General features: G+C 46.9%; 2 protein-coding genes across 3 annotated transcripts; one reads left to right on the top strand and one right to left on the bottom strand.

Annotated features, from left to right (window-relative positions):
• Positions 1-12995: 12995 nt before the first annotated feature.
• Positions 12996-47535, top strand: abcd4 (ATP-binding cassette, sub-family D (ALD), member 4). Of its 2 annotated transcripts, XM_041214570.1 has the most exons (19): positions 12996-13076; positions 13993-14111; positions 16406-16533; positions 17833-17972; positions 19416-19532; positions 19776-19901; positions 21166-21216; positions 23819-23913; positions 28739-28860; positions 31888-31979; positions 32968-33060; positions 33486-33700; positions 34559-34650; positions 35918-35954; positions 36061-36110; positions 38735-38787; positions 39931-40007; positions 41887-42002; positions 42824-47535. In XM_041214570.1, the coding sequence occupies exons 1-19, from the start codon at positions 13039-13041 to the stop codon at positions 42884-42886; spliced, it is 1824 nt and encodes a 607-aa protein (XP_041070504.1). In that variant the 5' UTR covers positions 12996-13038; the 3' UTR covers positions 42887-47535. The 2 variants fall into 2 exon arrangements, with proteins under 2 accessions (XP_041070504.1, XP_041070505.1); XM_041214571.1 differs by lacking the exon at positions 19416-19532.
• A 1-nt stretch (position 47536) lies between these two features.
• LOC121292511 (acetyl-coenzyme A synthetase 2-like, mitochondrial) lies at positions 47537-120141 on the bottom strand. Its single transcript, XM_041214569.1, has 14 exons — positions 119795-120141; positions 107005-107101; positions 105660-105859; positions 100329-100504; positions 98914-99066; positions 81336-81483; positions 69196-69333; positions 68043-68135; positions 59578-59690; positions 58524-58650; positions 55605-55732; positions 54525-54588; positions 54083-54204; positions 47537-47727 (listed from the first exon to the last, which is right to left on the bottom strand). The coding sequence occupies exons 1-14, from the start codon at positions 120099-120101 to the stop codon at positions 47551-47553; spliced, it is 2043 nt and encodes a 680-aa protein (XP_041070503.1). The 5' UTR covers positions 120102-120141; the 3' UTR covers positions 47537-47550.
• Positions 120142-136787: the final 16646 nt, after the last annotated feature.

The following is a 136787-nucleotide window of genomic DNA, read 5'->3' on the forward strand; positions in this document are numbered from 1 at the left end:
GAGCTGTTACTGTCCATGTACACCTTCAGGTGAGATGTTACTTTCCATATACACTTCCAGCTGAGCTGTTACTGCCCATATACACCTGCAGGTGAGCTGTTTGTGTTCATATACATCTTCAGGTGAGCTGTTACTTTCTATATACACCTGTCAGGGAACTGTTAGCATCCATATATACCTCCAGGTCAGCTGTTAGTGTTCATACACACCTCCAGGTGAGATGGTACTGTCCATATACACCTCGAGGTGAGATGGTACTGTCCATATACTCCTCCAGGTGAGATGTTACTGTTCATTTACACCTCCAGGTGAGTATTATTGTCCATATACACCTGCAAGTGTGAATTTACCATCCATATGCACCTCCAGGTGAGCAACTACTCAAAGAAATGCTTCTGGAGCAGTTAGTGCCTGACCAAGAGAATAACCATAACATCTTAGCCACTGGCCCCTCACTGTACTGCACAGAGAAAATCTGCCTCTAATGACAAGGAGAATTTTGCCACTCATTACTGTTGCATTTTATGCCTCAGGCATATGCAGAGATGACAACAGTTTCTATGTCTTAACAGGAGTTTTATTAACAGTGCTTGAGTTGCTGCTACATCTACACTGTTCAATCCCATTGCGAACAAGTTGGCTTTGATCCCCAAAATCAATCAATCCCATGGCATGGGTGGATCTCCTGGTGAAGAAAGTAAAGGTGTGGGACCTGGTAAGTTTAAACTATTCTCCATCTCATCACCAATTGTTGTGTTTTATGTCTCGGAGATATGCAGAGATGATACCAGTTTCTATGTTTCGGCAGCAGTTTTGTTTACAAGGTTTTTAAAATGTCTGCCCTCTCATGCTTAAACTTCTAGCTTTCAGTTCAGTTTCTGTTTCTCAGTCACAACACCCAGGCTTGACTAATAGCACACAGTAACTCCCACATCCCATGAAAGAATAAATACACCCACAACTTTCTGGCTCAGACCCATTGAGGCACGTACAGCAACTCACCAGTCTTTGGTCTCAGGTAGGCTCACTCCCTCCATCCCACACCATCCCTTTCCCTCACCAATCGAACTAAAATTGCACTCAGACTCATCACTGCTTACACCGAGCTTCCAGCACCCAAGGACTCACTCAACCAGCTGCTGCCACCCAGAAGCTCACTGGGAATGGCTGAGATGGACCATTAGAAACTTGTCGCATGGCCACTCATTTTTGTGCATCGTTATTTTCAGGTCAGTCAATCGCTAAATCGACCATGATGGACTGACCATTGTGTCCACTTGGCTGAAAAATGCCTCCCCCACCAGGTCCTGTTCTCTCAACTGTCAAATGGCCAACATTCCACAGGAGGACACAGAAAACGCTTCAAAGACGCTCTGAAGTTCTCCCTGAAGCGCGGCAGCCTTGACATTAGTGTCTGGGAGGAGCCTGCTACGGATCGTTCAAAACGGCAACAACTTGTCAATCAAGCTGCATCACACTTTGAGTGCCAACACCTTAATGGTGGGGCAGAGCATTGATAAGGAAGCAAAGAAAGGAAAGCAAATCCTGCACTCGGGATCCCACCATCGCGTGGGACATCCTGCCCCATGTGCCCAAAGATCTGTGGATCCAGAATCGGCCTGTTAATTCACATGACAGAAACTTGCGATCCTGAGTAGTGTCATCCTCGAAGAGAGGGACGGCCGACAATGACGTCCAGGTGACAGGCAACCAGCTGAGTGCAACCTGGGTGTCAGGAACCAACTGCCCTAGCATGGAGCTCAGCACAGTATAGAGGCAGCTTGACCAAGGGACATATTTACACTTTTACTGCTTGAGTGTTTAATTTAGAAATTGAGAATCTCCACAGATTCTAGGGCAGGTCCTGTACTTCAGAGAAAGTACCCTGGCCGCCATTCATCCCTCAACCAAGGCTTGAAAATAAACTATCTGCTCATTACCACTTGGGTAATGGGAGCTTGCTGTGCGCAAATTGATTGCCATGTTTCATACATTGCAACAGTGGCTGCATATCAAAAGTACTTCATTGGCTGTAAAGCACTTTGCGGTGTCCTGAGGTTGTGAAAGGTGCTACCTAAATGCAATCCTTCCTTTTTTTTTCCAAGGTCTCCTGGGAATTTTGTTTTGGTTTCCAGAGGTCTCGCCTCTGGTTACCTGTTGCTGCCATTGCTCAAATCAGTGCCTATAACCAAAGGACCCAGCACACTAGATACTTTCACGTCACAGATTTCTGGATTTCCTTTCATAGGATTACAGCGCAGAAACAGATCACTTGGTTTATGGTGATGTTTATCCTCCACATTAGCCTCCTGCCACTCTAATTGTCCTTTCCCACCCTGTTCCCCTTCTCCTATTATTCCCTTCTCCCTCCTGACTGCACCAAGCCTCCCTTTAAATGCCCCCATGCTATTTGCTTCACCCAGTCTACACAGCGAGTGGCTACACTGGAAAGGATACATGCCCCAGTGTTGAAGCAACTGTACAGATTGTAGAACCAGTCAAAATGCAAAAGTGCCATCAAATTAAGCAAGTTGGTTCACTGAAGTAAACGTAATGAGCCTGTCTCTGTGTTCACTCTCTATTAAATGTCTTTCAGATGAGATATTAAACCAAAGCACTGTCTGTCTGGCCTCTCAGATGGACATAAAGGATCCCATGGCACTATTTCAATGAAGAGCAGGAGAGTTCTTCCCAGTGATAAAAACAAAAAAACTGCGGATGCTGGAAATCCAAAACAAAAACAGAATTACCTGGAAAAACTCAGCAGGTCTGGCAGCATCGGCGGAGAAGAAAAGAGTTGACGTTTCGAGTCCTCATGTCCCTTCGACAGAACTTGACTCGAACTCAAGTTCTGTTGAAGGGTCATGAGGACTCGAAACATCAACTCTTTTCTTCTCCGCCGATGCTGCCAGACCTGCTGAGTTTTCCAGGTAATTCTGTTTTTGTTTTGTTCTTCCCAGTGGCCTGGTCAATTTTTATCCCTCGTCCAACGTCTAAAAAACAGATTACCCTGGTTGTTATCAAATCTCTGTGGAATCTTGCTTTTTGTAAACCGGTCTCACGTCTCCTACATTAGAACAGTGGCCACACCTCAATGGCTGTAAAGTGCTTTGGGACCTCTTGACATCATTAAAGGTGCTATACAAATGCAAGTTATTTCTCACTCTGCTTAGTGGGGCCCAGCACAACCAATACACAACTGCATACTCGAAGAAGATGTGTAAATATCTCAATCATTATAGAGGGCTAGTGAGGAATTGACAGTGGAAAAGCAATGATATAGGACTACTCCTCTGGTATGCTGGTGCAGACACGATGGGCCAAATGGCCTCCTCCTGTGCCATTAAGAATCTGTGAATCTGTACTCCTCAGCTGCTGAAACTCACCGACACTATTATTTTCCTGTCTCTGACAATGAATTCTGAAGTTGTTGAACTGGATGCCAGGGTGTGAGGTAGAGATGAAAGCAAGTTACTGCATCGCCCCGGGCCAAAGCCCAGGCTTACCAGAGTTCTGAGGAGATCTATCCTGCTGTGACGAGCCTTCTCTCTTTTTTTCTCTCTCTCTCTCATGCACCAATCTTCTCTAGGCACACAATCTCTTTCTCGTAACTGAATTTCTTCCTCTCCTCAGGGCATTGATTCATAGCTCGGTGATGCCTCCAGCCCACGCAGCCATCCTTCATTTCGCGAACCTTGACCATTGTGTGTTGGTAGCCTATTTGACCACTGGGAGCATCACAGTCAAACCTGCCATCCACACGTGGGCACTTTCCATCAGTGATCAGTCAGTCATGATCAAGAGCTTTTTCATTTTGGCAGGCAGTGAATGGTGGAGAGCTGCAGGGATCAGTGCTGGGGCCTCAGCTGTTTATTAATGACTTAGATGAAGAGACAGAGGGTAACGTATCTAGGTTTGCTGATGACGCCAAGCTAGGTGGGAAGGTAAGCTGTAGGGAGGAAACTGAGAGGCTGCAATGAGATAAAGACAGGGTTAAGTGAGTGGGTAACAAGATGGCAGATGGAGTATAACATAGGGAAAGCGTGAAGTTATTCACTTTGTTCAGAATATTTTTTAAAAGATGAGAAACTTGTAAGTGTTGATGTTCAAAGAGACTTGGGTGTGCTTGTACAAGGAACGCAGAAAGTTGCATGTAGGTGCAGCAAGCAATTAGGAAGGCAAATGGTATGTTGGCCTTTATTGCAAGGGGATTAGAGTACAGGAGTAAAAGTCTTGCTACAATTGTACAGGGTTTATGTGAGGCCACATCTGGAACACTGTCTGCAGTTTTGGTCTCCACATTTAAGAAAGGATATACTTGCATTGGAGGTGATACAGGGAAGGGTCACTGGATTGGTCCCCGGAGTGAGGGGATTGTCCTACAATGAGAGGCTGAGTAAACTGGGTTTATATTCTCTAGAATTTAGAAGAAAGAGAGGCGATCTCACTGAAATAGACAAGATTCTGAAGGGGCTTGACAGGATAGATGCTGAGACATGGTTTCCACTGGTCAGGGAATCTAAAACACGGGGGCACAGTCTCAGGATAAGGGGCAGATCATTCAGGACTGAGATGAGGAGAAATTACTTCACTCAAAGGATTGTGAATCTTTGGCATTCTCTGCCCAGGGGGTTGTGGATGCTCCATCGTTGAATACATTTAAGGCTGGGATAGACCGATTTTTCGTCTCTCAGGAAATTAAGGGATATAGGGAGTGGGCGGGAAAATGGAGTTGAAGCCCAAGATCAGCCTTGATCATACTGAAAGGTGGAGCAGGCTCGCCAGGCTGTATGGTCTACTCCTGCTCCTATTTCCTGTGTTCTTGTGTCTGACTAAATTCTCTCCAGTAAACATAAGTAAAACATGCCTTTCAATGCCTTGTACTGATGTTAGCTGATTTTAATCATTGTCGCTTCTGCTTCCTTAAAATCCTGTCCAAATTTTCACCTAAATTGAGCTGAGTGCTTAGACTCGTGTCATGAGTTTGCAGGGAGCTAGTGCAGCCTTGACTATTACTGTGACATTCATAAATTGAATGGTAACCAACCTATTGTAAAACAATGTAAAGTGAACCCTGTAGAATGCAGCTGCTGAAACCAATTGCGACATTCTTCAGCAGATTAGTGGTAGCATCAGGAAGACGATCAGTGTTGTGCATAACAAAGACAGTATTTTTTGACCTTGTGCAACAGTCCACACTTCAGAAAGAGTGTTCAGGCCTTGGAGAGGGTGCGGAGGAGATTTCTCTTATGTTCATTCATGAGATGTGGGAATCACTGGCAAGGCCAGCATTTATTACCCATTCCTAATTGCCCTTGTGAAGGTGGTGGTGAGCTACCATGAGACTGAGTGCCTGCCCGGCCATTTCAGAGGGCAAGTTAGAAATCAACTAATTTGGACACCGCAGGATCCCATAAACAGCAACATGATAATGAGCAGATAGTCTATTTTTCCTGATGTTGATTGAGGGATAAATGTTGGCCAGGACAGTGTGTCAACCCCACTGTTTTTTTCAAATAGCAGCATGGGATCTTTCACAACACCTGAGAGTGAGGACAGGGCCTCAGTTTAATATCACATCTGAGAGACAGCACCTCCAACAGTGCAACACCCCCTCAATGCTGCACTGGAGTGTCAGTGCTCAAGTCCTGGAGTGGGACTTGAACCCAGAATCTTGTGACTCAGAGGAAAGAGAGCTATGCAATGAGCCACAGTTGAGACCAGGTAAAGACAACAAATTCCCTTTCCTAAAGGGCATCAGCCAACCAGTTAGAAACATGGAAAAGTTTACAGCACAGAAGGAGGTAGTTCAGTTCATCATGTTTGTGCTGGCCAGGAACAGAGTTATCCATCCCAAGATAAAAGCTAAAAACTGCAGATGCTGGAAATCCAAAACAAAAATAAAAATAGCTGGAAAAACTCAGCAGGTCTGGCAGCATCTGCAGAGAGGAACACAGTTAACATTTCGAGTCGACTCCACTCACCCACACACAGTTTTCTGCAAGTGCCTAATTCCTCCACAGATCCTGACCCAGGGTCCGAACACCCTCACTCCCAAGCCCAGCTACTAGCTGCCCTGTCCCTCAGCCCCCAGGCACATCTCTTGACTCAGCGCAGTAATTAGCCCTCCCCATCTCCTGACCCTGCTAGCTTCCCTCATCTTCTAAACCAAACACTAACTAGTTCTCCTCTCCAGGTCCCAACCTCCTTCCATCTCCTCCTCCAGGGCCCAAGTCTTGCTCCTACCCTCTCCAGACCAGGGCCTCTAACTCCTAAAACTCCCCTCTGACTTCGGTCTGTCCCAGGCCCAGAATTGCAAATGGTTTCCTGACTTGGGACCCTAAAAACAACACCATCTCACCCCCACACCCTCCAGACTCCTGCCCAGGCCTCTTAACATAACCTAACTCCACCACCACCCCTCCACTCCCCCCGCACCCTACAGCCTCCTGCCCAGGACTCTAACATAACCCAACACTACCCTACACCCCACCCCCGCCCAAATTATCCTGACCCAGGGTCCAACGACATACCCACCCATCCTTTGCACCATCTCCAAGGCCTGGACACTCTTTCTGAAGTATGGATTGTTGCACAAGGTCAAAAAATACTGGCTTTGACCCTGGCCCTTAACACCCCCTGATCTCTGACTTGGGTCTCTAACAACCCCGCCCCACCCCTTCAGTCTCCTTACTCACTCTTCTAACACCACCTGGTCTCCTGACCCCAGCCCTTAACTCCCAATGACTTGGGCCCCCTAACTACAACTCTAACGCCCACGAGCAATCCTACAGCCTCCTGTCCTGAGCTCTTAATTCCTCCCACCTCCTAAATACCCCTGTCCTGGACCCTTATCCCTTTCTGTCTCCTAACCCAGGCCTCAGGCCCCCGTTTCCTGGCCCTAACGCTAACACCCTCCCCATTTCCTTTCTATAACTAACAGCTTATAAAATCGTAGAATACTGCATCACAGCAGGAGACCATTGAGCTCATTATGGCTGTACCATCTCTCTGAAAGACTATTGAGTCCCATTCCCCTGCCCTTTCTCCACGTCTTTCAAGAAAAATTCTTTATCGAATATGCCTTTCAAAAGTTATTATGGATTCAGCTTCCAGCCCTGTTTCTGATGAGCCATTGCATGTTCTACCAGCAAACAATGATGATGCTGTACAGTGATGTCCCGATAGTATTCCAAGAGATCCTGAGAACATGAAAATGTTGCTTCAAGCCTGGTTTTGTTGATGATCTTACATTTATGTCCCGCCCCCGCCCCCCCGCACACCCCCCACCCCCTCCCACCCCCTTACCCCCTCACCCCCTCACCAATTCATTCACCAATGAAACAGTTTTCTCTGATTTTACGAAACGTCAACTCTTTTCTTCTCCGCCGATGCTGCCAGACCTGCTGAGTTTTTCCAGGTAATTCTGTTTTTGTTTTCGTTCTCTGATTTTACTTGGATCAAATTCTGTCCTAATTTGGGGCTCTGCAGAAGAGTCACACGGACTCGAAACATTAACTCTGTCTTACCCTCCACAGATGCCGTCGGACCTGCTGAGTTTTTCCAGCAGTTTTTTTGTTTTTGTTTCAGATTTCCAGCATCCGCAGCCTTTTGCCTTTGTAATTTAAATAAGCTCCAGTTAACCCTTTAATAAGGAAAGCCTCCGTTTCTCCACCTGGCCTTTGGTCGTTAACTTGTGAACTGGAATGCGCGGCATGAAAGGGCAACCTCAATAGCAACTTTCAAAAAAGGATTGGATAAATACTTGAAGGGGAAATGGGGCTAATCGGGGAATGGAGTGGAATTAAATTGGATTGCGCTACCATAGGCGCAATGGGCCCAATGGCCTCCTCCTGTGCAATATCATTCTATGATTCTATGACCACAGCCTTTCTTCACCCCTGGGATCATCTTTGTGTATCTCCCCTGCACACTTGATGTCTTTTCTAAAATAGGGCAGTCAAAACTGGCTTCCGATTCCCCTGTTAACTAATTATTGGTGTAGGTTTAGTATTACTTTAGCTGTGTGGTACTCGGTACTATCCATCCAGAAACTGCTTAACCTTTGGCATCAAAAGCCCACTCTATGTGCAAAATTTTTTTTTTTAACGCCTTTTGTTTTAGCAGATTTGACTAATCCCTAACTGTTGAAAATTCTGGTGGTGGTTCATCAAGAATTCTTGCAAGTAGGCAATCGAGGCTTGACTGTAACAAACCCTTCGGAAATTCCAAAGACAGGTTTTTAAAAAAACAATGTTTTTCACATGGTCCTTCACCTGGATTCATGAAACAGAATCACTAACACAGCCACTGGGCAGTTCCACACAGCGAGAATAAAAACAGCTCACAAGGCTCAAATTAGTTCCTCAAATTCGGTCCTGTTTGCTCTCTGAGAAGTCCCGCTGAAGGAGGGAGATTGTGGGGTGACTTCAGCGACTTCAATTGATAATTGATATTGTATATATGGGGTGGTCACAAATCATCCCTGACCTCAGTGAAGGGCAAATCAGGTTCGGCCAGGGTCAAATGGGCCTCCTCCAATATCTAAAAACATCTTAAAAAACAGCTGATTGCTGTCTAAATTATATAGGGGAAGGGTTTTGATTTTTTTTTTAAATCTTGGGTGTGCTGTTACTTATTACCTATTGTTTTTATTGTTCAAATTCACACACAGTCACACATTCCCCAGTAACTCCTGAATATAAGAACTGTTTGGATTTTTGTCAGGAATTTGGGTAATTCAGCTCTTATCAAGGTTTACACCTTGGCCTAGAGTCTTCTCAATGCAGAGTCAAGATCAAAGATTTCCTGCTCTCGCATTGTCACCTAGGCATCAAATTCACCGCCCCCTTCCTTAACCCTCCAGCCCCCCCACCCCCACCATCCTCTGCATCTGAAGTACACAAGATTTGGACACAAGGAGGATCATTTTTGATGTGCACGGAGGTTGGGTTATAAAAGATGCAGATTGTTGGCAGGTTGGGCCGGCTCCGGGAGTCTGCCTCATGGAGAGCATCAAAGGGTGGAGGCAAGGGTTTAGAATTGAGAACAGACCCCGGCCCCAGTGTGTTGATATGCAGCTTTGTTCATGATCTTGGCAGTGTGAGGCCTGGGCAAACAGGCAGCTATTATACACTTGATGGATTTTCACAGCAGGCGTTTGCTTTTTACTTCCACAAAAATGTTCCTTTTGTCTCTCGTCACAATAGCTGCTGCAAGCTCCAGAAATAAAATAAGCAAAATGTATCATTCATAGGCCCCCAACTGCTGCGGGGTGGGGGTGGGGGTTGGGTTAAGTGCCAAGGGAAGGGGAAGGGGGAACCAGGAATGGAGTGGGGTTTGGGGTAGGGAGGGGGTGGTTAAAGTAGAGGAAATAGAAATTAAAAAGGTTGCACAAGAACAAAATTGAGCTTGAGCTGCTGTGTCACCATTTGAGGTGCTTTAATTCTATATTGCCCGTATCTTAACTCACACCAAGTGCTGCACACCATCACCCTTGTGTTCACTGGCCTACACTGGTTCCCAGTGTGGCAATGCCTCAAGTATAAAATTTCCATCTTTGTTTCCACATCTGCCCATGGACTCATGTGCTCCCCACACCCCCTGCCCTACAACCACCCCCCAGACCTATCTCTGTAGTCGTCTCCAATCTGAAACCCTCCCAGATCCCTGCGGTCCTCCATTCAGGCCTCTTGGACATTCCTGATTTTAATCACTCCACCTGTAGGCTCTGGAATACCATCCCTAAATAACTTCTCTCTCTCATTGTCTCCTCCATTAACACCAGCTTTAGGTCGTCTGTCCTAATGAGTGGCTCTGTGTTGAAAGCCGTTTGCCAACACTCCTGAGAAGTTCTATATGGTTGAAAGTTGTTGTTGTTGTGTGATGTCACACTGCAGCCAAAGGCTTCTGGCACTCATGCCCTTTAGCCAGCAGCAATGCCAAAGTAAATCTGGCCTCCAGTGATGATGGCCTGCATGTTTTGCTGGGCCATAGTGCATCTGGCAGGTTTACAGTAATGCTGCCATCAGCCACAAAGATTTGCGTCTGGGGAGAGGCTTTACACCACTTAGAAAATAGATCCTGTCTGGGAAACAGTAACCTCAATGTCTTAGAACTATAGAACCATAGAAAAGTTACAGCACAAAAGGAGGCCATTCGGCCCATCTTGTCCATGCCAGCCCGAGGACACCCAGGTGCCCTTTCTAATCCCACCTTCCTGCACCCGGCCCATAGCCCTGCAGCTTACAGCACTTAAGGTGCAGATCCAGGTGCTTTTTAAAAGCGTTTAGAGTTTCTGCCTCTACCACCAACTTAGGCAGCAAATTCTAGACACCCACTACCCTCTGTGTAAAAAAGTTCTTCCTCATGTCCCCCCTACACCTTCTGCCACTTATCTTGAATCTATGTCCCCTGGTTCTAGAATTCTCCACCATGGGGAACAATTTTATCCTGTCCACTCTGTCTATTCACCTCATAATTTTGTACACCTCAATCAAGTCACCTCTCAGCCTTCTTTGTTCTAAGGAAAATAACCCCAACCTATCTAATCTCTCCTCATAGCTACACTTTTCTAACCCTGGCAACATTCTTGTAAACCTCCTCTGCACTCTCTCCAGAGCTATTACGTCTTTCCTGTAATGTGGTGACCAGAACTGCACACAATGCTCCAGTTGTGGCCTCACCAGTGCTTTATACAATTTCAACATTATATCCTTACTTTTATATTCTAATCCTCTGCCAATGAAGGAGAGCATTCCATATGCCTTCTTTACAACCTTGTCTACTTGAACTGCTGCCTTCAGGGACCTCTGTACTTGTAAGCCAAGATCTCTCACTTCATCTACCCCTCTTAGTATATTCCCATTTATTGTGTAATCCCTGTAACACTTCTCTACGTTAAAATCCATCTGCCACTTTACCACCCACTCCACCAACCCATCTATATCGTTTTGGAGGTTTTGGCTATCCCCTACACTATCTACTACTCGGCCCATCTTTGTGTCATCTGCAAATTTCCCAATTGTGCCCCTCACATTCACATCCAAATTGTTACTATATAACACAAACAGCAAAGGTCCCAACACCGAGCCCTGTGGAACACCACTTAAGACAACGTTCCATCCCCAAGGGCATCCATCGACCACTACCCTTTGTTTCCTGTTACAAAGCCAACCTTTTATCCAGTTTGCCACATTACCCTGAATCCCATGGGCTTTTACTTTCCTGACCAATCTGCCATGTGGGAGCTTGTCTTGATCTCCCCTGTTTATGCATTCCTCCTGAAGGTGGTCTCTGACTGGTTAACAATGTCTGGGTGCGTAGTTCAGTTAGCTTAATTGCCTCTGAGGCTGAAAGTTTTGGGTTCTAATCCCACTCTGAAGACTTGAGCATAAGATCTAGGCTTATACTCCTTCCAATACAGCACAGAGGAGTGTTACACTGTTGGTGCTGGGTTTTTTTCGTGAGACATTAAAGTGAGGCCCTACCTGCCATCTCAGGTGAACATCAACTGTCCCATTGTGAACAAGAGCAGATAATGAAGGGTCCACAACACCCATATCAGCATGGGCAGAGCAAAATGGGGGAATAGGCAGGAACATAACTCGACTATCATTCTCCACTCTTCTCTGACCCATTCCCTTCTCACTCCTGACCGCATTCCCAACTCTCCCTGCACCATTCCCCTCTCCTTATTCTCTTCCCTGATCCACGGTTCCCCACTCTCCCCAACCCCCATTTCCCAGTCCCACTCTCCCCCAATCCATTCCCCCTTTCTCTCCTGACCCTAGTTCTCCCACTCTCCCCAATCTCTCATCAATCCCATTATCACTTTCTGACCCTGACCTCTAATCTTCATCTCTTTCTGACACCATTCCCCCATGCCCCATTCCCCACTAGCACCTAACTGGGGAGGGGGAGCCTGGGGAATGGAATGGATGCGGTGATTGATATTTTCTGTTGAACTGGAAGCAGTAGCAGCAACATGTTGAGTTGGAAGGGTGCTGAGAGAGGATCAGCCAGTTAAGGATGTGTGGAAAACCTGGGGCCATCAAGTGAAATATTGTTTTGGATTTCCAGCATCCGCAGTTTTTTGTTTTTATATTGTGAAGTGAAATATTGTGTTCAAAATTCATGAGGGTCTAAATAGGGAGAAACTGTTCCCATTAGCGGGAAGATTGAGAACCAGAGGACACCAATTTAAGGTGATTGGCAAAAGAGCCAACGGTAAAATGAGGGAAAATGTTTTTTTTTAACAGAGCAAGTGGTTGGGATTGGAATGCCTGCGAGTATAGTGGAGGCAGATTCAATCATGGGTTTCAAAAGGGAATTGGATAATTACCTGAAGAGAAAAAATGGTGGGGCTACAGGGAAAGAGCCAGGGAGTGTGACTAACCGAGAGCCATCACAGACAGATGGCCTGAATGGCCTCTTTCCGTGCTGTAACTATTCTTTGACTCTGTATTCCTTGGGCGAATGCGAAAGAAGGGGATGGAGGGCCTGGATCCTCACTTGTAGACCCAAGGAAGAAGTCAGGGTTTTTGAACAGTGGGCTATTTGACCATGGGATGCTTCACCATAAAGAAGGTGAGATAATGGATGGGCCACAACACCCATATCAGCATGGGCAGAGCAAAATGGGGGAAAATTGGTGCATGGCCAGGAACAATAAAGAGTGTAGTTCCAAGCAGAAATGAGAGCAGTATTTAGATCGAGCTAACTCTTAAATTGAAATGATACCACAAGCCTGAGCGACTAGGCCTCGAATCAGGGGGCAATTGTCCTTTTAAAAGGCTCTGTACGCGTTACGCCACCACGTTGCCGGCGCTCTGCGCGCGACGTCATTGCGGCAACCGATTTTCCGCGTGCTTGCGCGTGACGTCATCGCGACGTCGACTGGCCGGCATTCTGCGCGTGGCGTCATCACGGCTACAGACACACCTCCCCCCCCCCCACCACCGTCGGGACTGCGCGTGACGTCAGACGCAGCTCTCCTGCATGTGACTGACAGGCTACTCCCAGCTGCTGGTGAGGGCGATGCCAAGGTATAGGCGGCAGGAACTGAAATGCAGCAGGTAGGTCAGGAGACTGCAGCAAGGAAGGACTTACTGAACGAGGGAGACTGAGTTTTTATCTTTTTTGGTTTTATGTTTATATCAGGGAGACTGAGACTTTGCCTGCTGACCTTTGGTGAATGTACCCATAGCAACTGCTGCTGCTGCTGAGGTTGGCATTGCCCCTCCCCCCCCAACTTTTTTCCCCCCTTTCACCTTACCAAAGGCTCTGCCTCCTGTGCCAGGGTGAAGTTCCTTGGGCACCAGCAGAGGAAAAGGGGAATCATTCTTCATTCGTGAACCCAGAGTGTTTTTGTTGTACTATTCGACTGTGGAAAGCATCACTGTCCCCTGCTGGCATGTTGCCGACCAGCCAGAGATGCTGAATTCAATCAGGCTCAACTGATTTTCCCTATTAGCCAAGGGCATTGAAACCACTTGAAGCATGTCTGCCACTGCTCTGTCCAAGCACAGCACAGTCAGCGCTCAGTATTTGCTGATCTGTACACCTCGGTACCACACCACAACGTGTTAGCCCCTGCTGCCCTAGGGAATAAGCCAAGCAGGGTACATGTTGAACTTTTTTAAAAAAAAAATCTTCATGTTTATTCCCTGTGTGGTTCAGATAATCACCCACACCTAACAGAAAGCATGGTGATATGGTAATCCCGTACGGTGTACCACAGATTAACGGGAAGCAAGGTTATGTTTGTCACCTCCCGTTCACTTCCCTATCTTGGCTGTGCTGTCATGGGAAGGAGGCCAGGAATCCCAGGCTACTCCATGTACCTTCCTGTTAGCGTGGCTGTTTTGAGTGATGTTGGTGGATCCTGGAAACTGGTCTCCAGCCTGTTTGCCTCGCGGGTGCAAAAGGTACAGGGAGCTATGGCGGGGAGAAGGCATTGCCAGTTGTGAGCACAGTGTTCTGTACTTCCAGACCGAAGCTAGACCTTCTGTTTGTGAGACGATTCTGCCGTATCCAGGCAGTCCTCTTCCCGTCTTGGTCATCGCAGAGTGTCCTGATGTTCGCTACACTGCTATCTGTCGCCCTCCTTGGTGAGTCTGATCTGTTCTAGCTCCAGTTGACTTCAGGGAGGAAAACTTCATTCCACATAAGTTCTGCCGGAATGGTCAAACCAGGGCTGCATTTTGTCTGGTCACACTCCCAGGGGCTGATTGACAGTTTAACTACAACAAACTTGGTAAAACTTCCATGCTCTGTAATTCTGTCCACAGCCCTCCTGTTGTATAGAATGCCTGATTTTTGATCTTCCTGTTTAATTGTTATCCTATGATTTTCCTCCTTTCCCTCACATAGACACAGTCTCCAGTAGCTCAGATTATTATTCATGCCGGAGCATTGATCATGAAAATGACCTCCCTTAGTGCAGGTACACGCTCTCTCTCTCTCTCTCCTTTCTCCCAGCAAAGTTATTAGATTGTGATCAGGGGCAGGAACTAACGCAGTTATCCTCTTTCCTAATCCAGATGATGCTGTGTTACAGATCACTCAGGGAATCCAAATTGCTGTGGCATTGTGCACTTTTACATCCACGTTGCAGCCTGGAGCTGTGGATAATGATAATAGAGGCTCCAATTTTCTCTCCATCACATGGCTGGCCAGGAATCTCGTACGCACTCTTACCGCCTGCCATTGGCATGTGTGGGAAGGATTTACGGGTTGATACACAACCTGTTTGGCCTCATTATGACCGCACCTTCCTTGGCCATCAAATCCTGGGGTGGGTGGGACTCGAACCCAGAGCTTCTGGTTCTGAGGCAGGGATGCTACCCCACTGCGCCACTACACCTCTCCTAATCTAGATACACTGTAGCTCTTCCCTCCTGCTGACTGCGGTGAGATAAGCCAGTTCAGAATTGGCTTGGATCACAGCTCTTACCTTCCTGGTCTCTATGCTTAACCCAGGAAAGAATTGGATATATGCTTCAAAAAGAAAAAGCAATTGCAAAGTTATAGGGAAAGAACAGGGAAAGGGACTAAAATAAAAACAAAATACTGTGGATGCTGGAGATCTGAAATAAAAACAGAAAAGTGCTGGAAAACTCCAATCTGGCTGCATCTATTGGAAAGAGAAAAACAGTTAACATTTCAAGTCCAATATGACTTCTTTGGAACTATTCCCTCACTTCCCTCCCTGACGTAACCCTGGCAGTGGCCTCATAGCCACACGCCTCCCGGCAGCACCCCTGAAATCTGCCATCTTCCCTCTCGCCCTCCCACTCCAATCACTCCAATGTCCGCCTGTGCCCTTCCTCCAGGCCCTCCTGATCTGAGCCGAAACAGATAGCTGGAAATTGGAGCACCAGCCTGCACAGGCTCCCACCACAATGCCATCTACAATAGGATGAGGTCTGAGACCCAAAGTCCAGGCTCCTTAGTCCTCCCCATTTGAACACGGGCTGTTAACATTGTGCAGGTAAAATGCCAAAAATAGACATGCCCAGATTTTTAAGCCATGGATTTTAAGGCCCCATTATTAATTCTTCCAATATCACCCACTTAACCCTGTTTGGTAGACTAATCCTACCCGTCCCCTTCAGAATCACTGTTAATCATTCCTCAGTCTGTGCTGCTCTAGATCCAGATAGATAGATCACCCTTCCCTCATTATTGTCCTCACAGTGTATTTGACTATCCTCCTTCCTGAGCAAAGTATCATCCAGAATTATGAATCTCTCTTGTTACAAGTTGCAATGCTGTTAACAGGATAGTAAAACTGACAGAAATCCTGATCCAAGAAAGAGATTCACCACCGAGTTCAGGAGTGACCATAAGCTAGTAAGTAACATCATAAGAAATAGGAGCAGGAGTAGCCACTTGGCCCATCCAGCCTGCTCAGCCATTCAATAAGATCATGGCTGATCCGATTGTGGCTTTAACAGCACTTTCCTGCCTATGCCCCCATAACCCTTGACTCCCTTGTCAATCAAAAATCCATCTAACTTAGCCTTGAATCAATGACCCAGCCTTCACTGCCGTCTCTGGGAGAGAATTTCGAACACTAACAGCCCTCTGAGCAGAAATTCCTCAATCTCCGTAATAAACGGGAGACCCCTTATTCTAGATTCCCCCATGAGAGGAAGCGTGCTTTCAGCATCGACCCTGTCGAGACCCCATCGGAATCTTAAACATTTCAATGAGATCACCTCTCATTCTTCTCAACTTAAATGACTAGAGCACAAACCTGCTCAACCTTTCCTCACAAGACAACCCCTTCATCCCAGGAATCAGCCTAGTGAATCTTCTCTTGAATTGCTTCCGATGCGAGTATATCCTTCTTTAAGTAAGGTGTCTGTGCGTAATTGTGCTTGTTGTTATTCCTTTACAGAGCAGCTGGTGGTCTATCAGGTAGGAATTGTCCCAAGCCAATACTTCAAGGTTCTGGGTGAGAAAGACATGGTTGGTTTTAGAAAGGTCACTATCATAGCCATCTGCCTCATCATGGCCAACTCTTTGGTAAGTAATGAAACTAGTATCCAATGAAAGAAAGGAAAGTCTAAGTAAATACAATATCATTGTGTGGAGTGTCCTTGCTGGCTTTGAGGCCTCATGTGAATTTATTGTGAGATGGACAGTGCAGTCCGGAAACACCTCACATTTTTCGGTGACGTTGAACGTATACTTTGTTTAAAAAGAAATAACCACATGTTACTTGGAAAATAAGATTCTAACTGGGGGAAAGGAGCAAAGGGACCTGGGAGTACATATTCACAAGTCATTAAAAGTTGTGACACAGGTTATTAAGGTCATTGAAAAAGGCAAACCAAGCTTTAAAGCTAATTTCTAAAGGGTTTTAATTGAAAAGTTCCCCTCCAAGTCACACACCGTCCTTACTTGGGACCATATCGCTGCTCCTTCACTGTCGCTGGGTTAAAATCCTGGAACTCCCTCCCAAGCAGCGCCTCGAGTGTATCTACACCAGATTTACTGCAGCAGTTTAGGAAGGTGGCACTTCACCACTTCCTCAAGGCATTTAGGGATGGGCAATAAATGCTGACCATGCCATTGATGCTCACATCCCATGAACAAATTAAAACAAAGTGAAGAAGCTATGTTAAACACATACAGAACCATGGTTAGATTTGTACTGTTTATAATCTGGTCTCCATGTTATCGAATGGAAATAGAGGCACTGGAGAAGGTGCCAGAAATATTTATAAGGATGATACCAGAAGTGGAAGATTAACACCTATCGAGGAGGGATGGAAAGGCTGGGGGTCTTGAAAAGAGAAGGCTGAAGGGTGACCTTATAGAGGTCTCAAATTTTTTGAGAAGTTTTGATAGAGTGGATACAGAGAGAATGTTTCCTCATGTGGGAAAGAGCATAACTAGAGACCAACAACATGAGAAGCCCAAGGGGGAATTCAGAAGAAACCTCTCTACCCAGAGGCTGGTGAGAATGTGGAAATCGCTACCACAGGGAGTGGCTGAGGTGAATGGTATAGTTGTATTTAAGGGAAAGCTAGACAAGTATATGAGGGAGAAGGGAATAGAGGGTCACAATGATAGATTTAGACAAGGAAAGATGGGAGGATGCTTGAATGGAGTGTAAACACCAGCATGGACTGGTGCGGCTCTACCAGAGACACCTGTGCCTTCTGGTTTAGAGGGAATGACCAAGGGTGGACAGCAACCTTTATACAAAGGGGAATTGCAAGGAGAATGCTTCCTTGCCCAAATGTCTTGTGGTGACAGAACCTGAATGTTAGAGATTCGTTTGTATTTTTCACCCCTGCGTTGGGTTTTCTCTTTCAGTTGAAGAGCTTTGATCAGTTCATCTCGAGTTTGATGTATGTACGTTGGAGGCAGAGTCTCACCCTGGACCTACACAAGTCCTACTTCAAGAGGAAAATCTACTACGCTCTAAATGTACTCCATGATGAGCTGGATAACCCGTAAGTGGAGTCTGAGTGGGGTTTGTTCTTCCCCAATTCAAAAAAAAAGTGTTTATTACAAGTGGAGGGTTGGGGGAAGAGGGGGTACAGTTCTCCAATTGGGTAAAACAATGAGGAACTGAGCAGCGAGAACCAGGAATATTCCAGCACCAACCTCCAGTGGTCTGGAGTGTCGTGGTGGAAACTCCAGTGGCCCTGAGTTAGGAAGGGGAATATTTTCCGTGGATCCTCACTATCGGCTGACCTTGCCGGAAAGCTGAGGACAGAATCGGGTTTGGCTGTGATTCCTCCCTTGGGTAAATAGTCGCTCTTCAGACTGGAGTGAATGTCTCTTACATTTGTGGGACTCTAACACCAACAATGCACTGGGGATGAAAAGATAAAAATGATATTCATTTATATAGCACCTTATATGACATTCAGACACCATAGAAATGCATCAGAGCCAATTGAATCCTTTTATTTTAAAGTGTTGTCGCTCTTGTAGGAAGCTAATTCACAAATGGCTTGTCTATCAAAGGTAATGGATACCTGAGAGTGAGATGCAGACTGCAATCTAATCGAGGGATTCGATGGTCTATATATAGAATAACGGATACTTGAGAGTGATACAGACTGCAATTTATTCAAGGCGTTTAGATAGTCTATATACGGAACAATGGACACTCGGGAGTGAGCTACAGACTGGAATCTAATTGAGGGGTTCAGATGGTTTATATATAGAACAATGGACACCTGAGAATGATACAGACTGGAATCTAATCGAGGGGTTCAGATGGTTTATATATAGAACAATGGATACCTGAGAGTGAGATACAGACTGGAATCTAATCAAGGGATTCAGATGGTTTATATATAGAACAATGGATACCTGAGAGTGAGATACAGACTGGAATCTAATCAAGGGGTTCAGATGGTCTAAATATATGGATACTTGGGAGTGAGATACAGACTGGAATCTAATCGAGGGATTCAGATGGATTATATATAGAACAATGGATACCTGAGAGTGAGATACAGACTGGAATCTAATCAAGAGATTCAGATGGTTTATATATAGAACAATGGATACCTGAGAGTGAGATACAGACTGGAATCTAATCGAGGGATTCAGATGGTTTATATATAGAACAATGGATACCTGAGAGTGAGATACAGACTGGAATCTAATGAAGGGATTCAGATGGTTTATATATAGAACATTGGATACCTGAGAGTGAGATACAGACTGGAATCTAATCGAGGGATTCAGATGGTCTAAATATAGAATAATGGATACTTGGGAGTGACTTACAAACTGGAAGCTAAGTGAAGGAAGGACCCTGTGACCCATGAGAGAAAGGAGAATGGGTTTAAAAATCCCTGTGAACCCCAATGCTGGGTCATAGCTTCAGTCAGCTGGCTGAAACCTACCTGGCATGAAGTTGTCTGTGTGTTTTACAGGGACCAGCGTATCAGCCAGGATGTGGAGAGGTTCTGCAAAGGGATGAGCACAATGGCCAGCAACCTCATCATCTCACCATTCACCCTGGGTTATTACACCTACCAATGCTTTCACAGGTAATGCAGTGAATTGGGGGAGGGGCTGAATGAGAAAATCGAGTCCTGGCTCCAGCAGCATGAGACTTTCAAACCAATCTTAGATATCTCTCTCTCTGGGGGGAGAAGGTTAAAATGTAACTCCCTGTGTTTAAATGGGTTTTCAGTTCTATTTCTGCATCAATGCCAGATGGAGTAACTTGTTGATGAAGTTCTTTCTTTATCCTTGGTTTTATGTTGATTAAAAGTTTTGTTTGCTTTTAGCACAGGCTGGATGGGCCCAACCAGCATCTTCATTTACTTCATAATCGGCTCTGTGTTCAATAAGATTCTGATGGGGCCGATCATCCCAACCCTAGTCCAGCAGGAGAAGCTAGAGGGAGACTTCAGGTGAGATTGATTTAATCCTTCTTATGGTTCCTTACAACCCCCTCCTTCTGGCTACCAACTCTCAGCACTGTGTAATGGTGACTGAAGGGGGGGAAAATGTTCACCCACCCCCCCCCCCACCATCCCACTCCACTGCCCACCCTATCCACCCCCCACCTCACTCCGAGAGAGAGAGAGAGAGAGAGAGAGAGAGCAGAATAGTTTGAGGAGTGAACGAGTTGGGAAAGAGAGAGGGTTCCTGCCTCCGATGACAAAATAGTTTAGTAATAAATGATTTTCCCTCAGCTGCCAGTGGAAGCTACAGGCCATTCGGCCTAACTAGCCTCTGCTGGTAATTACAAGCTACACAAGTCTCTTTCCATTTGCTCTGCCTCAATTCAGCCCTTCAGCATCTCTTTCTATTTGTGTTTCTCTCAGATACTCACCTAGTTTCCTTTTGAAAGCATCTAACCTTTTTGCCTCAACCATTTCATGCGGCAACGAGTTCACCACCTCTCTTTGAGTAAAGAAATTTTTCCTTATTTTCCAATTGGATTTATTAGTAACTATTTTGTATTTAGGGCCCGTAATTTTGGATTCCCGCACAAGTGGAAACATTCCCTTCAGATCTATCCCTGTCTAACCCCTTCGTACAGCAGATCCTTTATATGTCTCCTCTCTTCTGAAGAACGAAGCCCCATCTGTTCAATTTTTTCTGAGAGCTCTAATCTCCAGTGTTTCTATGTCTTTTTTTTTTTACAGTATAGAGACCAGAACTATGCATAGTTACTCATTAAGTGCAGCCTGACCAGGGTCCTGTACAAGTGTCAACGTTTCGAGTCCATTTGACTCTTCATCAGAACTTCTGATGAAGAGTCATACGGACTCAAAACGTTAACTCTGTGTTCCTCTCCACAGATGCTGTCAGACCTGCTGAGTTTTTCCAACAATTTTTGTTTCAGATTTCCAGTATCCGCAGTATTTTGCTTTTATCCTGTACAAGTGTAATGTAACATCAGCAATAGAATATTTTGCCTCACTTGGCAGGAGCATACCCTTTAATAGTAAATGATTTTGCCTCGGTTGACAGAATGTGCTTACCTTTTAATACGCGACTCAGGCTGACAAAAAACAAGGCAGGTAATCCGACCATCATTCTGGTTTGGGAGGGGACACGGCAAACAAAAATAGCGGGAATTTTCTATGGGTGCCTTGCGCCTCCAAATGAGGGGATGTTGCACCTGGACACAAATGGAGATAATATCTTCCTGACTTTCTCCTGCAGGTTCAAGCACATGCAGATCCGGGTTAATGCCGAGTCAGCTGCTTTTTACAGGTAAGAGCTTCAGGGCCACGAGTCAGTGAGTTTCTGTGAAAGAATACGTTGTAATAACCTGTAAATGGGCATCATTCCTACCCGAGGAGCTGTTTAAGATGCTTTTTGAAAGCACGAATTATGCAAAAGACTTGCATTTACGCAGCACCTTTGGCAACCTCAGGACATCCCAAAGCACTTTACAGCCAGTGAAGTACTTTTGAAGTGTATCACTGCTGTAATTTAGGAAACACAGCAGTCAGTTTGTGCACAGGAAACTCCCTTAAACTGCAACACGAGAGCGACCAGATAACTTAGTTCTAGCGATGTTGGTAGAGCAATCAACATTGGCCAGGACAACATGGAGAACCCCCTCTGCTCTTCCTTAAAATATTGCCAAGGGATCTTTTACATACACCTCAGAGGACAGGTGAGGCCTCGGTTTAACATCACATCTGAAAGATGACGCCTCTGACAGTGCAGCACTCCCTCAGTACAGCACTGGAATAACAGTCAGAATTTTGTGCTTCAGTCTCTGGAGTGGGACTTGAACCCACAGCCTTCTGACTCGGAGGCCGAGAGTGCTACTTGAGCAGATTTGTTTGACGATAAGTGACCTTTTGTGGCCTTAAATATAGGAAGATTGGGACCAGTTTTGATGTTTTCAGGTCAAGTGGAGTTTAGCGTGTGGGGGATAATAGACCTGGTGTAGGCAAGGGGGACAGGGAGGCAAGAAGGGGTGACTGGGAAGGTCTGTGGGTGAGGGGGGTAGTAGGGGGAAGGGAAAAGGGAATTCAGATTAGTGTGAATGGGGTAATTAAGGCAAGGGATAGCCAACCATGGGGAAAGGAGAAATACAACCTTGAGAGGATGCAAGGGAGATTAACCAGAATGGTCCCAAGGATGAGGGATTTTGGCTACAAGGTTGGGTTGGCAAAGCTGGAGTATTTCTCCTTGGAGCAAAGGTTGTTGAGGAGGGATTGGATCGAGGTGTACAAGATTCCAACAGGTTTAGAAAAGGTAGACAAAGAAAAATTGTTCCCATTAGCTGATGGTACAAGGACTAAGGACTGCATATTGCCCTCTATTAGTAAAAATGCAGATGTGGGTATATTAAAGGATGTTGAGGGATTAAAGGGCATGCAGGGTGGGAATATAAATTGTGCGTCACTACTTATAAGGTTTTAGATCAACTTCTCACACTGGCCTAGTACTCAGAGGTTGAAATTCCCCAATCAAAAGTAATTTTTTTGGTATCTTTCAGAAAATGATGCTTTTGGCCTTTATTCCTTTTAGAACCGTGGAAGGGACAAGCTGGTTGGAGGGTTCTCACCTTTTAAAGAGGGGGCTGATAGAAGTCCTTCCTGTTGAAATAGTCGTTAATCGCTCTCTGGGTAGCTCTATTGCCTCCGAGTCGGAAGGTTGTGGGTTCGAGTCCCACTCCAGGGACTTCTCAAAAGCTAAGTTGACACTCCAGTGCAGTACTGAGGGAGTACTGCACCATCGGAGGTGCCAATTTCCAGATGAGACCAAGAAAACTGAGGCTCTGCCTGCCTCCTCGTGTGGATGTACAAGATCCCAGGGCACTATTTCAAAGAAGGGCAGGGGAGTTATCCCCAGTGTCCTGGCCAAGATTTATCCTTCAATCAACATCACGTAAAACTGGTTATCGGGGCATTATCGCATTGCTGTTTGCTGGAATCTTGCTGTGCACAAGTTGACTGCCGCATTTCCTACATTACAACGCTGCACAAGTACCTCTGCCCCTGGGCGGGGTTGTTCGGGGTTCTCCAAATCGATCCAGTCCTGCCCTGAAGCTCCAGGGGCTTTGGTAAAACATTTTCCAAATGTGGGTTCACAGGGAGTGGTGGCAGACCTGACCAGGAAAGCTGCTGTCGGATCAGATCATTTTCCATACATAGGATCAGTGGATGTTGTAGCCATCCCTCCAATGTCCAGTGATCCGGGACAATTCATCGAAGGATAGTGGGAACCAAGAAACCCGAGCGCTGCAATCAAAGGCTGTTGATGCTGGGCCAATTGAAATTTCCAAGGCTAAGATTTTTTTTGTTAGGTTAGAATATATCGAAGAAGCAAATGGGTAAATGGAGGGAAGGTACAGATCAGCCATGATCTGACAGAGTGGAGGAGTAGACCCCTGGAGCTGAATGGCCTCCTCCTGTTCCTATGTACTGGGCCTCTCTCAAGGAGAGCAGCTAACAGCATCGACTGGAGATCAGAACAGGAGCTTCCCCAGTTTGAAAGTGTCCATTCTACACCAGGCCTTTCATCCCCCGGACACGGAGTGCCTTACCGATCAATCCTGGGGAGAAGGTTTCCTGCTGCCCTATCCTGACTCAACACAGCACGAAGGTGGGTGGTGACCGAGGACAGGATTAAGTACAATCGAAAGCGTTTGTTCTCGAGGAGTGATGGGTAGGGAGCGTAGGAGTGGGGAGTGATGGGTGGGGAACATTGGAGTGCTATGTGAGAGGGGCGATGGGCAGAAATGTATGAGAGGGTTGATGATGGGGAGAACTGATTGGAAGAGACCTTGATTGCAAACCTGTCCAATGTTAGTTCAAATACCTTGTGAATTAATTTGTCATGTGCCTGGTTACAGAGCAGGGAGAGTGGAGCACATGAGGACCAACTGGAGACTGCAAGACCTACTGCAAACACAGCGGGAACTAATGAACAGGGAGCTCTTGCTGTACAGTGAGTACACGGGGACTCCGTGTGTACAGCGAGTACACGGGGACTCTGTGTGTACAGCGAGTACACGGGGACTGTGCGTGTACAGCGAGTATACGGGGACTGTGCGTGTACAGCGAGTACACGGGGACTGTGCGTGTACAGCGAGTACACGGGGACTGTGCGTGTACAGCGAGTACACGGGGACTGTGCGTGTACAGCGAGTACACGGGGACTGTGCGTGTACAGCGAGTACACGGGGACTGTGCGTGTACAGCGAGTACACGGGGACTGTGCGTGTACAGCGAGTACACGGGGACTGTGCGTGTACAGCGAGTACACGGGGACTGTGCGTGTACAGCGAGTACACGGGGACTGTGCGTGTACAGCGAGTACACGGGGACTGTGCGTGTACAGCGAGTACACGGGGACTGTGCGTGTACAGCGAGTACACGGGGACTGTGCGTGTACAGCGAGTACACGGGGACTGTGCGTGTACAGCGAGTACACGGGGACTGCGTGTACAGCGAGTACACGGGGACTGTGCGTGTACAGCGAGTACACGGGGACTGTGCGTGTACAGCGAGTACACGGGGACTGTATGTGTACTGTGAGTTTTATTTTATTCATTTGTGGGATGTGGGCATCACTGGATAGGCAAACATTTATTGCCCATCCCTATTTGCTCTTGAGAAGTGGTGGTGAGCTGTCCTCATGAACTGTTGCAGTCCCTGTGGCATAGATACACCCACAGTGCTGATAGGGAGGGCGTTCCAGGATTTTGACCCAGCGACAGTGAAGGAACGGCGATATATTTCTCAGTCAGAATGGTGAGTGTCTTGGAGGAGAACTTTCAGTTAATGGTGTTCCCATGTGTCTGCTGCCCTTGTCCTTCTAGATGGTAGTGGTCATGAGTTTGGAAGGTGCTGTCGAAGGAGCCTTGGTGAGTTGCAGCGCATCTTGTAGATGGTACACACTGCTCCCATTGTGCACTGGTGATGGAGGGAGTGAATGTCTGTGAAAGGGGTTCCAATTAAGCAGACTGGTTTGTCCTGGATGGTGTCAAGCTTCTTGATTGCTATTGGAGCTGCACTCATCCAGGCAAGTGGAGAGTATTCCATCACATTCCTGACTTGTCCCTTGTAGATGGTGGACAACCTTTGGGGAGTCAGGAAGTGATTACTCACCACATGATTCCCAGCCTCTGACCTGCTCTTGTAGCCACAGTTCAGTTCCGATCAATGTTAATCCCCAGGATGTTGATAGTGGGGGATTCAGTGATGACAATGCCATTGAAAGTCAAGGGGTGATGGTTAGACCCTCTCTTGTTGGAGATGGTCATTGCCTGACACTTGTGTGACACGAATGTAACTTGCCACGTAAGCCCATGCCTAGATATTGTCCAGTTCTTGCTGAGGAGTCGCGAATGGGGCTGAACATTGTGCAATCATCAGCGAACACCTCCACTTCTGACCTTACGATGGAAGGAAGGTCATTGATGGAGCAGCTGAAGATGGTTGGGCTGAGGACATTACCCTGAGGAACTCCTGCAGTGATGTCCTGGAACTGAGATGATTGACCTCCAACAACCGCAACCATCTTCCTTTGTGCTAGGTATGACTCCAACTAGCAGAGAGCTTTCCCCCTGATTTGCATTGACTCCAGTTTTGCTAGGACTCCTTGTTGCCACACTTGATTAAATCTGCCTTGATGTCAAGAACAGTCACTGTCACCTCACCTTGGGAGTTCAGCTCTTTTGTTTATGTTTGAGCCAAGACTGTGATGAGGTCAGGAGCTGAGTGGCCCTGGCGGAATCCAAACTGGGCATCAGTGAGCAGGTTATTGCTAAGCAAGTGCCACTTGATAGCACTGTTGATGATCGCTTTACTGACGATCAAGAGTGGACTGATGGGGTGGCCAGGTTGGATTTGCCCTTTTTGTGTAGAGGATATACCTGGGCAATTTTCCACATTGCAGGTTGATGCCAGCGTTGTCGCTGTGCTGGAACAGCTTGGCTAGGGGCGCGGCAAGTTCTGGAGCACAAGTCTTCAGTACTATTGCCGGTATATTGTCAGGGCCCATAGCCTTTGCAGTATCCAGTGCCTTCAGCTGTTTCTTGATATCACATGGAGTGAATCGAATTGGCTGAAGACTGGCATCTGTGATGCTGGGGACCTCCGGAGGAGGCCAAGATGGATCATCCACTTGGCGCTTCCGGCTGAAGATTGTAGCAAATGCTTCAGCCTTATCTTTCGCACTGATGTGCTGGGCTCTTCCATCATTGAGGATGGAGATATTTGTAGAGCCACCTCCTCCAGTGAGTTAATTTTCCGCCACCATTCAGGAATGGATATGGCAAGAATTGCAGAGCTTAGATCTGATCCGTTGGTTGTGGAATTCTTTAATTCTGTCTATCCCTTACTGCTTATGCTGTTTGGCATGAAGTGGTCCTGTGTTATAGCTTCACCAGGTTGGCACCTCATTTTTAGGTATGCCTGGTGCTGCTCCTGGCATGCCCTCCTGCACTCTTCATTGAACCCGGGTTGATCCCCTGGCTTGGTGGTAATGGTAGTGAGGGATATGCCAGGCCATGAGGTTGTAGACTGTGTTTGAGTACAATTCTGCTGTTGCTGATGGCCCACAGCACCTCATAGTTGCCCAGAGTTGAGTTGCTAAATCTGTTCGAAATCTATCCCATTTAGCACGGCGGTAGTGCCACACAACACGATGGAGGGTATCCTCAATGTGAAGACAGGACTCCGTTGCCACAATGACTGTGCGGTGGTCACTCCTACCGATACTGTCATGGACAGATGCATCTGCGGAAGGCAGGTTGGTGAGGATGAGGTCAGGTATGTTTTTCCCTCTTGTTGGTTCCCTCACCACCTGCTGCAGACCCAGTCTAACAGCTATGCCCTTCCAGACTTGGCCAGCTTGGTCAGTAGTGGTGCTGCCAAACCACTTTTGGTGATGGACATCAAAGTGCCTCACCCAGAGAACATTCTGTGCCCTTGCCACCCTCAGTGCTTCCTCCAAGCGATGGTCAACATGGAGTTGCATTGATTCATCAGCTGAGGGAGGGCGATACGTGGTAACCAGCAGGAGGTTTCCTTGCCCATGTTTGACCTGGTGCCATGAGACTTCATGGGGTCTGGAGTCACTGTTGGGGACTCCCAGGGCAGCTCCATCCAGACTGTATACCACTGTGCCACCACCTCTGCTGGGTCTGTCCTACCGGTGGGACAGGACATACCCAGGGATGGTGATGGTGACGTCTGGGACATTATCTGTAAGATAGGATGCCTTGGGTATGACTGTATCAGGCTGTTGCTTGACTAGTCTGTGAGACAGCTCTCCCAATTTTGGCACAAGACCCCAGATGTTAGTGAGGAGGTTTTGCAGGGTCAATGGGGCTGGGTTTGCCGTTGTCGTTTCTGGTGCCTAGGTCAATGCCGGGTGGTCCGTCCAGTTTCATTCCATTTCGACTTTGTAGCAGTTTGATAGAACTGAGTGGCTTGCTAGGCCATTTCAGAGGGCATTGCTATGAATACACAAGGACTGTGTACAGCGAGTACAGGGGCACTGTGTGTGTACAGCAACTACAGGGGCTCTGTGTGTGTACAGCGAGTACAGGGGGACTGTGTGTGTACAGTGAGTACAGGGGGACTGTGTGTGTACAGTGAGTACAGGGGGACTGTGTGTGTACAGTGAGTACAGGGGGACTGTGTGTGTACAGTGAGTACAGGGGGACTGTGTGTGTACAGTGAGTACAGGGGGACTGTGTGTGTACAGCGAGTACAGGGGGACTGTGTGTGTACAGCGAGTACAGGGGGACTGTGTGTGTACAGCGAGTACAGGGGGACTGTGTGTGTACAGCGAGTACAGGGGGACTGTGTGTGTACAGCGAGTACAGGGGGACTGTGTGTGTACAGCGAGTACAGGGGGACTGTGTGTGTACAGCGAGTACAGGGGGACTGTGTGTGTACAGCGAGTACAGGGGGACTGTGTGTGCACAGCGAGTACAGGGGGACTGTGTGTGCACAGCGAGTACAGGGGGACTGTGTGTGCACAGCGAGTACAGGGGGACTGTGTGTGCACAGCGAGTACAGGGGGACTGTGTGTGCACAGCGAGTACAGGGGGACTGTGTGTGCACAGCGAGTACAGGGGGACTGTGTGTGCACAGCGAGTACAGGGGGACTGTGTGTGCACAGCGAGTACAGGGGGACTGTGTGTGCACAGCGAGTACAGGGGGACTGTGTGTGCACAGCGAGTACAGGGGGACTGTGTGTGCACAGCGAGTACAGGGGGACTGTGTGTGCACAGCGAGTACAGGGGGACTGTGTGTGCACAGCGAGTACAGGGGGACTGTGTGTGCACAGCGAGTACAGGGGGACTGTGTGTGCACAGCGAGTACAAGGAGACTGCGCAGCGAGTACAGGGGGAGTGTGCGCGCACGGCGAGTACAGGGGGAGTGTGCGCGCACGGCGAGTACAGGGGGAGTGTGCGCGCACGGCGAGTACAGGGGGAGTGTATGTGTACAGCGAGCACACGGGGACTGTGTATATATTGTGTATTTGGGGGGCTAACAGAGGTTATACTGAATGAAGTGTGAGTGAACAATTGCATCATCATCGCTCACTTTCCCAGCAGCAAGTGGGGTTGTTGATAGATGTGTCTTGTGTGGCCCAGTTGGGCTGAAAGGCCTGTTTCTGTTTGGTGAACCGCCTGGTGTAACCGTGTGTGCCACGTCCCAAGAATCAATAACTGCCCGCTAACCCCACTCCCTCCCCCAGTGAGTCTCCTTTTTAACTCTTTGTTAACATGTTTCTCTGTTTCGCTTATTCTCAGTCGGAGTGAACATATTTGATTACCTGGGCGGAATCATCAGCTACATCGTCATAGCGATTCCCATCTTCACTGGACTGTATGATGGCCTTGCCCCTGCAGAGCTCATCGAGTTGGTCAGCAAGGTATGGTCCGTGGAAAAGAAATCCACCTGGAAATTGTTGGAAAATAGCTTCCTAATCTTTTGATGTGTGCTTAATTTACATATGTATCTCTCTGCCCCGCCCCCCCGCCCGGTTTTTGCCCTTCTGTCCTGATACTGCCGTCTCCCCATCTTTATCACGTTCCTGCTGTGTCCTGTACAAAGCTCCGGCCTGTGATTACAATGTTCACAGCGGCAGGATTATCAGTTGAGGGATGTCGGTTTTCTTTTTGTTCCAGTCCTTGACGTGTCTCTGATCCTGTGCCTCCCTCGTACATGTAGCATCCTGGTGGCCTGGTCTACAGGAGCACCAAACCCATCCAGAGGGGGAGCCCTCAGGCTCGGCCCCCGGGGTTGACTGGTCTGAATCCACTTGCTTTCCACAGTTGAATATCCTGTCCAGACACAGGGGAGGGAGTCGGGGGACGGGTGTGGGATGGGTTCAGGCTGCCAACTCTGATTGGAGGTTTCCCTGGGGGTTTGATCACATGACCTCACACCCCCTACCACACCCTTCTGCCATTGGTCCATCCCCCCAGGTGCATCACCTTCCCACAGCCAATCGGAAAGGGTACTGCCTCTTCATTATCCAATTGGATTAATCTGGACCGTTAGGTGAAACAGTCCTCCCTCCACCCCCAATCTCCAACACTTTTATAACTTGTAAGTGAGAGATAAGAGGTCACTTCCAGGAGTAATTCATAGGCCCCCAAACAGTAGTTACACCGTAGGACAGAGCATACAGGAAGAAATAAATGGGACGCGTAAGAAAGATACTGCAATAATCATGGGTGACTTTAATCTGCATGTAGCTTGGGATAATCAAATTGACAAAGGCAACCAGGAAAATGAGTTCATAGTGTTTACAGGACAATTTCATAAAGCAGTCCATTCCAGAGTCAACCAGGGAGAAGGCTATCCTGGTCCTGGTAATGCGCAATGAGTCAGGATCAATCAATAACCTCATGGTAAAGGAGTCCCTAGGTGACGACAATTACAACATGATAGAATTTCAGGTTCAGTTTGACAGGGAGAAGTGTGGGTCCATGACTCGTGTTTTAAACCTATATAAAGGCCACTGATGAAGGCTGAACTGGCTAAGGTGAGCTGGGAAACTAGGTGGGAGAGTGGAGATGCAGTGGCAGTTATAAGGAGACGGTTAATAACTCCCAGCAAAGATTTATCCCAGTGAGAAATAAATTACTCTTTGAGAAGGACGCATCACCCGTGGCTAAATAAGGAAGTTAAAGATAGTATTAAATTGAAAAAAAAACTGTACAAATCTGCAAAGATTAGTGGTAGGTCAGAGGACAGTTTTTTTAGAACCAACAAAGAATAACTAAAAAGATAATAAAGAGGCAGAAAGAAGCATATGAGAGAAAGTTAGCTAGTAATATAAAATATAGTGTGAGTACAGACAAGTGTTTGAATAGGAAAAGAATAACTAAAGCTAAAATCGGTCCTCTAGAGAGTGAATCTGGGGAATTGATCATAGAAAACAAGGAAATGGCGAAGACTTTGAGCAGATATTTTGTGCCTGTCTTCGCAATAGATGACTTGGAAAACTTCCCAAAGATACTTGATAATCGAGAGGTGATAGGGAGGGATGAACTTTAAAGAGGGAGGCAGAAAGCAGGAAACTATAGGCCATTTAGCCTAACATTTGTTATAGGGAAAGTGCTAGAATCCATTCTCCAGGAGGTTATGGCAGGATATTTAGAAAATCAAAATGTGACCAGGCAGAGCCAACATGGTTTTATAAAGGGGGAATTCAGGTTTAACTGATCCATTAGAGTTTTTTGACAAAGTAACATTCAATGTGGATAAAGGGGAACCGGTGGATGTGGTGTACCTGGATTTTTAAAAGGAATTTGATAGGTGCCACACCAAATCGGAAGCCTGCCCACCATTTTAAATATCCAATCAACAAGCTGTTATTGAGCTTGTTAAAAAGCCGCTCGGATGTCATTTTTTTGTCGCCCGCTGCATTTCTCGGGTGTCGGATGGGGAAAAGTTTGGGAGTGATTTATGGCAGGTATGAGGAGACGGCACAGGGACAGAGGAAAAGACCTGTCACCTGGACCATGGCTACAGGTAGCAGCGAGTTCTGCAAGTGGAGGTGGCTGCGTCCGTATGATTTTTCCTTTGACAGCACCTTCCAAACCCATAACCCCCACCACCTCGAAGGTCAAGGGCAGCAGACGCATGGGAACACCACCCCCTGCAGGGTTCCCCTTGGGTTCTGTCGAAGGGTCATGAGGACTCGAAACGTCAACTCTTTTCTTCTCCGCCGATGCTGCCAGACCTGCTGAGTTTTTCCAGGTAATTCTGTTTTTGTTTTGGATTTCCAGCATCCGCAGTTTTTTTGTTTTTATCCCTGTTCCTAATGAGCCTGTTCCACACTCGGTAAACTGAGGTGGCATTTGCAGAGTACGCCACTGGGTGGCAGTGCAGGACATAGCTGTGCCGAGTACTGTCTGATCCTGAACTACGCAATGTCTATCAATTAATCCCAGGATTTATTCCACATTACTGCAAAGTTAAGAGCTGGCCAGGTCTGTTCATTATTTTCCCGCCAATATTTTGCCTTGCCCTTTCCTAATATCCAAGCAAACCAAGTGAGTGGCAGATAGGGTTACCAACTCTGGTCGGATGTATTTTCTGGAAGTTTTTGGGCAAACACCCTTTTTCTCCTCTGCTCGCCAACATGTTTATGACCAGTAGAAGAAAATATTCCACGGCAATGTTTAGAAAGGGGCCAGTTTGTTTTAACGCCCTGTAATTTTTTCCCCTGGAGGTTGCTCACTGCAACGTCCAGGAGATAATCATTAATTCCTGGAGTCCCCAGCCCAGTCCTGGAGGGTTGACAACCCTGTCAGCCTGCCCAAGCTCAGTTCAGAATGGGGAGAGAGAAGCAACTAATATTGTACAGGAATGTCCAAAACGTGCCTTCAGACCAACGGGACCTACACATTTTAGAATTGTGATCTATGGCCTCTCTTCCTGACAGAATGCCTTTGTGTCCATCTACCTGATAAACTGCTTCAGCCGACTCATTGACCTCTCAACAACCGTGTCTGACCTCGCGGGCTACACACACAGGTCAGTGTCCGTGAGCGAGGGGGAGAGGGAGAGAGAATGATAGAATGAGAGCAAGCCAATGAGAATGGAAGGGTGGAGAGGATGAGGATGGTGGAGGGGGTGGGGCGGGGGGGGTGCAGAGCATGGGGAGCAGGAGAGGGGAGGGAGGGGAGGGGATGGAGGAGGGAGGGGATGGAGGAGGGAGGGGAGGGGATGGAAGGGCAGGAGGGGGAGAGGTTGGTGGGGGAGAGGATTGTGGAACTTGAGATTATGGAAGGGTGGAGCAGAGCCAGTCTAGACGGTGAGGTCAGCAGAGCCAGTCTAGACGGTGAGGTCAGCAGAGCCAGTCTAGACGGTGAGGTCAGCAGAGCCAGTCTAGACGGTGAGGTCAGCAGAGCCAGTCTAGACGGTGAGGTCAGCAGAGCCAGTCTAGACGGTGAGGCCAGCAGAGCCAGTCTAGACGGTGAGGCCAGCAGAACCAGTCTAGACGGCGAGGTCAGCAGAGTCAGTCTAGACGGTGAGGTCAGCAGAGCCAGTCTAGACAGCGAGGTCAGCAGAGCCAGTCTAGACGGTGAGGTCAGCAGAGCCAGTCTAGACGGTGAGGTCAGCAGAGCCAGTCTAGACGGTGAGGTCAGCAGAGCCAGTCTAGACGGTGAGGTCAGCAGAGCCAGTCTAGACGGTGAGGTCAGCAGAGCCAGTCTAGACGGTGTGGAGCCAGTCTAGACCATGCCCTTTCTGTGGAAGTTGCTCACATACACCGGAGTCTTTGGTGGCTTTCCTCAGGCACTGCTGCCTTCTCTCAATAACTCTGGATATGTCCACCACTGGACAAGGAATATCCAACCCAGACAGTGCGTCTGCACTGCCCAGTAATAAAGGGCTACTTGATGATCTGCTTAATATAGGGTTCGAATAGCAACAACTCATCATGTTGAATAGTGGCTATCAGGTTACAGCTGCTGTTCCACAGATACTCACTGTTTTTTCCATTATCCTTTATTGCTGACAGAATTGGTGAGCTGCAAGAGATGATCCTAAAACTCTCCGACTCACATCGGAAAAGCAAACACTCTCCATACAAAGAAATGTCGGGTTTTGAAGAGTAAGTTTTACCAAATAGCTGCAGCAGTGACCCCTTCCCATTACCACCTTAAATAGCCACAGTGGTGACCCCTTCCCATTACCACCTTAAATATCTGCGGTGGTGACCCCTTCCCATTACCACCTTAAATAGCCACAGTGGTGACCCCTTCCCATTACCACCTTAAATAGCCACAGTGGTGACCCCTTCCCATTACCACCTTAAATATCCGCGGTGGTGACCTTTTCCCATTACCACCTTAAATATCAGCGGCGGTGACCCCTTCCCATGTGAATGTTGGGTAAGGACAGGTGTGGGCTTGTCTGCTTTCCCATTCCCGGCGGAGATTTACTGCCCAGGAACACACCCTAGGGACTGCGGTATGGGTGGGGGTGGGGGTGGGGGAGGCAGTAAAAATGGTACGCTAACATTGTGGTCTTCCCCAGGGACTGTTTGGATTCGGGAAAGGAGGCGGAATCTGGCGACACGGCTTTTATCCTGGAGGAGGTGTCCTTTACCGCTCCGTCCTCCGAGGCGCTGTTGGTGAGAAACCTAACCCTGAAGGTCACGGCAGGGCGCAGCCTCTTGGTAACGGGCAACACGGGCACTGGGAAGACCACACTGCTGCGTGTCCTGAACGGACTATGGGAGACCGCCCATGGTAAGGTTTGACCAGCGGCGTAAAGCCCATTCCAGTCAGAGAAACGCGTGACCACCCCCCCAGCCCCGGCCAAACCTGTATTGATGCCCTTCTCTGAGCGGGCACTGCTTGCCATCTTGCGGGCATATTGTTATTACCCCTGAGGAGGAGGACGTCTCTCTTCTCACCAACGCCCCAGTCAGTCACCTGGGATGGGAGGCCCGGTTCTGACGATAGGCGACTGCTCTGAAACTTCGGCCGGGACTTTCCGGTCCAGTTCACCGGCGGGCACTGTCACGGGCTGGCCGAGTAAATTTGGTGAGCCGTTGACTTTTAACGGGGGCAGGGGGTCGGGGGAAATCCTGCCCGTCAAGCCGGATTCTCTCCCCACAGTTGCTTCCTGACCCGCTGAGCACTTCTGGCGTTTTCTTGTTCTCATGTCCGAGCTCAGTGGCGGGGAAAACGTGGCAGGGACGAGGCAGGTGTCCCTGTCCACCCTGTGGAGCGGCGCTGTGGAGCACCCCGAGCGCGGCATCCGTTAACCGTCTGAGCTGGGGAGCGGGACGCTCTTTATTTCCTTGATGGAGCAAGTAGCTCTGCCATCGCAGGGTGTTGCTTCCTCCCTGACCAGGCTCCTCCCAGCCCTGGCCAATGACAGCTCCTCTATCTCCCTCTCCCTGTACGCCCTGCACAGAATCGAGGAGAGGCAGATAAACTATTACGGCTGCTGGCGCCAACAACTCTGCAACATCGAGAACCACACACTGGCCTTGTAGCTACGTTGTTAGAATTTGCTTGAAGCCATTGGCTCCTGCGTCATGTGCACCGTAGTCGAATTGTAAAGGCGAGTTGGTGAGATGCCCTGCTCTTTATTTGTAGGATCTGTCCACATGCTGACTCCCTTTGGACCGCGGGGAATTCTTTTTCTTCCCCAAAAACCATATTTCACCGACGGAACCCTCCGAGAACAGGTAAAATGGTGGGTTACATTGTCAGCCTCTGCAGCGCGAGTTGAGGGCGGCCGATTGCAAATGGAGTAGGGCAAGAAGGGAGGTGAGAGCTGGAGGAGAGGGGAGGTGAGAGCTGGAGGAGAGGGGAGGTGGGAGCTGGAGGAGAGGGGAGGTGGGAGCTGGAGGAGAGGGGAGGTGGGAGCTGGAGGAGAGGGGAGGTGGGAGCTGGAGGAGAGGGGAGGTGGGAGCTGGAGGAGAGGGGAGGTGGGAGCTGGAGGAGAGGGGAGGTGGGAGCTGGAGGAGAGGGGAGGTGGGAGCTGGAGGAGAGGGGAGGTGGGAGCTGGAGGTGAGGGGAGGTGGGAGCTGGAGGAGAGGGGAAGTGAGGTTGGAGGGAATATGCAGTGGGATAGGAGGAGGGGTGGGGGATTGGAGGGGAAGTAGGATTGGAGAGGAATGGAGTTGGATTGGAGTGGAGATGGACTTGGGGGTTTAAGGGGACAAAGGGAGTGTAGGGGTGATGCAAGGAGTCCAAGGTTGGGCACCACATTGGATATTTTTAACATTGAAAACTATCCCTTGACAGGGTGGAAAAAATCTTTTGCATTTCAGGCTCCCTATCATATTATCCTGACTATCTTCATCAGCTGCTGCAGGAGCTCTTTGTTTTATCTCCACTCCTGCTTACTTCAATGACCATCACTGGCTGCGGACACAGAAATGCAATTAAGTTATAAAAAGGAAACAGGCCATTCAGCCCAATTGGTCTATGTCAGAATTCACCATTCTCACCAGAGCCTTGGTCACATGCATCCTTATCCCCTAATCCCCTATCTCTTCACCCACCTATCCAATCTAAAAGACAGGGGGAGCCCTTAGACAGGGACGGAGAGTGGAACCCTCAAACAAGGGATGGGCACTCTGGAGAAGAAAGAACGGAGTTCCAGAGATGGAGGGATTGAGTGAGAGAACTGGGAGGAAGGGAAAAGGAGCAAGAGTGTGTGCATTAGGCAAAGAGGCAGGGAGAGTAGGTGCATTAGGCAGGGAGAGTGGGTGCATTGGGCAGGGAGAGTGGGTGCAGTGGGGAGGGAGAGCGGGTGCAGTTGGCAGGGAGGAAGGGAGATTGGTACACTGGGCAGAAATGGGGGCTGGGGGGGGCTAGTGTTGGAGATGATGGGGGGAATCTATGAAAATCCCAGGGCAGAGAGGCTGAGAGAGGAACATGAGAAATGAGCTTCCCTAGAACCAGTTTGTAAAAATATTCATGATTTTATCTGTATTTTTTAAACAGGTGATTTATCCTTTGAAGGAAATCTACCCCATTACAGGTATCACGTTCCACATCATTTAAAACCCCAAGCCCAATTCAGTGTACCAGTTTGTTGATAGAATAGGTCAAAGTGTCGTGACTCTTCATTGAATTGTATCCCTCAGGTTCAGCCGATGACGAGAGAATCATCCGCTTCTTAACGCTAACTGGATTGGTGAGTGATTAACACTCATTCCTACTACAGACATGAGGGGCAAAGTTTTCGCCATTTGCTGTTTATAGTGAATGCTCTTCATGCAGGTTTATAACTTGACTAAAAGCAATGAAAGCAAGAATTGCCTGAGGTAAATCTCCCATATTGAGTGCTTACTCATCACTCTGTGCTCGCTGTTCTATCACTGCCTTCTAGTCTGTCAATGCTTCAAATGTAAAATATCCATCCTCTTGTTCAAACCCCTCCAAGGCCTCCCTCCACCCTATCTCTGGATTATTCGGGTATGAGTACCATTTGCTCCATTTTCAAGGTGATTTTTTTTTTTGCCAGAACAGGGTAAAGGCTCTTTGAACCCAAATAATATGTTTGATGTCATTGTGCACACCATCAGGGGAGCAGGAGCTTGAGTTTAGAGGAGCAGATAAGATTTAACTGCATGAGAGAGAATGTATAATATTCAGAGCAGATTATTGCTACAAGTGGAGAGAGTCATAAGGGACCTGGACCTGAGATATGAGAAAGAGCAGCTGGTGGTATTGCTTTCAAAGTTTTGAAATTAACTGGATGGGCCTCGATGGTCTATTCTGGTAATGTGTGTTTCTACTTGTATTACTGGCAATATACTTAGAATGCATGACTAGAGCAAATGGATACTCGGGAATGAGTTACAGACTTTTATTTTATTCTTTCAGGGGATGTGGGCATCGCTGGCTAGGCCAGCATTTATTGCCCATCCCTAATTGCCACTAGAGAAGGTGGTGGTGAGCTGCCTCATGGAACCGCTGCATTTCCATGTGGAGTAGCTACACTGACAGTGCAGTTAGGGAGAGAGTTCCAGGATTTTGACCCAGTGACAGTGAAGGAACGGCGATATAGTTCCAAGTCAAATGGTGTGTGCCTTGGAGGGGAACTTGCTGGTGATGGCGTTCCCATGCATCTGCTGCCCTTGTCCTTCTAGGTGGTAGAGATCGCAGGTTTGGAAGGTGCTGTCAAAGGAAGACTGCAATCTAATCGAGGGGTCCAATATAGAATAATGGATACTCGGGAGTGAGTGACAGACTACAATCTAATTGAGAGGTTCAGATGGTTTAAGTGTAGAATAATGGATAACCAGGAGTAAGTTACAGACTGGAATCTAATGGAAAGGCTCAGGTGGTGGTTATGATACAGCAGATGATGTGTGTCAGGTGGATCAAATCCACAAGGGAAACATGATCATGCTATCTCAACGGTTTTGCAATTTGTATTTATTTTGAGATGCGTGCCTGAATTCAGAAGTAATAAGTCCACCAAGACTTCAGAGATTTTTTAAAAACTAAATTAAACATTTATTAACGAAAGAAAAGTTGTCAAGCACTTGCATTGGTCTACAAATTACTACTATAATAACTCCTAAAATCCCTAATTAGTCTGACTTCCAGTTACTCCCCTGTTAAAGCAACAGTAACAAAAAATTAGATTTTAAACAGATCCAGGCAAGTCAATACAATACACCGGACAGTAGAATTCAAAGTGGTTTGTCCCAGCTTCGGTTTCTGTAGACAACGGGCTTAGTGCACAAATACTGGAGGCTCCTCACACTTCTGTTAGATCTTACAATGCCTTCCCTGATACACATGTTCCCATATGTCTTTGGAACTTTACCTTTCTCATAATATAAACCTTTTCATGGTGCTAATATTGTCAGTAACCTTTGGGAAAAGTAAACACACTGCTTTGCCTAACTTCTCTGGTTAGGTGTAAATATCCTACCATCTCTGAAAGTCAAACTGCCCTGATTGAACTAAGTATGCAAATTCTCCTCACCTCACATTCTAAAACTTCAGCCATGTTTACGTATTTAGCATTTCAAACCTAGCTTCTTTTGATGACCAGCTGTCTCCAATTCAGTTAAATCCCCCACACACACAGAGAGAAACTATCTAAACCCCATTATTAACCTATTTTTACAACAAATCACAATATTATGAGAATTATTACACTTTTGTGACATGGTTTAAGTACAGAATAGTGAATACCCGGAAGTCAGCTGCAGACTGGATTGAATCAAGGGATTCAGATGACACATTAGGATTGGCACATTAAAATGTATGGTTTGAGTTTTAACTGTCTTTCTAACTGTGTTTATGTACATAAATATATTTTGTTTGTCTAACCCTACTGTCAAATCGTACGTTGATGTTTCTTCCTCGCCATTTAACAGAGTGTAGTCTCTGGTGTTTTGTGCCTTCATGGGATGATGCAGCACAGAAGGAGAGCATTTGGCCCATTGTGTCTGTGCTGGCACCTAGCTATTCAATTAGTCCACTCCCCTGTTCTTTCCCTATAACGCAGATCATTAAAGTGTATATAAAATATGAGCTACTTGAACACACCACAGCAGCAGAGTTAATGTTTCAGGTTAATGGTCTCTCGTTAGAACTCTTCTCTCTCCACAGATGCTGCCTGACATGCTAAGTATTTCCAGCGTTTTCTGCTCTGATGTTTTTGGCTCCCTGCTGAAACTGGGAGGTAACTGGCTCAACTGGCTGGTTCTAAGAGGAATATTCTGAGTTCGACCTGGCCAATAGCTAGGACACTTGAGGAGTTAATAATCTAACTGATTAGGTTTTTCTTACTTTAAGGTGTCACTCCTGAAGAGGACTGGAGGGCTGGATGAGAGAGTGGATTGGAATTGGTGAGACTAATTTGGAGACTTTGCTTTTGAGTTTCTGACTTCCAAGCTTAAAACTTAGAACCATAGAAAAGTTACAGTGCAGAAAGAGGATATTCAGTCCATCGTGTCTCTAGATTTTTACTGTAATTGGCATCGTCCATGTAACTCATTCTGCCTGAAATAAAGAATCAAATCATGAAAAGTTTTAGCAGCTAACATACTGAAGAGCTCGGGGCCAGTGGGTTATTTAAATTAGTCCTGGGCAAAGGATGAGTCAACATAATTATACACCTTGTACAAGATTGTAGATAGGAACAATGTTCATCCCAACTATAGATAGTTAGCAGTAGTAGACTGCTAGTAGTAGTTGTCATTTGGATCCTTTCTAAAGAGGCAGACACATATCTGATGATTGTTCAGGGAGGAGCATAGGCACAGATCAAATACTCTACCTCAATTGCTCAAGGTGGGCATGGATAAACCTCTCAAAGGGCTCACAGCTTCCTGTTAGGGTTAGTGCCAGCCAGCTGCTTGAGGCAAGGTGCCAGGTACCATCCAATCATGTACACCCATTATTCACATACAAACCTTGAGTTACAGAGTGCCAGCAAGCTTGCCATCAGTAGGTCATCACTGTGAATCACCCAATGTCCGCACTCTCAACACTTGTTATTGGCTATTGACCAGTTACAGGAATTCTAGCTTCGTTTCCCCTTCTTTGATCTAGGGCCCTGATGCTCATTGTAGCAGCCTGGCTCTTGGCTAACTTGGCTGGGGATGGAGCCTGCTACCTTGCTGGCCTGTCATTTATTGGATAAACGTTTGAAGGGACGGTGACACTGTGGGGAAAAGAGTCCCGTGTAACGCTGCTGGTTGGAATTGAATTGCCCGAGTTGTGCAATTTGTGGGATTCCCTGGGGCTTTTGCTCAATTACTTTGGAAAGACAGGGAGACATATCACTAAGATTCATCAACTTGGAGCCTGTGGCTGTGTTTCATTGCCTCCTTCGGGAGACTGAGTGAGGTCGATTGCATGAGATAGGTAGATTGTACCTGACACCTTGGAACAGTTTGGTCTGAAAATCTCTTCTATGCTTCCTTCCCTGGTAGTTACTGAACAAACGTTTGAGATCTGATTGGCCTGCTTATGTTATTGCTCTCCAGGTATGACGTGCTATCTCCGGGAGAAATGCAGAGACTGTCCTTCACTCGGCTCTTCTATCACCAGCCTAAATATGCAGGTTTGTGTTTATCACCACCCACCCACCCCCACCCACCCCCAGAAGCTGAATCCATCCTTTGACAGTGACATTTGATATCCAGACCACAGACCAGCCTGAGCTGGAGACCTCTGACTCCCCCCTTGAAAGCTTATATTGACGGACTTTGATTAGAGTCCTTTGCTCATTCTAAACCTCCAAGGTGGCTGTTTCCAGTTTGAAGAGTGGGTTTGCTGACAGTTGGGTCTCAGCAGCTTCACTAAGGCTGAATAATTTTAGGGAAAAACAGTGTTTGGTAAGAATTGAGGCCAACACAGCGAGTTCCTGCTTTAGCTGTGCTATCAGGGAATAGGCATCAGATGCCTTTCCAGTTGAGGGAAGACAGAATTCACCTGAGGCCATTCTGAAAGCATAGGCCCAGGCCTGAAAAATGACAGCATACCTGTGGTGGGCAGGGTGGTACAGCCTGAGGAGCCTCCATTTTACCCGTGCCCCATGTGGTACAGCCTGAAGAGAAGTGGAGAACATGAGGGCCAACTCATCACCTGTTTCAAAGCACATTGGAGCATCCGTGAACTGTGTACTATCCCCACAGTAACTCATGGAACAGAACCATCTATTGGTGTGTATTATCATCAGATGGTGCTGAGAATGGGTGTTTCTGCAAACCGGAGCCTTCGGTCCTTATTACTCCGATATAAAAATGTTCATGGTGTTTTATTTCCCAATTTGTTTCTGAACTAAATCGCGCAAACAGCTTGGTGGTGAAGCTGTTGAGCCTGGATGGTGCATTGGATTAGCACAAGTGACTTTTTATTTTTAGGGACTTGGGCTCAGTTAGATGAAAGTCACTGTTGTTGTAAGGGTCCTATCTGGACAGTCCCAGCCCTGTTCACCTAGTAATGCAACTTGCCAATCCTGTGAGCTAGACTTAGAACTTGGTTGGGAGAATTTACTATCACATGAAGTAGTTGAGATGAATGGCATAATTGCCATTAAAAGGGAAGCTACATGGGGATAAAGGAATAGAGGGCTATGTTGGTAGGATTAATCTTGGAGGAGGCTCATGGTGGAGCTTCAATCCTAGTATCGACTGGTTGGGCTTAATGGCCTGTTGCTGTGCTGTTAATTCTATATAACTTCTTCCATAGGTTAGATTGGAAAAGAATTCCAGAGATGAAAGGACAGCATTGCTGAACTCATCTGGTTCACTCATGTCCTTTAGGGAAGGAAATCTGCCGTCCTTACCTGGTCTGGCTTACACGTGACTCCAGACCCACAGCAATGTGGTTGACTCTTAAATGCCCTCTGCACAAGGGCAATAAGGGATGGGCAATAAATGCTGGCCCCGCTGTCGACGCCCACATCCCATGAACGAATAATTTAAAAAATAAAACCAACTGCATCAGAGGAACATAAGAATTAGGAATAGACCATTCGGCCCTTCGAGCCTGCTTTGCCATTCACTGAGATCGTGGCTGATCGTCTACCTCGGCTCCACTTCCCTCCCCCCACCCCATATCCCCTGATTCCATTAGCGCCCAAGAATCTATTATTCTCAGCCTTTGAACATGCTCATCAACTGAGAATTCAGAGACTCTGGTGTAGAGAATTCCAAAGATTTACAACCCTCTTGACTGAAGAGATTTCTCCTCATCTCAGTCTGAAATGGCGAGCCCCTTACCCTGAGGCTGTGACCCTAAACCCTAGACACTCCAACTAGGGGGAAAAAGCTTCCCAGCATCTACCCTGTCAAGCCCTTGATGAATTGTATACATTACAATGCGATCGCCTCTCATTCCTCTAGACTTCATCCAGCCCAGATTCCCTTTCCAGATCTCCCGCTGTGAATGAAACTTGCCAGTTCCTGACTCCCGAACGTCCCTTCTCTTCTTCCCAGTATTAGATGAAGCTACAAGTGCACTAACGGAGGAGGCAGAAAGAGAGCTGTACCACACCTGCAGACAGCTGGGGATGACTGTCATCAGTGTGGGACACCGCAGCAGCTTGACAAAGGTAGGGGGGTTAAATTATTCTACTTCAAGGACAGACCTTTTGGTTGGGAAGGGCACAGTATTTCTGGGTCAGAATCAGAACATTTAGGGAGAGATGACTGTGGATTTACATTAAATGCGTAATGAAGAATCTGGATGGTTGTGCTGAAGCTGGGCCACTTCAGGCATGAGCTTTCAGGAAGGTGTCCATTAGTTCTTGCTTGCGCTCTGGCTGAGTAACTTTGCTCCACCCTGGGCCTCTATGATGACATTACAACTGTTTTTAAACTAAAATGCGTTCCACCCCCCTCCCCCCTGCCCCCCCTCCCCACCTCCCCCCATCCTGACCTCTTTGTGGATTAACAAGAAATGGGGGGGGTGGGATTTCCCCAAAGGACTCGGTGAGTACAGACCAAGGAAAGTGTCGGGTTCAATCCCTGGGGCCATGAATTAGCTAATCCCATCCGATGGTGAGATCACCACAACTAACCTCAGCACTCCCATTCTGTGCTGGTGAGGAGGGTTGAGTATGCCGGGGATTTGAACCAGTGACGCTCATTAGAAGTAGATGAACACCTGAAAAATAAATTGTCCGGCAGTCTTCGCTGGCCAGACACGTGTGTGAAGTGAGAGTGGGTTGGTGCCCTCTGAATCGGGGGTGGGGGGAGGCCCCATTCTGAGTCCACAGTCTGAGGAGCTGGGGGAGAGAGCTGTGAGGGGAAAATGATAATTCTTTAATTTGCTGTTTCCTGGCAGCACATGTTCTGAGAGCAAGAAAATGATTGACTTAAGCTTCAATCTATAAATTAACGTTTGCTTTTCTCTCTCTCTTTCCCCGGACAGCATCATGATTCCATGTTATATCTGTTCGGAGATGGGAAATGGGAGCTCACTAAAATACACTAACGAAAGATTCCGAGGTTGCGCTCACACTCAGTCTAACTGCTGTCCACAAGCCAGATGCCAAAGAATGGAACCTAGGAGTGGTCAGCAGTATGGCCAGATTGTTAAACTCTACCTCACGTTTCCCTCTCCTCCTGGTTTTGCTTTCCTTGAGGAAACTTTTTAATGTTTTGGCTACTTTTGATGACTTAGAACCAAATAATGCATCGGTGGCTATGGAATGAGTGAGTGCAGCCACACAACCCGGACACTCCGATCTGTAGCTGGAATTGTATTATCGAATAACCAAGGATAGTGCGTCTGCTGGTAATGTTTCTACCCCGGGCGCTAGAGAAAGAAATTTGCTTTTTTAAACCAATAACCGCCTAATATTTTTTTAACGATGAACTACTCTGATTGCTGTAAAGAGATTTTTAAAACTATTTCCTATCCCTTCTTCCTGTGCTATCTCAGTTAGGATCAGCCAGACTTGGTAATCAAAACTGGGACCTCGGGGGTCGGTACAGTTCAATTACTGTCTTTATCCAACTAAGCCAGTGGGCGGGGCGAGGGGGCAAGACACTAATTTTTAATAATTTGTTGCAGAGGAAATGAACACCTAAATGGGGGCAGAATAGTGTCTTTTAGAAGTGATAAAAGCAACATGCTGCTGATGCTGGAAATCGGAAACAAAAAACAGAAAATGCTGGAAAAACTCAGCAGGCCTAGCAGCATCTGAGAGAGAGAGAAACACTTTTAAAAGTGAATTTTCTCTTGAGTGCAGCTGGGTGGCTTTTCAATTATTGTTGCAGCAATGACCAGACCTGACTGAGCTGCTCGAGGGTGTATTGAGCGAGATGGAGAGCCCTGCATAACTGAACATCGTGACCTCCTCCAGACACTGATGTCATCTTCCATTGCACCCTCCATATTCTGGTTTCATTGCTTTCTTGTTGCACTGGCTCTATTGTGGTGGCTCGGACAATTATACAACCCGGAACAGTGGCTTGGGTAAGACACAGCACTCTTAAGGATGTAGCAGTCAGTTTGGGCGAGGATGCATGAGTGTTTTATCGGTGACTCCGCGAGTGGGGAAATGTTCTGTCCATCGAAGTGGCTTAACTCAAGGCCCCCGAATGATCCAACAAGTAAAGGAAATGACCTGAGAGGAAAGACTGGAGAAACCTGAGCACTTACTTGCTGGAGAGGTTTAACAGGACTGCAACGAGGTATCTGAAGTCTGAACGGGTGCTGATGAAGTGAGCCCAGAAAATGACCCTCCATTAGTCAATCCAGTAGTACCAGAAGACACTGTTTTAAATTCACTTTAAATTTGAGCTTGGTAAAGATGTCTTTACTGAGCGAGTGATAAGCTGTTGTAATGTAGTGAAAGGAAAGACGTTAGGAGGCATTTAAAGAGAAGCAGGGCGGTAGCAGGCTGCATATGTATGGGCCAAATGGGTTTCCCATACCCTTCAAACTGTGCCAAAGGAATATGAAAACTTTTTTTAAAAGTAACTGGAAATCAAGAGCAAAGTTATTATTGAATTACAATATAATATTTAGAGGGATGTTGCCTATTGTAAATCTTCAATAATGTTTTACATATCAGTGCCTTCAAATTATTTTTGCTGAATATTTGAGTTTCTTAAGGCATGTGTTTTGTTTGAAAAAAGTACTTTCTCTGCTTCCCCTCCACCGCATCAGAAAAAACCATTGATGAAATGTAAAGGTCCCTCTGCTCTGTGCCCATAAAGTGCCTGGACCACCTCCCAACTTCAGATCTACATAGCCTGCTCTGTCACTAATCCCATACCTCGTATCAGTTAAGGGGAAGACGATGGCGTGGCAGTGTGGTCACTGGACTAGTAATCCAGAGACCCAGGCTAATGCTCTGGGGAGATGGGTTCAAATCCCACAGCAGCCAGTGGAATTTAAATTCAATTAATTAATCTGGAATTGAAAGCTAGTCTCAGTAATGGTGACCGTAACAGCTATCACCGATTGTTGTAAAACCCATCTGGTTCACTAATGCCCTTTAAGGAAGGAAATCTGCCATCCTTACCTGGCCTGGCCTACATGTGACTCCAGATCCTCAACAACTATCCTGTATTGCCTAGCACGCCACTCAGTTCAAGGGTAGTTAGGGATGGGCAATGAATTGGCAGCAACACCTACATCCCATGAAAGTATAAAGAAAAAAATAATCAGTTACTCCGTGTTCAATGTCCAGTTTAGTGAAGGCTCTTTTGAGTGTAATTCTGATTTCTCAGTTTGTTGCGAAGTGTCACAAAGGAAATCTTGTGGTGGCCCTGCCTCTGAGTCAGAAGCTCCAGTTTCAAGTCCTACACCAGGACTTCATGGCCAAGGAAGATGCATCCATGATGCCAAGCCTGTAAATCCTTCAATACACATCAACGGCAGACAGTAAAAGCAGGAGAGATTCCTGGTCAGCCATGTAATGGAAAGAAAGTGGGAGCGTCCACCATCACTATCCATAGCTCCAGACCACAACATGCATGTAAAAGTGCATGTTGCCACAGGACTCCCTGAGTGATCTGTAGCACATTGCCACCATAAGTGTCACAAACAATGGGGAAGCAGTGGAAGTTGGACCAGAAACTCAGAACTGCTGCTCATGAATCTGCCCAATGCCTCAGTGGGTAGTGTGACCATTATACAGAAGAGCATGGCTCCAGCTTCCAAGCTTTAAACTGTGTAGAGATAACCTGACCTCAGCTTGAGATGAGTCACAGTCGCTCACAGCATCCAGGTAGAGCTTTTATTCCTGACTCCAGTCCAGTCACTAGTACTTTCCCCTGACTCCTGTCCAATGACCGGTGCTGTAGAGGTTCTCTGATTAGGACTGAATTGGGAATGGCTGCCAACATTCACAGCCCAGGCACAGGTCTAAACAATGGTCGATTGTCAGAGATACTGGAGGGTGACCCAGTTTGAATCACTGCCTTCAAAAGCCAAGAGATAAGGAAAAGGGACCGGGAGTGAGGAAAATAAGAGGTTGCTGGCAACCCGATTGTGACTCCACCGTTAGGCTATATATCATTGCGTTCCCTGGTGTCTATCAAAGTACCTCTCTCTAAATCTTCTAAGCATGTTATACGCTTTAAATAATCTTAAAATAGACTGTATCAGCCTTGTTCAGTGTCTCTTTGAAAATGTTCTTTTTACAAAAAATTCACATGAAAGACTTGTAATTAAAAGCAGGGGAATCCTGGTTTAGTTGGTTTGAAATATCGGAAATAGCAAAACATGAGAACAAATGGTTCACTGTGGAGCTCACATTAATGCTGTCCAACTGCAGGCGGGGGGGTGGTTTATCAGGTGCCCCAACTCACAACTCTACAGCTGAGGCGAGATCAGGTTAGAAAGAGAATCCCAGGTATGAACCTGTGCCAGCACCAAATCCCATGTGTCGCTCGCTCACTCCCTGCTCCGCTGTTATAATCAGCTGCTTAGAACAGGAAACCTTAGAAAAAGTTGCATTCCTGGGATGGAGTGACCCCCTCCCCCCAATGTGGGTTCATTCCAGAGAACACTCCACTGATCTAACTGAAACTGAAAACAAATACTCCAAAAAAAAAATCAGTTTAAGCAACCTCGCTTTATTTATAGGAGAAACCATTCTTCTCAGTCCACAGATTTTCACGGAGAGGTTTGATATTTGTGTCCAGTTGAAACTTTGTAGTGGATGAATAATATTGGTCACTATAAGGAGATATGTGCTAAAAAAATAAGACAGCAAGGCATTGCGGTAATCATTGCCTCACCCTTCAAATTTCCATTGGTGCCAATCATTATGAAGACTTTATAAATGATCCGTTTTTTAAATAAATGTTTTCTGCAGTGTTGTACTTGGCACATGCCAGGGAACACCCAACTGCTGGGAGAAAAGAGAGGAGTTGGGCCTGTACTGTTCTAACCTGGACTGTTGAGGTTTAAGATGTGCCTCTACCTTCTGTCAGTGATGTTTTCCTGATTTTTAATCATAGCCCGCAGCTCCTATAACTTTCTATGTTTGAAGAAACAACAAAACATTTTTAAAAAATCAAATAGAAAAATACAGTTTGGCGGATCTTGTTGAGATTCTTAAGGGAACACTAAAGTGCTAAACAAGTCGCTTTCTCTCTCTCTCTCTCTCTCTCTCTCAAGTCCACAAGAGTTGGCTGGAGAGGCCACTTCTGAAATATAGCCCACGGTCCTTTCAATAGCTTCAAAAATGAAGCACTTTGGACAACTTGCACACACTTACAGAATGGACACTGGGTAAGAATAGTCAGGCTGGGCCCAGGTGCTGTCCCCTGCTAGGCATAATGCATTGTCAATGTCAGATGCTGTGCCTCAGCTATTCACAGTCCTGAGCACTTGTAACAGCCTGAGCCAACATTCTTTTCCCCGGTTTGTTCCACTGTCTCTCCTCCCCTGGTTCTTGGCTGTTGGGTGTCTACAGTTACCCTGCGAGAGTGGCCGTTCTACCCATGTAAACCATGATGGAGAGTGTTTAACTGCAGAGGCATCATAAAGCAATACAGCACCTTTCAGGATGGTAAAATCTCAGCACTGGTAGTTGTTAGGAACGAGAGGCCATTTTGGTTGTAATGTGTTGCATTTGAATTTAATTTTACAAAAATAAAAGTCTCTGTTTAAAAACCTCACACAGCGTCTCCCAGCTAGTTTTTAGCTTCCTTTTCCAGGATTTTCTCACGCCCGGCAACAATTTCCTCCACAGCCACATGATCATCCAGGGTGGTCAGGTCACCGAGCTCGTCGATTTTATTCTCCACAATCTTCCTCAGCACTCGGCGCATTATCTTTCCCGAGCGGGTTTTGGGAAGTCTCTTCACAATCTGGAATGCAGGAAAGGTTCGGGTTTAGTCTTGCCCTAGCGTGTGTGGACCCGACTGCGGAAGTGAGAGACCTGCGAGATCCACTTATGCAGTCACATCGTGGTTACATCAGTGGACAAGCAATCCAGAGGCCCAGGCTAATTATTCATTGAAATGAGTTCAAATCACAAGTCAGTAGCTGGAGGATTTTGATTCATTAAATAAAAAGTCTGGGATTAACAAAAAACTAGTCTCAATCATCGTAAGCATAAAACTTCTAGATTGTTATAACCCGGTCACTAATATCATTTAGGGAAGGAAATCTGCCGACCTTAACCTGTGATTCTAGACTCCCCGCAGTGTAGTTGACTCTCAACTTCCCTCTGAAATGGCTGAGGGAACCACTCAACTGTATCCAAGAAGGCAACTCATCACCGCCTCCTTGAGGGCAATTCGGGATGGGCAATAAATGCCCTTGGATGAATAAAAAAATAAAGTGTGAGACTGGTACATGACAGGGCGAGGTCGGTACAGAACCTGGGCACGTGAGGGGAAATCCAAAATCAGAAACGCTCATGTTTTTGTTTCAAATTTAGTCTGACAATAATGCTGTGAAGCACTTTGGGGCGTTTTGCAATGTTAGAGATGCTAAACAAATGCAAGTTGTTGTTGTCTTGGTTCAAGACCCTTTTGATTCTTTTAGCCACTGCCTTACCTACTATGCATTAACAGCATTTATTTCAGTTAGAATCCTTCTGCTCTCGATGGAGAAATGAACTTATGGAGTGATGGTGATTTCATTACTTTCAAAATATCATTGCGTGGATATTCCGTGCTGAAGGGATCAGAATATTCCATCCCCCATGTTCTCAGATCATGCTTCCCCTTGCAGGTACACCACTGCCTGAGACTTTGTGGGAACCCATTCCTAGATTTATGCCATGTCTGGGCAATGTTTCCCCTCACCCCTTGATTTTCACCCCTTCCTACTCTTCTCCAAGGAATAAGACTACAGTTAATGGGGCCCTGCAACTCTCCAGTAACCTCCCCCAGTAGCCTTTCTTCATCCAGAGGCCTAGGTGGTGAGGACCAGGGAGGTGATTGACTGCTGGGCACATTGCAGGCCCACTCACACCTGACATTTACACATCCAGTTACTTCCCAGCATAGGTCACTACAGAGCAAATTAGAATGAGAACCTCTCACTAACTTAAACAGATTATATAGCACCGTGTACAAGCTATATAGTACATTACCTATATAGTACCTTCTCCAGGACAATTCAGGATGGGTTGCCCACATCTCATGAATGAGTAAAAATAGGATAATAGTGATAAAAGTGGCATATTTTTGGGTTTATTAACAATTGCATCTCACATATTTGCTTCGCAAATTCAGAAAAGAACAAAAAGGCATTTTTAAAGTTAGAATGGAACTGAAAGGAAAAGATTCACTCATCTTACAGGAGTGTGCAATAGTGCACACAAAGAGGAAAAGTTAAATAAATCAAAGGAGTTATTGCAGATAGAGTTGCTGGTATTACCAGTGACACCCACATCCCATGAACGAATAAAAGAAAGGAACCACACAGGACAAGGTCGCTGTAGCCTCGACTGATCTCAACAATAGCAGTATTAAAGGCAGCGCAAATACAATTGCCTCCTCAGTTCATGGGACAAATGTAGACGTCAGCCTTGACTGAGTGGTAGCGATCGAGCCTCTAAGTCTGAAGGTTTCTAGGTTCAAGCCACACTTCAGAGATTTGAACTCATTATCTAGGCTGACATGCACTGTGCAGTACTAAGGCACTGCTGCACACTGCTGGAGATACCAGTTTCAGATGAGATGTTAAACTAAGCTCCTGCTTTCTGTCTCAGGTGGATATAAAAAGACCCCCAAGGTTCTATTCAAAGAGCTGGAGAATTCTTCTCGGCTGCCTGGTCAACATTTCTCCCCCAAACAACATCTAGAAGAGACAACCCAGTCATTTTGTTCATTGTTGTCCGTGAGTTCACCTTCTTGAACCACAGCAGTCCATGTGGTGTAGGTACACCCATCGCGCTGGTAGGAAGGGAGTTCCAGTGACAGTGAAGGAACAGCGACATAGCTCCAAGTCAGGATGGTGAGTGGCTTGGAGGGGGACTTGCAGGTGGTGGTGTCCCCATGCATCGACTGCCCTTGTCCTTCTAGGTGGTACAGGTTGTGGATTTGGAAGGTGCTGTTGAAGGAGTCTTGGTGAGTTGCTGCAAAGCAACTTGTATATAGTACACACTGCTGCCACTGTGCATCGGTGGAGAAGAGAGTGAACATTTAAGTTGATGAATGGGGTGCTGATCAAGCGGGCTACTTTACCCTGGATAATGTCAGGTTTCTTGGATGTTGTTGGAGCCACACTCATCCAGGCAAGTGGAGAGTATTGCATCACACTCCTGACTTGTGCCTTGGAACAGGCTTTGGGGAGTCAGGAGGTGAGTAACTCACCACAGAATTCCAAGCCTCTGATCTGCTCTTGTAGCCACAGTATTTATATGGCTAGTCCGGTTCAGTTTCTGGTCAATGGTAACCCCCAGGATGTTGATAGTGGGGGATTCAGCAATGGTCATCATTGAATATCAAGGGGAGTTTGTTAGATTGTCTCTTCTTGGAGATGGTCATTGCTTGGCACTTGTAGGGCAAATGTTACTGGCCACTTAACAGCCCAAGCCTGAATGTTGTTCAGATCTTGCTGCGTGTAGATACAGACCGCTTCAGTATCTGAGGAATCATGAATAGAACTGAACATTGTGTAATCGTCCACGAATATCCCCACTTCTGACCTTATGATGGAGGGAAGGTCATTGATGAAGCAGCTGAAGATAGTCGGGCCAAGGGCACTACGATGAGGAACTCCTGAAGTGATGTCCTCAGGCTGAGATGATTGACTTCCAACAATCACAGCCGTCTCCGTTTGCACTAAGTATCACTCCAACCAGTGTAAAGGTTTCCCCTGATTCCCAGTGACTTCAATTTTACTAGAGCTCCTTGACACCACACTCAGTCAAAAGTCAAATGTACCTTGATGTCAAGGGCAATCACCAAGCCTGTAATGAGGTCAGGAGCTGAGTGGCCTTGGCGGAACTCAAACTGAGCATCACTAAGCAGGTTATTGCTGAGTAAGTGTCGCTTGATAGCACTGCTGACCACAGCTTCCATCACTTTGCTGATGATTGAGAGCAGTCTGATGGGGCAGTCATTGGACAGATTGGGTTTGTCCTGTTTTTTGTGGATAGGCCATACATGGGCAATTTTCCACGTTGTCAGGTAGATGCCAGTGTTGAAGCTGTACTGGAACAGTTTGGCCAGGAGCGCCGCTAGCTCCGGAGCACAACTCTTCAGTACTATTGCTGGAATATTGTCAGAGCCCATAGCCTTTGCACTATCCAGTACACTCAGCCATATCAGGTAGAGTGAATCAAGACTGGCATCTGTGATGCTGGGAACCTCAGGAGCAGGCTACAATGAATTATCCACTCAGCCCTTTTGGCTGAATTCAGTTACAAATGCTACAGCCTTGTATTTTGCAGTCACTTGCTGGGCTCTGCCATTATTGAGGATGGGGGTCCTAAGGTACACGATATACTTATTCACTGAAATACTGGAAGACTTTCTAATTGTCCCCTTAATCTGTGTGCTAGGAAGTGTATGTGACTGACCAAAGGCAATTGGTCCTCTGCTTTTTCATCCATCCCAGTGCACTATCCTTTAAATCAGGCTTGTCTAACCTTTTCACTTTGGGCTGGGGGAGGGCCAATATTTTTCTCACACAAAGGGCTGATCAGCAAATTTCGGAAAGATAAGGTTTGACAACAGTAAACTGAATTTCAAAAAAAACTTGAGGTTTTAAGGAACAGAACAATTGCTGAGCAAAAGTACAGCAACATCAAAGCCATAAATTGTTAAGTTAAAAAATGTGTAACTAATAAAAACGACCAGAGTGAGAGAGGGTCAGTGTGTGTGTGTGTCTGGCTCACTCCCAGTCTCCGGGTGCTCACTCACTCACCCTCACCCACTGTGAGTGGGTGCACGTGTATGTGTTGGTTTATGGTGGTGAGAGTGAGTGAGAAACCTGAAACAGTGTGCAAGGCAGACTTGCACCCTACCCACTGCCCCACACACACAGTTCCTTGCACTCCCCCTCAACACACACAGTCACTCAGTCCCTTGCACTCCCATCCCATACACACTCTCACTCCCACACACACACACAGTCACTCATCTCACTCCCACACACACACATACACACACACACAGTCACTCAGTCCCTTGCACTCCATCCCATACACACACACACTCTCACTCCCCCACACACACACACACACACAGTCACACACACACACACACACTCAGTCACTCACTCTCACTCCCACACACAAACACACACACTCAGTCACTCACTCTCACTCACACACACACAGTCACTCACTCTCACTCACACACACACACAGACACACACTCAGTCACTCACTCTCACTCACACACACACAGACACACACACTCAGTCACTCACTCTCACACACATACACACACACTCACTCACTCTCCCACACACACACACACACACACACTCACTCTCCACACACACACACACTCACTCTCCCACACACACACACACACACACACACACTGTCATTCACTCTCACACACACACACAGTCACTCACTCTCACTCCAATACACACACTCAGTCACTCACTCTCACTCCAATACACACACTCAGTCACTCACTCTCACTCCCATACACACACTCAGTCACTCACTCTCACTCACACACATACACACACACTCACTCACTCTCCCACACACACACACACACACACACTCTCCACACACACACACACACACAGTCACTCTCCCACACACACACACACACACTGTCATTCACTCTCACACACACACACAGTCACTCACTCTCACTCCAATACACACACTCAGTCACTCACTCTCACTCCAATACACACACTCAGTCACTCACTCTCACTCCAATACACACACTCAGTCACTCACTCTCACTCACACACATACACACACACTCACTCACTCTCCCACACACATACACACACACTCACTCTCCACACACACACACTCACTCTCCCACACACACACACACACATACACACTGTCATTCACTCTCACACACACACACACAGTCACTCACTCTCACTCCAATACACACACTCAGTCACTCACTCTCACTCCAATACACACAGTCACTCTCACTCCCATACACACACTCAGTCACTCACTCTCACTCACACACATACACACACACTCACTCACTCTCCCACACACACACACACACACTCACTCTCCACACACACACACTCACTCTCCCACACACACACACACACACACTGTCATTCACTCTCACACACACACACAGTCACTCACTCTCACTCCAATACACACACTCAGTCACTCACTCTCACTCCAATACACACACTCAGTCACTCACTCTCACTCCAATACACACACTCAGTCACTCACTCTCACTCCAATACACACATACACACACTCAGTCACTCACTCTCACTGCCCCCCCCACACACACACACTCAGTCACTCACTCCCATACACACACACACACACACACACAGTCACTCACTCTCACTCGCCACACCCCCCCCCCCACACACACACACACACACACACACACTCTCTCGCTCCCACATGCTCACCACAGCATTGTCTCCTCCGCCAAAACTTTGCCCTCCCCAGGCCCGATGTACTTAACTCCCCGGGCTCCAGCGCCACCTTACATTCACTTCCCTCAGCTTGGCAGCCCTCAGCACACTCGCCAACACCAGCGTTTGCTGCTCCTCCAATCAGAGGCGGTTTCGTTCCCTCATTTGCTGCTGATAAGCTCACTACACAGGAGAGAAATGGCCTGTGATTGGAGGAGCAGCACCATGCAGAATTTTCCATTGACGCTCACCTGTTTGACTGGAATTTCGAAAACTGGCTCGGGGGGGTCACAGAGAGGCTTCCCAGGCTGCATCCGGCCTGTGGGCCGTACAATGGACAAGGCTGTTTTAAAGCATTTCCTCCATTCCTGTGACACGGCCAGGATTGAAAGCTCCACCTACAGAGGCACTAACAAGGCCATGATACTCTGAGGTACAAAGCACCGGAGAACCAATGCATGACCCCACCAGACTACTGAGCTCCAGCTGTCACTGACACCTCATGGATGTTCTTCTTGGACAGTCCCCATGCATATTATCAAGGAAAGCGTGATTAGGAACGTTCTGGATGGATATCTCTCTGGAACCAGCCTCAATCCTGCCCATTTCATTCAGTGTAACAAGAACACCTGGATTCACACCGGACCAGCTCACTACCTGGATATGATCAGGAGCCGCATACTTGGCAATCTTCTGCGAGACAATGTCTTTGAGTTCCTTATCGATGGTGTCCTCTGAGATGTTGATTCCATCCTTTAAAACAATGAAGACATAGGAGCCTGAGAAAAGAAGGAAGAATATTTGGTTACTTACTTGTGCACCAAGACATGGACTTCTGGAATAGGCTAAAACATTCAAAAATTAAACTGGATCCACTCCTGATTGAGACAGGGAGTGTCAAGAAATGGGTTGGTGAGAGGGAAAAGATAGCTGGGGAGCTTGCTCAGTGTATTTCTCATTTCAACACTACTTCTCTCCTCCCAGTTTCTGAGGGCAGTGGCTTCATATGTGAATCACATGTGAACTTTGACAGGGGGAGTGCCTGCAGTCATCACTCATCCTGTTTTGTGTTTTTCTATAGAAACTAAATTGCTCTTACCTTCCCCCTTGACCTCATGGGCACATCCGATTGCCGCAGATTCGGCCACAACTTGGTGCTGATTCTGAAAGTTCAAAGAAATCTTGGGATCAATGATTTAATTTGGTTGTCAGATTAAACATTGTCAGTTTAGGCCGCTTGGGGCCTGGACATAACAGTCAGAGACTGCATAATGCAAACACCACCATCTAGGGTGAGTAAGTGTAGTAAATCCTGGTCTGAAATGGGCACAGGAGCCTCCGCTCGGTTTTAAAATGAGGCCTCTATTCATTTCAGGCAGCCACCAGGACCACCTCCAAAAAGGCCCCAACCAATGTGGCAGTGGCCCGAGAGCCAGTGGGTACAGGCCTCTGCCCTGCTAAATTGGTTACCAAAGTGTCCACTCTAGGCCCATTAAATGGGCCCAATTATGTTAAATTTAGGCCCCTCTGCTAGGGAAAAGAGAAGGGAACTTTGCTCTGAACATGGTCTGTGCAAACATGGCGTGGGAGAATTTGATATTAACAACCAGACCCCAGCAATGCTGGAAGTGTCCCATTGCCTCTTGCTGAAATCTGGAGCATATGGCTTCAAAATTGCAATAGGCCCAATTTGAAAGTTTGGATTCAGTTTTAAAAAATTGAAGGTAGAAATGAAAGGAAGTGATTGAGGATTGTTGTTAAATCCCAACTATTTTTTTTATTCATTCATTGGATGTAGGTGTCGCTGGCTAGGCCAGCATTTATTGCCCATCCCTAACTGCCCTTGAGAAGGTGTTGGTGAACCACCTTCCTGAACAGCTACAGTCCACACAGTGTAGGTACACCCACAGTCAGGAAAGGAAGAGGAAAGTTCACCAACGTCCTTTAGGAAAACAGCCGTCTTTAGCCTGGTTTACGTATGACTGACAGTCCTACGTCAATCTGGTTAACTCGCAACCTCCCTCTGAAGTGGCCAAGGAAGCAAGTTGCAGGTAAGCTCACCATCACTACCTGGGGCACCGAGGGACAGTAAATGATGGTCTTGATAGAGTCACAACCCGAGATTTTAAAAATATACATAAGAGCAGCAAGCACCAGCTCTCTATTTTGTTTCGCTTACCACTGCGCCTTCGATCTCTGCTGTGCCCAGCCTGTGACCACTGATGTTGATGACATCGTCCAGTCTGCCTATGATCTGATAATATCCCTCCTCTGATCTGTGCGCTCCATCTCCTGTGAAGAAATGGTCTGCAAAGAACAAAGGAAAAAACCGCATCAGAAACCCTTTCGTGGTTTTAGTTAGTATTTTGAAACTTATATTTTTCTTCTCCCCTCCTCCATGGCACTGCTTCCCGCTAGGGTTTAGTTCCGCAGTTGCTGGCTGCCCTCCAAATACTTCACCCAATCTCATGACTAGAAGGATTGATAGTGCGAAGATCTTCAACTGAGGTCAGGCAATGCCTCGATAATTTTCGTGCTTGTTTTCAAATCTCTCCATGGCCTCACCCCTCCCTATTTCTGAAACAACGTTCACCCCTACAAGCATTCAAGATTCTGTGCTTCTCCAATTCTGCCCTCTTTTGCATTCCTTATTTTCACTGTTCCACCATTCTGAAATTCTTTACTTAGGCTTCTCCACCTCTCCATCTCTTTCTCCTCCTTTAAGAGGCTCCTTGAAACCTACCTCTTTGACAAAGGTATCGGTCAGATAAAATGTCTCCTTATTTGGCTCTGTGTCAAATTTTGTTCGCTAACAGTCATGTGAAACACCTTGGTGTTTTACAGGATCCAAGCTAGTTGGTGAAACAGAAACCAAGACACAGAGCTTTCCTTTACTGAGAGTTTACTAACTTGTTCAGTCTCACAGCTCTCCTCCCACACAACCCAGTGTCCGAGCTATCCCTTATTTATATGTGCTCAAAGACAATTCCTATCCATCACCTGTTTCTCTTAACCTTAACAATGTAATTGACATGACATCGACACTTTGGACTTTCTACTACATTAAAGGTGCTATAGAAATGCAAGAACTTGTAGAGAAGGATACCATGGGTGAGCATATTCCCGTCCTTAATCAGATATCCACAGACACTTACCTGGAACTCCTGCCGTGGCTATCCAGCAGAAGATTAACTAAAGTCCAGCATTTGCACCTTCACTTGTGAGAATTCCGCTGATCTCCATACTACAGCATGAGATTGGGCGAATCCATGAAATTGAGGGCTATGCTTTCTAGCAGAAGTCAGTGGACAGGGATCAGAGTGAGGAGCCCGAGCTGATATTCCGCCCTTCCCCCACCCCCCCTATTTCTTAGCCTTACGAGTAACCCTGGGTGGGACCAGTTAACGCGATGTGTGTCAGGACTCAAGCGTCAGGACCAACACGCACAAAACAAATCAATGGTTCAAGTTCCAGAATGAACCACGGTTAACTTGATATGATTCACCCAGCTTTACTTCCCGACAATCACAGTCTTTATGTCCCACTGCATCAGAAACTTTAAGATTAGAGCCGAATTTAAACCTGTTCAAAGCGATTTTGATTCCAAAACATGAACGGGCATCTAATATAAAATTACCTCCAACATTCTTTGAATGAGTGCGTAGGGTCTGGAATGCACTGGCTGTTAGGGAAACAGGTGGAAACAGATTCAACAGTAATTTTCAGAAGGGATTTGAATAAATACTTGAAGGAAAATAAAATTGCAGGGATGTGGAGTAAGAGTGGGGGGGGGGGGGTGCGGGTGGGGTAGGGAGGGGGTGGCTCTTCGATAGAGCTAGCACAGGCTCGATGGGCTGACCGACCTCCTTCTCGTGCTGTACTATTTGATGATTCGGCAATTGGAAGTGCAAAACCTACACCAGAATCTGCCCTGTGCACTTCACAGTCAAAAGTGCTCTAACCAGAATGTAATTCCTTCACTTTTCCGATCAATCAGATGGAAGCCAATTCTCAGGAGGTTTTGAGACAACCAGTCGGCCTTGAGAGGAAAATATTAACAGCTTCAAGTGACAGCTTTGCTTTGTCAAGTGGGCTTGTCATCTTCCAGCTCGTCCAACATCCTCAACAGAGACTAAGTACTTGTCTAAATCCCACTCTCAATGCTGTTCAGTTAGCCTTCAATTGTGGCTGACCCTTCACTGACACAGAGAAAGATCAAGAGGGTCACAGATCTGAATAGATTATCCAGGATCAAGTTGTTTAGATATCAGGAGACTTGACTGCCACAGGAGACATGGGTGTGTTTATTGATGATGAATTTCTGGGGCTGTTTCCTTTCTGTCTCCCCCCTCTAGGTTCTCCTGGACAGCCATCTCCAGGAGCTAACAGGTAGACATTCAGCTCCAAAAGTAGCAGCCAGTGCTGCACTCAGTCACATTCAGTGTCACAACCTTTCTCTATTTTGTTGATACGACCAGGCCATTGTCTGACCCTCACCCACCCCCTCCTCCAGCAAACCCCCCCACCCCCTCCACCACCCTCATTCCTTTTATGTTCTTACTCTTCAATTCAAAGACAGACAGTCGTGGCACAATTGACTAGCAGCCAAGCCACACTTCAAGTTGAAGTTTAGCATAGAATCGTACAGCCATTCGGCCCATTGTGACTGTGTCAGCTCTTTTAAAGGACTATTCAATTAGTCCCATTCCCCTGCAAATGATTCTTTTTCAGATACATTCAGCTCCCATTTGATTGTTACTTTTGAATCTGTCTCCGCTATCCTTTCAGGGAGTACATTGCAGATCATAACTCATGGTGTAAACAAATATCTCCTCATCTCCCCCCAGGGTTCTTTTGTCAATTACCTTAAATCTGTCTCCTCTGATTACTGACCCCTCCCAACCAGTGGACAGGGTTTCTCCTTATTTACTCTGACAAAACCCTTTATGATTCTGAACGCCTCTATTTAGTCTCCCCTCAACCTTCGCTGCTCCAAGGAGAACAACCCCAGTTTCTTTCATCCCGTCGTATAACTGAAGTCCCTCATCCCTGGAACCATTATAGTCAACCTTGGTATCAGCACAATGCATCCACTTACTGGGGTAAGCTTTAAAATAGGTGTCCACAAATCTGTCATGGTCATTGTAGATAGTTCGAGCCATCCCAGGCCAAGGCTTTGCAATGCAGAGAGACCCAGAGACTTTGTTCCCTTCTAACCTCCTGCCCTGGAACAGGCACAGAACAAAAATCAATACAATTCTGGAATCAAATCTAAGGCCCTAAATTAAAACTATAGAGAGCGGCCACAGAGTGGCCAACTGTCAGGGTTGGCAGGTCTGAAAATTCTTCCTCGTCAAGAATGGGGGAACAGGAGAAACTAGACGATGGGAGGCAGTGGCACAGTGGTACTGTCATTGGACTGGTATCCCAGAGACCCAGGGTAATGCAGATGGTGAAATCAGAATTCAATAAAAATCTGGAATTAAAATGATGACCATTGTCGATTGTCGTAAAAACCCATCGGGTTCACTAATGTCCTTTAGGCAAGGAAATCTGCTGACCTTACTTGATCTGGCCTCCATGTGACTCCAGACCCACAGCAATGTGGTTGACTCTTAAAATGCCCTCTGAACAAGGGCAATTAGGGATGGGCAATAAATGCTGGCCCAGCCGGTGATGCCCGCATCCCGTGAATGAATGAAAAAAAACATGAGAGAATAGGGAATAGAAAGATCTGCTGAGAGGAGGCAGATGGAATGAGAACAATTCATTCACAACTCTGTTTAAACACCAGGACAAACTAGTTGGGCCAAATGGCCTGTATATTCTATGTAATTCTCTGGAACCATCAGGCTCCACTGGGCTCTCCACCATGGGTAGAGATGACTCATTGTTTATTGGCGAATGGAAAACACTATATTCTCAGGGATAACTCACACGCGACGCTATTTCCCACACCCCCCCACCTCCCAACAGCAACATAGTAATTCCACATCGAGTATCCCATATATTCCCACTGAACCCTGGCCAGATCCGAACATGTTAAAATCCAAACTCCAAGTGCAAAAGGATGCCTCCAATTCGGACAATCTGACCTCCACAGGCCGATGGAACGTGAGGTGAAAGGAGAAAGGTCAATGTATTCTAGTTACCTGGTCATCCACGAGTACGGGGTCTATTCCAAAGAAGGGCCTCATTGCCATGGCAGGGACGATTTTTGCATCTCTGCCGGCAGGGTGAGGGGATATACAGATTCCACCAGTCTCTGAAAACAACACAAACTCTCCTTGTCAGTAAATAGATAGAGGGCCATTCCAAGCAGAGTGACTAAGAGGACAAGGTATCTGCGGTGCTCTGAAATGGTAAGAACCTTCTACACACATGCACCGTACCAGAACACGTTTCAGACAGGCTTAGCTCTGTTTGCAAAGACATTTTTCCAGATATCATTGACAACTCTCCCCCACCCCCACCCCCACTTTGTTACAGGGTTTGTGGATTTTACCAACAGTTCCTCACTCTGATAGGCCAATCTCTGTAGCTCAGCAGCCTCAGAATTCTCACCTCTGAACATGCTTTTAAGTCCTGCCCCTGAAACTTGAGCATAATATCCAGGCCGACACTCCAGTGCCATACTGACAAAGTGCTCAGCTGTTGGAGGTGGGTGAGACATTAAACCAAGGCCTTGTCTATTGGACCAGGAAGACACAAAAGATCCAATGGTTGGTACTATTTTGAAGTAGAGCAGTGGAGCTATTCCCCAGTATCTTGGCCAATACTTATCCCCAATCAACATCACTGAAAGACAGATTATCTGGCCATTGTCACATTACTATTCGTGGAACCTTGCTATGTGCAAGATGAAAAGTGATGCATTTCTTACATTACAGCAAGAAACACTTAAAAAGTACTGCTGAGAAAGTGACATACTACCAGTGTTTCGTCTTGCACTCATCCCATTAGCTACACAAGATAAACTAACAATAAAGGGTGCAACAATTTATACTGCATGAGAAGAAAGTGCTGATTGGTTGACAATTGGACTCTGGTAGAGGCATTGCCATGAAGAATGCAGCACAGATCAGCCCTGTTCTCTGCTGCATTCTCCATGGTAAAGCCTCTACCAATCAGGGTCTATTTGTCAACCAATCAGCATTCTCTTCTCATGAAGTATAAATTGTTGCACTCTTTACCGTTAGTTTATATTGCACAGCTATCTTGATTAGTGCAAGACGAAACACTTTGATAGTATGTCTCTTTTTCAGCAATACTTAAGTTCTGTACTACCAAATACTTCAGAAGTAGTTATTTGGCAGTGTAGCATTTGGGATATCTGTGGTTGTGAAGGCTGCTATAGAAATACAAGTCTTTATTTCATTAATTCTGATAGCTACAGTTATTGCAGGGCTTCAGGGAGGGGAGAGTTACCTGGGCGCTTTGTTCCGGGAGGCAGCGACACTCCTTAGGCTAAGTAGAATTTTAGAGCTAGTCAATAGTGAGAGACAGGAGGATGTGACTGCGAGTCAGGCAGATATGGGCATCCAGGGTGTAGTGACGGAGGATGCCTCAGCCCTTGGCTTTGACCAACAGGTTCATAAAGCAGATGGGCATTCCCAGTTCAGTACTGTGGGAGCTCGGTACTGTTGGAGGTGCCATCTTTTGGATGAGAGTAAGGTCTCAGCTGCATTTGGAGGAGGAGAAAAAAAATCCCATGGCATTTATCAAGGAAGAGCAGGGGAGTAACCCCCAGTGTCCTGGCTAATATTTATCTCCCAACCAACATCACCACAACAGATTATGCAGTCATTATCATATTGCTATTTGTGGGAGTGTGCTCTATGCGAACTGGCCGCCACGTTCCCTACATTATTACAGTGACTACACTTTGAAAGTACTTCCTTGGTGTTTTAGGCCTTACTGCAGTTGTGAAAGCACCCACTCCATCCCACCTGATTAAATGCCACCTCCCCCACCCCCCCGCCCCCCCAACCGCTCCCCCCCCCCCACCCCCCCACCCCACCTCACCCCCTAACCTGCCTCAGGGAACAGCTTTAAATTCCACCCAATGAATCAGAATACAGGACCTGGCAGTCAACATTCAATCAGTAGACACTCATTGCCAGCAAAAAAAAAATAGGCCTCAGGTAAAGGAGTTGGTATCCAGGCTGCCTTCTGTCTCCTTTGATACTGAAGCAACGGCGGTTTCTGTACCTGAGTCTCTGCCTCAACTGTCAATTCCAGAATCCATCTCGTGCCTTAGTCACCCTCCTGATAGCAGTCCGATATTTGCACTTTTCTGCTTCCCCGGAATCAGAATGTCTGCTGTTTTCTTTTTGGAGTTGCCCATAGCTTGTCCGCCAGCAGGGAGGGGGTTAATACAATTCCCAGGCCTATTTTCCCACACCATTTCCGCGAATGATGATTAATCCGTGGGAGAAAGTATCTTCCCAAAAGGAAGAACAGTAAAACTTGGAAGTGAAGGGCACCAGTGAAACCTGTCCGAGCTGGTCTTTGTTTATTCTAAAATGGAGCTCCAGTATTATTGATATTTAATTAGGATTAGAAAATTTCAAACTGGTTTTTCTTTCTGCTCCTGTGTCACTGCTTTCCTTAAACTCTCACTGCAATCAAGACAACCATTCTTAAAGAGATTCCGTCTTCACAAATATTTGGCAAATATTTACCTGCTCACAGACGCAATGGTAGGAAGATGTTAAACTGTGCTGGATTACACCTGCACAGGACAACATGTTCCTTTCCTTAAAATAAAAGCAAAATACTGCGGATGCTGGAAATCTAGAACAAAAACAAAAACACCTGGAAAAACTCAGCAGGTCTGACAGCGTCTGCAGAGAGGAATACAGCTAACGTTTCGAGTCCGAATGACTCTTCATCAGAACTAAGGAAACTCTTTTCTATTTTCCCTTAGTTCTGATGAAGAGTCATTCGGACTCGAAACATTAACTATGTTTCGTTCCTTCCCTGAATTCCTCAACACCCTGAGCTACACTGAGGTGCAGTTCCAGCAATCGCAGCCAAGCTCCTTGGCGGTTGTACACGTGAGTCCATACAGCGATGCCATGAAGCGCATCAGCAGGTTTTCACCACGTTAAGGGCGTGGTTGCTTTTGGCTGGCTGCTCGCCTGCTGGGGGAAGTTGCTGCAGAGGCAGGTGCCCTGTCTCTTCCCAACATCCATCAAGAATCACCGGATCAGAGTTACAAACGGGAGCCCTGGTTGATTTTGTCCCTACTCCCCAGCGATGTTGACCCCAGGCCATGCTCCTGGTAGCGCTGCCGGTCTTGGGAGAGCTGCCGGTCTTTGATTGGCCGGCAGCTCCCAGCCGCAGGACATCTGCCCCTGAGGGAGCCAGGAATCCTGCCGCTAGCGAGCGGGCTGCCTAACTGGGGTCTAATCCTGAGGCGGGTCGCGGAAATGGCTACACCGGGGTTGCCAGTGGAGCCAATGGACGGGCCCCGACAGCACAACCGCCAAACAGGCAATTGACGGCACAAGAGTGGGCCATCCAGCCCACTGTGTCTGTGCTGGCCCAGAAGGAGCTTCCCACCCTCTCCCCACTTTTCAGCTCGTGTAGTCCTAAATATTACAGCACCTCAGGCGCATTTCCGAGGGCAGAATTTTTACCTCGTCGGGCAGGCCTGGGATTGGCCCCGACCGCAATTTCACGCTGGCCAATGAACGGCCAGGCCAGCGTGAAACACGCACTGATGACCTCAGCGCTGCCTGGGTGGGGGTGCGAGCGCTGAAGTGTGCACGTGCAAGGGGGGTGGGGGTGGTGCGCGCTCAGTGAAAGCTCCCCGAAGGCACAGAGCTGCGTCGGGGAGCTGACGGTTTTTGACGTGAAAAATAAAGATTTCAAAAATAAGGAAAACATGAACCCCCCACGTGACGCTGTCACACAAGCAGGGACGCGTTAAAAATGCTTTTTCAACACTTTTATTGTTTTCTTAGTCACTGTCGAAACCTCATCCCGCCCATGGATGAGGTTTCGCAAAAAATGCAACGGCCACTTTCGGCCTAGTCACCAACCCGCCTGCCTCAAGGTTGGACGAGCAGGGAGAACTTCACTTTAATTTATTGATTAATGGGCTTGGCAGTCCTCCTAATTGTCGGCGGGCCCGCTGCTGACTCCCACGCGCGCCCACCGAATCGAAATATCACGCGCTATTGTGGGCACACGCCCACATGCCAAGCTGAAAATCCTGCCCCAAGTATTATTTAACTGTGATGAGGGTTTCTGCCTCTACCACCCTTTCAGACAGTGAGTTTCAGAACACAACCACTCTCTGGGTGAAAAATTACACTTCAGCTCCCTTCTAATCCTCCTACTAATTACTTTAAATCTATGTCCCCTGGTTATTGTCCTCTCTGCTAACAGAAATATTCCTTCATATCCACTCTATCTGGACTCCTCCTAATTTTATGCTCATCAATTAAATTCCTCCTTAGCCTCCTCTGTTCCAAATAAATCATCCCCAGCCTATCCAATCTTTGATCATAGCTAAAATTCTCCATTCCTGGCAACCTCCTCGTAAATCTCCTCTGTACTCTCTCTCGTTTATCACCCCCTTCCTTAATGCTGTAATCAGAACCATACACTGCACACTAGCTGCCGTCTAACTTATTTTAAACAGGTTTAGCATAAGCCCCCTGCTCTTATATGGGGCTCATACTGTGAGAGACTCCAGGCTCTTCACAGGTGACTGGCCACTTGCCTCACTAAGCATCATGACGGTGCACCGGCTGTGCCACACAGCTTGCCGATCTCCACCTTCTGAGCCATTGTCCAGCTAACTTGTTAGGATCTCCTGCCTAATCCACCACTCCCAGCCTTTGTGCACATCAGAAGGGGTGGCATCCTCCACCACACCAGCCAAAGCTGATGGGCGCCTCACTTAGCTTTGCACGGCTGCCAAGTTGAGAACCTGGTGTCTAGCCACGGGTGTGTATAACCGGCTACTTGGAGTCATAAGTTAAGAGTTATGGGACACCTGTTTCCCCTACCCACGCCTCTTTTGACATAGGCACACAGCTCAGTAGGTTTACTAGCCCTCATAAACATCTCCCATGTTATAAAAATTGTTAAAAATTGTTGCCTCATGACATCTCTGCTTCTTTGCCAATCACCCTAAACCTACTTCCTCTGGTAACTGACTCTCCTGCCACAAAAAAGACTCCGGTATTTGTCCGGGAGGAGGAAACTCTCCCGGAACCAGGGTTACCAACTCTCCAGGGTTGTCCTGGAGTTCAAGGAGTTAGAGATTAATTGCCAGATCAAACCTGCTAATAATCAGGCAGCAAAATCATTGGGGCATCTAAATTGCGTTTCATCTTATATTGTTTGAACACTTCAACTTAGTAGTTAAAAGAAAAAATCGGAAATGGGAATAAATCAACTGAGAGGCAAGCGGCACATGAGATTTCACATATTGATCGACGGATGGCAGAAGCAAGTGGGGGGGCTGTTGGAGGCAGAAGGTCATGTGATGAAATATCCAGGAATACATCCAACCACCAATTGGCAACCCTACCCCAGAGGGTTGTGGAGGCTCTATCGTTGAAGACATTTAAGGATGGGGTGCATAGATTTTTGGTCTCTCAGGGAATCAAGGAGTGGGAAGAAAAGTGGAGTTGAAGCCCAAGATCAGCCATGATCGTATTGAATGGCGGAGCAGGCTTGATGGGCTGAATGGTCTACTGCTGCTCATATCCCTTATGTTCTTGTGTAAGAATCCAAGCCAACATTCCTCGCCCACCGATATTTCAGAACTGTTGTCCCCCACACTTCTGTTTAATTCAAAAAAGGCATAAAGCCTGATGAGTGCGAGACAGAAAGCTTCAACAGCGTGTCCCCTTTTTCAGCAATACTCATGTCTCTCTCTCTCTCTCGATCTATCCACCTTACATTGACTGCTCTTCAAGTTAGGGTGTGAGGAAATCAGGACCACTTATGCTAATACCATCACAAATATGGGACCATATTACAGCACCCGTAGGGCTATAGCCAGAGGGCACCCAGTACGAGTAGAGCCACATCCCAGCAAGACATCAACAAGGGGAGAGGGGTGAGGTGAGAAAGGATAAAGTGATGTTTTTATTAAAAATTACAACTTTTGAAACAGTTGCTTGCATTGCCCTCACCCTTACTCTCTTACATTATCGTTTTAATGTTATATTTAAGCTTAAGCTGTACGTATATCTTTTAACCTGTAATCCTCCACAAACCCACTGTTCCTCCTGGCTATGGAGAGCAGGAAAATCTCCCGGAATCACGGTGAGCATTCCTCTCTCAGATAACAACACCCCCCACAAGACAGATTCACTGACTCTTCTCCTCACTGCTGCTTGGTGCAGAAGTGGCTGCTGGGTTCGCCTCCACAGATATCTGGACACTTTAGACGATCCACGTACAACACACCGGACACCAACCAACAAATCAGGGGAAAGCCGCAACATCACATGACAAGCTCTTCAGGCCCTTGTCCGTTCAAGGAAGTTGCCAGACATTTTTCTATGCGGACGACGCCTCTTTAAGGCCAATAACCTCAGTGACAGCAACAGCTGTTCAGACAGCTGCAGTGGTTTCCAATCGCAGCACAGACTCCCCCCCACCCCCGCCACCCCAGACTTCAGCATTTTACAGCTGAGTTGTGTATCTCTCAACTCGATCAGAGCTTTCCATTCAACTTTCCCAGACATCCTGCCAAACTAATAGCTCCGCAATGGTTATTTGTCAGTCAGAGAACCTCAGAAAAGTTCTCTTACATGGTTCTCATAAATGGTGCGCGATGCGGAGGTCTCCTGACTAACAGTCACATAATTGAGCAGTCTCTCTCAGTAATACAGAGCTTGAGTATTGCTGAGAAAAGAGACATGTTGTCGAAGGTTTTCATCTTGCACTCATCAGGACAAATGCAAGAACACCAAATTTCAAAAGGAGCGACAATTTATACTGCATGAAAAAAGGGCACTGATTGGTTGGCAACTCAACTCTGATTGGTTGAGGTATTGCCATGGAGAATTCATCAGGGAACTATTGTCCCCCCACGCTTCTGTTTAATTCAAAAAAGCCTGATGATTGTGAGGTGAAAAGCTTCATCAGCATATCTCTTTTTCAGCAATACTCAAGTTTCTCTATCTCTCTCTCTCTCTCACTCTACCACCTTACATTGACTGCTCTTCAAGTTAGGGTGTGAGGAGATCGGGACCACTTTTGCTAATATCATCACACACTCAAAAATATGAATCCATGTTACAGCATCCATAGGGCTATAACTAGAGGGCACACAGTACAAACAGAGCCACATCCTAGCAAGACGTCAACAAGGGAGAGGAGTGAGGTGGGGAGATGGAAAAAGTGATGCTTTTGTAAAAATTACAATTTTTGAAACAGTTTCTTGCATTGTCTTCACTCTTACTCTCTTACATTATCATTTTAATTTTATATTTAGGCATAAGCTGTACTCTTAACCTGTAATCCTCCATGAACCCACTGTTCTTTCTGGAGATGGGACTCACATCATTCAAAAGTGACCAGTTCCGCCACTAATTGAAGCTCAGCACTGGAAGACCATTTGAGCAGGTTTTGAAAAGCCTTCTTTTGATGTCTTTTAGCACCAAATGCAAATGGCTGCCTGTCAACAAGTTATCTTATTGCTGCCTCGGACAGTGTGAGCACACGCCTTCAAAGCTTGGGGTCTGCATAAGGGATCACTGGAACACCTCAATATTTAGAACTGTAGCAACAATCATCTATATAAGGAGCTGATGAGTTCACCCGTTGTCTTGGCTAATATTTATCCCCCCCTCAACATCACTAAGATAGATTATCTGGTCATTATCACGTTGTGGCATGTGGGAGTTTGCTGTGAACAAATTGGTTGCCACATTAGAGCAGTTACTACACTGTAAAAGTGTACTTCATTGGCTGTAAAGGCTTTGAGACATGCTGAGGTCTTTAAATGATGCTATATAAATGCAATTCTTTCTGTCATTAAGAATGTAGGTTGCAGCAGTGCTTGATGTGCTGGAAGGCATAGCACCAGGAAGAATTTGCCTTTGTCTCTTACTCCCACCCTACAATGATGTACCCAATCTTCATTCAATTCCTTCAACCAACAACACAGCTGAGATCACAAATGGAGGATCGTTGGACTGGTATATGTAAAACAATTCTGATCTCCTCTGCCTCCAGTGTTCCAGAAAGGTGCAAGAGTCGGTAGATTTAATTTTTTTTCCATCATCCTTGTTGCCACTTTGTTGTATATTTTATATCTCGAATCTATGCTGAGGGGTATGGGTAACAGGTTTTATTCACGGTGCTTCATACAATGCTTTAAAATGTCTGCTCCATGCTTATGGTTGTGCCTTCCAGTGCTTCCTACAGATTTGTTTACTTTTCTCTGACTCCACGTAAGGCTTAATCAATCAAGCACAGTGAGCATTAATAGTAAACAGACTCAAATAATCAAATACAGAACTGAACCATTGAACAATATACCCAGCCCCCACCCCCAGTGTTAAACACACCATAGACTAGCGCATGAGCATTGCATGGTATGTATAATAATGGGCCTATATTGGCTGTGCCCGCTTACCTGTCTGCCACCAAGTATCCAGCACTGGACATCGGCCATCCCCAACAACTTTATAATACCAGTTCCATGCCTCGGAGTTGATGGGTTCTCCAACTGAGAAGTCAATCAGAACGTGAAAGTTAATTTCATTCATTGCCAAATAAATATGTTAAATGAGACCCTGAATTCTGGAACAGAAATTATACTAAACCTTTCAAAAGCACTGCTTGAGAGCTGGAATATTGTGCCCAATTATGAGCATCATACCTTAGAAAGGATGTCAGGGCCTTAGTGCAGAGGAGATTTACTAGAATGGTACCAGAGACAAGGGACTTCAGTTATGTGGCGAGACTGGAGAAACTGGGATTGTTCTCCCTTAAGCAGGGATGGTTAAGGGGAGATATAATAAATGTTTCAAAACTATGATGGGGTTTTGGTAGAGTAAATAAGGAGAACTTGTTTCCGTTCTCAGGCAGGTCGGTAACCAGAGTATAAAGAGTTACTGTAAATGTCAGAACAGCTGGGGAAGGGATGAGAATTGTTTTACACTGTCAGATGTTATGATGTGGAATGTGCTGTCTGAAAGGGTGATGGATTCAATCACAACTTTCAAAAGAGAAATGGATAAACACTTGAAAAAATATCTGTAGAGGTATAGGGAAAGAGCAAGAGAGTGGGACTAATTGGATAGCTCTTTCAAAGTTGGCACAGGTAAGATGGGCCAAATGGCCTCCTTCTGTGATGTACAGTTCTATGATTCATTGACCGACGGGTGATCAGCTTCCCAGAAACTGGGTTACGGGAACACAAGGATTATAGTCCTCAGTTGCAACGTCACAGTGTCTGAGTTCATAGTCATACGGGGTCAGGGAGTGATTGGCAATTTGCCACTCATTCCAGTCAGAGTGTGGGAGAGATCAGTTATCTCTTCCCCCTTTAACTGAACTGCTGTCCCTCTGCCCACATCCAGACTGACAGGTGCTGGCAAGTAATCCACCGCTGGACATCTTCCCTGGGGAGCTACGTGAGATCGACCTTATGGGCGGGGAAAGGCACGTGTTGATGCCTTGCTCACTTCCAGCACCTTCCCCGAGCAGGTTAACATTTCCCAGTGCAGCCTTCAGTGGCCAGGCACCCACGTGGTCCTGTCACACAGTACAGATTACATACTGACCTGTGCCCAGCGTTTTCAGTGAGGAGCGATCGTGCGACTTCACCCATGTATCTCCGTACTTCAGCAAGAGTCGGATTGCTGTGGGCGCGCAGTAGAAATGATTGATCTTTAACCTTTCAACTGTCTCCCAGTAACGGCCTAAACATAGGGCAAGAGAACCATCCTTCATACACGTGTCTTGACAGTGAGTGCATTCAGGCTATTCAACCACAGGAGGATCACAGCCCAACCCGATTCCAGCTCATCGCATGGCCTTCCAGCTCACTGCCTAGAAATCTTTTCTATTTTCTATTTTGTGAAGGACTTTGGAATGCTTTTCTACATTGAAGGTGCTATATAAATGCAAATTGCCATCGGATAGCAATCTAGAGTAGGTACTGAGGCCAAAACATGCTGAGGCTGAATGCAGGGACCCTCCCACTCCTGCTATACCACAGTCCAGCTTACTCAACAGAGAACAGGAAGTGAATCTGAAACTTTCCTGCTGGGTGTATTATTAACGCTCCTTTGAAGCGGTTTGGAGTTTTTGAAGGTGCTATGTAAACTGTATGTTGTTGCTGTTGTTGTGACAAACTCAGCGAGCTGTACAGGGATTATTTGAAGCTATTTTCCACGCAGTCAGAGAGACAAGTGTGAGAGTAGGCAGCTCATACTGCCAGGGGCATTTGGAAACATTGTACGGGAATAGGCAGAAGACAGATTCCCTCCAGCACTGAAAGGGCACTGTCATAACTCGGCCCCAGCGAGCAACGGAACCTACGGATTGCTAGATGTGAAAAGGCCAAGATCCAGCTAATTTTCTCCTTTTACCATCCTGCTAGTCACGAGAAGCAACGATAATGAGAGTTGTTGACTAATTGTAGCAATCAATCTCTATCAATTCCAGCCAGGCATGAGGCTCACTGGTCAAGATTTTTGGGAACTAAAGCCTTTTCCTCCCAAGCAATGTTATACTTGCCATGTGTCTCAAATTAATCATATACTAAGTATTCTCCTGAAAGAAATGTACTGAATTTGGATGAATCAGCACTGCTTGCATCACCTGTCTCCCTAAGGAGTCTGTTTCCATAGATTGTGCACTCGTTCACTGAAATATTGGGGGTAATTTTAACTTAACATGCTGAGTGGGAAACCTACGGGATTGGGTGACATGCCAATTTTAACCCTCGCCCAACATTACTTTCCACTAACTTCAATGGAGGTTAAAATCGGGTGGGGTATAAACTCAGCCTTGTGCCTGACCCCGTCGCTTTCCTACTGGGTGGGTTAGGCTACAATTAACACCGATATTGTTTCCAGCCAATTAGTTTTGAATTCCCACCGGTCCCCACATCACATCCCCCCCCCCAGCCCCCAAAACCACCTCTTTAAGATCAGGCTGCGTCCTTTGGTCCTGCTGTTCTGGACAAAGCGAACTAGCAAGTCAGGGGGGCAGGATTTTCAGCTTAGCGTGTGGGTGCCGCACCCGACGCGCATGAGGCACGAAATAGCGGGTGGGGACATCGGCCGAGCGTCCCAGTGTCATCGTGAACTCGCGCGATATTTTGGTCGGTGGGCGCACGCGGGAGTGGGCAGCACGCCCGCCGACGGTTAAGAGGGCTGTTAAGCCCATTGATCAATTAATTAAATGGAACTTTTCACTGCCCGTCCAACCTTACGGTTGGCAGGCGGGCAAATAGGCCAGGCGGCCTTTGTATATTTTGCGAAACTTCATCCATGGGCGGTTTGAGGTTTCCAGCAGTGATTAAAAATAAACAATAAAAAAATGTTTAAACTCATTTTTCACACGTCCCTGCTCGGGTGACAGAGTCACACGCGGGGATGTGTTTTTCTTATTTTTGAAATCGTTATTTCTCATGTTAAAAATCTTCAGCTCCCTGAGGCAGCTCTGTGCCTCCAGGGAGATTTCACTGAGTGCAACCCCGCCCCCCCCCCCAGCACGTGCACGCTTCAGCGCTCACGGTCCTCCTGCTCCCACTCCGGCGGCACTGAGGCTATCAGCGCGCGTTTCATGCCCGTTAATTAGACCTGCCCGCCACACCTTCCCGACAATGGGAAAAGCCTCCCCATGGTCTACATTAGTCAGTGGTTAACTCTGCATTACATTTCTATAATCAAGGAACTGAGCTCCAGGTCAAGATGAAGTGGAGAGGGATACTTACAAACAAAGAGCAGGAGTAGGCCATTCGGCCCCTTGACCCTGGTCTACCATTTAATAAGATCATGGCTGATCTGACAGTAACTTCAAATCTGCATCCCGCCAACCCCCGATAACCTATCACCCCCCTGCTTACCAAGAATCTATCCAGCTCTGCCTTAAAAATATTCAAAGACTTTGCTTCCATCGCCTTTTGAGGAAGAGAGTTCCAAATTCTCATGACCCTCTGAGAGAAAAAATTTCGCCTCATTTCCGTTTTAAATTGGGACCCCTTATTTTTAAAGAGTGACCCCTAGTTCTAGATTCTCCCACAAGAGGAAACAACCTCTCCACATCCACCCTGTCTAGTCCCCTCAGGATCTTATATGTTTCAATCAAGCTGAGCTTCTCCACTTTTATAGGCTAGGGATGACAGGTCTCAAAGCACATGCCACACAAGGTGAGGACAATATGAGCAGTCGCAATGTGATGCAGATTATAAACCTCTGCCACAGTTTCTAACGAAGAGCTATTTTTCAACAATCTATGCTATTATGTTATCAGTAATCAATCTTGGGGTCAATGCTTTGCTATTAGCTGACGAACACCCGATCGCATTCATCTGAAATTCTTCAGTGTGATTTTAACTGAGGTATTAATTGGTGTTGAAACCAGTGAACAAATTGATATCAGACTAACATCACCAGAGATCATTCCTAGTCTCCAGAAAGCTTCAAAGCAAAAGTCAATAAACAAGTTTATTATTTTGTTAATCGATTACCACAATGTACATAATTTTATGGTTCTTGGCCCAGCTCAGAGGGACTGTATTCTGCTCTGTTAAAAATTCCATTCACGGTTTAAAAATAAGGGGTCACCCATTTAAGACAGAGATGAGGAGAAATCTTTTTCTCTCAGAGGATCGCGAGTCTTTGGAACTCTCTTCCTCAAAAAGGCGATGGAAGCAGAATCTTTGAATATTTCAAAGGCAGAGCTAGGTAGATTCTTGTAAAGCAAGTGGGTGAAAGGTTATCGGGGGTAGGCGGGAATGTGGAGTTGAGGTTACAAGCAGATCAGCCTTGATCTTATTAGTGGTGGAGCAGGCTCGAGGGGCTGAGTGGCCGATTCCTGCCACTAATTCATGTGTTTGTTTAAAAAAAAAGATATTAATTGAAACACAAACTATTCCATTGCAAGTCCCCTCCGCTATTAAGGAATCACCCCTCAGTCTGCGATAACGCTCTCGGATTACAGAATCACTGTCGTACTACTTCATCAGGCTCAGTGATGTCTCTCCAGCTTCATTCCACATCCCTGCACCCAGTGAAAATAGATTTAACTTCCTTAAACTTTCACCTGGAACTGAGAGGTTTCTCCATTCAAAGCAGAAGCTACAGTGGGAAACCTAAGTAAAAAATATCTGCTCCAACACGCCGGAGAGCGAGCTGAGCAAATTGTCAACAACATCGCTATTTCCCGGGGGAGCAAAGTCCATATAAAAATCAACCCGGCGGGTGCTGTATGGTGTGCCCACTGTCTGAGACAGGAACACTGGGAGGCATCGCCACTGACACTAAGTGCTGGGACACAGCAGCTGTTGTGCACCCCCATAAGAATTTGGTTTCTCGGCCATTCCAGCGCTGCACTAGGTTCTTTGCGGTGAGGGAGCTGACAGACCGGCCATCCACCTCTCTCTTATATTAATGTTTATGGAGTCTGGTTAGAATCTGTCAGAGCACTTGGGCAGAATTTTGCTCCAAGTCGGGGAGGGGGAAGTTCAGGAGTGGGCGCGTGGAGGCGCGCCTCTGATCGGCGCCCCAATCGGGACCGTGCTGCCATTTTACATGGGATGGCCAATTAAGACCCGCCCAGCGTGACATCCGCCAGGAAGCGCTATGTGCTCCCTGTACGGGCGGGGGGGGGGGGGGGTGGTGGAGGGGGATTCCCTCAGCCAAGAGTGTGCTGTTTGGCGCATGCGTGTGAGAGAGTGCACTCATCTCCCTGAGGCTAAGTGCTGCTTCAGGGAGATCGGCTCCACATTAAAAACAGAAAAAAAAAATTTCCCTGACATGTCCCCTCACGTGACATGTCCATCACTTTTAGTTACACTTTTATTAAATTTTTAAAAACCTACATGCAACCTTATCCCGCCCGTGGATGAGGCTTCATGCCTCTTCTAATTCCCACCAGGGCTCCCAGCCTGTCCGCCAATCTTAACATTGAACGGGCAGGTCCACTAATTACGTTAATTACTTTGTCAATGGCCTCAATTGGCCATTGACAGGTTGGCGGGCACACAGCTGATTCTGCTGAGCCCCCGCCAACCTGAAAATTGAAATGGGGCGCGGTGACGCCGGGAGTTCCGCCCGACGCCAACCTGCATCATTTTACGCAAGCAGACCCCGCCCCCCCGCTCGCTGACCGGGAAATCCTGGCACTTGAGTAGAATAGAATTTGTTTTTTGGGACACTAAAGGAATTGTTTCGCCTTTGGTCCCCCATTTCACAATACTTCTGCAGCCACTAATTTGTTAAATGCACCTTTACCCTCAACCTCTTAGTCCCCACTAAAGCATCACTGTCTTGCACACTGGCCATTCCCTGCTGCTCCTAGTATGACCTTCATCTCCACTCCTATAAATCCAAGCGATGCAGTCTTGAATGGATATGGCGGGCAACTGGTTTAATCATTCACTACCAGATTTGGCTGGACCACATTAAGCACTATAGAGTTCCTGCTCTCACCTGCTAAAACAGCTCACTAATCCAGGATCATCCTAGGATGCAAAGGTAATCCCCAGTTCTTTTCTCTACTGGAAACCACCTTCATCAACCCCTCTCGCTTGTCTCCTCCATCTTCACCAATAAGTGCAAGGGGCTCATGGTTCACCCTCACTCTGTGATAACACTCTATCACTAAGATCAAGGCCATTCAATCAGCTGCCTCTGCCACATCTCTCCTAGCCCACAGGACTGAACCTCCGCTAAAGATTACACCCCACTCCTCCCATCCTAGGTCTGAACTCGTATCATTCTCTAGCTTCTCCCCTATCTCACGGCTTGCTCTCTCTGAGCCCAACATTGAACCACCTAATGAAACCCACCTAATGCTTCATCTATCCCACCCCCATTAAACTGTTGACCAAAACCTCCCCTCCTGGCTCCCACGTTAGCTAATATTGTTAACCGTTCTTTCTCCTCATGTGCTGTCTCCCACTCTTCAACAAAACTAACCCATAACTGCCACAGTCCTTACAACCTACCGTCCCATCTCCAACCTCCCCAACTTCTCCAAACGCCTTGAACATTTTGTCACCTCCAAAGTCCATACTTCTCTTTCCCGGAACTCCATGTTTGAATCCTTCCAATCAGGTTTCCACCTGTGCCACAGTAAAACAGCTCTTATCAAAGTCACAAATGACATCCTGTGTGACTGTGACAACAGGTAAACTTTCCCTCCTCGTCCTACTCAACCTGTCGGCAGCCTTAGACACGATTGACCACACCACCCTCCTCCAGCACCTCTCCACTGTCGTCCAGCTATGTGGGACTGCTCTCACCTGGTTCCATTCTTATTTATCTAATCGTCACCAGAATATCATTTGCAAAGGCTCCTCTTCCTGCTCCTTCAGCGTTGCCTCTGATGTCCCCTAAGGATCTATCCTTGGCCCTCCTATTTCTCATTGACATGCTGCCCCTCAGCAAAAGCATCCAAAGGCCCAGCACCAGTTTTCACGTGGATGCTGAGTTCACCCAGTTCTACCGCACCACTGTCTCTCCTGACCCCTCCACCATTGCAAAGATTTGAGTACAAAAATCTAGACTGACACTCCAGTGCAGTACTGAGGGTGCGCAGGACTGATAGAGGTGCTGTCCTTCACATGAGACATGAAATCTGGCTGCTTTGTCAAGGGGACACTAAAGGTCCCATGCTGCTCTTTCAAAGAAGAGCTGGGGAGTTCTCTCCAGTGTCCTGGTCAATACTGATCTCTCAATCAACAGCACTGGTCATTATCACGTTTGAGGGAACTTGCTGAAAATTGGCTTCTGCATTTCTTACATTACAACAGTGAGTACACCTCAAAAAATAAATTTGATTGTAAAGCACTTTGGGGCATCCTGAAGTCATGAAAGGTGCTATATAAATACAAGTAGTATTTGTTTATTTGTTCTGTAAAAGGAGGAGTGCTTGACACAAAAGTATTCCCCTGCACTCTCCTTCCTCCAAGGAAGAACTCTTCACTCTATGGTCACACTCTCCAATTTGACCCAGAGTCAGTGTCTACATTCAGACTATTTTAACAGGTGGAATGGTGATGCCCATTCATTTTCTTCTCCGCTGCCCCATCCTCACTGAAAATAGATTTATCTTCCTTACCCCAGCCTGAAACTCGGATTATTTTTCCATTGTTCTTCTCTGGGCCCTTAGCCCTTCAAATAACCTTAAATGCCGTCTCATTAAAGCTTTGTGCAGGAGAAGAGGGGGAACCGGAAAGCCTGGAGTGTCCCTAGTCCTGCATCCTGCTGGCGGTAGCATCAGAATCTGGGTGGAACACCCACCAGCCCCCCCCACTTCCCTCATCCGCTTGCTCGGACACACACCAACCCCGCACACACACACCATCCCACCCCGCACACACCACCCCCCCCGCACACACACCCCCACCCCCCCCGCACACATCACGCCCCCCCACACACATCACCCCCCCGGCACACACCACGCCCCCCGCACACACCACCCACCCCCGCACACCACCCCCCCACCCCGCACACACCAACCCCACGCACACACCAACCCCCCCCACACACCACCCCCCCGCCGCACACACCACCCCCCCCGCACACACCACCCCCCCTGCACACACCACCCCCCCCGCACACCACCCCCCCGCACACACCCCCCTGCACACACCACCCCCCCCGCACACACCCCCCTGCACACACCACCCACCCCGCACACACACCCCCCCTCACATACCACTCCCGCACACACACCACCCCCCCCGCACACACACCACCCCCCCCGCACACACACCCCCCCTCACACACCACCCCCGCACACACACACCCCCCGCACACACACCACCCCCTCCCGCACACACACCACCCCCTCCCGCACACACACCACCCCCCCGCACACACCACCCCCCCCGCACACACCACCCCCCCTGCACACACCACCCCCCCCGCACACCACCCCCCCCCGCACACACCACCCCCCCTCACACACCACCCCCGCACACACCACCCCCCCGCGCACACCACCCACCCCCGCACACACCACCCCCCCCACACACACCACCCCCGCACACACCACCCCCCCCACACACACCACCCACCCCCGCACACACACCCTCCCCGCACACACCACCCCCGCACACACCACCCCCACACACATCCCCCCACACACACCACCACCCCCGCACACACCCCCCCCACACACACCACCACCCCCGCACACACACCCCCCGCACACATCCCCCCGCACACACACCCTCCCCGCACACACCACCCCCCGCACACACCACCCCCCGCACACACCACCCCCGCACACACCACCCCCCGCACACACCACCCCCCCCCACACACACACCAACCCCGCACACACACCCTCCCCGCACACACACCCCCGCACACACACCTCCCCCGCACACACACCCCCGCACACACACCAACCCCGCACACATCACCCCTGCACACATCACCCCCCCCGCACACATCCCCCCGCACACACCCCCCCCCACAAACCCCCCCCCCCCCGCACACACCACCCCCGCACACACCACCCTCCCCGCACACACCACCCCCCCCGCACACATCATCCTCCCCGCACACACCACCCCCACACACACCCCCCCCGCACACACCACCCTCCCCGCACACACCCCCCCCGCACACACCACCCCCACACACACCCCCCCCGCACACACCACCCTCCCCGCACACACCCCCCCCGCACACACCACCCCCACACACACCCCCCCCGCACACACCACCCTCCCCGCACACACCCCCCCCGCACACACCACCCTCCCCGCACACACCCCCCCCCGCACACACCACCCCCACACACATCATCCCCCCCGCACACACCACCTCCACACACACCCCCCCCGCACACACCACCCTCCCCGCACACACCACCCTCCCCGCACACACCACCCCCACACACATCATCCCCCCCGCACACACCACTCCTGCACACACCACCCTCCCCGCACACACCACCCCCCCCCGCACACACAACACCCCCCCCCGCACACATACCACCCCCGCACTCCCCCCCACCGCACACACCACCCCCGCACACACCACCCCCCCCCACACACACACCACCCCCGCACACACCACCACCCCCGCACACAACACACCCCCCGCACACACACCCACCCCACACACAACACCCCCCCCGCACACACACCACCCCCGCACAGACCACCCCTGCACACACACCACCCCCACACACACCCGCCCCCGCACACACACCACCCCCGCACACACCACCCCCGCACACACAACACCCCCGCACACACCACCCCTGCACACACACCACCCCCGCACACACCCCCCCTGCACACACCACCCCCACACACACCCGCCCCCGCACACACACCACCCCCGCACACACCACCCCCGCACACACAACACCCCCGCACACACAACACCCCCGCACACACCACACCCCCCCAGCACACACAACACCCCCGCACACACCACCACCCCCGCACACAACACACCCCCCGCACACACACCCACCCCGCACACACCACCCCCCCCCCGCACACACAACACCCCCGCACACACCCCCCCTGCACACACCACCCCCACACACACCCGCCCCCGCACACACACCACCCCCGCACACACCACCCCCGCACACACAACACCCCCGCACACACCACGCCTGCACACACACCACCCCCGCACACACCACACCCCCCCAGCACACACAACACCCCCGCACACACCACCCCTGCACACACCAACCCCGCACACACACACCCCCCGCACACACATCACCCCCCCCCGCACACACCACCCCCCCCACACACCACCCCCGCACACACCACCACCCCCGCACACAACACACCCCCCGCACACAGCCCCCCCCACACACAACACCCCCCCCCGCACACACACCACCCCCGCACACACCACCCCTGCACACACACCACCCCCACACACACCCACCCCCGCACACACACCACCCCCGCACACACCACCCCCGCACACACAACACCCCCGCACACACCACCCCTGCACACAAACCACCCCCGCACACACCACATCCCCCCCGCACACACAACACCCCCGCACACACCACCCCCGCACACACCAACCCCGCACCCCAACCCCCACCCACCGCCACTTCTAGCCCCCCACTCCTGCACCAGCTCTTGAGGTTTCCTCTAAGGGAAAAACAAATCCTTTTTAATCTTTCGCTGTGGAAGTATTTCAATGAAGAGCTCACACAGCAGGTTATAAACAGTCATGTATCATTTCTAAATCTGTAATCAGTTATCTGAAACCATCAGCTCCATTCTCTACTAATTACTCAACCCCCGAAGACCATATAACCTGAGGCCCAGACATGTCTCCCTCTGAAACACCAGCTGGTGTGAATGCCGTTATGAGAAGATGAGAAAAGTCAGGGATGAGAAAGACCATTTGTCCAATCAAAACTCATTCTTCCAGTACTCTAAAATCTCCCCTTGCAGCCTTCATTTCCTTGCATGACATATTGTTACAAAAACCTCACACTTTCTAAGCACAAGCTATTTATTCTGTAGCTCTGAGCAGGGGAACTCTTCAGATTCCACTCCCTCCAATTTCCTTCCCCCCCCACCCCCCATCCATCCTACCCATAGCCTCCGGTTCTACTCTTCTAACTAACTGTGAAATAAGATTCTGATTTTCCCTCAGCCGATGCATTTATAATATTTCATTCCCTTTCCTTTTCAGTCACAGCTGCACCTCCCTCAGTTTGACACAGGTTCCTTTTCAAAGGATTATTCATAACCTTATCAGGCCAAAACCAAAAATGACTTATATCAAGGACTGACATCTTATGTCTGCCTTTATCTGCTGCTGAGGGTACACACACACAGCATCTGGGACTGAAGTCAGGTAGCAGCCATCAATCTGAGGCTGCTAGCTATTGGCGGCAATGCTTAGTTGCTAGCTCCTTGTTACGTTGCAGGTCAGCATCGAACTGCTGAGTCCAGCTCTGCTTCCATTCCACCACCCAGCTCACAGTTTAACACTGGGAGAGCGTGGAAAGGGGTAACCCACATGGTCCTAATGCACAAAGAGTTCTGTACAAAGTTTTACAAGTTCCCAGCTGATCCGCCAAGGTTCTTTTAACATTGTAGACAGTGTGGATTCCAAGTGGTGAGAGATGGCTTCTCGAAGGGGCCCCACACAACAACAACAACAACTTATATTTATATAGTGTCTTTGAAGTAATAAAACACCCTAAGGCACTTCACAGGAGCGTTATAAAACAAAACATCACAGCAAACCACATAATATCGGATGACCTTGTTCAAGCAGTAGGTTTTAAAGAGTGTTTTAAAGGAGGAAAGTGAGATTGAGAGAGGGAGAAAGACGTAGGGAGGGTATTTCCGAGCTTAGGGCCCAGGCAGCTGGAAGGGTGACCGACTTCGGTCGAGAAAAGTAAGGGACACTTCGCAGAATCCTTGAGAGTGAGGGAGGGGGATGGGGGAATGTGCTCCAAACCTGTGAGAGCAGTGGAGGGGGAGGGTGGGGGGAGTTGCTGGCAAAATCTTCAGAGCAGGTGGAGGATGGGAGGGTATCCCAGGTGCATGGCCCACCCAGATTCCGATGCTGCCACCTGCTAGGCCCAACTCCCAGACACCCACAGGACAGCTCCAGACACAAGCCGCGGACCCTGCTGTGGCTAACACATGCGCAAAAAAAAATGGGATGAAACATGTCCTGGGAAGGCCTGACCTGTGGGATGCGGGATGAAAGGTTGAATTACAGGACAATCCTGGAAAAGTTGGCCACTCTAGCAACTGAAGGCGCGACTGCCAACAGCGGCACGATTAAAATCAGGAACGCTCAAAAGGCCAGAATTAGAGGGGCACAGACTTCTCAGAAGGTTGTGGGTTTGGAGGAGATCACAGAAATAGGGAGGGCGAGACCATGGAGGGATTGGGAAACACCAAGGAGAATTTTAAAATCAAGACATTACTTGAGCGGGGTGCCAGTGCAGGTCAGTGAGCTCCGGGCTGACCGGGAAACGAGACTTGGCGCGAGTGAAGACATGGGCAGCAATTTTTGGATGACCTCACATGTGGGAGACCAGTCAAGAGTGTATTGGAATAGTCAAGTCCGGAGGTAAAAAGCTATGAATAAGTGTTTCAGCTGAGGCTGGGGCCTCATAAGGCCCCTGAGATAAGAATGGAAGCCGTCAGACTCAGTGCCCGCAATCTCAGTTTGACTCCCAAGTTACCCAGTCACTTTTTACATTGATACTGTTTTTTAAAAAATTCGTTCTCAGGGATTTGGGCATCACCAGTAAGGCTGGCACTTATTGTCTATCCCTCATGCCCCAAGGAAGACGGTGATGGGCCACCATCTTCGTGAACCACTGCTGCAGTTGGATACAGCTGAGGGACACGATAGCCACTATAGCGAGTCATTAAGAGTGAGCCACGCTGATCTAGACGCATCTAGACCAAACCAGGGAAGTACAGCAGGTTTCCTTCCCTAAGAGGAGATTACTGAACTAGTTAGATTTTTATGACAATCTGGCAACGTCAGGGTCACATTTACTGATACCAGCTTTTTATTTCCATATTTTAAAAACATATTTTAAATTTCTCTAAATGCCATGGTGGGATTTGAACTCATATTCACTGGATGATTAGTCCAGTAACATACAGTACCCTTGAAACAAGAGATGGAGGGAGCTGAGCACTTTGAGATGCCTGTACTTGAGGAGTGCCACAAACATGAGTGAGTCTTGATGTCATTACCTGGGTTCGGGTACACAGGGGTGCTCTCAAACAGCACTGTGGTTCCTCCATTGCACAGAGGCCCATACACAACATAGCTGTGCCCAGTGATCCAACCAATGTCCGCAACACAGCCAAACACATCACCATCGTGGTAATCGAACACATACTGGAGGGAGAGAAAGACAAAGTAAGGTCACATTACAATCACAGATCATTATAGATCATCACGGATTCTGCTGATAGCTGACCAGATTTTAAAACTATCCCAAACAGTTTTTTTTGTGGGATTGATCTTCCCCTGAAACGTGAACTTCCCCAAACTTTTGTGGTTTTGAAAAATTGCTGGGTTTTGTTTGCTTGTACTCTCCTCACAAAGAGCTTGGAAACACTCCACATTGCTTTCACCTTCTCTGAAATGTATTGTAAATATATTCCATAGAACCATACAATGGTACAGCACAGGAGGAGGTCATTTGGCCCATCGAGTCTGTGCCAACAATTCGAGGAGCAACCCAGTTAGTCCCACTCACCCGCTCTTCCCCTGTACTCCTGCAATTCTTTCTTCTTCAAGTGTTTATCCAATTCCCTGTTGAAAGTTACTACTGAATCTGTATCCATCATATCAGGCAGTGCATTCCAAACCCTAACCGTTCACTGCATGATAAAGATTTTCCGTATATTGACGCCGCTGAATCACCTCAAGTCACCTCTCTGCCCTCTGATAATCCACCCTTCCACAATTGGAAAGAGCTTGTTGACTCTATCCAAACCCTTAAATGATTTTTAACACCTCAATCAAATATCCTCTTAGCCTTCTCTTCTCTAAGGACAGCAACACAGCTCTTCCAATCCACTAGCCTAACTGTAATCCCTTATCCTCAAAACCATTCTGGCAAATCTCTTCTGCCCCTCCTGGAGGCCTTCATGTCCTCCCTAAAGTGGAGTGCTCAGAATTGGACACAATACGACAAGTGGGGCCACACTAGTGTTTTATATAAGCCTGGTCAGTCCAGCTGTTTAACTGTCGACCATCATGCACAACTAGTGAGTGGATGAGGCCCACAAACATTGCATCCTGATGGTGGAACCCAGCACATCAGTGCAAAATATATTTTCAAGCACCTCCAGCTAGAATTGCAGAGTGGGTGATCCATTTCAACCTCCTCTGGAGGTCCCCAACATCAGAGATGCCAGTCTTCAGCCAATTCAATTCACTCCACGTGATATCAAGAAACGGCTGAAGGCGTTGAATATAGCAAAGGTTATGATCCCGACAACATACTAACTGTAGTACTAAAGACATGTGTTTCAGAACAGCTACAACATTGGCATCCACCCAGCAATGTGGAAAATTGCCCAGTTATGTCCTGTCCACAAAAAGCAGGACATGTCTGATCTGGCCAATTACCAACCCATCAGTCTACTCTCGATCATCAGTAAAGTGCTATCAAGTGGCACTTACTTACCAATAACGCATGCTTGGTTTGAGTTCTACATGGATTACTCGGCTCCAGACCTCACTACAGCCTTGGTCCAAGTATGAACCAAAGAGCTGAATTCAAAAGGTGAGGTGAGGGTGACTGCCTTTGACATCAAGGTAGCATTTGGCTGAATGTCATGTGAAGGAATCCTGTCAAAATGCAAATCTATGGGAATCAGGAGGAGTCTACTGGTTGGAGTTATATCTAACACAAAGGAAGATGGCTGTGGTCGCTGGAGACCAATCACCTCAGCCCCAGGCTTTTGATGCAGGAGTTCCTCAGCCCATCCTCAGCTGTTTCTTCAATGACCTACCTTTCATTATAAGGTCTGAAGTGCAGATATTCACTGATGAACAGTGTTCAGTAACATTCGCAACACAAATACTGAAGCAGCTCCTGCCAGCATACAGCAAGACCTGAACATCAGATATTCCCACAAGTGCAGATAATTCCGATCTCCAATAAGAATTCCCCACCATCCAAGGCAAAGCAGCCCACTCGATTGGCATCCCATCCTCCACCTTAAACATTCACTCCCTCCATCACTGTTGCTGCAATATTCACTGCAGCATTTCACCAAGGCCCATTCAACAGCACCTTCTAAACCCATGATCACCCAGAAGAACAAGGGCAGCAGGCGCATGGGAACACCACCAACTGCAACTTCCCTTCAAAGCCACATACCACACTGACTTGGAACTATATCACCATTCCTTCACTGTCACTGGATCAAAATCCTGGAACTCCCTCCCTGACAGCACTGTGGATGTACATACACCACATGGACTGCAGCGGTTCAAGGAGGTGGCTCACCACCAGCTCTCAAGGGCAATTAGGGATGGGCAATAAATGCTGACCCAGCCAGTGACACCCACAAACCATGAAATAATAAGAAAAAAACATAACTTCCTGGCTTTTGTACTCTAAGCCTCTATTTACAAAGACTGGGACCCCTATGTCTTATTATCTGCTTTGTTAACCTGCCTTGCCATCTTCAAAGAATTGCACACAAACACTCTCAGCTCTCTCTCTCTCTTTGCACATTTAAAATTGTACCATTTATCATATATTGTCTCTCCTCATTCTTCCCACCAAAATGTACCACCTCACACTTTTCTCCATTGAATTTCATTTGACATTTGAGGCCCATTCCTGCAGTGTATGTCCACTTCATCTATTACTAACTTCTTCACAAATGACTACATTTTCCAGTTTTGTGTCTCCCCAAATTTCAACCTTATGCCCTGCACCCCCAAGTTCAACAATAACAACTTGTATTCATCTAGCACCTTTAATGTAATAATTGATTCATAGGACAAGATAAAGCAAAGTTTGACACCGATGCACTTATGGAGATATCAGGGCCAATGACCAAACACTTGGGGCAGAATTTTACGACAGTGGGATTTTACATTCCCGCTGTCGTCAATGGCATTTATAACAGCCCCATCTCCGCCGAAACGGGACTGTAAAATTCTGCCCTTGGTCAAAGAGGAAGGTTTTCAGGAGCGTCTTAATGGAGGAAAGAGAGACAAAGAGAGAAAAGGAGGAAATTCCAGAGCTCAGGGCCCAAGCGTCTTAAAGTACAGTCACCAATGGTGGAGCGATGAAAATTGGGGATGCTTATGAGGTCAAGAGTGCAGATATCTCAGAGAGCTGTGGGATGGAAGGAGGTTGTAGACAAGGCCATAGAAGCATTTGAAAACAGGGGTGAATAATGGGGAGGTGATGACATGCTGGTAACGTCACTGGGCAAGCAATCCAGTAGACCCAGGCTAATGTCTAGGGACACAGATTCAAATCCCACATGGCAGCTGGTGGAATTTCAATTTAATTAATAAATCTGGAATTAAAAGCTAGTCTCAGTACTGATGACCATGAAATCATTGTTATAAAAACTGATCAAAATTACTAATGCCCTTTAGGGAAGGAAATCTGCTGCCCTTACCTGGTCCGGCCTACATGTGACTCTGGACCCACAGCAGTGTGGTTTACTCTTAACTGCCCTCTGAAATGGCCTAGCAACCCACTCAGTTTTTTTATCAAACCGCCACAGAAAAGTCGATAAGGAATGAAACTGGACAGACGACCAGCATCGATAGGTACCGGAAATGACAATGGCAAACTCAGCCCTGTCGACTGTACAAAGTCCTCCTTACTAACATCCAGGCACTTGTGTCAAAATTGGGACAGCTGTCCCACATACTAAGTCAAGCAACAGTATGGCATTGTCATAATCATGGAATCACACCTTACAGCAATGTACCATCACTATCCCTGGTTATGCCCTGTCCCAGTGACAGGACAGAATCAGAGTTGGTGGCACAGTGGAATACAGTCAGGAGGGAGTTGCCCTGGGAGTCCTCAATATCAACTCCAGACCCCATGAAGTCTTATGGCATCAGGTCAAACATGGGCAAGGAAACCTCCTGCTGATTACCGCCTACCATATCCTCTCAGCTGATGAATCAGTGCTCCTCCATGTTGAACACCACTTGGATGAAGCACTAAGGGTGGCAAGGGCACAGAATGCATGCTAGGGGTCTTCAATATCCACCACCAGGAGTGACTCGGTAGCACCACTACTGACCGACCTGGCCAAGTCCTAAAGGACATAGTTGCTAGAGTCTGCAACAGGTGGTAAGGGGACCAACAGGAGGGAAAAACATACTTGGCCTTATTCTCACCAACTTGTCTGTCCCAGATGGATCTGTCCATGAATGTATCAGAAGGAGTGACCACTTTGTGGAGACCATTGAGAATACCCCCAATCGTGTTGTGTGGCACCACCACCAAACTAAATGGGATAGATTCGGAACAGATCTAGCAACTCAGGACTGAGCATTCATGAGGTGCTGTGGGCCATCAGCAGCAGCACAAGTGTGCTCGAACACAATCTGTAACCTCATGACCCGGCATATCCCCCACTCTACCAGTATCATCAAGCCAGAGGATCAACCCTGGTTTGATGAAGTGTGCAGGGGGGAATGCCAGGAGCAGCACCAGGCATGCCTAAAAATGAGGGGTCAACCTGGTGAAGCTATAATACAGGACTACTTGTTTGCCAAACAGCATAAACAGCAAGAAATAGACAGGGCTAAGCGATCCCACAATCAACGGATCAGATCATAGCCCTGAGTCCTGCCACATCCAGTCATAAATGGTGATGGACAATTAAACAACTCACTGGAGGAGGAGTCTCCACAAATATCCCCATCCTCAATGATGGGGAAGCCAGGAAACATCAGTGAAAAAGACAAGGCTTTGTAACCAACTTCAGCCAGAAGTGCCGAGTGCATGATTTATCTTGGCCCCCTTCTAAGGTCCCCAGCATCACAGATGCCAGTCTTCAGCCAACTCGATTCACTCCACATGATATCAAGAAACAGTTGAAGGCACTGGATACTGCAAAGGCTATGGGCCCTGACAATATTCCGGCAACAGTACTGAAGACTTGTGCTTCAGAACTTGTTGCGCTCCTAGCCAAGCTGTTCCATTACAGCTACAACACTGGCATCTACCTGGTTATGTGGAAAATTGCACAGGTATGTCCTGTCCATAAAATACAGGACAAATCCAACCCGGCCAATTACCGCCCCATCAGTCTACTCTCCATCATCAGCAAAGTCTTGGAAGGTGTGGTCGACAGTGCTATCAAGCGGCACTTACTCAGCAATAACCTGCTCACTGACACTCAGTTTGGGTTCCGCTAAGGCCACTCAGTTCCTGACCTCATTAAAGCCTTGGTCCAAAAATGGACAAAAAAGCTGAATTCCAGACAGAGTGACTGCCCCTGCCATCAAGACAGCTTTAGTTGAATGTATTATGGGAATTGGGGAAAAACATCCACTGGTTGGAGTCATAGCTGGGTTGTTCAAGGTCAGTCATCTCAGTTCCAGGTCATCACTGCAGGAGATCCTCAGAATAGTGTCCTAGGCCCAACAATCTCCAGCTGCTTCATCATTGGCCTTCCCTCCATCATAAGATGAGAAGTAGGGACATTTGTTGATGATTGCACAATGTTCAGCACCATTCACGACTCCTCACATACTGAAGCAGTCTGTGTCCGTACGCAGCAAGACCTGAACAATTTCCAGGCTTGGGCTGATATGCGGCAAGTAACATGCAAGGCACACAGCTTTAGTTAATGACCATCTCTAAAAAGAGAATACATAACCATCTCCCCATGACATTTAATAGTATTACCACTGCTGAATTCCCCACCATTAACACCCTGGATGTTACTTTTGACCAGAAACTGAACTAAATACTGTGGCTACAAGAGCAGATCAGAGGCTGGGAATTCTGTGGCGGGTAACTCACCTCCTGGCTCCCCAAAGCCTGTCCACCATCTACAAGGCACAAGTCAGGAGTGTGAAGGAATACTCTCCAATTGTCTGGATGAGTGCAGCTCCAACAACACTCAAGAAGTTTGACTACCATCCAGGACAAAGCAGCCCACTTGATTGGCACCGCATCCACTTCTGCCACAACCAGTGCGCAGTGGCAGCAGTGTTTACCATCTACAAGAAACGGCCTTTCTTTAGAAGGGCCTCGTCAGCATGTGCCACTGTGGCTGCCACAACCCAGTGTAAATTCTAAACCAGCTCGGTCGAAGGGTCATGAGGACTCGAAACGTCAACTCTTTTCTTCTCCGCCGATGCTGCCAGACCTGCTGAGTTTTTCCAGGTAATTCTGTTTTTGCTTTTATCAATGCAAAGCAACTGTGGGCAAACTCCTGTCCCCTGGACACATCAAACCTGTGACAGCTTTTCATCTTCCCTCAAGCTGCATTGCGTCCATACCAGCCCCATCCAGGGGGTCCAGGAGATATTCTGAGGAACGAGAATCGGAGACCATGGGAAGGAACACAAGTTGTCTGTTTTTATCTGGACAGAGTAACCTTTAATAAAGATAACACTGGCCCAAGGTCTGTTATCGTGGCTTTATCTCACGATTTGTTAGTTTCTTACTCTAGAAGAGATCTTGCCGGAGGGAAGGATCTTTTGTTGAAAACTCAATCTGTTTACATATGGACTATTTACAAAGATTAAGTAAGATCAAGACACAGCTGGGGCTATTCTCCAAGATGCCTCGCAGTCATCTTCTCTCAGTGAGTAACATCACATTGACATAGTTCCTTAAGCACATGCTCAGTAGCTATTATTAGAGTTAACCCTTTACTCTGCACAAGGTAAATCAAAAAGTGGTGACCAAAGGCAAGTGTTTTGCGAGATGGGAACAGAGAACAGCTGCCATTTGAGGAGGGCAAAAGCACGTAGAACAACACAGAGTTCATGAAGATCCTAAATGTAAGGAATCCTCTGATTTTCTCCTGATTTCTGCTGACTTTGTGTTTAACTGAACTGATTTAAAGTGTCAGTAGACATAATATAGGTGGGTTGTAAAGTATACCAGCAACTGTGCCTATGAAATATTTTCAATTTAGCTGGCAAATATTTTTGCTGTCCTGATTTGAATGATTTATTGATCAGTAATTATTCAATCTCTATCTATAACACAAAAATGTGATAACATGAAATGGCTAAAAGCACTGAATGCTGCAAAGGCTATGGGCCCTGACTACATTTCAGCATTGGTACTGAAGACTTGTACTCCAGGAGTTGCCCCACCCCTAGCCAAGCTGGTTCAGCTTGCAACACTGGCATCTACCCAGCATTGTGGAAAATTGCTCAGGTATGTCCGATACAAAAAAGACAGGACAAATCCAACGCAGCCAATTACCGCCCCATCAGTCTACTCTTGATCATCAGCAAAGCGATGGAAGGTGTTGTTGACAGTGCTATCAAGCAGCCAGGGCCGCTCAGCTCCTGACCGCATTACAGCCTTGGTCCAAACATGGACAAAAGAGCTGAACTGAAGAGGCGAGGTGAGGGTGACTGCCCTTGACATCAAGGCAGCATTTGACCAAGTGTGGTATCAAGGAACCTTTGAGTATCTGGATTCAATGGGAATGAAGGGGAAAACTCTCCATCAATGTCCTTCCCCATATCATAAGGTCAGAAGTGGGGATGTTCGCTGATGATTGCAAAATGTTCAGCACCATTCATGACTCCACAGATACTGAAACAGTCTGTGTCCATAGAGACCCAGACAACATTCAGGCTTGGGCTGATAAGTGGCAAGTAACATTTGAACCGCACAACTGTCAAGCAATGCTGATCTCCAACAAGAAAAAATCTAACCATCTCCCTTTGATGTTCAATGGCATTACCACTGTCAACATCCTGGGGGTTATCACTGACCAGAAACTGAACTGGACTAGCCATATAAATACTGTGGCTACAAGAGTAGGTCAGAGGCTGGGAATTCTGAGACCAATAACTCACTCCCTGATTCTCCAAAGCCTGTCCATCATCTACAAGACGATAGTCAAGAGTGTGATGGAATACTCTCCACTTGCCTGAATGAGTGTGGCTCCAACAGTGTTTCAAGAAGCTAGACACCATCCAAGACAAAGCAGCCCGCTTGATTATCGAGTCGCCAAATAATTGCCCACCCCTTTGTAAAGACAATTCACAGCAATCTACAAACAGATCAACAGGCTCTTTGTGAGTGTGAAACATGTCCCACAAGTTATTTTGTTTCACCAATCTTCAAACCAAACATTTTATCGTTTTCCATCGTAAATACGAATTCCAGATTTATCTAGGCAATGATAGCATTCTTAAACTTTGAACGTTGGTTGCACTTTGGTAATACCCCCTCCAGCACCTTAAACAAGAAATCACATGTGAGCTAGTTGATGCTAAATACTATTCAGTCTAGGATGAGAGTTTAGGCTTCTAGCAGGTCAACTGGAAGAACGCAGCTCCTATCTATGTACCTTCAACACACCATACGGGCGATACAGGTTTTTACGCTTACCTTCTGATATTAATTCAGCTCCGGAGATGTTCCGCAGAACAGTAAAGCAGCTGTTTGAAGGGTTAGAGGGCGTGGAATCCTATATTGATGATGTGCTGGCCTGGTAAGCCTCACGAGAAGAACATGACCACAGACTGTGGCAGGTGCTGGCCAGAGCTAGAGAGAGGAACCTCAAGTTGAAGAAGAAAAAGTGCAAAATAGATCTTCATGAAATCAAGTGCTTGGGACATGTGCTAACAAGTGAGGGATTGAAGCCGGGCCTGAGTAAAATCGAAGCAGTTGTGAACATGCCACCCCCAGATTGTAAGAAAGACTTGGAGAGGTGCTTGGGAATGGTGACCTATCTTGGGAAATTCATTCCGAACATATAAGACCAGACAGCGCCACTCAGAGAACTTCTACAAAATGATGTGGAATGGCACTGGGAACAAAGTCACCAGGAAGCTTTGACCAGTCTGAAGAGAACACTGACCCAGGCACCAGTGTTCAAGTATTACGATGTCAGTCGGCTGGTCAAGATCTCAATGGATGCTTCAAAGAGCGGCCTGGGAGCTGCACAATGAGGCACCAGTGGCATATGCTTCAAAGGCAATGACTGAAACACAGCAGTGGTATGCCCAAATAGAGAAAGAAATGCTAGCAATTGTGTTTGGCCTAGAACGCATCCACCAGTTTGTCTATTGCAAAGACGTGAAGGTAGAGTCTGATCATAAGCCTTTGGAAGCTGTGCTTAAAAAGTCTCTGAACTGTGCACCACCAAGAATCCAAAGAATACTATTGCGTCTGCAGAGGTACCAGGTCAGAGTTAAATACAAACCGGGCAAGGAAATGTACATTGCAGATACTCTGTCACGTGCATACCTACCCATCACGGAGGAAGAGGATAAAGAAATGGAATCACAGGTTCACATGCTGACAAAGAACTTACCTGTGGTTGTAACCAAATTGGATGAGATCAGGAAAGCGACCAAGAGCTACGCCACCCTGAGAAAACTGCAGCTGATTGTGCAAGCTGGCTGGCCCACACTTCGGAGCAGAGCCCCTTCTGCTGTACAAGAATACTGGAACTTTCTTCAGGAACTTCATGTAGCAGAGGGAATATTTTTCAAGGAAGAAAAGATCATAATTCCTGCAACATTGAGGAAAGAAATGCTGCAGCCCATACATGAAAGTCACCTCAGCTTAGAAATATGCATGAGAAGAGCTCGAGGCCTGGAATGGAAGCATAAATTGGGGAAGAGTGAATGCGTGTGCAGTATGCCAAAAGTGCAGTAAGCCACAACAAAAAGAATCACTTCAGCTACACAGTGTTCCAGAGAGGGCCTGGCAGAAAATTGGAGTGGATTGGTTCACATTTGACAACAATGAGTACCTACTAGCAGTAGATTATTACTCAAAGTATTTTGAGACTGTGCTGCTGAGAAATGATAGTAACAGCATCACTGTAATAAATCATTTAAAATCAATTTTTGATCACCACAGCATACCTGAAGTGCTCATCTCAGATAATGGCCCACGACTCTCAGGCACTGAGTTTTGCAAATTTCCACAGGACTGGGAGCTTTGCCACACTACATCAAGTCTCAAATATCCATAATCCAGTGGAATGATGGAACATACCATGCAGATCTTAAATCACCTGTTGAAGAAGACAAAGGCAGAGGGAAGAGACCCCTACCTGGCTCTGCTGGATTTCAGGAATGCTCCATTAGAGGGCATTGGATCATCTTCAGCACAGAACCTGATGGGGAGAAGACTAAGAACTAAGCTTCCAACTGCACCCCACTGTTATTCCCATGGCCAGTGAGCTACAGCATGCAGGACCTGCTCAAACAGAGACAGCAGAAGCAGGAACAGTACTTGGACCAAAGCGCCCAACCTCTGCCTGACCTGAACATGGGAGAGACAGTGAGAATTCAACATGAAGGGATCTGGAATCCTGCTGTTGTCACAGGAATCACAGGAGAACCAACGTCTTACATAGTGCAGACTCCAAACGGACAACGGTACAGGAGAAACCAAAAATTCTTACAGAAAACAAATGAAACACAACCCTGCTCTGAACCAGAAAATGTAACCGAAGGTCAAAAATCAGAGTGCACCAATAAAACAACAGATAACCAGACACAACCTGAGGGTCCTTAAAACTATCCAAAGGGTGATAGTAACACAGAGCTGGGGAAGGCCCTTGTCCTTCAAAATCACCTCTGACATCATTCAGAATATCCAGTGGAAGAATTGTGAAAAAACCACAGGGATACAGAGATGACTGAAAGACAAAACAGATGGATCAAAACAGAGTGAGAAGGAATAGATAAGAGACTTTGTGTACTTGAGTTGCATGGAAGTTTTTTTTAAAAAAAGGAAATGGGGTGATAATAGCTGATTGTGGCTGTGGACTCCAGTACGAGATACGACACAGTACTCTATATTATATACAGGGTCACCTGACCTGGGTGTTGAAGGTCAGATAGCACATGTTGGAGCCTGTCTTGACAGAATTCAGTTACTGCAGATATGTGTTCATGCTAGGAAAATGTATTATCAATAAAGTTAGCTCAGCTACAATGTCGACTGCCTTTGTGCATCATTAAATAAAGAAACAAGAAGCAAGACAGCCACCTTCTCAAGAGCAATTAGGGAAGGGCAATAAATGCTGGCCTAGCCAGCGACACCCACATCCCATGAAAGAATGAAAAAAATAGCAAATACCTGGCTTCTTACAAGCGCTATTAAAATACTCCTAATTTAAATGCAGCATTTCCATATTGAGTATCGTATAAGTATTATAATTTAGATGAGGGGTGCCGTGATTGCTAATCCAACCTAACTAATTAACTAACCTAAGAAGGGTTCTTAATACAATCAATGCCATAACATGGTAGCTGTTGTCAACACAATTTCGTTTTAATCATGCGGCCCTCAAGAGCTCACCAAAAGTTATAAAGTGGTCAAATAATTGCCCACCCCTTTGAATAGACAATTCACAGCAATCTACAAACAGATTACCAGGCTCCTTGTGAGTGCGAAACATGTCACACAACTTATTTTGTTTCTCCAATCTTCAAACCAAACATTTTATCATTTCACATCATAAGTACTTATTTCAGCTTTATCTAGGCAATGATAGCATTCCTAAACTTTGAACTTTAGTTACACTCTGGTCATATCCTATGTTAAATATCTGATGGTGTACGTATGTTTTACTACAGCACACCGGTAGTGGTTAGGAGTCCTGATAATCAATGAAGGATGAATTGGGTCAAAACTTCAGGAAATTCATTCCTTTTGATTGAATCGCCATACACATGCAAAAATCACAGCCATGTACTGTTAACAACGTCTACCAAGCACTGCACATGATGGGTGACGGATTTAATTTCTTGCACTCAAATTTCAAAATGATCATGTCCTAAACGTGACACAATTCTACAATCGCTCCGCCCGATGTATTACACATTAAACCAGCAGGAGCACTAAAATAAAGGCAAAATACTGCGGATGCTGGAAATCTGAACACCTTCCTGAAGAAAAGTCATATTTGACTTGAAACATTAACACTGTTTCTCTCTCCAGAGATTATGCCAAACCATAAGACCATAAGACCATAAGATATAGGAGCAGAAATTAGGCCATTCGGCCCATCGAGTCTGCTCTGCCATTCAATCATGGCTGATAAGTTTCTCAACCCCATTCTCCCGCCTTCTCCCCGTAACCTTTGATCCCCTTACCAATCAAGAATCTATCTATCTCGGTCTTAAATACACTCAATGACCTGTTCTCCACAGACTTCTGTGGCAATGAATTCCATAGATTCACCACTTCCTGGCTAAAGAAATTTCTCCTCATCTCTGTTCTAAAAGGTCTTCCCTTTACTCTGAGGCTGTGCCCTCGGGTCCTAGTCACTCCTACTAATGGAAACATCTTCCCCACGTCCACTCTATCCAGGCCTTTCAGTATTCTGTAAGTTTCAATCAGATCTCCCCTCATCCTTCTAAACTCCATCGAGTATAGACCCAGAGTCCTCAAACGTTCCTCATATGTTAAGCCTTTCATTCCTGGGATCATTCTCGTGAACCTCCTCTGGACCCTCTCCAGGGCCAGCACATCCTTCCTGAGATACGGGGCCCAAAATTGCTCACAATATTCTAAATGTGGTCTGACCAGAGTCTTATAAAGATTCAGCAGCACATCCCTGCTTTTATATTCTAGACCTCTCAAAATAAATGCCAACATTGCATTTGCCTTCCTAACTACTGTGTCAACCTGCAAGTTAACCTTAACAGAATCCTGGACTAGGACTCCCAAGTCCCTTTGCACTCCAGATTTCTGAATTGTCTCCCCATTTAGAAAATAGTCTATGCCTCTATTCTTCCTACCAAAGTGCATGACCTCACACTTCCCCACGTTGTATTCCATCTGCCACTTCTTTGCCCATTCTCCTAACCTGTCCAAATCTTCTGCAGCCTCCCTGCCTCCTCAATACTATCTGTCCCTCCACCTATCTTTGTATCATCTGCAAACTTAGCCAGGATGACCTCAGTTCCTTCACCTAGATCATTAATGTATAAAGTGAAAAGTTGTGGTCCCAACACTGACCCCTGTGGAACTCCACTAGTCACTGGCCGCCATCCTGAGAAGGACCCCCTTATCCCCACTCTCTGCCTCCTGTCAGACAACTAATCTTCTATCCATGCTAGTACCTGCTGAGTATTTCTAGAACTTTCTGTTTTTATTTCAGATTTCCAGCCTTGGCAGTATTTTTCTTTTACATGATAAACAGAAATCGGGCTGAAATGCACCAAAAGCATGGACACAATTCGGAACAATTAAATCAAACAACTTCTCCTTTCTATAAATAACCTTCTGATCTTTTCATTGCAGTGAAGAAGCTGAACCTCACTCATATTTACTTAAAGCTCAGTTACTTATTAGCATTTGAAAGTGCATCAGCTTTATCTCACTGGGTAGCACTCTAACCAGTAAGGCAGGAGGCTGTAGGTTTAAGTCCCACTCCAGAGACTTGAGCACAAGATCTAAGCTGATACTTCCTGTGCAATAGTGAGGGAATGCTGCACGGTTGGAGGTGCAGCCTTTTGGATATGACATTAAACCCATGACCCCTCCTGGGTGGACATAAAAAACCCTATGGTGCTATTGAAGAAATATAGAAAATAGGGGTAGGAGTAGGCCATTCATTATGATCATGGCTGATCATAGTCTGCTCCCGCTTTTTCCCCATATCCTTTACACCTTTCTCCCCAAGAGCTATATCTAACTCCTTCTTGAAAACATACAATGTTTTGGCCTCAACTACTTTCTGTGGTAGTGAATTCCACAGGCTTACCACTCAAGGGTGAAGAAATTTCTCCTCATCTCAGTCCTAAATGGTCTATCCCATATCCTCAGACTGTGACCCCTGGTTCTAGACTCCCCCACCATCAGGAACATCCTTCTTGCATCTACCCTGTCTAGTCCTGTTAGAACTTTATAGGTTTCTATGAGATCCCCCCTCATTCTTCTGAACTCCAGGGAATATAATCCTAACCGACTCAATCTCTCCTCATATGTCAGTCCCGAGCTGGAGCGTTCCTCATCTACTGATTAATATCTCTCGCTCAATCCATGTCACCAAAGCAGATAATCTGAAAATTTACCTCAGTGCTGCTTGTGGAATCTCGCTTTGCCTCAAGACTACAAAAGTCCTTCATTAATTATAAGATGTTTTGGGACTTCCTGGGGTTGTGAAAGTCGCAAAAGAAATGCAAATTTTTTCTTCTCTTTTTTCATGCCCATGCTTGTAACTTTCTATATAAGGTCCTGGAGCATCTTGTTGTCTCCCAGTTCTACGCCCATCTTTCCTGAAGACTCTGTTTCAATTCCTCCATCCTGCACAGCTTCTGTCCACATCCTAGTTAATCCTGGCCAAAATCAGGAATGAAATCCTATGGGAATTATCACTCCCTGTCCTCCTCAACCCTCCTCATCACCTCTGTGTGATCACAAATTGTTTATTTTGCAGTCAGCAACCAGTGAGGTCATAACATTACTGACACTGACAGAGATAAAAAAAAATCCAGTAAAACTTGAGAAATGACTGGTACTGGTCCAAACTGGTCTGGTATATCTTAAAATGGAACTCCAGTTTGAACCAATTACCAGCCATTTCCAAGTTTTACTGCTTTTTCCCAGTGAACACATTTCACTAGCACAGATAAAACAGCCATCCAGTTCAGTGCTGGAAGGGTTATCAGCCATTCACAAGTCTGAACACAAGGGCTTCCCACATCTGTTGCAGTTACTCAGAACATTAAATTCAAGAACCTTTCTCACACGTCCCCAATCCCGACCACCCCTCCCAGCTCCCCGATCCAAAGCCTGGCAGAGATCCTAGACTACCGACTATCTAACTCTGGAGCACCGAAGCAGAGAGAGAGAACTCAGCCCCTGGGAACATACAAAGTCTAGTTCATCACCTGAGTGACAATATTACAAATCCAGAAAAGAATGTGGGAATTTTTCCATAATTTATTTTGTCACTGCTGGATAACCACTGATAAAAGCAACTTGAAGACGGTATTGTTTCCTATCTCCCCCTCATATCATTTTTCACATAATTGAGATCATATGGTTACAGGTTCACTAACGGCACATTAACCAGTCCCATCATTTAGATAATCTCAAATACCTTTATATCTGCCCACATTACACCCAGCCCGCCCAGCACCCCTCCCGCCCAGCACCCAGCCCGCTCAGCACCCTCCCGCCCAGCACCCAGCCCGCTCAGCACCCTCCCGCCCAGCACCCTCCCACCCAGCACCCCTCCCGCCCAGCACCCCTCCCGCCCAGCACCCAGCCCACTCAGCACCCTCCCGCCCAGCACCCTCCCGCCCAGCACCCCTCCCGCCCAGCACCCAGCCCGCTCAGCACCCTCCCGCCCAGCACCCCTCCCGCCCAGCACCCAGCCCGCTCAGCACCCCTCCCGCCCAGCACCCAGCCCGCTCAGCACCCTCCCGCCCAGCACCCCTCCCGCTCAGCACCCTCCCGCCCAGCACCCAGCCCGCTCAGCACCCTCCCGCCCAGCACCCTCCCGCGCAGCACCCAGCCCGCTCAGCACCCTCCCGCCCAGCACCCAGCCCGCTCAGCACCCTCCCGCCCAGCACCCAGCCCGCTCAGCACCCTCCCGCCCAGCACCCTCCCGCCCAGCACCCCTCCCGCCCAGCACCCAGCCCGCTCAGCACCCTCCCACCCAGCACCCTCCCGCCCAGCACCCAGCCCGCTCAGCACCCTCCCGCCCAGCACCCTCCCGCCCAGCACCCAGCCCGCTCAGCACCCTCCCGCCCAGCACCCTCCCACCCAGCACCCTCCCGCCCAGCACCCTCCCGCCCAGCACCCAGCCCGCTCAGCACCCTCCCACCCAGCACCCTCCCGCCCAGCACCCTCCCGCCCAGCACCCTCCCGCCCAGCACCCCTCCCGCCCAGCACCCAGCCCGCTCAGCACCCTCCCACCCAGCACCCTCCCGCCCAGCACCCAGCCCGCTCAGCACCCTCCCGCCCAGCACCTCTCCCGCCCAGCACCCAGCCCGCCCAGCACCCTCCCGCCCAGCACCCAGCCCGCTCAGCACCCTCCCGCCCAGCACCCCTCCCACCCAGCACCCAGCCCGCCCAGCACCCTCCCGCCCAGCACCCTCCCACCCAGCACCCTCCCGCCCAGCACCCAGTCTGCTCAGCACCCTCCCACCCAGCACCCTCCCGCCCAGCACCCTCCCGCCCAGCACCCTCCCGCCCAGCACCCAGCCCACTCAGCACCCTCCCGCCCAGCACCCTCCCGCCCAGCACCCAGCCCGCCCAGCACCCCTCCCGCCCAGCACCCAGTCTGCTCAGCACCCAGCCCACTCAGCACCCTCCCGCCCAGCACCCTCCCGCCCAGCACCCAGCCCGCCCAGCACCCCTCCCACCCAGCACCCTCCCGCCCAGCAGCCAGCCCGCCCTGTGCCCTGCCTCCCCTGCGCCCTGCCTCCCCTGTGCCCTGCCTCGCCTGCACCCCGCTCACCCTGCACCCAGCTTGCCCTGTACTCTGCCTGCCTTACACTCCGCTTGCCCCACACAATGGCCATCCTACACTCTGCACCCCTACACCCTGCCCCCCCCCACACCCTGCACCCCTACATCCTTCCCACCGTACACCCTGTCCCCTACACCCTGTCCCCCCTACACCCTGTCCCCTACACCCTGTCCCCCCTACACCCTGCCCCCCTACACCCTGTCCCCTACACCCTGCCCCCTACACCCTGCACCCCTACACCCTGCACCCCTACACCCTGCTCCCTACACCCTTCCCACCGTACACCCTGTCCCCTACACCCTGTCCCCCCTACACCCTGTCCCCCCTACACCCTGTCCCCCCTACACCCTTCCCACCCAACAACCTGCCCACCCTACACCCTGTCCCCCCTACACCCTGCCCCCCCTACACCCTGCCTACCCTATGCCCTGCACCCCTATGCCCTGCACCCCTATACCCTGCCCCCCCTACCCCCTTCCAGCCTCATTTCCAGCATGTATAGGCTCAGAACCCCTATTTGGCCCTGAAGCCTGCAAGAAAATCCTGTCCAATGTTTCAGGCTGACCTGAAATGTCAGAACGTGTCATTGACCGCTCGACCAGACCTTGCGTCCTGGAGTTACCGAAGGGTCCGGGGTCGGGTGCTCGGAGGGAGCTCGCGCCAATCCCCCCTGTTCCTTCAGGGTCGGTGCAATGATATGGTACACGGGAGGGTCCGCTCTTTCCAATGAGTCTTCCTAGGTGGAGGTTTTCTCTCTCTCCACAGATGCTGCCAGAACTGCTGAGCATTCCCAGCGTTTCCAGCTTTTATTTCAGACTTCCAGCATATTTTGCTTTTGTTTTTGTGATTATTGATTCTGTGCAGTCCAGGGTTACCAGAGCCCATAAATACCAGGGCCAAAGTCTAGCATGTTGAACTGGTTGTTACTTAACTATGAGAGGTTGTAACTTGATATTAAAGCTTTAAAGGAGGAAGCGAAAGAATGATTTTGCCACATGGACTACGAATGATTTATTATTTGTCAAGGACACAAAGCTTAAATATTAAGCTATCTTTTCTCTTTACACAGCTGCTTGACCTGCCTTGTGTTTCCAACATATTCTGCCTGGTTTTCAGATTTCCAGCATTTGCAGCTGCTGCTGTTCACTCTGCCGCTGCTTACCTTGTGTGTGAGAGATGTGTACAACAGATACCCAGCCTGTGTGTGTACCACACCCTTAGGCTTCCCAGTGCTCCCCGATGTGTACAACAGGAACAACATATCCTCACTCTCCATGGCAACAGGATCACACACTGCTTCTTCTTTCATCATTTCCTGGAAAATGAGCCATTGTTTAGCCATATAATATATAATAAACAGGACTAGAAAGATACCATCCAAACTCTGTTTGAAACTTTTGACTTTTTAGTTTAAGTTTCACAAAGACAGCTTTTACACTGTCTTCATTAAGTTAAACTATCTGACTCCGTAGAGGATTGAAGGCTATAGGAATTAACAACAACAAAGCTCATCAAATGCCATGTGGGATACTGTGGTCCCGGTCTAGTTGAGACTGGGAGTAAATCCATGGAACACTGTATGGGTTGAAAAAAAAAAGTTTAGGGTTGATACTTTGGAACTTTTCCTCAGTTTCTTTTCAGGTACAGATAGTGCAGGTTGAACCCATTATGGAGACCTGGGAGGGTGAACTGGACAGCTAATCCTTATGCTCTCACAGCCTTGGTATTTTCCAGTGTGAGTATTAGTATAATAACTCTTTCACACATTGGTATCAAATTCCTTTGGTTCCTATTTCAACAGACATGTCAATCCATTTATTGCGACTAAGCACCTGTTAAAATTGCAAACATTTTATACAAATGTTCCTATGGTAACATTTGCACTGTGTCATCTCCAGGCCTTTGCACTTTTATAAACTCCCACCATCAGGGCCTAATTTAAAAATCACTCTGGTGAAAGCGGAAAACGCCAGGGGCTTGAACACAAAATCCAGTGCACTACTGAGAGAGTGCTGCACAGTTGGAGGTGCCGCCTTTCTAATGAGACATTAAAACTAGGCCTCGCCTATCCTCAGATAGATGTACAGTGGGACAGTAGGTAGACCAGTAATCCGGAGGCCTAACCTAACATTCTGCAGGCGTGAGTTCAAATCCCACCATGGCGTCTGGGAGAAATTCAATTAATTAATAAAGCTGGGAATGAAATACTGGCATCAGTAATGGTAACCTTGATTAAAGGTAGTATTGTTGTAAAAACTCATCGGGTACATAATATTCTTCAGTGGAGGAACTCTGATGTTTTTACCTGGTCTGGCCTACATGTGACAATGTGGTTGACTCTTAGCTGCCCCAGCAAGCCATTCAATTGTATCAAAACCGCTACAGGAAAAAAAAAGGCAGTATGGGAAAAAAACAGATTATCTTGCCTCAAACTGAATGCTACACTTCAAAAAATGGCTTAATTGGCTGAAAAGTACTTTGGGACATTTGAGGCTATAAAAGCTGCTATTTAAGTATATAAAGACCTGTGGCAAAGAAATAAAAAATATAACTTAGTTTATCATCCCGTCACTGTACCTCCTCTAGGGGGATATCAATATTTGACATCGGGACTTTGTTCTCTGTTCTCATAGCAATAAGCACTCGTTTGATGGAAGGGCACAGCTTCACAGCTTGGTCTACAGTTTTCTTCAACTCGATGACCCGTCCACCCCTCAGAGCCTGGTTGGTGGTGATCACAGTTTCAGACTGTGCTTTAGGAATGAGAACATGATGGTTAGGACATTGCATAGTAAAAGCAGCTTACACTTATATACTACCTTTAATTAAGCAAAAAACCCCAAATTCACAATTGTGTACGTCAGGTCTGAGTGGACCTCTGGAATGGACCAGTGGTGATGCTGATGAAAAAAATGCAAAGAGTTTAGCAAAGTGAGCGTTGGTCCTATAGAAAGTGAGTCCGTGGAGTTAATAATGGAAAATAAGGAGATAGCAGATTAATTGAACAGGTATTTTGCATCGGTCTTCACTATAGAGGGTACAAGTAACATCCCAGAAATAGCTGTAAATCAGGAAATGGAAGGGAGGAAGTCAAGAAAATGAAACCACCGGGAAGTGGTACTTAGCAAATTGTTGGAGCTGCGGGTTGGCAAGTCGCCAGGTCCCAATGGATTTCATCCTAGGGTTTTAAAAGAAGTGAATGGTGAGATAGTTGATGCATTGGTTCTAATGGTCCAAAATTCACTAGATTTAGGGAAGGTTCCGTTAGATTGGAAAATAGCTAATGTAACTCCTTTCTTCAAAAAGGGAGAGAGACAGAAAGCAGGAAACTACAGGCCAGTTGGCTTAACATCTTCCATAGGGAAAATGTTAGAAGTTATTTTTAAAGACATCATAGCAGGGCGCTTAAGTAAATTCAAGGTAATCAGGCATGGTTTTGTGAAAGGGAAATCATGTTTAACCAATTTATTGGAGTTCTTTGAAGAAGTAACAGGTGCTGTGGATAAAGGGCAACCAGAAGATGTACCTTACTTAGATTTTCAGAAGGCATGTGATAAAGTGCCTCATCGAAGGTGATTGTGGAAAATAAAAGCTCATGGTGTAGGGGTAACATATTGGCTTGGATAGAAGATTGGCTAGCTCACAGGAAACAGAGAGTAGGCATAAATGGATCATTTTCTGCTTTGCAGGATGTGAACAGGGGTCAGTGTCGGGACCTCAACTCTTTACCATTTATATAAATGATTTGGATGAAGGGACTGATGGTATGGTTGCTAAATTTGCTGATGACACAAAGATAGGCAGGAAAGTAATTTTTGAAGAGGACATAAGGAGGTTAAAAAAGGATATAGATAGGTTAGGTGAGTGGGTAAAGATCTGGCAAATGGAGTATAATGTAGGAAAATGTGAGGTTGTCCATTTTTGCAGGATGAATAAAAAGGTGGCACATTATCTAAACGCTGAGAGATTGCGGAGCTCTGAGATGCAGAGGGATCTGGGTGTCTTAGTGCATGAATCACAAAAGGCTAGTATGCAGGTGCAGCGAGTAATTAGCAAAGCTCATTGCATGTTATCGTTTATTGCGAGGGGAATTGAATACAAGAGTAGGAGGGCATTGGTGAGACCACATATGGAGTACTGTGTACAGTACTGGTCTCCTTATTTAAAGAAAGATGTGAATGCATTAGAAGCAGTTCGGAGAAGGTTCACTAGATTAATACCTAGAATGGACAGGTTGACTTATGAGGAAAGGTTGGACAGGTTAGGTTTGTATCCATTGGAGTTTAAAAGAGTAGGAGGTAACTTGATTGAAACATATATGATCCTGAGAGGACTTGACAGGGTAGATGTGGAGAGGATGTTTCCTCTTGTGAGAGTATCTAGAACTAAGGGTCACTGTTTAAAAAAAGAGGTCACCATTTAGGACAGCGTTGAGGAAATTTTTTTTCTCTCAGAGGGTTGTGAGTCTTTGGAATTCTCTTCCTCAAAAAGTGGTTGAGGCAGAATTCCTGAAAACTTTAAGGCAGAGGTAGATGGATTCTTGATAAGCAAGGGAGTGAAAGGTTATTGGGGGTTGGCAGGAATGTGAAGTTGAGGTTAAAATGAGATCAGCCATGATCTTATTGTGTGGCAGAGCCGGCTTGAGGGGCCAGGTAACCCACTCCTGATCCTAATTAGTATGTTCATATGAAGAGGTGAGTTTGAAGGAGGCTTTTGAAAGCGGGAGAAAATCAAAAGAGCTCAAAAGTGTGGGGATGTGACGTCAAAAACAATAGCAACAAATTTATGCAGTGCATTTAGTGTAGCAAGATGTCCCACGGTGCTCACAAGAATGATGTCAATAAGGCTGCTAAGGAATGCAACAGAGGAAATAACAGAGGCTCCGACCATCAATTTCCAATCGTCTCTGGCTACAGGTATAGTGCTGGAGAACTGCTAACATTGTACTGCAGTTTAAAACATGGAGGGATGGATAGCCCAATTAATTACAGGTCAGTCAGCCTAACCTCAATGATGGGCAAATTATTGGAAAAAATTCACCATTTGGTGAGGCACAGATAAGGAGAGTCAACTTGGATTTGTTAAGGGAAGGCCCTCTCTGACTAACTTGAATTAATTTTTTGAAAGGTAACAAGGAGGTTGATGAGGATATCAAGTTTGACGCAGTCTATATGGATTTTAGCAACGTTTTAGAAAAGGTGCCACATGGCAGACTGAGCAGTAAATTAAAAGTCCATGGGATCCAAGGGAAGCTGGCGTGTTGGATCCAAAATTGGCTCAGTGGCAGGAAGTGAAGACTAATGGTCGATGGGCGTTTTTATGGCTGGAAGGCTATTTTGAGTGGGGTTCCACAGGGCTCGGTACAGGATCATTTGCTGTTTGCTGTATATATATCAATGATTTAGACTTAAATGTAAGGGGTACCATTAAGAAGTTTGCAAACGAGATGGAAATTGGCAGTGTGATTAATAGTGAGGAAGAAAGCTGTAGACTGCAGGAAGATATCAATGGACTGGTCAGGTGGGCAGAAAGTTGGCAAATGGCATTCAACCAGGAGAAGTGTGAGATGATGTGTTTGGGGAGTACAAAGAAGGCAAGGGAATAAACAATAAACAGAAAGATCCTGAGAAGTGTGGAGGAGCAGAGGAACTTTGGATTGTATATCCACAGATCCCTTTGTACAACTCTTCCAATGAAATAATATCTCATGTCTCTGGTAACTGCATATTTGTTAAGAACATTAGAATACACAGACAATTAAATTCTTGACCTTCTCAAACAAAAATTGACAAAACACAGATATATGGCATACATAGGGCCAAAAAATTCAAACATCTGACGGCACTCTTTGGAAACCCAATATAATACTTCAGAAAGGTAGCGATGTTGCTGTCGTAGATGTTACTGTTAGGTATGAAGATAACAACAGATCATTAGAGAACATTTAAACTGAGAAGATTAATAAACACAGACATCCTGAGAATCAGGTCAGAGTGATGACGGAAGGACAAAACATTAAATTCTTTGCCTTTGTGAGCGGAGCTGGAGGCAAATGATGCAAACATAATGGGCAGAATTTTCCCCCGTCGAGGGGTGGGGGTGTTATGGGAGGGTGGGCAGGAGTGGGCGCGAACCTGATCGGCATCCGCGATTGGGTCTGTGCCGCTATTTTACGTGGGCCCGCCCAGCGTGATGCACACCCGGAAGCGCTGTGTGCTCCCTGTGCGGGTGGGTTAGGGGATTCCCTGATTCGGGGCCTGCGTTCTCTAGCGCATGCGCGTGCAAACCATTCGTTAAAGTTTTTAAAAGCTAAATAAAGGAAAGAAAATATTTTAAGACATGTCCCCTCATGTGACAGTGTCCCATGAGCGGGGACATGTCAAGGAACATTAATGAAAAACTTTATTTAATTTATAAAAACTTCATGAAACCTCATCCCGCCTGTGGATGAGGTTCCATGAAAAATGCAAAGGCCGCCTGGGCTCTTTGCCTGCCTCTCCAACAACCTTAATGTTGAATGGGCGGCTCATTTAGCTATTTAAATTGGAGATTATACAAATTTTTGCAGACGATTAGTTTTATTCTTCACACCCCATTTTACTTTTCACCTCAATTTTTTATATTTATGATGTTTTTATCGTACATTTTAGCAATTTATCTTTTATATTTTAATTCTAATAAATGTTCTTCTTTTTATTTTATTTTCAGTAACTCAACATTATCAGATGATGATAGGATTTTATTAACATGGTCGCCTGAACGGCTAAATAGCCGGTTCCTCCTGATTCACATTCCATGCTGGTGGATTCTGCAGCTCCAGTGTAATTTCCACCTACCCATTCCCTTTTTATTTCATTTTAGGGAATTTGGCTTTTTACAATCAAATATGGCAATGTGGACAAGCCACGTTAAAACTCAAAATACATATTATTTTTTATTTTAATGTTCATTTAGAGCAGGGCAAGTACACAGGTGATCTAGAAGGCAGCCAGGATATTTTTTATAAAAGCAAAATACTGCAGATGCTGGACGTCTGAAATAAAAACAGAAGATGCTGGAAATACACAGCAGGTCAGGCAGCATTTTGTAGGAGTGAGAAACAGAGTTAAGACCCTACCACACACTAACAGCTGGGTTGAGTCTGCCTATTCCTGTTGCCCGTAAGGCCCCTCACATAGTAGTAGGCTTGCCAATTGTGATTAAATGTATTCCTGGAGGTTTCATCACGTGACTTGTCCCCACCTTCCAGCCATTAGTCGGCCAACACATCAATCCTTGTGACTTACTGCCTTCCTACGCCAACAGGAAAGCTAAAAGATTCATTACCCAATTGGATGATGATTGACTGTGAATCAAACAGCCTTTGCCACCTCTCACAACCATTTTCAATATTTTTATACTTAGTAAGAGAAACCTTCAAAGAAAATGGCAAAAAAAAGTCAATCTTTTTTTTTAATGTCCCAATGATTTTTCTCCAGGGTTGCACACAGCAGTGTCCTGGAGATTGACCTCCAATTCCTGGAGACTCCAGGCCAATCCTGGAGGGTTGGCAACCTGACATTGTGGACTCTTCCACTCCATTAGCCTCAGTCTCAGAGGCGACAAGACCAACCAGCCAAGATACCCAAAAGCCTCCTTTTAACAGCTCTTGAGGTGAGAATTCTCCATAGTGTACAGTCAACATACATTTATAAGCACCTGCAGTTGCCACAGTAATTTGCATTAAATTATGTGGCTGTTGTCAGTGCCAACTCCAGCTTCACACCCCTACTATGAGACACTGGCAAAAAGTAGCACAGCCCCTGTACAGCTATCATTAAAAAAAGGCAACTAGAGGTTAAAAATTAAGTAACCGGATCAATTTTGTGAGAGAAAGTGAGCGGATAAATAAAATGGATAAATTCTCACCATCTTGAATTCTGTTGGCCAATGCCTCAGCACTGAACCCTGCAAACACAACGGTGTGCACTGCCCCAATACGGGCACAGGCCAGCATCGATGCCACTGCAATTGGTGAGGCTGGCATGTAGATGACCACCCGATCTCCTTTGCGAACACCTTGCCTTTTCAGAGTATTTGCCAGGCGGCAAGTAACCTCCAGGAGCTGCCTGAATGTACAGGATGAAACAGTGAATGCAGCACTTCCCAATGACCTGGGAACCACTCAACAGCTTCCCATGGACATCCATTGCACCTTTAAGATCTGAGCCCTCCTGTGACAATCTCGCTGAAACACACTACTGCTCATGGCAACCTTATTGAAACAGATAAGATCCTGAGGGGGCTTGGCAGGGTGGATGCTGAAAGGATGTTTCCCCTTGTGGGAGAGACTAGAACTAGGGGGACACAGTTTAAGTATAAAGGGTCTCCCATTTAAGTGGGAGGGGGTGAGGAGAATTTCTTCTCTCAGAGGGTCGTGAATCTGTGGATCTCTCTTCCCCAGACAGCAGTGGAAGGTCAATGGATATTTTTTAAGGCTGAATTAGATAGATTTTGACTTACAAGGGAGTCAAAGGTTATCGGGGGTAGGCAGAATGTGAAGTTGAGGCCACAATCAGGTCAGCCATGACCTTATTGAATGGCAGAGAAGGCTTAAAGAACTAAATGGCCTACTCCTGCTCCTAGTTCGTATGTAAAACATCGCTATGGCTAAAGTGACACTAGCATTTATCGTTCCTAAAGCCTAAGCAAAAATTTCCTGATTCATTGCCACATTTCTGGCCGGTCAGTGACTTCATTCGGACAGCAATGTTCAACTGTTAAGGAGTCAAGAATTGAATTGCTACAATTATGGTTAGGTGGATAGCACTCTCACTCTAGAATCAGAAAGCTTGTGGTTCAATTCGCACTTCAGTAACTGGGCTGACATTACAGTGCAGTACTGAGTGAGTGCTACACTGTTGGAGGTGCTGTCTTCCAGGGGAGATGTTAAACTGAGACCCTGTCTGTTCTCTCAGGGGGACATAAGAGATCCCATTGCATTATTCAAAGGAGCTCTCCCCAATATCCTCGGCACAACTAACATCACTGAAAAATACAATTTATCTGGTCATTAGCTCTTGCTGTTTGTGGGGTCTTGCTGTGCCCACGTTGTTTGCTGCGTCTCCTACATTACAACAATGACTACACTTCAGAAGTGCTGCATGAGCTGTAAATAGTCGTGAATGACGCTAGAGAAATAGGAGTCCTTTCTTGTGTCCCCGGGTTTGTCTTCAATCCCAATATCTCCACACTGTTCCTGACACTGACTGACCTGTAGGTTATCTTCACGTGGGCACCAGGCTCATCTCTCTCCCAGATTAAAGCCACCTTGTCTGGAGACATGTGGACGTGACGGTCGATGCAGTTCACTGATCAGGGAAAAATAAAAATCGGAAAGGAAAGGGTTAATCAGGTAGCTGATTATTTTGCAGATGGCACCAAACAGGAAGGGAAAGTGGATACAACAGGGCAGCTCAGAAAGTACAACATGAGCCAAACGAAGTCTGTAAATGGGAAGCACAAAGGTAGGTGGAATTTAAGTACTGGAGTTCGACAGGAGAAAGGGACAATACACATACTGTATAAGTGATGGTGAAACTCTACGGAGCAAAGTTCAAAGAAACCAAGAAGTCATAGTTGACTTAACATTGAAAATTTCCAACCAGCTCAGAGCAACAAACAGCAAAGCCGATGGAAAAAGATGAATAACATACTAAAAACAGTAGACCATAAGTCAGCAAGTCATGACCAAACTGTACAGTGTCCTGATCAGACCATCTATTCGGATGTCTTTTCACCTTTATTACCTGGGCTCACGACAGAGAGGGAACTCAGATGGGAAATGACGCACATTCATCAAAAACACCATCTAAATTCCTTTCCATTTAAATGTCCATGATCCACTGGGACGAGCTTGGTTACATAATTATACTGGGTCTACAGCACAGAAACAGCTATTCAGCACAACTGGTGTATGTGGTCTACTTGAGCCTCTTCACACCCTTCTTCATATAAGCCTATCAGTGTTTCCTTTTATTCCTTTCTCCGTCATGAGCAACATCAACAACAACTTGCCTCTTTATGACACCTTTAACATAGCAAAACATCCCAAAGTGCTTTGCAATAAAGTTATGACATAAAATTTGACACCAAGCCACAAAAGGAGCTAATAGGATAGATAATGACCAAATGTTTGACCACAGAGGTAGGCTTAAGGAGCATCTTAAAGGAGAATGAGCCAGACAGGCAGGGGTTTAGGAAGGGAATTCCAGAACTTAGGGCCCAGGCAACTGAAGGTGCAACCACCCAAGGTGGAGTGATTAAAATCGAGGATACACTAGAGGCCAAAATTGGATGAATGAAGATATCTCAGAGGATTGTAGGGCTGAAAGAGATTATAAAAATAGGGAGGGATGAGGTCATGAGGTGATTTGAAAAAAATAATGAGAATATTAAAACTGAGGTATTGCCGGACCGGAAACCAATGTTAGAAAGTGAACACAGAGGTGATAGGTTGAATGGGATTTTGTGTACATTGAGATATGGGCAGCAATGTTTTGGAAGAGCTCAAAGTTTTTGCAGGGTGGAAGATGGATGGCAAGCCAATACTTATCTAACTTCCCCTTAAGTGCATTTATGCTGTTTGCCCCAACTCCTCAATGTGGTAGCACATTCCACACACTTACCTCTCTTTGGGTAAAGACATTTCTCCTGAATTCCCTGTTGGATATATTAGTAACTACCTTAGATAACCACACTCTGGTACTGAAAAGGTCACATGTCAAGGAGGATGATCTTAGTAACATGCCAGGGCTTTCAAATATTACTGCTGCACATTCTGGTTTGAGCAGCATCGCAGCAACTGCACTGATTGGCCAGTTTCTGATGGGGGGGCGGTGGGGTGGGGGGAACATCAAATTCAAGAAGCACAAATCCCATTGGAGGAAACGCAGAGGTGGCCACCAATGTGATGAGCAGGTGCTCCATGCAAACAGAAATGGATTGACTCGAATCATTATTTTCTAAAATTGGCTCCTGCTGACTACCAACTCTTTAAAGTCTTCACCTGCACGGTGTGAACAGGTCTCCTAAATACTGGTATTCTTGGAATACTAACATTTGCACGGGCTGGGTGCAAGATTTATTAACTCCCTCGCAATTCCAAAATCCACAGCTTATTTCAGTCCAGAACACGAGGGTTTCTCTCTGTCCCGATAGAAAAGAAACAAAGGTTTCAATATTGTTCAGCAGGGTTTGGGATGGCTCCCTTTACATATTTTGCTTTGTATTCTCCAAACCTTGCCCCTGATGGCACACAGAGGGTGCCTGGGATAGCACTGTAAACCTCTCTGCCTCCCTATCTCCCTTTAAGATTCACCCTAAAATCTACTACTTTGATTGAGCTTTTGGCCATCTGCCCTAATATCTCCTTATGTGATTCAGTATCTAAAGCTCCTGGGCGGTGCCTTGGGATATTTTACTGTGTTAAAGGTGCTATATAAATTCAAGTAGTTATTGTTGCCCTGTGTTTACTGTGGCTACTAAAGGTCAATGTGGCCACACTCCATCGATTAAGCCAAGAAGAACCTTTCACAAAAATGTAGCACGCACGTTTATATAACCACCACAGACTGTAACATGTACGGTTCTGCTATGGTACACTCTAGCATCACACAACCCAGGAAAGAATTTATTTATTCAGCACCTTATCGGATCTCCCAAAGCACTTAGTCAATTACTTTGAAGTGCAGTTATTAACGTTATGGACATAACTAAAGCAGCTATTTTGCAAACCGTAAGATGCCACAAGCAGAAATGAGACGAATGACTAGATCCGATGAAAGAATGTCAACCTGAAATGTTTTAATTCTGTTCCTCTCTCCGTTTCTCTCACTTCTACAACCAACTTGGAATTCTGCCCAAACCTGGTGGGAATTACAACCCAGCGCTTGGTCAGATTGGGGTTTCCTTTTTTCGAACAGCAGGTTAAATCTGGCGGCAGTTCAAAGGGATCTCTTGGCATGCAGCAACAGTGATGTCAGCAAGCAGGTAAGCAATCAAATTGATGTATTCTCACAATCAGCAAACCAAGAAGTTAAAAGCAATTAATATCTTTCACCTTCAATTTTCGGACAGTGAAGTAAACTACTATGGGCCCGATTTTAACTTGTCTAAGTGAGTTTTAACTGGGTTTTGAGCGAGTTAAATTGGGTCCTATGATTAACATAGAAGCTAAAATAAATTAAACTTAACAAAAATATACTTTTAAAGTATGTACAATTTTTTTTATCATGGTGGAGAAATTAGACATTCCACAAATATAAAATTAGCTTTTCCAGGCAATTAAGAGTGTCTAGAAGTAGCTATGAAGCTAGTACACTGTGAAAAGCCTCAGTCATCAAGATGTAAATTTTTCAAGGGCTTTTACCAGCAGGTTGAACAGTACAAGTTCTCATCAACTCAAATAATTACAAGCCGGAGGTCTCAACAATGCATCCCCTGGAGAAGCATAGAATCACTGTCAGCAGCTCCTGCATTTCCACCTTATTCTGCACATGGGCAAATGCCAGAAGCTGCTCTCAGTTTCAATGCAGTAATGACAGCAAACACCAACAGTTTTGTCTTCATTAACCACCACAGAACCCAGGCCAATGAAGCTTCCTGATACGGAAAATAGAGAGTGATGGTTTTCGTTGGTTGTCAACATTCATAAAAAGAATGAAAGGGTTTGGAAGAAAATCTTTATGCAGAGGCTGGTTGGAATGTGGAATCCTCTGCAACAAACCAAAGAAGCAAAGTCTATAATTCTCAGTCCCTAACGATTGGGCACTTACCCTGAGACGATGCCCCTGTGTTCTAGATTCCCCAGACAGGGGAAACAATCTCTCAGTGTCTACGCTGTCAAGCCCCTTCAGAATCTTGTACGTTTCCATGAGATCCTGCCTTATTCTTCTAAACTTCGGAAGCATGGGCCCAATTTACTCAGCTTCTCATCAGAGGGCAATCCCCCCATCCCAGGAACCAATCAACTGAATCTTCCCTGTACCACCTCTAATGTAAGTACCAAAAGTGCGCCCAGTACCAGGTGTGGTCTCACCAAAGCCCTGTAGAATTGTAGCAAGGCTTCTTTATCCTCGTGCTCTAATCCCCTACAATAAAGGCCAACATGCCATTTCCTTTCCTAATTGCCTGTTGAACCTGCAAAGTTAACCTTTGGTCTTCCTTGTCCAAGTACAACTGGGCCCCCTTAGTGGTGAATCTATGGAATTCATTGCCACAGAAGGCTGTGGAGGCCAGGTCATTGAGTGTATTTAAGACCGAGATACATAGGTTCTTGATTGGTAAGAGGATCAAAGGTTACAGGGAGAAGGCGGGAGAATGGTGTTGAGAAACTTATCAGCCATGATTGAATGGCGGAGCAGACTCGATGGGCCGAATGGCCTAATTTCTGCTCCTATGTCTTATGGTCTTATGGTCTAAACATCAACAGCAACAAGTTTGAGGTCTTTTAAAAAATACTCTGAAACTATTGATAACAAGTTATCCTCTCATTCCCTCATTATCTGCTTGCTTATAGCCAGTGTAGACAGAGCACATCTGACCTTTTGTTCCCAGCTGCTTGTTTGTGTAAAAGAATACAAGAGCCTTGAAGGCAACAGATAAAGATTAAACCCAAAATAAAAGTGAAATACTGTGGATGCTGGAGATTTGAAATAAAAACAGAAACCGCTGGAAAAACTCAGGGTCTGATTAACATCTGGCAGCATCTATGGAGAAAGAAACAGAATTAACATTTCACTTCCAATATGACGCTTCTTTGGAAGTGATCCAGAAGGGTAAATCCACGCTCCCACTGCATGTATCTCAAGCTGCTGGTCCAAACATATGTAAAAACCATTGGAAGCTGCTTTATTGTGTGTGTGAAATTTCACTAGAAATAGGAAGGAGGAAATCTCCTCCACTACCTCTCTGCTAAAGGAGGGGGGTGTAATTTACAGAAACCTTTCCATGGGAAACTGAAATTACTACTATACTGCACAGGTACCAGTCTTTTAGTAATTGTTACTCCCCCTCCTACCTATTCTGGACAGGAATGTCTGTCAGATAAGGGATCAGCAGGTTGAATGGTGCATTCTCCCAGTCTCCTGGAATGAATCAATCAGTCCCTCCATTTGCTGCCAGTGATTAGATACCTGCATTTTCTTAATGGCCACACCTTGATCTGGAGGAAAGGCAGTTTCCGGAGAAGCATCAGCTTGATGGATGGTGTATTTCTTTTCATACTTTCCCATCTTCTAAGGAAGCTTTATATTGGGGCCACCTCTTCTATGAAACTGTTCCTGGGTTCATTCTTGCAATTTTGAAAAAAAAAATTCTTTCATGAGATGTGGACATCGCTGGCAAGGCAATATTGGGCAGTGTGTAACACCGGTGCTCCACCACATCCCCCCCTCCAACCCCCATGGTTCCAGCCTGGCACTTACGTTAAAATTACCCTTCAGCTATCTGCCCCAACTACTTGGTGTAAAGAAGTGCAAGGCTGCACAGAAGAAGGAAATTAAGAGAACTGACTGACAATTGTACTTAGAAGTAACACTGCCCGACCCTTCCAACAAGCAGTCCTTTCACACGTTTCATGAGCTGAAAGGCTTCCATTAATTGTTTACTGTGACTAGGACAGTTAGCTGTTGGAATATTTTATTTTCAATCACTGTTTAGTTTAGGGATGAAGAGCAGGAATGTTGGGCCCAGGCTCCCTTTTCTGCCTACACGCAGAATTAGGGGGAGTTGGAGCTATATTGGTAATGTCACTGGACTAGTAATCAAGAGGCTCAGACTAAAGTTTTGGTAACATGGGTTCAAACCCTACCACAGTGGCTGGTGGAATTTAACTTCAATTAATAATTTTGGAATGGAAAACTGGTCTCGGTAATTGTTAAGTTAAATAATATCATTAATCATCATAAAAACCCATCTGATTCACTACTGCCCTTTAGGGAAGGAGATCTACCATTCTGGTCTGTTCTACATGCGACTCCAGACCCACAGCAATGGGTTTGAATCTTAAATGCCCTCTGAAATGGCCTAACAAGCCATTCAGTTCCAGGGCAATCGGGAATGGGCAATAAATGCTGGCCTTGCCATTGACGCCCATATCCCATGAAATAATAAAGAAAAAAAGTCCCACTCCAGAGGCTTGAGTATAAAAAATCTAGGCTGTTGTCTTTCAGACGTGAGACCTGTCTGGTCTCCCAAATGAATGTAAAAGACGCTCTTTTGAAAACGAACACAGGAGTTCTCTGGTATCTGGGCCATATTTATCCCTCAATCAACATAACAAAAACAGATTATCTGGCCATTATAGGAGCACAGGGAACAGGCATAGCCATTTAGTTCCTGGCCCCTGTTTCACTATTGAAAGAGATCATGGCTGATCCGTGTCATAAATTCATATACAAGCCTTTACCACATGTCCTTTAATATCCTGGGTTTACAAAAAACAATCAATCTAAGATTTAAAATTAACAACTGACTTAGCATTAATTGCCTTTTCAAAAGATACTTCTAAACTTCTATTTTCTGTGGTGAAATGTTTCCTAATTTCACTCCTGCAAAGCCACTGGCTCTGATATTTAAACCATCCCCCTCGTCCCAGATACACCAGTCAATAAATGTAGGATAGTTAAAGAGAAACTAATCAGTTCTCCTTGTTATCTTGAAAACTTTGATCAAATCACCTCTTAACCTTCTAAGGTCCAGGGAACACAATATCACCTCTCCTTGTAATTTAACCCTTGGAGTCCAAGTATCATTCTGGTAAATCTACACAGCACTTCCTCCAAGGTCAATATAACCTTCCTACAGTGTGCTTCTCACTACCACTCACAATAACACAAGGTCTGGCCTAATTGAGGCATATATAGCTGAAGCATGACTTATGGTGGTGGTGTGTTACAGGTCACTCAGGGATGCATGCTGTAGTCTGGATAGTGATGGTAGAGGCTCTAATGTTCTTCACATCACATGGCTGGGCAGGGAACTTTCCTGCCTGCCCTATGCATTAGAAGGGTTTGCAGGCTGATACTCAATCTGTTTGGCTATGTTATAAACACACTTTCCTTGGGCATCAACTCCTGGGGTAGGACTTGAACCCAGAACTTCTGGTTCAGAGGGAGGGACTCTACCCACTGTGCTACAAGACCACCTAATCATGACTTCTACCCCCTTGTATTCTAGTCTTCTAGATATAAAGGACAGCATTCCTTTAGCCTTACTGATTATTTTCTGTCCCCATCCATGATATTTTATGATCTATGTACATGGATCCCCAAGTCTCTTTGGACCTCCACTATTTCCAGCTTTTCACCATTTAGAAAGTGCTCTGTTCTATCCATTTTCGATCCAAAGTGGATGACTTCACATTTCCTTACATTGAAATCCACAGTTTTGCCCATTCACTTAACCTATTAATATCTCTTCTACACTGCTCACAATGCACTATCCTTGTGTCATCAGCGAACCTAGATATGTGGCTTTCTAACCCATCATCTTAAGTCATTAATGAATATGGTGAATAGTTGAGGCTCCAACACAGATTCTTGCAGGCAGGGGAGATGGTGGTGTAGTGTCAATGTCAATGACTTAGTAATCCAGAGGCCCAATATATTGATCTAAGGACTTAGGTTCAAATCCCACCAGGGCAGCTGGTGGAATTTAAATTCATTCAATAAATCTGGAGTTGAAAGTTAGTCCTAGCAATGGTGACATGAAAAACCCATTAGGCTCACTATTGTCCTTTAGGGAAGGAAATTTGCTGGTCTACCCTCCATGTGACTCCAGGTCCACAGCAATATACTTGGCTCTGAAATGGCCTAGCAAGCCACTCAGTTCAAGGGTAATTAGGGATGGGCAACAAATGCTGACCTTGTCAATGAATGGACAAAAGAATAACTCTGCCAATTAGAGTACCTGCGCATTATCCCTACCATCTGCCTCCTTCCACTCAGCAATCTCCTAACAAGGTAATAATTTGCCACAGTTCTATGACTTTAACTTTAACTAACAGTCAGTGATGAGGGAGTTTATCAAATATAAAATCCATAGACATTGCCCTGTCCACTATTTTAGCCACCTCTTCAAAACATTCAATCAAGTTCACCAGGCGTGCCCCGCCCTTTACAAATCAGCTGAAAATGTTCAGATGTTTCTCCACTCTTTTCTTAATTATAAACTGTAGTAATTTCCTGACAACAGATGTTAGGCTAATTGATCTATAATTCTCTCATTTCCCACTCTCACCTTTCTTAAATACTAGAGCGACAAGCACAATTTTCCAATTTAAAGGAATGGTTCCCGAATCAAGAGAAATTTGGCAGTTAGAGCATCTGCAATGTTCTCACCTACTTCCTTTAATATCCTGGGATGGAACCCATCTGGCCCTGGAGACCTGTCACTCTATAATGTCATTATTTTCCACATTAGCGTTATTTTGCTTACGTTAATTTTGGTAAGTCCCCTTCCTGATTCAATATCAGTTTCCTTAGGATATCTGGCACGTTGACTTGTTTCCCTACTGTAAATATTGATGCAAAGTAATGATTCAACATGTCTATCATTTCCTTATTTTTCTCATTATCACATTGCTGTTTGTGAGAGCTCGCTTTGTGCCAATTGCCTGGCATGCTTCCTACAATGCTGACTACACTTCACATGTATTTCACTGGCAGTAAAACTCTTTGGATCATTCTGGCATCATGAAAAACATTACAAAAATGTTCACTTTTCTTTCTTTTGACAAAATAAAATAACAGGACTGTGGCATGATGACTGACTCCCCAGTGAATAAGCAGCGAACATAACAGCCCAACAATGTTACATAATACATAAGCCCTTGTATTACTGACCCAATATCTGACAGTCCGTGCCAACTTCAGCTAGGTTACTGATTGGGTGATTACATCCATGGGATAGAGGGCGAAATCAACTAGGAACCACCTTCCAATTCCTATTCAGTGAGCCCTCCCGGGAGTGTACATGTGTACGTGTGAGTGTGGGCATAAGCACCTGTGTATACATCTGTCTTTGTATTTGCACACGTGTTTGGAGGGAGGAGAGAAGTGGAAGAGAAACAAAGTGAAGGGGGTCAGGGGTGGAGAGGGGTGGAGTGGGGAGACAGAGAGGGGAGAAGAATGGGAAGACAGGAAGTGGGGAGACCAGTGGGGGAGGGGAGGAAAAGGTGAAAAGGAGCAGAGGAGAGGAGGAGAGGTGAGGAGGGGAGGAGAGGGGAGGAGGAGAGGGAAGGAGGGGAAGAGGAGGGAGAAAGGGGAGGAGGAAGGGGATGAGGAATGAGGAGGGGGAGAAGGAGGGATGAGGAGGGGTGAGGAGGAGGGAGGAGGAGGGAGGAGGGAGGAGGGGTGAGGAGGGGAGGAGGGAGGAGGGGAGGGGGATGGGAGAAGAGGGGGAGAAGAGGGGGAGAGGGGTGGGGAGAGGAATAGGAGGGGGAGGAGTAGGAGTGGGAGGGGAAGAGGAGGGGGAAGGAGAAGGGAAGAGGAGAGAGGAGGGAGGGATGAGGAGGGGAGGAGGAGGGAGGAGGGAAGAGGAGTGGGGAGGAAGAGGAGTGAGAAGGAGAGGGCAGCAGGAGGTGAGGAGTAGGAGGGTGAGGAGCCGGAGTGGTAGGGGAGGGGGAAGGATGAGGGAGAGGGGGAAGATGAGGGGGAGGATGAGGGAGACCGAGGGGATGAGGGAGAGCGAGGGGATGGGGGAGAGGGGGTGGATGGGGGGAGGAGGAGGAGGGGGAGAGGAGAGGGGGAAAGGAGTAGGTGGGAGAGGAGGGGAGTTGAGAGGAGAGGGGTGGAGGGAGTGAGGTGTGGAGGTGGAGGACAGGGAGGGGAGAGGAGTGTGGATGAGGGGAGTGTGGATGGGGGGAGTGTGGATGAGGGGAGTGTGGATGGGGGGAGTGTGGATGGGGGGAGTGTGGATGAGGGGAGTGTGGATGAGGGGAGTGTGGATGAGGGAGGGGGACAGGGAGTGGAGGGGAGAGGATTGTGGATGGGGGAAGTGTGGATGGGGGAGTGTGGATGAGGCGAGTGTGGATGGGGGGAGTGTGGATGATGGGAGTGTGGATGGGGGGAGTGTGGATGAGGGGAGTGTGGATGAGGGGAGTGTGGATGATGGAGGGGGACAGGGAGTGGAGGGGAGAGGAGTGTGGATGGGGGGAGTGTGGATGGGGGGAGTGTGGATGAGGGGAGTGTGGATGAGGGGAGTGTGGATGATGGGAGTGTGGATGGGGGGAGTATGGATGAGGGGAGTGTGGATGAGGGGAGTGTGGATGAGGGAGGGGGACAGGGAGTGGAGGGGAGAGGAGTGTGGATGAGGGGAGTGTGGATGGAGGGAGTGTGGATGGGGGGAGTGTGGATGGGGGGAGTGTGGATGGGGGGAGTGTGGATGAGGGAGGGGGACAGGGAGTGGAGGGGAGAGGAGTGTGGATGAGGGGAGTGTGGATGGAGGGAGTGTGGATGGGGGGAGTGTGGATGGGGGGAGTGTGGATGAGGGGAGTGTGGATGAGGGAGGGGGACAGGGAGTGGAGGGGAGAGGAGTGTGGATGAGGGGAGTGTGGATGATGGGAGTGTGGATGGGGGAGTGTGGATGAGGGGAGTGTGGATGAGGGGAGTGTGGATGGGGGAGTGTGGATGAGGGAGGGGACAGGGAGTGGAGCGGAGAGGAGTGTGGATGGGGGGAGTGTGAATGAGGGGAGTGTGGATGAGGGGATTGTTGATGCGGGGAGTGTGGATGAGGGAGGGGACACGGAGTGGAGCGGAGAGGAGTGTGGATGGGGGGAGTGTGGATGAGGGGAGTGTGGATGGGGGGAGTGTGGATGGAGGGAGTGTGGATGGGGGGAGTGTGGATGGAGGGAGTGTGGATGGGGGGAGTGTGGATGGAGGGAGTGTGGATGAGGGGAGTATGGATGAGGGGAGTGTGGATGAGCGGAGTGTGGATGTGGGGAGTGTGGATGAGGGGAGTGTGGATGGGGGGAGTGTGGATGGGGGGAGTATGGATGAGGGGAGTGTGGATGAGCGGAGTGTGGATGTGGGGAGTGTGGATGATGGGAGTGTGGATGGGGGGAGTGTGGATGGGGGGAGTGTGGATGGGGGGAGTGTGGATGAGGGAGGGGGACAGGGAGTGGAGGGGAGAGGAATGTGGATGGGGGGAGTGTGGATGGGGGGAGTGTGGATGGGGGGAGTGTGGATGGGGGGAGTGTGGATGAGGGGAGTGTGGATGGGGGGAGTGTGGATGAGGGGAGTATGGATGAGGGGAGTGTGGATGAGGGACGGGGACAGGGAGTGGATGGGGGGAGTGTGGATGGGGGGAGTGTGGATGAGGGGAGTGTGGATGGGGGGAGTGTGGAAGGGGGGAGTGTGGATGGGGGGAGTGTGGATGGGGGGAGTGTGGATGAGGGAGGGGGACAGGGAGTGGAGGGGAGAGGAGTGTGGATGGGGGAAGTGTGGATGAGGGGAGTGTGGATGAGGGGAGTGTGGATGTGGGGAGTGTGGATGAGGGGAGTGTGGATGGGGGGAGTGTGGATGAGGGGAGTGTGGATGAGGGGATTGTTGATGAGGGGAGTGTGGATGAGGGAGGGGACACGGAGTGGAGTGGAGAGGAGTGTGGATGAGGGGAGTGTGGATGGGGGGAGTGTGGATGAGGGGAGTGTGGATGAGGGGATTGTTGATGAGGGGAGTGTGGATGGGGGGAGTGTGGATGAGGGGAGTGTGGATGAGGGGATTGTTGATGAGGGGAGTGTGGATGAGGGAGGGGACACGGAGTGGAGTGGAGAGGAGTGTGGATGGGGGGAGTGTGGATGGGGGGAGTGTGGATGAGGGGAGTGTGGATGGGGGGAGTGTGGAAGGGGGGAGTGTGGATGGGGGGAGTGTGGATGGGGGGAGTGTGGATGAGGGAGGGGGACAGGGAGTGGAGGGGAGAGGAGTGTGGATGGGGGAAGTGTGGATGAGGGGAGTGTGGATGAGGGGAGTGTGGATGTGGGGAGTGTGGATGAGGGGAGTGTGGATGGGGGAGTGTGGATGAGGGGAGTGTGGATGAGGGGATTGTTGATGAGGGGAGTGTGGATGAGGGAGGGGACACGGAGTGGAGTGGAGAGGAGTGTGGATGAGGGGAGTGTGGATGGGGGGAGTGTGGATGAGGGGAGTGTGGATGAGGGGATTGTTGATGAGGGGAGTGTGGATGGGGGGAGTGTGGATGAGGGGAGTGTGGATGAGGGGATTGTTGATGAGGGGAGTGTGGATGAGGGAGGGGACACGGAGTGGAGTGGAGAGGAGTGTGGATGGGGGGAGTGTGGATGAGGGGAGTGTGGATGAGGGGTGTGTGGATGTGGGGAGTGTGGATGAGGGGAGTGTGGATGAGGGGAGTGTGGATGAGGGGAGTGTGGATGAGGGGATTGTTGATGAGGGGAGTGTGGATGGGGGGAGTGTGGATGAGGGGAGTGTGGATGTGGGGAGTGTGGATGAGGGGAGTGTGGATGAGGGGAGTGTGGATGAGGGGAGTGTGGATGAGGGGATTGTTGATGAGGGGAGTGTGGATGAGGGAGGGGACACGGAGTGGAGTGGAGAGGAGTGTGGATGGGGGGAGTGTGGATGAGGGGAGTGTGGATGAGGGGAGTGTGGATGTGGGGAGTGTGGATGAGGGGAGTGTGGATGGGGGGAGTGTGGATGAGGGGATTGTTGATGAGGGGAGTGTGGATGAGGGAGGGGACACGGAGTGGAGTGGAGAGGAGTGTGGATGGGGGGAGTGTGGATGAGGGGAGTGTGGATGAGGGGATTGTTGATGAGGGGAGTGTGGATGAGGGAGGGGACACGGAGTGGAGTGGAGAGGAGTGTGGATGGGGGGAGTGTGGATGAGGGGAGTGTGGATGAGGGGATTGTTGATGAGGGGAGTGTGGATGAGGGAGGGGACACGGAGTGGAGTGGAGAGGAGTGTGGATGGGGGGAGTGTGGATGGGGGGATAGGGGGGACAGGGATTGACCGCAGCCCAGCCCACAACAGACACTCACCTGAGACATTGAGCTGCCCCCCTTCGAACCATCGGACCCTGCCCTGGGTCAGGTCGCAGTCGCTCACCGTGTGAAAGGGGGTGATCCAGGCCAGTCTCTCCCTGCCCAGGATCCCCCAGAAGCGCTCGGGGTGCTGCACCGAGAGATCCCGCAGCCCCGGGTAATCCCTGACCCCGGGGAAAGCCGCCGCCTCCGGCATGTAGCCGGTGACATTAAAAGTGGAGCAACTTCTGGCCGAGTGCAACTTTGCTGCAACCCTCAGGTGGAGCTGGGGGGAAGCGAAAGCGGGTCTCAGCAGCAGGGACATGGTTGGAGAGCTGCAGGGAGGGGTGGGGGGTGGGGGGGTGCTCAGTGATCCGGGACGGCTCTCTTCAGTTCAGCCGGACTGATCACTGGAGTGGATCCCAGGGCAGTGGAGACTGAGCTGGGAACATGCCCCCAGGGCGCTGTGACGAAATGAACATTCTCTCTCTCTCTCTCTCTCTCTGTCTGTTGATGGGTTTAACCTGCGGTAATGTGATCACCGTTAATAGTCCAACATCTGCAGACCCTGGGTACTCCCAGTGGCACCTAGGGAGAGTGGCACAATTTTTATCTACTTATTTATTTTTGTTTTTATCTCTATTTTAATTATAATTTTAATTATGTTTTTTTTAACAACCGCACAGGGGCTCCCATTGTCCAAATCCCACGAAAACCAGAGTCAGCCCGCAGTGAACGGGTTAATGAGTTAGTTATAGTCTCAATCCCGGGTAGAGAAAGTTAAGGAGATTTGTAGTTTATGGAAGGGTTTTGATGGGGTAAATAAGAAGGAAGCTGTTGCCGCCGGGGCAGAAGGTCAGTCACCAGAGGAGCCAGCTTTAAGTTCATTGACAAAAAGACCTGGGGCGGGGTGGTGGTGGGGGGGGGAGATGAGATTTATTTGTGGGAGTGAAATGTTCTGATTTGGAATGAGCTGCCTGACAGGAGACCCCCCCGCCCCTGGAAGAAAATTCAAGGCCAGCTTTCAAAAGGGAGTTGGATAAACTTTTGAAGAGGGGGAAAGTTGCGGGGCTACTTATAAAGAGCAGAGGGAGTGGGATGGATTTTTTCCAAGATCTGGCACAGGTATGATGGGCCAGATGGTCTCCGCCTGTGAACCGAGGACACCATACTTTATTTCAATGAGATCTCCTCTGAAAGGGACCTAGGAACTTTGACACAGTCCCACACGTTCACCCAATTGGCCCAAACTAATCTACTCACTGTTATCAGCTCAGAACTAATACAAAAGCAATATCCTGCAGACGCCAGAAGTCTGAAATAAAAACAGCAAAAGCTGAACTATGTAAAGTGAAGTTGTTCGTGATCATCAAGATCATCGAGCTGAAACATTAACCATGTTGCCTCTTCCACAGGTGCTGCCTGGCCTGGTGAGCATTTCAAATATCTTCTGTTTAATTTCACCCTTGCCAGTGTCTATCCAGTGCTCATTCCATCTTCCGGGCCTTCATGCTCTCTATGCACATGACCATAACAAGTATCCTTGCTGATTCCCTTCTTGAAATGTGCCCAAACCATTGCAGTCATTGTCTTGGATCTTCTGTCTAAGGATTGTCCTTTGTCTCAGCTATGACATTGTTACAACCTTCTTCATTCTTGCAGCCTGAACAGTCCTAGTATTCCTGTCAACCAACTCATCTTTGCAATTAGGATCTCTTACTCATGCCCCAGCTCTCAGATCCAAATAATAATATAGGGATAACCATCACTTCATAAATTTTATCTTAATTTTTGCCAAAATATCCTTAACCTTCCAATGGGAAGACTGAAATGTGAGCTGATAGAGTTCTTTAAGATGATGAGAGGGTTTGATCGAATAGACATGGAGAAGGTATTTCTCCCCACTTGTGGGGGTGACCAGAACTACGGACCATAAATATAAGATAGTCATTAATAAATCCAAGAGGGAATTCAGGGGAAACATCTTTATCCAGGGAGTGGTGAGAATGTGGAACTCACTACATTGGGTGTAGTTAATGAGCCTAGCTTTATTTAAGGGAATGATCAATGACTGAGTGAGAAAGGAATAGAACATTATGCTGATAGGTTGAGACAAAAAGAGTTGGGAGGAGGTTCCTATGGGACATAAACGCTGCCATGATGAGTGGTCTGAATGCTCTGATTCTGTGCTGTTAATTATATGTAACACAATGGGCAGAAACATACCAAATCCTTTTTGATGTCTTCTTCACAACTCCCATTCTCTACCAAAGGTAGACAAGCTTTTCCACCTGTTCAACTGTATCCCCTCCAACAAGAACCATAACTATATACGTATTTATAAATTGTTTCCTTGTCACCTCACCACATTGTAACATGCCTCTCCTTGAAAGACTACCCATTCTCAGCCCACCATTCCTTAACATGCCAGGCTGATCTATCACTACACTAGTTGGAAGCTTGGAGATACTGAGGCTCCATTTTTACTTCTTTGTACTCCAGAAATATCAAATCCTATGGCCAACATCTTCCAGTTTTTTTTTTGTTCATTCACAGGATCTGGGTTTCGTTGGCTGAGCCAGCATTTATTGCTCATCCCTAGTTGCCCTTGAGAAGGTGGCGATGAGCTTTTTTCTTGAACCGCTGTAGTCCATGTGGTGTAGGTACACCCACAGTGCTGTTAGGAAGGGAGTTCCAGGATTTTGACCCAGCTACAGTGAAGGAATGGCGATATATTTCCAAGTCAGGATGGTGAGTGACTTGGAGGGGAACTTCCAGGTAGTGGTGTTCCCATGCATCTGCTGCCCTTGTCCTTCTAGACAGTAGTGGTCATGGATTTGGAAGGTGCTGTCTAAGGAGCCTGGGTGAATTCCTGCAGTGCATCTTGTAGATGGTACACACTGCTGCTACTGTGTGTCAGTGGTGGAGAGAGTGAATGTTTATGGCTGTGATGCCAGTCAAGCAGGCTCCTTTGTCCTGGATGGTGTCAAGCTTCTTGAGTGTTGTGGGAGCTGCACTCATCCTGGCAAGTGGGAGTATTCCATCCTGATTTTTGCTTGTAAATGGTGGACAGGCTTTGGGGAGTCAGGAGCTGGGTTACTCGATGCACAATTCCTGGCCTCTGACCGGCTCTTGAAGCCACAGTATTTATATGGCTAGTCCAGTTCAGTTTCTGGTCAATGTTGATAGTGGAGGGTGCAATGATGGGAATGCCATTGAACATGTTGGCCAGGGGTCTTGGGAAATAATTATAAAACAGAGTTATCTGATCATTTGTCTCACCTCTTTTTCTGGGAGTTTGCTGTGTGCAAATTGTCCACTGCATTTCCTACATTACAACAGTGAAAAGTCTTCAAAAGTACTTCACTGGCTGTGAATTGCTTTGGGACATCCTGAGGTCATGAAAGGTGCTATATAAATGCAAGTTATTTCTACATTTTGTTTGTTAATGTTTTATATGAAGCAGCAAAACCACAGAGTGGTGATCCATCTGCCTGGATGAGTGCAGTTCCAACAACACTCAAGAAGCTTGGCACCATCCAGAACAAAGCAGCCTGCTTGATTGGCACCACATCCACCACGTTAAACATCCACCCCCTTCACCATTGAAGCACAATGGCAGCAATATGTGCCATGTACAAGATGCACTGCAGGAACTCATCAAGCACACACACAGCCACCACCACCCCCCCCCCCCCCCCCCCCCCCAACCCACCCCCCCACCACCACCACCCTTAGACAGCACCTTCCAAACCTCTGACTACTACCAAAAGGACAAGGGCAGCAGATGCCTGGGAACACCACCACCTACAAGTTCCCCTCCAAGCCACACACCATCCTCTCTTGGAAATATATTGCCGTTCCTTCTCTGTCACTGGGTCAAAATCCTGGAACTCCCTCCCCAACAGCACTGTGGGTGTATCCACATCACATGGACTGCAGCAGTTCAAGTAGGCAGCTCACCAGCACCTTCTCAAGAGTAATTAGGGATGAACAATAAATGCTGGCCTAGCCAGCGAAGCCCACTTCCTGTGAATGAACAATAAAAAAAAGCCTAGAGCAAGTAAAGGCCCGGAGCATTTATACTGACATAACAAGGAGAAAGAGAGACAAAAAGAGTTAACGTTTCAAGTCCGGAAGAATGGTCATATGGACACGAAACATTAACTCTGCTTCTCTCTCCATAGATGCTGCCAGATCTGCTGTGTTTTTCCGGCATTTTCTGTTTTTGTTTCAGGCATTCTGAGGCGATGGTTTTTGAGCACTGTTTCTGAACAAGGTGTTTGAGGTCAATCCAAGTTGCTTGAAGCCCTTTCACCCTATTCTAAACTGCTTCAGTCTTCCCAAGCCTGTCAGAGAAAACCTCAGCCCACACCAGCACCAGCCCCCCAACAAACCAAAAGCACGTCTAGCTGTCGCAAGCTATTGTTTGAGGCTGTGTCACTTGGTAAGTGATTCCCTGGTGCAGCTGGAGGTTGTTGCAATGCAGCTTGTAGTGCAGTGACTTGCCCAGCATTGAATCTCCAACACCATCCTCCTACTGGTGTGCGGCAATTTGTGAAGAGGATACCGAGAGCCTGCAAAGGGATATAGATAATGAGTGGGTAAAATATTTGTCAGCTGGAATGCAATGTGGGAAAATGTGAGGTTGTCCACTTTGGCAGGAAGAATAGAAAAGCAGAATATTACATAAGTGGAGAGAGACTGCAGAATGCTGCAGTACTGAGGGAGCTGGGTGTCCTTGTACATGGATCACAAAAAGCCAGCATGCAGGTACAACAAGTAACTAGGAAGGTAAATTAAATGTTAGCAAGGGGGATGGAGTATAAAAGTAGGGAACTGTACAGAACATTGGCGACACTGAACCTGGAATACTGTGTACAGCTCTGGCCTCCTTACTTAAGGGAGCATGTACCTGCATTGGAAGCGGTTCAGAGAAGTTTCACTAGGCCGATTGCTGGGATAGAGGGATTGTCTTATGAGGAAAGGTTGAGCAGGTTGGACCTGTACTCATTGGAGTTTAGAAGAATGGGGAGTAATCTTATTAAATCATTTGGACTCTGAGGGGGTTTGACAATGTAGATGCTGAGAAGCTGTTGCCTCTCACGGAGAATCTAGAATTAGGCGTCACCCATTTAAGATGGGGATGAGGAGGAATTTTTTCTCTTCAGAGGGCTGTTAGTCTTTGGGACTCTCTTTTCCAGTCAGCTGTGGAGGCTGAATCATTGAATATACTCAAGACTGTGTTAGACAGATTTTAATTGATGAGGGAGTCAAGGGTTAAGCGGGAATAGGCAGTGAAGTGCTGTTGAGGCCACAATCAGATCAGCCATGATCTTATTGAAAGGCGGAGCAGGCTCAATGGGTAAAATGGTCTACTCCTGCACCTATGTCTTATGATTTTCTGATCTTAAGATCTTAGTTAAGGAGTTAAAACCAGAGTGAGAGCCGCTCTCATATTTCCCCTACAGACAACTTCATAGTGGCACTGACAAAACCAGTGAGAAGACCCAAGAAACGAAGGATTCGAAGTGAGTTAAAGCTTTCTTCTGGAAAGGTAGGCAGCAGGGAAGTGTTTGGTTTTCATCCTCCAGCCATCATGAGGTGGGACAGGCTTGAGGGGCCAGCTGGTCATTTCCTGCCTGTCAATTTCACATGTTTGTATGTTTCTCAATACACCCATCCATTTCTGAATATTCACATGTAAACGCTGAGGACCCAATTTTAACTCCACGTAAGTGAATGGGTTTTGAGTGAGGCAAAATCGGAGTACTTTTTGCAATGTTTGGGGAACTGTCTGGGAGCAGTCACCCTGTTGCTCGAGGGATTTTCCCTAATTGCAGTGTGACACAACAGCTTTACATTTACAAACTCATCCCTTAGTGTGGTAGCTTGTGACAGCTTTGTAGCTTGCCTGGCCGTGACTGCCGCCTGGTGGAATTTTTAGGAAACTGCAATGTCTGGAATCCGTGTTGGAGTCAAGAAAAGGCTTGCATTTTTATCGTGCTTTTTCGTGACCACCGGACATCTCAAAGTGCTTCACAGTGAAGTGCTCTTGAAGTGTAATCACTATTGTGGTGTTAGAAATGTGGCAGCCAAGTTATGCACAGCAAGCTCCCACAAACTACAATGTGATGATCCCTTTTTGGGATGTTGACTGAGAGATGAATGTAATTCTCCCTACCTACTCTTCTTCCAAATAGTGCCATGGGATCTTTCCCATTCAACCAAGCAGGCCCAAGCAGCCTCAGTTAAACCTGTCATGGGAAAAATGGCACCTCTGAGAATACAGCACTCCCTCAGCGCTGCACTGAAGTGTCAACATTGATAGGGTTCCCAACTGTGATTCAATGTATTCCTGGAGGTTTTATCATATGATTTGCCCCCACACTGCAGCCATCCATTGGCCAGCACATCCATCATCCATCCTTGTGACACACTGCCTTCCTACACCAATTGGAAAGCAAGAAGACTCATTACCTAATTGGGTCATGCTTGACTGTCAGCCAAATAGCCTTTTTTTTACTATTGTCAATATTTTTATAGCTGGTAAAGAGAAATTCTCAAAGAAAAACATTTTTGTTAATGTTCGTATTAATTTTCTCCAGGGTTGTTCACAACAGAGTATTGGAGATTGATCTTCAGTTCCTGGAGACTCCAGGAAAATCCTGGAGGGTTGGCAACCCTAGGCCTGGAGAGGGACTTGAACCTAGAACCTTGTGACAAGTGTGCTATCAATTGAGTCACTCTATGACATATTCACACAGCCCTCGAATACATACGGAATGTTGTAGTCTATTGTCAGTGTCACTATGGTCAAATATCATGGCCATTTCTTCAAAAAGGCAGGCCTTTCTTTCAGTTATGGCTCTGTGGGTAGCACTCTCACATTTGAGTGGGAAGGTTCAAGTCCCCTTTCCAGAGACTTGAGCACAATGCTGAGGGAGTGAAGCAAGAGGTGTTGCCGTTCAAATGAAATGTTAAACCAAGGCCCTGGCTGTCCTATCCGGTCAATGTAAAAGGCCCTGTGGCACTGTTTTTGAAGAAGAGGAGGAGCATTCTCTCCAGTGTCCCGCAACTGACATTTCCAAACAGCAGATTACCTGACTATTGTTTCATTTCTGTTTGTGGGAGCTTGCTGTGGACAAATTGGCTGCCACAGTTCCTACATTACAAGGGTGACTACACTTCAAAAAATACTTCATTGTAAAGCACTTTGGGATGTCTTGAGGTCATTAAAATAAACGACAGAAAGCAAACCTTCCTTTCTGATTATTCACTTTTGTTATTTGGGCCTCCACAGTTTTCCACTTGTGGCAGGTGTGAGCGGTAATAATTTGCCATTCAGGTGGGCTCTATAACAGGAACAGACCAGATAGCAGAAAGTCACATTGAACACTGCACCCTGACTGATAACACTTTCTGCTTTACTGCTTACTCAAGCTATTCACACTGTTGCACTGACCTCTGCATCCCTGACAGCATTTTGTATTCAAGTTTTTTGGATTAGGCTGATAGACTATTCTCTGACTTCAGGGAGCCAGGAGCCAACAGAGGGACAGCCATATGAGGGTGTTCAGTGCTTCACTGGACCAACACCTAGTGCTTTTAGCATAGTAAAACAGCCCAAAGTGCTTCACAGCTTCATTATCAACCAGAATGTGAGACCAAACAATAGAAGGAGATTTTAGGCAGAGTGTCCAAAAGCTTGGTCAAGGAGGTAGGTGTCTTAATAGAGGAGAATGTGATAGGGAGGCAAAGAGACTTGGTGAGAGAGTTCCAGAGCTTAAGGCCAGGCAGCCCAAGGCATGGCTGCCAATGGTAGAGCAATGAAAAGTGTTCCATTTAATGAGACTAGATAACCTGGAACAGAGGACACAAAAGGAAAAGGCTAAGAATTCACCATCATTAGAATATGTCAGAGTGTCCCAGTTCTATTATGCCATCTCAGAGGCTGATAGGACATAGCTATGTTCATGGTTCATCCACAACAAGAACCTCCTTCACCTGCAAACCGCTCCCCCTACCCACCGACTGGAGTGAGGCACTACCTGCCCACATCTGGTAGCTGGTCACAATGCCTCATGGAGGCGCAAGACTAGACCTCTAAATCACCTTATGGCATATGGTGTGTGGATTTATGAGGCACCAGCGCGTTCAAGGGCTTTGAAGAGGAAAGGGATGTGGGAGAAGAGACAGTAACTTGCAATGACAGAGGGGTCTAGCATTGTTTTTTTGAGGCGTGGGATGATAACAGCAGATTTGAGGGGGGAAATTATCTGAAGAGGAAGAACCATTTGCCTAACTGCATATGGTGCAGAGAATGGAAGAGGCTTATGGACAAACCAGAAAGTAACATATCCACCACACACCCCTCCCATAATTGCAAGTAACTGAGGACCTAATTAACTGAGATGGGTGCAAATGAAGGGTTCAATATCTGTGATTTACTGAAGGGTCAAGGAAATTTCAAAGAAAGCTTCCCATATGTAAAGGTGGTGAAATTCCAATGATCAGATTTTAAATATAAATTTACATTTTATCTCAACTGCTGAGAGTCTCTGAGACCAGCATTATTAGGTTTTAAATAAAAACAAATGTTGCTGGAAAAACTCAGTAGGTCTGACAGCATCTGTGGAGAGAAAGACAGAGTTAACATTTCGAGTCTTCAGAACAAGAAGACTCACACAGACTCGAAATGTTAACTGTTTTTCTCTCTACAGGTGCTGTCGGACGTGCTGAGTTTTTTCAGCAATTTTTGTTTTTGTTTCAGATTTCCAGCATCCGCAGTATTTTGTTTTTATGTTAATAGGTTTTAGTCTGGTTAAGTGTAATCTTATAACATGTCATGTAAGGCAACAGACAGGAGATCAAAGGAAACAAGATAAGTGTTCACCCAACGAAAGAAAGACTTGCACGTCTGCCACGATGTCCCAAAGCGCTAGACAGCCAGTGAGCTGCTTTTGGTATATTGTCACTGGTTTTGTATTATTGTAGTGATCTAATCCATGAGACCCACCTACTTCTCCCTCAACGCAATTCCCAGCAAGCTGCTGAACACCCAACTTCCCTCCCTGCCTTCCATGTGAGTTGACATTGTTAATGATTCCCTCTCCTCAAATACTGTCCACCCGTCTTCCAAATCTGCTGTCATAACCCCTTCCACAAAAAAACAATCTTGACCCCCACTCTTCCACTCCACCCTTGCAACTTCCCTTTACTCTACAAAGTCCTTGACTTTCCACCAACTAAGTATTGGAAAGCAATTGTCTTTGGTCCCTGTCATAAAATACATTCCTTAGCCACCAACTCCATCCCTTTCTATTACCTACTTTACACTTCTCGTTTAAATAAACACACAGGCGTTGACAAAACTCCTTCAAGAAAGGTTAGGTTATGACAGATAATAATGATGTCAATCAAACAAAGTTTACACTCCCCTCTGCAGTTGTATAAACATTGTCTGATGAGAGCTAAGCGCATTAGTGATTCTTGGAACTCAGCTGTTAATAATGAAGCCATCTGACAACTGTATCCACAGAAGCAGTTAAAATGGATGGAGCCAGCAAGGGCAGGAATGTTGTATGCAGGCTGTATACCTGTACTCTTATTCCACGGTGGTGAAAATTGCCAGAAATGGGAATGGAGGTGGGAATCCAGGAATCAGGCCCCACCTGCCATTTTACAGGCCTTCCGACTCAGCCTGGCTACACAAAAAACTGGGTCTTAGTGTCTGAACCCACTGAATGAAAGAAAAGACTTGCAATTATAAAGCACCTCTCATAAGCATACAGACATAACAAAGTGCATGTTGCATGCACTGCAGAAAACCTGGCAGCTAATTTTGCACGAACAGCAACATGATAATGATCAGATAATCTATATTTTGTGATCTTGGTTGAAGGATCTATGTTGTTGAGAACACCAGGGAGAACTCTCCTATTCTTCTTCAAAATAGTATCAATGTCTCATCTAAAAGTCGGCATCTCTGGCAGTGCAGCACACCCTCATTAGGTAAATTGCCTAATCAAAAGATGAGATGCTGTTCCTCAAGACTAACTCTTCTGTCATTCAATCTTTCCTGACTTTCACCCTACCACATACCTTCCTTTTCTCCTTTTCCAGTCTACCCCTTGCTCAAAACCTATTACATCTCTAACTTTTCCCAGTTCTGATGAATGGTCACGGACCTGAAACATTAACTGTTTCTCTCTCCACAGATGTGGCCATAACCTACTGTTTTTATTACAGTAATGGAGCAGCTTGGGCACAGCGTGTATGTGGAAGGAGTGGACTCGATGGGCCAAATGGCCATCCTTATTTGATGTTTTCTTATATTCTTGTTGTGTCACCATACTGGCATGTTAAAAACACACACACACACACACACACACACACACACACACATGCACAATGTGAGACTTCATAAGGACAGGGGTGGTGTGGGATTTTACAAGAGCGCCTGAAGATCAGAGTCTTCCTTCATGTTGGTGCTGCAAGTAATGTGAAGGGAGCAGCCTAACAGTGGCAGTTATATATAACTTATTGTGCTGCATTGATAATCAACAAAATTACACTGCCCTAGAGGTAATTAGTTAATTGCCAGAACAATAGCCACTTGCAAACACCTGGAAAACATGACATCTAAGTTTTTAACTTTTCAGTGAATTCGCATTACACCGTTTATTTTCCTCATGTGAATGTGATCTTCTGCTTTTTTTATACAGAAATTCAAACAAGAAACACATAATTTTAGTAACTACAGTTCAATATATTTCAATATTCAGGATTCCCCAGCAGAACTTGGGTCACAGTATGTACAATATTTACAAAGGTTGTACATTCCAAAACTTTTCAGCTCCATTCAGTTAATATCACATCGTCACAGAATGCATTCAGAAAACAATGGGATGAGGAAGGGTTGACTTATTTTGGAAGTTGCAGTGAGCTGAGGGTGGACTTCGGACACCTTAGCGAGACCAGCCATTGTGCTAGTGTCCATCAACTTTCCTGTTTGAACAGATGTCCGATGAATTCTTCAGCAGTGGTCCAAACCCCCATGCTCAGCTCTATCTGGTTATGGGTTTGTGGAGATTCGCCCATTTACCCTACAGTCCACTATGGAATCCAGGCAAGAGATAGTCTGTCTGGAATAGATTCAGACCTGGGACACAAGCATAATCAGGCGGACAACCATCAGGCCTCCAATATAAAGAGAACATCTTTATCTGCCTGTTGTGAAATGCAAGCCCAGTCTTATAGGGGAAGGACTGTGGGCCTTAAACAGGAGCTGCTTTTTAAATTTGCTCTGTCTGGCATGGATCTGAGCCCAAGCTCAATTAAGAGGTCAAAGCAAGGTTGCCTATCATTGACCAAGCTACATTCTTCCAAGAGAGAAAAATATACTTCTTGTATCACCAATCTGTACTCAGGGGGTATAGGTGAAAGTAAAATGTTTTGGTAAAATGTACCACATTTATACTCAGTGTATACTTTTCCCTTCACCAAAGCAACTCTGATGTTGAGATGAAAAATGCTATTTCGATTTCGGGGGAAGATTGTCGAGTTTCCACTGTAACTTATAAAATGAGAAGTGTATGGAAATTGACCAGTGATCTATTGACCTGTTCGATAGGGAACATGCCCTCAGATTGCCAACCTGTTGCTAATATTAAGATCTTATAGATCGCCACACTCTTACTTAAGCAACCTGTAGCTTTGTGCCCATTTCTTTCAGTGTAGCCCATTCTCCCATCAATTGTCCGTTTTAACACATAAAGACCTATCTCGGTTTCCCTTCCTTTCTGAATGTGAATGATGGCCATTAGCATTTATCACTAATTAATACTAATTGTTCACCTCTTTTATTCCTAAAGAGGTTCATTTTATGTAATTTTCAGAAAAATAAAAATTTAAAATGTTACATTTTGAAAACGTCCAACAACAATTAAAACTTGAAATAATGAGATTCCACACTTGTAATTATCATTCCAGTGCTTGGCAGTGATTAACATTTAAGTAATGGTACTTAAAAGTGAGGTGGAAAAGATTTAACTTACTGTGGCGAGTTTAGTTAGTAGCTACAATGCAAATGCAGCAGTTTTACACCACTCAATGCATTCAATGGTGAGACAGGCAGCAAAATGCCATTTTGGCGAAATTCACAGCAGCAGATTGACTCCATTTTTAGATATTTGAGTTTACCTGCACATTTATCCCTTGCCAGGAAGTTGCTGTAGCGTTTGTGTATAAATAATGATGGGAGCCATAAGCCTCACCATTATTTTGACAGCAAAATCTGGCCTATTATTGGTTAAACAATGTGTCTTTAGGTTTAGTTCGCAATGTGATTGAGTTCCAGAATTATTGAAGCGTTTCAGCAATTTGGACCCACAAGACACAAACTATGCAGAGAGTCAAAAGAAAGAGAAATCTTTGATTTGTGTTACACTGTGAGGATGAAGAGTGATTATTGATTGCAGCATTTTCTAAACTGCTGTAAGCTTATTCAGGGGCTGTGTAAAGAAAAAAAAGAACTGTAGCCTGTGGACATAATCACCGAGGGTTACTCCCTGCTCAGCCTGATATCACAGGTCACATGTTTTTACACACCAATGCCAGTTACAAGTGTCAGATTGAGAAAATCCCAGCATTTTCGCTTGCATCCTGTTCTGTACCCACATCCTGACCGTTTCCTTATGAACAAACCCAAGACTGATGAACAAGTCACCTAAGGGTTAAAGCTTACTAGTCAATTCCATGCGTATAAACAAAGCAGTGTCCCATCTCATCAAGATCACCCCTTTAATTCAGATTTGGCCAAATAATATATATAAATGCAGAATGAATTTAGTTCATAATCAGTGAGAGCTGTGGTTCAGCTGATAGCACTCTTACCTCTGGACTGCTTGTTTGGGGTTCAGGTCCCACTCCAGGGCTAATAGCACATAAGTCAAGTCTAACACTCCAGTGCACCATGAGGGAATGTAGTGTTTTTAGAGGCACCACCTTTCTCAAGAGATGTTAAACTGGGCCCCACCCCCTCCACCCCCCAACCCCCAACCCCCATTCCTCCACACTCCCATCTGCTTGCTTGGGTGGATGGGTCACCATTTTGAGAAAGACCAGGGGAGTTATCCTCGGTGTCCTGGTCAATATTTATCCCTCACTCAACATTACAAAAAAAATTATAATCTGTTCATTATCATATTGCTGTTAATAGGAGTTTGCTGTGTGCCAATTGGTTGCTGCATTTCCTGCGTTACAACAGTGACTACAAATCAAGAGAGGACTTCACTGGTTGCAAAGTGCTCTAAGACGTCCGGTGGTTGTGAAAAATAAATGCAAGTTTTTTTTGTTGCTCTTAAGGCAGGAGCATCTCTCCCAGCCTCCAGGTGATTAGGAAAGGAATACAGCCAAGGATCTCTCTCAAGGTTGGTTGTTATCATTCAGTCAGTTATCTGTCAGTGACTGGGCAGAATCAGGCTCCAGTAATAGTGACGTTGTAAGAATGCACATGCATGATGTTGTTACCTCTCAGCTAGGATGGTGTCCTCCTGCCCCTTTCCACCAGTCCACGCTAAAACCTTTGGGCAGTGCCAGGCTGCCCAATAGCCACAAGAGGAATCGTAACTACCACAAGTTGGGGTGGGAGTTGGGGGGTAGTGGGGAACCCAATAGCTGTCGTGATCTCACAGGCCCCCTGCCTGGAGAAGCACCAGACTAGGATAAAGATTCAGACTTCACACACTGGCACCAAGAGGAGGCACAATGGCCAGGAGCAGTGTTTGGCCACTTGCACATCATAACCATTGATTAATATTATTGCTATGCTGATGTTGTGTGTGCTGGCATGAGGTAACTTTAATCAGGTGGCATTTATAGTTGATGTGCAAGAGGGAGATTCAAGGTGGGCTGAATTTTAAATGGGGATCAGGCTGCCCCCCCGCCAAAGTTGTAAAAGTCAGGGGCAAGCTGCCTGCACTTGGTCAGCTGACCCTCAGCCATTTAAGGACCATCAGTCTGTTAATAGGCTTGACGCAGAGCTTTCACCTCTCTTCGCCCCCCCCCCACCCCCACCCACCATCAGAGAGGAAGTCCTGCTTCTGGGAGCTGCCAGCCAATCAAATGGCAAGCGCCTCGCTTGTTCCATCAGCACCAAGACCCATTCTTGTCGATGCCAGGCTGGAGGGTCAAGATCGACTGGGCAGGTGGAGAGGGAAAACAGGGGAGGAGGAATACCTTGGGGACAGGGAGGTCTCCAATGAGCACAGAGTGCCTGATTAGGAAGCTTTTCCCTGGCCTGAAAACAATGCTGCCAGGATTCACCTAGTTGTCAGGAGAGTTGGGACTAACCTCCTGCAGCATGGGAAAAATCCCAGGCAAAGAAGAAGCCATTAATTGGCCACTTGAAGGCTTCAATTGGCCCAAAGGTGGGTGGGCCACCCAATGCCTGCCCTGTCTCCCTCTCCCCCCACCCTTGGGGGAGCATAAAATTCTGGCCCACATTTGTGGTGGGAAGTAGAAGAGGTTTGTCCATGTGGAAACCAAAGGTCTCTTGAGTGAACAATGGGCCAAATGTGCTAGGGAAATATCTATGATTGGGCCTTCAAAGCCTTGTTCTCCAGAGCCCAAGAAACCATGGACACCCATTGTACATGAGAATAATTCTCACTGAACATCATTGACATGGCAATGTTTTATTTAAATATACCTGCGGCTTCAGCCCACCACTAATCTCAACCCAGTTGTGGTACTAACCAGGAATCACCACTATTTTGGAGGAAAGCCAGACATGATACGATGTGAAGACACTTTGATGACACATTGAGGGATCATTGCAACCTAATATAGTGAGGTCGGCCACTTTACATCCCATTCACTTTAAAATCGGTGGCAGTGCCGATCCAATCAAGTCAATTTCCTGCCTCTTTGATTGGGTCAAACTGACCGCCATTGACCCCAAAACTCCTGCACTCTGTGACGGCGGAAAGGAAGATTTCCACAGGGATAAGGGCCAAGGAGTTAGGATAGAGCCCCGTTCCATTGGGATTCACTCCATTTACATTGGGAACTTAATTGTCAATGGGAGGAGTGGGTGGGGAATGTGGGGGCAGCTACTCAATGAACAGCTCCTAGAGGCCACTTTCTCCCATGTCTAGGAGGAATATCCCAAGGAGTTTCCTTGGGAAATTCCACCCATATTACACCTCAGAGCCATCCGCTCAGCACTAACAGTGACTAAGAGTCCCCCTGAGGGCTTACAGATTCCAAATCTTTCCGGTGGAGATGGAAATCATCAATCACACAGCGGATGATCGAACCGAGGAGATTCTTAGCTGAGCCTCTGCAATGTTGTGGCAGCATGTGGGTGCTCTGGCATTCTGCCACCTGCTCAGTGCAGGTTTTATTGGAGGACCCTTGCAGTGGCGATACCTCCTTTCACCCCAGTTATGCAGAATGATCCCACCCCGGAGACTTGAGACGATGGTGTCTCTGCCTGTAGACCGGGGTTGGATGGGCATTCCGGTAGTCCCCAGAAACCTCAGGGTTGATGAGTCCTTTTTAATTCGTCCATTTCCTTCCAATAAGTGATTTTCACCAGACTGAGTTTGTGTTTCTCAAACCAGCTAAAGGTGACGTACTGGGGAGAGATGGGACTTCACAACATAATCTGCTCGGCCACATTAAGTGTCTTGCGCCATCACGGAACTTTGAAAATTCTCCATTTTCTTTCGAGTTAATTATTCAGTAACACATAATTGTGTGCAGAATAATGAGACAATAACAGAAACTAGGGTCATTTCAATGCAATAAATCCACTTGAATTCAAATGGTTTATATATAGAATAATGAACACCTGGGAGTGTGTTACAGACTGAAATCTAAGCAAGGGGTTCAGATGGTTTATTTATAGGATAATAGATACCTGGGAGTGAGTTATGCTCTGGAATCTAATCGAGGGGTTAAATAGCTTATACATAGAATAATGGATGCCTGGGAGTGAGTAACAGACTGGAATATAAGGGATCAGGTGATTTTTATGTAGAATAATGAATACCCAGGAATAATGGAGAATTGGTTACACACAGGAAGCCAATCAAGGCATTTAGGTGGTTTATATAACAATGGATACCTGGGAGCGAGTTACAGACTAGATCTAGTTTAGCGGTTCAAATGGTTTATGTATAGAATGAAGGAGACCCGGGAGATATAGGCTGCACCCATGACTGCATTGCTTATACCATCACCAAGTACACAATATCCATGCAGAGACAGGGAAAATACCACCCCGCTGAGATACCAGTGGGCTATCAGAAACTGTGGAACGTGCCTTTGGAAGAGACATCATCCTTTAGTAAAACAAAAGGTGATGAGAAAAAACTGGGAACGAAAGACACCAAAGCGTTGTAAAAATACAACTTGACTTTAAAAAACCTCAGCTTTTGAGGGTTCTTCCCTTTCTGTGAACACAGAAACAATTTCCCTTAAATAAAAATGTAGCACCTCTCAAAACCAGAGCCTGCAATGCCAAACATTGTCGTGTTGTGTGTCAGCCCAGTCACGAGTTACTGTTGCCAAGGTCAAGATGGCTGCCACAACAGAAGTGTCTCCTGAGCCAGGAGGCATGAATGGATGCTGCCAACTGAATCAAACGCACAGCAGGGTAAGTGCTTCATGCTAAGGTTGATCATTTATGGAATTAAATGCCGTTTGGCCCAGTAACATGAACTCAGCTGAAACTTTTTTTTTAAAATGGACAAATTTCTAATTGCACGGAGTGTGGATTGCAAAGAAAAGGTTCTGAATTGGGCCTACACGTGAGCCATTGATGAACTGGATGGGCTGAATAGTCTTCTGTGTTTATATTTTTATCGTAAGGTGCCCCTTGTAAGTCTGTTCTACAAACAACGAATCAATAGTTATTGAGGATGTAGAATTTGTCAAGAATGTCCAACTAAGACTAATTCTGGAACATCCAAGTACATTTTTGAACACATTGGAGAAATAA

Source organism: Carcharodon carcharias, chromosome 20 (assembly GCF_017639515.1).
Source record: "Carcharodon carcharias isolate sCarCar2 chromosome 20, sCarCar2.pri, whole genome shotgun sequence".
NCBI lineage: Eukaryota > Metazoa > Chordata > Chondrichthyes > Lamniformes > Lamnidae > Carcharodon > Carcharodon carcharias.

What these genes read in the sequence shown, in the direction of transcription:
- abcd4 (XM_041214570.1), top strand. Translation starts at nt 13,039, where the DNA reads ATGCCAAGGTATAGGCGGCAGGAACTGAAATGCAGCAG. An exon ending in CAGGGAGCTCTTGCTGTACA is followed by an intron (nt 23,914 to 28,738) that starts GTGAGTACACGG and finishes GCTTATTCTCAG; the next exon opens with TCGGAGTGAACATATTTGAT. An exon ending in ACGGAACCCTCCGAGAACAG is followed by an intron (nt 34,651 to 35,917) that starts GTAAAATGGTGG and finishes TTTTTTAAACAG; the next exon opens with GTGATTTATCCTTTGAAGGA.
- LOC121292511 (XM_041214569.1), bottom strand. Translation starts at nt 120,101, where the DNA reads ATGTCCCTGCTGCTGAGACCCGCTTTCGCTTCCCCCCAGCTCCACCTG. An exon ending in ACTGAAAACGCTGGGCACAG is followed by an intron (nt 68,136 to 69,195) that starts GTCAGTATGTAA and finishes TTGACTTCTCAG; the next exon opens with TTGGAGAACCCATCAACTCC. An exon ending in GGATACTTGGTGGCAGACAG is followed by an intron (nt 59,691 to 68,042) that starts GTAAGCGGGCAC and finishes TGTTGTTTTCAG; the next exon opens with AGACTGGTGGAATCTGTATA.